This window comes from Aedes albopictus, chromosome 3 (genome assembly GCF_035046485.1).
Source record: "Aedes albopictus strain Foshan chromosome 3, AalbF5, whole genome shotgun sequence".
In the NCBI taxonomy this organism is placed as follows: Eukaryota; Metazoa; Arthropoda; class Insecta; order Diptera; family Culicidae; genus Aedes; species Aedes albopictus.
In genome coordinates this window covers 137,752,105-137,896,283 of record NC_085138.1, presented here as the reverse complement: position 1 = coordinate 137,896,283, position 144,179 = coordinate 137,752,105, and the positions used below count along the sequence as shown (strand labels likewise).

The window sequence follows — 144,179 nt, the reverse complement described above, 5'->3', positions numbered from 1 at the left end:
ATTGTGGGTCGAAATATTTATGGTAATTTTCACCAGGGTACAATGGCGCGGTGAACGCGGTTGAATAAAGTCAAGATGCCCGATGAAAATCTTACGATCAACGGTAGACCTCATCACCTTTATCTTGTATCTTGTAAAGTTTGTTCAATGTCCTTTTCTAAAAGATTCTTCTCTTTTAGAAAAAAAAAACTCCATGTAGTTTTCCATGCTGCAGCATGTCATGTCAATTTTTGAAAATACTTTTAAAAAAATATTCATTTTATAAGGAACATATCGAGTTACATTGAGCACATATACGTGTTTACACAAAACCTGACAAACGCATTCGCGAAGAGCCGTCGCCCTAGTATTTTGGTGAATTGAATTTTTATTTTTCATTCCTTTCAATCAACGTACAGCGTCGATCAAGTTTTGCTACCAATCACCACCACCACTACCACTGCACTGTCCATTCGTCTCATCGCAGCCGGAAATGCTTGATTTTCCAGTGAGCAACTTTTCGTTCTAGGCACATAATATTTTTCCGCCTTCTCTTTGACTGCGCTGAATGGGGGAGGGTGTTACATAATGCACCGTTTTAAGTTTTCCCATAGCTTCCTCCAGTGATTCCAGTATGGATTTCTCTAGAAAATTCTTCAAATATTCCTCTAAGGATTTCACCAGACTTTTCACCGGAAATTTCTCCATGGTATCTTTAGAGTTTCTTCCAGTGATTATTCCAAGAATTTCTTCAAAAATTCTCCAAGCATTTCCAAAGGAATTTTAGCAGAGATTCTTTTAGGCATTTGTGCAGAAATATAATAAGAGATTTCTTCAGGGATTTCTCCATATATTCCTTCAAAAATTCCACTAGAGATTGCTTTAGTAATTCCATCTGGAATTATCTTCCAGAAATTCTTTCAGAAAATTTAACCGAAGATTATTCAAAAAATTATCCAGGAAACCCTTGAACATTTTGTACAAAACATCCTTCAGGAGTCCATCCAAGAATCTTAAAAAAATCGTCCAGAGATTTCTACAGACATGATTTTTTTTTTCACATTTTTTCCAGGGTTTCCTACAGAAATTCTTCCAGAAGTTTGTTAAGAAAGCTCTTTTGGGATTTCCTAAGGTGTTTCCGGGTTTCCTTATGGGGTTTCTACAGGACTTCCTCCAGGTTTCCTTCCAAGAAATCCTCCAGGGATTCACTCGAGAATTCCTTCTGTGATTTTTTAGGATTTTTTCGTCATTCCTTTGGAATCCTTTCAGAAACTCCTCCATTAATTTATCCAGAACTTGCTCGCGGAATCCTTAGGGATTCCTCTTGGAATTGCTTCCGATATTCCTCCTGGGGTCTGTTTAGGAACTGCTACAGGAAATTTTCCAGGAGTCCACGTAGGATTCCGTCAGGATTTTTCCATGAATTCTTTCTGAGATTTCTTCATTAACACCTTCTGGGATTCCCCCAGGAAATTCCTCCAGGGATTTCTCCTGGAATTCTTCCTAGAATGTCTCCAGGGATTCCTTCAGGAATTATTCCTGGGATTCCTCTGGCAATTCCTGCAGGGTTTCATTTTAAAACTCTCTCCAAGGATTCATCCAGAGATTCCTTCAGGAATTGTTCCAGGGATTCCTCCAGGAATTCCTCAAGGCATTTTTCCACGAATTTCTCCAGGGATTCCTCCAGGACTCCTCCCGAAATTCTTCTAGGAATTCCTCAAGAAATTCCTCCAGGGATGCCCTCAGAGATTTTGCCTAGGATTCTCCCAGGGACTTCTCTAGGGATTCCTCGAGAAATTTCTCCATGCATTTCTGCAGGAAATGCTCCATGCATTTCATCAGGGATTCCTCCAGGAATTGTACCAAGAATTCCCCTTGAAATTTCTCCAGAAATTTATCCAGGAATTCCTCCAGGGATTCCCCATTAATTTCTACAGGTGCCAGGGCTTCCTCCAGAAATTCATTCAAAGATTCCTCCAAGGATTCCTCCAGGAATTCATCCTGAAATTCCACCAAGCATATATCCGGGAATTCCTTCAGGAATTTCTCAAGAGATTTCTTCAGAAATTTATCCAGGAATTTCTTCTAGAATTACTCTAAGGGTTCCACCAGCAATTCCTTCAAGAATTTATCCAAGCATTCCTCCAGGAATTCATCCTGATTTTTTCCGGGAATTCGTTCAAAAATTCCTCCACGGATTTCACCAAGATATTCTAAAGGGATTTCCAAGGATTCCGCCAGGAATTTTTCCAAGAATTCCTCCAGCGATTTGTCCAGGAATTGCTTCAGGGATTCCTCCAGAAATTGATTCAGGAATTCTTCCGGGAGAATTCCTCCAGAAATTTCTACAGCAATTCCTCAAGGGATTTCTCTAGAAATCCTGCAGCAAGTCATCCAGAAATTCTTCCGGCAATTTCTTCAGGAATTTTTAATGGGATTCCTCCAGGAATTTATCCTGGAATTTCTCTTCCGAAAATGGCTTCAGGATTCTCTCTAAGGATTCCCCCATGGATTTCACCTAGGATTACTTCAGGGACTCATCCAGAAATTCCTCCAGGCATTAATCCAGGAATTTATCCATGCATTCCTTCAGGAGTTTCTCCGTGCATTCCTCCAGAGATTTCTCCAGAAATTGCTTCAGGGATTCCTCCAGGGAAATCTTCATGAATTTCTCCAGAAATTTTTCCAGGGCTTCCTCCAGCAAGTAATTCCTACAAGGATTCCTCCAGAAATTCCTTCAGAAATTCCACCAAGTACTCCAGGAGTTCCTCCAGAAATTCCTCCTGGAATTTCTCAAGAGGTTTTTTCAGAAATTCCACTAAGTATTCCTCCAGGAATTCCTCCAGAAATTGCTCCCGCAATTTCTCAAGAGGTTTCTTCAGTAATTTCTCCAGAGATTCCAGCTTGAGTTTCTCAAGGGGTTCCTCCAGAAATTCCTCCGAGAATCCATCCAGAGATTCCTAAAGAAATTTTTCCAGGGATTCCCCCAGGAATTCTTCCAGGCATCCCTTCAGAAATTCCTCCAGAGATTTCTCCAGAGTTTCTTCCAGGAATTCCTCCAAGGATTCCGTCAGGAATTTGCCCAGAAGTTCTTGCAGACATTCCACCAAAGACTACTTCAGGAATTGCTTCAATCATTCCTTCAAACATTCTCATAGGAATTCCTCCAAAAATATCTCTATCAATTGCTTCAGGGATTTCTCCAGGAATTTCCCTAAGAATTCCCCCAGGAACTTATTCAGGATTTTTTTAAATAGAGGTTTAAAATCCCGACAATCAAAAAACAGATATCAAAAGCAAATCCTGAAGAAATTTCAGAAGGAAATCCTGAAAGAATCCCGGAAGCAAGAAATTATTTTTTTTGCCGTCGAACTCCAAATATAATAATAATCATGGTACGAAATAATCTAGAATAATCGCAGACATATAGGGGTAGGCGGGGCATAATGAGCAGGTGGGGCATAATGAGCACCTTGTATTTGCACTGTAAATTCCCAAACTTTCAAAACCAATTGCTTGATTGTAGCTTAATTATCTGAAATTCAATGAATTGATGACGAAAATAGTCAAAATGCATGAAGTGGTCATGTACTGCAGAAATATTATAAGAATCTGCCTACCTGAAATAGGGGTTTGGAATCAAAATAAGAACGTAGTGGGTATCTATCTAGTTTCTTGATATATCCTGGGTCAATAATAGTTATTTATGTAACGAGTTGCAAAAAGTTGATTTTTTCAGCACGAGTCGTACATTTATCCAACGAGGCTTGCCGAGTTGGATAAATACGAAGAGTGCTGAAAAAATCGAGTTTTGCAACTAGTTTCATACAAAATTTTATGCAATTCAGTATCATAATTTACATTTTATTTAACTCATCTCGGTATCATAATGGCCAATATTTCCGAACTTGCTCATTATGCAACTGAAATGAGTTGCATAATGAAAAATATTTGTATAATGTTCATAATGCAACTCATTTGAGTTGCATTATGAACATTATGCAACTCAAATGGGTTGCATTATGAAAAAATCATTGCATAAAATTTTGTATGGAACTCGTTGCAAAACTCGATTTTTTCAGCACTCATCGTTTTTATCCAACTCGGCAAGCCTCGTTGGATAAATGTACGACTCGTGCTGAAAAAATCAACTTTTTGCAACTCGTTACATAAATAACTATTATGCAATGATTTTTTCATAATGCAACTCAAATGAGTTGCATTATGAACATTATACAACTATTTTTCATTATGCAACTCATTTCAGTTGCATAATGAACCAGTTCGGAAAAAATGGCCATTATAATATCAAAATGAGTTATATATTTTTTTTAAGGGAACGACTGTTACTTTAACTGGAAACTTTTAGTGGCTACGCAGTCTTTATTCTTAAAACGGGTTTAAGAATAAAGACTGCGTAGCCACTAAAAGTTTCCAATAAAATATAAACTATGATACCGAATTGCATAAAATGTATTTGTTACACTTTCAAAATATTTGTATAATTATTTTGTCAAAAAAATATACTTTAAAAAGTTGATAGTAGGGTGGAGCAAAATGAGCAACTGGTGGAAAAATGATGAAAATGTTTAACATCATAAAGAAACGAATTTCACTTTTGGTTTCCTCCGTTACGATGCATATAGTAAGGTTTTGTCATTAATTTTCAATTTATTGGCTTGAAAAAATCAGTATCTGTATATTTTCACCGTTTAAAAATGCCTTAATAGTTCCCTACAAATTAAACCCCATAAACCCCTCAAGTTCTCATTGGTTGTTGCCGGCGTACTTTATCATTGACAAGAACAGTGCTCATTATGCCCCACCCCCAGAACACAATCCAAGATTTTATACGTTTTTAAAAACATTAAATTCTGCAACATTTATAGCTTTATTCGAAATTGCAACGATAAGTTTTCGTCAGTTAAGGTTCAAATGAGGATTATACGTCAAGATAACACATTGATTGCGCTTAATTTACTGGATTTGGTGGCAAAATGCTTAAGCTGCTCATTATGCCCCGCGTACCCGTACTAAGAGTAATCCTAGAATGAACCCGTTAGGAAAACCTAAAAATAATTCTGTGGAAGTTCCAACACTTATTTTACAATGAACTACCCACATTTTCACAATAAAACAATAGCATGAAACGAGCTCACCCATTCATGTTCTATTTCTTCATTGCTAGTTGTCTGGGTCTGCGACATTTAACGAAGAACAAATCCGAAAACAAAACTCAAAAGAACTTAAAAAACTTGTCATTTATTTTCAGATAACATAGGAGGATCGTTCAGCTCTGATGGTTTATTTTGCACACTTCTCCCTTACTCCACGTGTCACTTTCCCAGTTCGAAATGCTCCTCTCATTCTCCCTCCCCCGGCACACGATGCAAAATGGTAGGGCATGCTTGGTGCTCCTTAACCCATATCCACATTTATCATTATATCTCGCCCTCTCGATCGCCGTTTTATCTGTACATGCGTATTCATTTCTCGTGGCATCAGACACTGTGCAGGAAAGATGTAATTCATTGGAAGGCTATAACTGATATGATAGCGTGGTTGAAGAAATCGTTTTTGCTCCACACCACTTAAAATCGATTCATAACCAGATTCTTTGTCTTCTCCCAGAATTTGCATTTTTTTTTTTCAAAATTACCTATCAAAAATAATATAAAATGTGAAAAATAACGCTTAAAACTTTGGAGATGGAACTATATCCATCCAAATCAGCCAGTTTTATGAGAAACATAACTTTGGTGCATTTTTATTACCCGCTTGTGTAGCTTTTTTAAAGGATTAATTTCTCACAGTGTGCCAACTAATAGTACCCGACTGATATTTCATGGACTCCCTCATAGCTTCCCATTTCCGCTATTTTCCTTCATCAGCAATGGCTTTCGCTTACTAAATGTGTCGGTCGTCGCGTCCGCCACTGACTGGATTGTAGTCGAATAGGGTCCCCGTTCGACCAACCGGCGGGAAAGTGGGTGGTGGCTGGTGGCTAGAAGGAGGGATGGATGCTGCTGGTGTGATGCGTTCAAGTGTTTGATGTTCAAATGATTTGCCGTGCTGATGACATTTGAATAGCGAACTAATTTACCATGTGATATGGGGTAATACCATCAGGAAGTGCCGTTTGTTCGGATGAAGTCAGAAGATCAATAAAGTCGGGGTTTGGAAGATTTAAGGCGGAGAGCCGGCGCGAAATCTAATTCTATGGCTGGGTAGAATACACATTCTACGTACCAATCGTTTATGTTCATTTATTGTATGCCATAAAATTCGATTCACGAAATACCATCACCTTGCCGTAACCCTCTGCGAGATTCGAAGGGACTCGAGAGTGTCCCTGATATTCGAACTACGCACATCACTTGATCCATCGTCGCCTTGATTATTCGTATCCGTTCATCCGGAAATCCGTATTCGTGCATAATCTGCCATAGCTGTTCCCGATCGATTGTATCATACGCCGATGTGAAATTGATGAACAAGTGATGTGTGGGCACGTTGTATTCGCGTCATTTCTGCAACACCTGGCGGATGGCGAACATCTGGTCCGTTGTAGTGCGTTCACCCATAAATCCAGCCTGATATTGCCCCACGAACTCTCTTGCAATCGGTGATAGACGGCGGCATAAAATTTGAGAGAGTATCTTGTAGGCAGCGCTCAGTAGTGTGATCACGCGATAGTTCCCGCAATCCAACTTGTCTCCCTTTTCGTAGAAGGGACACACGATACCTTCCATCCACTCCTCCGGTAATATTTCATCCTCCCAAATCTTGCACTGAGGCAAAAATACTTAGGAATTTAATAAGTCGCAACTTATGAACGGACGATTTTTGTGTTTCATTACTCGCTTATTGATGTTATAGTTGTAGCAAATGCGTTTCATATCTACAACTTAAGATTGACATACGCAACATTGTTGTGAAAAAGCCATAATTAAAATCTATGAAAATCTTTATAGTGAGGGTATGGATTCCAGCTAGCTGCATCTTAGACAAACAGCCATTACTCACAGATCAGTTTTTGGAGCTATCGGACACTCAAAATCAAATTGATTTTATTCAAGTGCCCAAAAATTCTCCCAAATCAACAACAACAATGGAATTATACGTAAGTAATATGATCGATTCCTTTAATTGATCCTAGCGTTTTTCGTAAAAGTGACAAGAAGCAATTTTGACTGAGTTCTGTGGTAAAAACAAGGCATGCAAACTTGCATTCTTTAATGAACGTACAGTCGAATACGCTCCCTGTCACTGTATTCCAAGTGATCGATGAAGAGAAATCGATCATTTTACTTACGCGGTAATTCAAGACACATGACATGCAAATTGGACCAGAATTATTTTATCGAAAATTCAAAATATATAAATACGAATATCATTTTGCTTGCGACATGACATTCATAACTTCCAATATTGATTTCTATAAGTTTCAGTAGTTGATTTCAATAAGAGCAAACATACGATAGTTATAGCTTTGATCCAATGATATTCCTAAGCAAAACTTATGATTTTGGTAAGTGTCTGGATATAAAAAATTTGCCCTCTTAATCATAAGTGAAATTTATGGCTTTCAACAATAATCGTAGTGTCACCAAATCTTAAGGGGATATTATGCTCTTCCTAAGTTTTTTTTGCCTCAGTGTGGTAATGACCCAGTGTAGTGCTCTCACCAGTGCTTCTCCACCGTATTTTAGTAAATCGCTTGGTAGTTGATCTGCTCCAGCGGCTTTGTTGTTTTTCAACCGGCTAACCTCCTCTTCAATCTCTTGAGGTTAGGGGCTGGAAATCTTTCGTCCTGGGCACGTACTCCTAGATCTGTTACCACGCCACCTTCGCTTCTTGCAACGTCGCCGTTGAGGTGCTCATCGTAATGCTGCCGCCACCTCTCGACCACCTCACGCTCGCTCGTGAGAATATTCCCGTGATCATCTCGGCACATGTCGGCTTGTGGCACAAAGCCTCTGCGCCAGCGGTTCAGCTTCTCGTAGAACTTTCGGCTGTTCAACGTGCAAACCACCCGTTTTTTACAAATATTTCAGAAACTTTTCTACAACGTTTATTAAACGAAGACATGTGATGCTTTTTGTACAATGGTCTAATAAAGGTCATAGACATTAGTATAGCCAACTAGTTTCTTGGTTCATAATAACAAACTTTCTACGGCAATTATTCCACTACAATACAATCAAAACAGAAGCAATCCTTTCTATTTATGGATTTGATTAAACTAATGCTGCAAAGATGTTTCTTACACTTTTTTTCATAATAACTGTATCAATAAATTATAAACTTCTGTTCGACTAGTTATTCAATTAACAGTTACATGATGAACAAAAGTGTTATTTTCACCGATTGAAATGTTTATTCAAAACGTTGGAACATTTGTTAAACTTGCATGCGCTTTTTAATTGTTCTGAATTGGGTTGTTTAGTGAATAGAATATTGCTATTTTCTATAGCCTAATCGAAAGAGCTCATTTTTCTGAGCATAACGTGATTTTAATGGATTTCACTACCTTTGTTTTGAGGGTTAAATTAATAAAACAGTTTTAATTTTCGTGGATAGAATGACAGTTCAATCGATAAAGTGACAGTTCGACCCGAACAAAAAAAAAATCCCCATACAAACTTTAAATGCATTTTAAAAGTAGTTCCCGGACTCCAGAAATTATGAAATTTTGGATTTTATCTAATTTTTGGGCGGAGAATCCGATTAGGAAATAATCCGGATACCCCTAAAGAACCCAATTATAATTGGATTCTAATGACGACTGAGTGTGTGCGCGATGGTGGTGAGACGAAGATTATGTCGAACAAGTCTAAATGCGCTCTGAAGACGTTCCCATGGTGATGACAGCGCTACCTTGCACAGTGGCGGGGCTCCATACAAAGGTCGGACAAAACCTCAAATGTTAACCGAAATGGCTGAAATTCACAGGGTATAATGATTTTAGTACTGTAACCGTTTGTTACTAATTTATAGATTTTTTTAATTCGTGTTATTGTCCTGTGAACAGTCACGTCTCTAGTATTAAGTGGTGTAGGATTTGTTTAGGGTCAGTAGGTTGAAAGAGGGTCATTATTAGTAAGGCAAGTCAAATCTGAAATATGTATGAATGTAAGGGATAGCAGATTGTTCAAGACTCCGTATTGTAAAACTGTATAAAATTAGGGTGTAATGTTGCATACAAGCTGTGGGTACAACGTGTAAGTGAGCCAGCGGGCGAATTACACTAAACAGGTGGTAATAACCCCCCCAACGAAGGAATCGAGGAAAATGGAGAGAGGAGGAAAACTTGTAAGGGGTCCAGACCTGTGAAGAAGCGCCATTTGCTTCACTAATAGAACGGCGTTCGTGTGCTCAAGATCGCAATTCCAAGTGCACTTAAAGATTAAAAGTGAGTGGTAACCGACAAATTTGGGAGAGGAACTATATTTCGACAGGACCTTTTTCGGTGTCGCTATTTTCGGCATCTTGGCTGGTGTGGCGTGTCCATCCAGCAAGCACACGTTTCGGCAAAGTAGACGGAAGTCTGCTTCGCCTAAAAGTCAAGGATTGTAATTACCTCCGGTTATTCCGATTACTTCAGTGGAAGAGGTACAAGCTCGGGCGATTCCCCTAACCGACAAGGAGCTTTTCCCCTCTCGGCACGGTCACTCCGGTACCGTCCTGGGCCGTGTCGATTGACATCAAAGAGGGAGGACGCCTATCGTGCGGTCAGAGGACCGACAGCTCACAACAGACATCACAACTCGTGTTTATTAACACCGTTACCACCTGATCACCGAAACAATCCATCGTCCCGTCAGCAGCATCAGCGAGCGCTCGCAGGACTCCTCAAGATCGTCAGCAGCAAGCAGTAGCAGTGTACCGGTACGTGACCCAATAAATAGTTTTCCCACACCCACACAGAACAATAGTAGTAGAAGTAGAGCTCAATAAACTCAATAAAGAACCCCTCAATAGACCAGTTTAATAAATAAAACCTTAGATTACCCAAAAAGCTTTTTAAATCCTTTCTCCACAATAGTCCTAGTCAGGTGACTGTACACTACACTTCTTGCTCGCGTATCCCCTCAGCTTACCCGGTAGCAAGCCGACCCTGAGACCCAGCTCGAGGGGTCTCCTGTTACTGAGACCTTGCCCGGTTTTAAAATAGTCATAGTACCCTAAATCTATTTCTGATATGGAATTTTCCATATATTATGATGTTACTATATTAGGGTGATCCAAAATTTTGAAATCTGCTGATTATGGGAAGCATGTATAAAGTTATCGATAATAAGCTATCACGATGTGATTTTTGAACGTAGATTTTGATTAACCTTTTAATTAACCTTAAATCATGTTTTGGTATTAAAATTAACTAAAGTTGTGTATTTTTTGCCGTTAGGGAGGTCTAAAACCTTTAAAACTACATAAATCATTAGAAAATTTCGATCACCTACGTTTCCTTTCAATGGATCAATTTAGATACCCACCAATGTTGGCTGACAACACGCGGTCTATTCTCAGGGACCGTCCATGAACCACGTGACGTTTTACGGTGGGTAGTGGGTACACGGAGGTGAATAAACGATTTAAAACGGGGTCAGATAGTGACGTATTGTAATTTTTAAGGTTAAAAGAGCTAGATGTATTTGGTGGTACACACTTATTTCTGAATCTTTTTTGACGAGATTGTAACAGCCGTACGATCTCGGTAGTTTCGGTAATCGATTTTACTGAGGTTCAGTAAAACAACTGTCAAAATCGTATGGAAAAGGTAAACAGTGCATTTATGCTGAACGAGTTCGGTGCTCAGCAGTCAGCGGCGTCATGGTCGCAATTTTTTCCGCAGTCAAGTTCGCAGATTGTGAACAATCCTCGGTACTCACTTTACGTAATTTATGTTTAGTCCCTTACTGTCAGAGCTGTCAGTTCAGTGTAACATGCTAAATAAAATTTACACAAAAGGCAATTTACACGGAAAAAAATACACGGTTATGAATATTTATTGGGTACCGGACTGGTCACCGAAAATTTGATCGTTTTCTTTGGTACATCGAGGTCTTGAAATTAGTCTATGGTTTTAATCTCGTCAAAAAATTACCGAACTCGGGATATCAAAATTAAGTGTGTAGTGTCTCAGTAAATAAAGGCTTAATATTTCGTAGTCATCACTCCCCTCCTCTCCAGCTGATTGTTTTTAACTGGAGCACCCACCTTCTTGTGTTTTTATGTCAAAGACAAAAACAATATTTAAAAAAAAAATAATAAAATAAATTTTTAAAATGATGGAGCTGTGGCCCTCACGTTATTAGCCCCACCCCTTATTCAGCTCCCCTCCCCCTATGACCATGTGGCTTAGTGAAGGTCTCTTTCTAGAATGAGAATTACACTAATTTGTTAGTATTCTGAAGTTAATTTGAATTATGTCAAGATAAAATATAAACTTCAAACAATATCACTTCTTCCACAACCATGCGACTCCATCATGACCTGATAGATAAAAAAAATTTTTCGCGCTTAGCGCAAAAATGCGCAAACAGTGACCTATATAGCCAAAAACTAGACAAAATTACACGTCAGATCCGGTATACGACGTCGTTTTATGACGTTTCCTAAACAAGTACTGGATATCTTTAATACAAAGTTTTTCTCCAAAATTTTATATAAGTCAATATTTTTGCATGTTGTAAAAACATAATAATTTAGTGATTGGATTCCAAACAAACTCTGAAATATAATGACTCATGCCCAAAAAATACCAATAATATTGTCACATTCTCAAAATCTTTCTAAGTTTTACAACGAGCTCATGGAGAAAGCTCATAAAATAAAGGCAATAAACACTAGTAAAATACCACACAAAACCTCAACTTTGAAAAAATCTACAAGACCCAATTTTTGACCATATGACTTGAAAATTTGGGGTTTTCTTAGTTGAAGTATCTATAATGGAAGAAAAATATTAGAAATATAAAAAATTGAAGTCGATTTTTGAGGTTTTGTCCGGCTTCCGTCCACTGTGCCTTGGATGAATTCCGGTGAGAATGTTCTGATTGTCATTACTATAACAAATTGAATTGAATACGCGCCAGTTTCGAAGATTATCTTTGAATCAGGAAATGTGTTTGCAATATCTTTATCCATTTAATAACGGTAATGCACAATGCGGGGCTTATTATAAATGAAAGTGGCTGTGGCTTATGAATGAACGTGTCTCTCCAGCTATTCTGAAATAAGTCTCTGAATCTGCAATAGAGCTATCACTTTCTAACTCGAGGATTAAAGATTTTTGCAGTAGCATCAAAATGGTATTGCAGAAATCTTTCTTCCATAATATTACTGCCGGACAGTGGGTGTTAGTTGGATCACACACACACAAACTTCTAATACAGTGGTCACCAAACTGCGGTCCTCGACCAGGTTCTTTACGGCCAGCGAACTGATTTTGAAATGTATTTGAAAGTGATCCACTCATAGATTACATAATAAAAATTTCAACATATTTTAAAACTTTCAAGACAACGAATTTTAATTACTGAAACTTTGGCAATATCGTGGAGAGTTTTCAAAAGAAGTAAGATTTTTGAAAGTTTTACAAAATATAAGACTACTTTTTTAAATTTTGTTCCGAAATTATTCAAAACTGTTGTTGAGAGCGGTGTGTTACGCTCAAATAATGAGTTAAGGACAAATTTTACAGATTATCTGCCATGGATTTTGGACTTGTGGCAAAACTCTTCATTAGTAATTGGTTTAATTTCACAAAAATAAAGTTAAAATAATTTCCATTTTGTTTTTTTTTTATGGACAAGAAAATTCATTCCTTTTATTCGATATACTTTATATTCAGCACTTTTACCATGAAACTATTTCAAAAAATTAACGGATTTTTTGCCTACAATTTCTTTTAAAAGGCAGTGTTGCCCAAACTCTCAGAATTTCGCTAAAATCCTCAGCGATTGAGCAAGATACTCTTCATTTCCTTGGCAATACTTTTGGGAATTCCTCTTAAAATAAATGTTTGGGATAGGCAACTTTTTTTCTCCCACAAAAAAATTCAACATGCTGTAACTTTCCATAGGGTGCATCAAAAAATCTCAAATTTTGACTGTTTGTCAACCTATTATATGTGCATCACTGGTACAAATTTGGGCTCGATTGATTAATTTTTCGCGAAGTTAGAACCGTTCGCGTGAAACACTATTTTTTAGACAACTAATTTTTGAACTGTCATATCTCGGAAACCAGTAAACCAAATTGAATGATTTTTTTATATATATTGATAATTAATACGACGTTATAAAATGTAATATTTTCTCACGGCGAATTAAGTTATACCGGGTTGAAATTTTTACCCATATAGAGGAAAATAAGTAAAACTTGCAATACCACTCAAACATTATTAAATGTGCTCTTCCTTCAATCTAAATAGGCTCTTATGTATCTGGTTAGAGATTATTTGAGAACAGAAGTGGAAAATCTTTGGATATCAACACTAAAATTTATTGACATTGATGTAAAAAAATTACATTTTTTCGAAAAAAATCCAAAAAGTGTCAATCCATGATAACTTTTTTCAACGTTAAAAAAGTACCTATGTTTTAATAGTTTGTGAAGCATTTACATATTGTTAGTGTACGTTCAAAATTTCATTCAATTCGGTTCACTGGTTCCCGAGATATGGCAGGTCAAAAATGGGTTGTCTAAAAAAAGGTGTTTTACCCAAACGGTTCTAACTTTGCGAAATATCAATCAATCGAGCCCAAATTTGTACCAATAATGTACATATAATAGGTTGACAAACAGTCAGAATTAGAGATTTTTTGATGCGCTCTATGAAAAGTTATAGCATGTTTAACTTTTTGTGAGAGAAAAAAAAGTTGCCTATCCCAAACATTTTGGCCATCCCCTGTATCTATACTTGCACACATTGCTCAGAAAATCATGTCAGCAGGTTTTTCTTCATTGGCTTCCTAAATAATTACGCAAGAAAAACTTTAAAAAATCATCAAGGATTGGGTTTTTAAATTAAGAAAAATGTATTGATTTTATGATTTTATACGAAAGAGCACCTTTTTCTGAGTCACCATGATTTTTTTCAGATTTTTAGAACTTCATTTTGGTACCTAAAATCGATTTCGAAGAGATTTTTTGAAATCACCTTTTGACAGCTGGCCAACTGCTTGACAGCTCCATCCAGTACAAAATGCGACGAGGGGTGATTCGACAAATCACTCCCATACAAACTTCAAACTGATTTTTAAATAGGTTCCCGGGCACCAAAATTCATAAAAATTTGGATTTCGGCTCAGTTTTGCATGCAGATTCTGAATATGGAATTATCTCAACACCACTAAAGAAGCCAATTCCCACAACAGTATCTTCTAATAGTTTTTCGGATTTTCTTCCAAAAACCCTGAAATCCCCAAAAATTATTCTGAAATTTCTCAAAATCCACGAGAAGTCCTGATATATTTTTCAGGAAATCCCTAAGCTGCAGGAAATTTGTCAAAACTGGATCAAGGGGCATACAAGAAATTTGTCCGTGTTCGTGTCTAGTTTATTTCTACAATTCCACACTTTTAATTTGCTTTTAAGTACGCTGTAAGTTTATCCATAATATTCTTTAAAAGGTTCATATTGTTCTAGCCACCGTCGCTATTGTTTATTTTCCTATGACTTTTAAGTAACCAGTCTAAAACAATTTTGTCAAAATTATTAATACCAAGAACTACAAAACCTAAACATTACGGTCTTGAAAACCCTCTTTACAGGCCCGGATTTAAGGGGGGCAAAGGGGGCAAGTGCCCCGGGCCCCCCGACTAGAGGGGCCCCCAAGAATCCCAAAGCACAATATATTTTCTTCGAAAAAATCATATGAAATGCACTTCAACAGACGATCATATTTGATACATAATAGGGTTCCTTCGAGGGTATCCAGCTTACTTTATAATCTGAATTTTCACTTAAAGATCCAAAGTTTCATATTTTTTGATAAATTTACATCAATTAAGTAAAAAAAAAACACTATATTTTAATTGCTAGACAATTCAAATGCAGAATTGAAATGTATTTCCCAGAATATCTGTTTGGCGGGATCGGTTGTAAGCTTGGTTGCAGCAAATTCATATCTATAAGAGGTATTACAAAATTCAGTAATTCGGTAGTGTGAAGTTTTTTTTAAATTTTGGTATACGTGAGTTTCTATAAAACCCCTTTGAAGTTCTTGTTGATTTTAGTAGATACACTTTTTTAGAACCGTAAACCGGGGTCAAATTGATCAGCGGGGTGAAATTGATCATTTGGGTACTACATTGTAATTGCATACCAGCAACTTCTAAGCGTCCCAATGATCTTAAACTTTTCACCTCATCTAGTTCATAGATGTCTAGAGATGAGTTTAGACTTTTATTTGTTCAGAAAAAAGTTAGTTTTGCCTTATTTTTTAAGGAATTTGCAATGTATTTCTCACTTAGCTGAAATCATTGCTTCTAAACAATCGATTGCAACTAGGACTTCCCGTAAATTTTTCTTTTAACATTTTTGTGGAGCCTTGGTTGGGAAGTTATGAAGCTATTCTGAATAAGAATAAGTTAAAAAAAAGTTCTTTTTTGACGAAAAAGTCATTTATTGTAACAAAAATCACTTATTTCAAAGGCAATTGCCTACCTGTAATTTCAAAATTTCAAAATTTAATTTTACATTTTAAGCGTCAAATACACTAGTTGTAAGAGTTTTGACGCGTTATTCGGGCTTACAAGAGCAAAATTAAGCGGATAAGGATTTTTATCTTTTTAACCGATGCTTAATTGTATACTGATCAATTTCGCCCCAATGTGGCATCCTCAAATTTTTGATTTTTGAATTAATTTAACTTAAAGTTTAAAGTTGTTGAGCAAAATTTTGTCACATGGTTTCATGGAGATCCACTGGGTACTGATTTTACAGAAATTCTTTTGGCAATATTTGAATTGTCACTAATGTTACCCGCAAAAAATGTTTTAAAGTGATCAACTTGACCTCGGATTACGGAACTTAAAATTACAACAAAAAGGCGTCTCTAACAAACGACTGCTTAACCTTTCAGGACGCACGCCATCAAGCGACCGAAACTGCACCACGCTCGCACTGTATACGACGAGCGAGGTTTTTTGGTAGTGTTGTACTTTTGACAACAGCGCGCGCGCTGAAGGGTAGAGCCGAATTCCATACAAAATAATCATGTTTGAGGACCTTAATCTCTGTTTCTAGCGATTCGAATGTGATGGAATTTTGGCTGCAACCTTTTAAAGCAACTAGAATTTAAGGTAGTATGTATTATAAATCGGCAGCTTTATTATCGTTCAATTAAAAATTAGAAATTAGCAATAAACTTGATCAAAATCGCCTAACATTTTGTATGAGTGAAGCAATAAAAAATCAGGTTTTCGTTGAATTACTGGAAGACCTATGTATATTTTTTTAATAGTTTTTGGCACAGATGATAAAAAGAAGGAACATCTATCAGTTATCAAAGATCATCAATGCAAATGTTTGAATTTACTTTTCAGATTCAAATAAGTATAAAGACACTTTTTGTATGGAATATGCAGGCAAGTGAATGAAAATTGCCGCCCGGTGAACTTCAGTGCGTCTGCTCGAATATTTTGCGCACTGGATTGCTACAGTTGCCCCTCAGAGTCCGAACTTTGTTTACTCATAGAACAATTCAATCTGAACTGAGCGCTAAGTTGTAAAATTTTCATAAATCTTATAAATTCGGATGAAAGTTTAAAATATATGTATTATCTGAATAAGATGACATTTACACTGCAAATCAGAATGCAGCATCTTGAAATTTCAGCAAAAACATTAAAATAAATATTAGTATCTCTTTTTTCATTTATTTAAATAATCTGTCGAAAAAAACGAATAATCTTGTTTTTAGGGACCCACATTTTAGGATTTGCCCCGGGCCCCCCGAAGCCTAAATCCGGCACTGCCTCTTTATAATTACATACCTATGATTTTCAGGATTTATGCAAGTGGAATAAAATCTCGTGATAAAAATCAAACAAATTGAATTTTGTATTGAATCTTGAAAATAAACTGTTGAGTGACTTGCGGCCCGCAGTCTCTTTTCAAAATTCAATTTTGGCCCGCAAATACAGTTAGGCTGAGGATTACTGTTTTAATAGAATATTTGAAAGCAGTTCTACCCAGAGAGAACAGACATCAATGTCCAGTTTCAAAGATGTAGGGTCTGGGACCATTTGGGCAGGAGCACCTATTTTGGGCACTTGCTGCTATACCTCAGTCAATTTCAAACCGATTGACATGAATTTTGAAACATGCCTAGCTACTGTGCCTAGCTGATCGTGTCTCAAAAATCAAGCCAATCAGTTCAAAATTGACTGAGTTATAGCAGCAAGTGCCCAAAATAGGTCCTCCTGCCCAAATGGTCCCAGACCCTATAAGGAATTTCTGTCGGCAACATGGTGATGGCGCTAGTTCTCACGCTGCTGTCATTAGTGGTGAATATAAAACTTATCTAGATATGCATATTCACCACTGATTGTAGCAAGTGGTAGCAACATGCTGCTTAGGTGACGCTAGTGCTCTCAACGCTAAAAAATGACACAGCTGTCGAGAGAATTTTTGTCTAGCTAGGATGTCTGTTCTCTGTGTTTATATGAGTCCAAAAAATTAATCCTGGAAAAGTCCCTACAAAAACCAAAGCTCAAACGTTTTGTAAGATATTTCTGTAGGATTCAAAAAGTTCTGATGAAATTCGAAAAAAAAATCAATGTGAATTTGAATTAGTTTCTGGGGGCACTACTGATTTTTAACTTTGATGACTCCGAATACACCAACTCATCAGTGACCTATCGCATTTATTCTCTCTCAAATGTAGAATGTGAACCAAACTACGTCATTTCCTATCGGTTGATCCATCGATTACCGTTCGGAGTAAGACATCACGTAATGTCTATCTCAACTTCCGACACTGGAATTCGAGAAGAATGTTCTTTCGCAGAAAACACTCCATTCTTTGACCACCACCGCGCCATTTCGCAAAGTGCGAAAGCGACTGAATAGAAATATTTCTGCAAGAATTTCGCCATCCGTTCCTTTTGCTATGATTCCAACCAACATCAGCTGAAGTGAAATGCTATCGCACGCGTTGATAATAATTTACGCCTAAGGCCTTTAACAGAGCAGAGGACAATGGAATTTCATACAGCAGAAAACTCACATGTTCGTGGGCGTTTGGTGACACCTCCCAAATAGGTCAACAAGTGGAGAGGTAATAACCCACAACCACAACCCATTCCCATGGACTACAGAGAAGGTCAACACCTCTCCAGTTCAATTTTGAGCCTGTGGCTTCACCGAAAGAATGTTGAAACCAAGTACTGAATGGATGCACATCACTTCACCGGTCACACATCATGCCAGGAATTATTCAGAACACTGACGGGGGGTAGCACAGTAAAACGAACAAGAATACTAGCCTACCAATTTAACCGAGAGCCAATCACAGGACTCAAGAGGCACTTCAATCCTGTCAGCACCATAACCGACGTCTATTTCCCCTTGCCTTGCACCCTACTTCTCTCAACGCCAACGCCGCCATGACTCGGGGTGGTTTTCAAGAGGAGCTATCTTTATCGAAAGCTCTATTAGTCCAACACTGCAATCGCAATCGTATAATCAAAATCGATAGATAATTGATTTAACGCACGGAATAGCTTTCATCGGTTGTTATTCATTAGAGAGATTGGTTCATTGCGATTGATATACGGACGCCACCACCTCTCTCGAGCGATGCCAATCTGTTTCGAAGATAATTAGGCCAATTAGTGATATTACCTGGATATGAATTACTAAAACACAGAAAAGCGAACATGCATCTGCCAACCAATGATTTATCGTTTTCTCGATTTTCTTACCACTTTTGATTTCTTATTTTTCTTACCTTTGGTTTTCTTCTTTCGTCGAGTTTTCCTCCGAGCACCCAGTTTGATACCTTTTCTCACGATTACCCCACGCCACCAGGCCTGAATCCTGATAGCACTGTTCCAGCACAGTTCCCGGTAATCGATCCGCTTGTGGTGCTCGTCCTCCAACTGTTGCAAACGTTCAATTTCCTGTTCACGAAGCTGTACCTCCTCCTTCAGCGCTTCCCAGTACCTTTTCTTCGCCCTAGCTCTCTGAAACCGACCGTCCAAGTCATCCTTCTCCCGATCGAACCGTTCCATCCACTGGTCGATATCATGTTGAACCTTATCCAGCTGCCAACCGTAGAACTGCTCAATCAGTCTACAGGCCTTGAGATTGGTTCTTATGTGGTACTCAGAGCTGTGTGTGGTTTGCTCCAGCGCTTGGTAGCGATCTTGCAATTCGATCGACAGTTGTTCCAGTCGAGCGGATTCCCACCGTTGAACGAGGATGTTTTTCGAAACCTCTAGACTGTATTCTTCCTAGAAATGAAATACACTAAATCATATAACAGTCATCACATGAATTTCTTAAAAAAAAAAAAACAAAATATTAGATAACAGTGCTGAATTCCAAATGTAGTTTAAAATACTCCTAAAATGTCCTTAAATTGAAATGTTTGTGAATATTTTTTAATACATTCCGGATTCATCCAGATCATCGGAGTTTCATATGAATTGGTTATAGGTACAATACCCGGGTAGAGGTAAAATACTGACGATCAAAACATGATATTGGCTTGATTGATATAAGAGATAAAAGATCTGAAAATAATATCTGAAAAATGTTCCTGGAACATCTGAACAATATCAAAATTTGGTATTTCAAGATCATACGAATAGCTCGCTGCTATTGGCTAGTTCTTACAAAATCTAAATATGATTTGATGATGATGTTCCAGGAGTAAATTTTTGATTTTATTTTTAGATCTTTTATCTCTTATGTCAATCAACCCCATATCACTTTTTGATCTCCATATCATAATATGCTATTATTGAGTTCTTTTCCTCTACTCGGGTATCCTTCGATTATTCCTCAGGTAGGGTAACCAATATAATTTGGACCCCCATATATTTTGGACCCCCTGTGTCCTATTATCACAACTTACACAGGTTTAATGATGAGATGACGGAAATTTTTAGAATCATTCGCTAAATAAGATCGCTCTGCACAGGAAGCAATCATTACCTCACTGGAAATATCCGGGGCCGGGTCACAACGTCCGAGGCCATACAGTCCCGGACATTAAGTCGCGTTTTTTTTGCGAAATAGCGTCCAAAAGTTTGGATGCGTCATAATATCCTATGTGCCTTCTTTCCTTGGACTTCGTGGCGTATCTACAAGTTCGGACGTTATGCCACGGAAAAATGCGCCATAAAGTCCTGGGACTTTATGGCCTCGGACGTTATGATACTGCGCCGAAATATCCATATTTGCCTTGAAATTATTTTTTGCCAATCTCGTCATCCGTGCGAGTGTCGCATCATGTTTACAAAAAGAGATTGCGGTGCTGAGGAAACTTGTAGATGTAAACAAAAACGTTTATCATTCTAGCGCATTAAATTCGCAAAGTTCGTCTAATCAGCCTTTGCCAATCAAGTAATTAGGATGTGATCAAGCATATTCAAGCGACAAATTCTTCCAAAATAGTTTCAAACGAGTTTAAACACCAGGTGTCCAAAATATATTCTGAAGAGGGTCCAAAATATATTGGGGTGTCCAAAACAGTGAAAACTGAAGCTCCAAAAATCAGTTATTTTCATCAAATTTTCAGCCAGAAATGACCTTGTGGGTATTTTTAACGGACAGTGGAGGCTTTTACGAACATACTAACATCATCATTATGTGTAAATACCCTCTGAATCTGTTTGATTTTGAATTAAATTCAAACCAATGTCCTCTAGGGGTCTAAAATTCAACCGTTACCCTACTCCATCTGAGATTGTTTTTTGGGCAACTCCAGAAGTTTTCTCTAGGATCCTTCCTGAGAATCCTAATAGGTTCCTCCAAGAGCTCCTTCAGATATTGCTACGACTTCAAGGGATTTCTTCCGGGATTTCTCAAGGAGTTCAGAGAATCCTCCAGGAATGCCATCCTAGATTCTCCCAATAATTTCTTTTGGAATGTCTTCAGATTTTTTTTTTTGGCTTGCGTAAGGTATTCCTGGAAAATATTCCTTCCAGGAATTTCATGGCTTGTTTTGTCCGATCCCATCCGCGCCGTTGCTGGAGTGAGGCAAGGATGTATACTATCACTGCAACAGTTCCTTTTCGTAATCGACGAGATCCTGGTAAGTGCGATTGACCGTGAACCAAATCGTGGACTGCTGTGGCAGCCCATTACCATGGAGAACCTAATTGACTTCGAATTGGCTGATGACGTTGCTCTCCTAGCTCAACGGCGCTCTGATATGCAGGTCAAGCTCGATGATCTTGCCAATCGCTCCTCAGCGGCACTGCCCATAACTGCATAACAGTCAAATTCGACAAAAGTAGGCATTGGGGAAAATGGAGCTCAAAGTTTGCAATTTGCGTTATGGGTAGTATGCAGGTCGCAAGAAATTTCTTGGCCTATCTCGATGCGTGGGAAATTCAGGCAAGGAATCGCTCAAGAAATAAGAAAGCGTCGCTTTATTCCGGATCCTAGTACGGAGCTGAAACGAAACGTCAAATCAAATGGGGCTTGCTGTGTTAAATTTCTTGACCATTCCGGTCACGGAAAAATAATGCACTGAACGAAAATTACTTGAGCGATTCCGTTTGAAGTGCATACCTCGCATTAGTATGGAAAAGAATCGAAATTTCAAAAATTTGCCAAAAATTCAAAATGAATCCTTTTGCAATGAAATCTTCTATAGCTCTTCTTCTATATTGGGCGAATAGTTGAAAAATAATTAGATCGAAATATAGTTGGCGGTACGCTATGAGGCCAGTTTGCATTTCCAGTGTGACTGTTATGCTGTTACATTCGTGAATATTTGATAATGAGACAAAATGACTTGGTATTTATTTCACATTTTGTAGAACAAACCCAAGTAACCACAAGCATTATAACATTGCACGAATTAGACTGAATATCAACCTTTGCAATGCGAAATGCAGTAATTCCACACTTGTCATGCAATAATCCTTTAGATTGGCATTATCAATGTGATGATGCATTGCATTTTTCTTTACATTCGGGTTTATTAAAAGGTGATAAAAGATAATCCAATAATTCAACACTGCAAAAACTGAATAAATGCAATGTACAAACTAGCAAAGTTTGCTCTAACAATACAATTATAAAAGCTTGACTCTAATGGTAAACAAATGAAATCAAGAAGATTGAACAACTTTACGGTCAACTCTAGCGGTCTTCAACATTTCTGGTTCGACTCCCGACCAACTAAATCCCCGTTTGAGCCACCGATCGACGACAGCAAAAGCTATTTAGAGATGAACTTTTCTCTTTTCTGTAGACTGCAATCACATGCCAATAACGATAGAAATCACAATTAGCATATGAGCAATGTGCGAAGGGTGTTTTAGTCGAGGTTTTTATTTTCTTATGTTGATTAAATATCTTCTAAAATGCATTATGTAATTTTCAGTAATTTATCGGAATGTGATAGTTTACTGTATTCTATTACATATGACATAGTCGTTTTACCCTCTACTACAATGATTGAGATAGAAGAATATTTTCCTTTTAGTTAATGAAATATCTGTTGTTATCACTGCAGCAGAAACGGTCCAAGGTGCCAGCGCATATGGAACTCATCTAGCGGTCATCAACACTTCTGGTTCGACTCCCGATCCAACTACAAAAAAATAATGGTTAAAACATTAATGTGGGAGGGCATCAGTACCGTCGATAACGAAACGGTGCTAAAAATAGATTTTTGTTTTGGTTTTTCGTGTTGCACGTATCAAGCATGTCAAAAGCAAATGTACAGCACATGCATTTATATTACTTTAGCCATGGCTGTCAGCGTGCTGCAATATGTGGCACTAATTTGATTTTAGTGGGGCCCTTTTCGACTTTAATATTGCTTCAATGGGGTGTTTAAAGTAATGCAGCATTATATTCATAATTTTATTTATCAATATATGGCAAAATTGATGCGCTTATATACGGCTTCGTGGTTACTTGGGAACTTGTCAAGTTCATTTGGGTGGTTGAAAGTACTGATAATTTGGAGATAATCCCCGGTATTAACTCAATATTGACAAAAACTGCAAATGTTACAAATATGCAGTTATAGGCAGGGCAGGTCTTACCATCAACGTCAACAAGACCAAATCGTTGGATGTAAACACGGTCAAACCTTCCAGCTTTACGTTAGCTGGGCAATCAGTGGAGAATGTTGAAAGCTTCCAATATCTTGGTAGCCAAATAGCGGCCGATGGCGGCACCAAGATCGACATAGGTGCACGGATCAAGAAGGCGAGGGCTGCTTTTGCGAGTTTAAGAAATGTATGGAAAAACAACCAGATTAGTCGACGCACGAAAATCTGAATTTTCAACTCCAACGTGAAATCTGTGCTGCTATACGCCAGTGAAACCTGGTGTGTATCAGTGGAGACCACTCAACGGTTGCAGGTCTTCATCAATAGATGTCTGCAGTATATAATTCGTGCATGGTGTCGTCACAATTGGATCTCCAACGTGGAGCTCCATCGTCAATGCCATCAAAAGCCGATAGCGACAGAACTTCGGGAGCGAAAGTGAAAGTCGATCGGCCACACTCTACGCAGGGGCGGAAACGAAATATGCAAGCAAGCGTTAGACCGAAGACCACATTATCAAGAAGACTTACAGCACTGCTGAAAATCGGGAGTCACTGCTAGAGCGCCACCCCGGATGAAGGTGGCACTATTCATGATAGGGTAGTGGAGGTATTTTGGACCGGGCAGGTATTTTGGCCCACCTAGGGAGTTTTATGATATTTATCGCAGAATCGCTACTAAATCTTGGTAATTTTTTATTGGAACACGAAAAGTATTCAACTATGTGATGACCTTTATTTTGGATGTCAGTTAAATATGCTGTTCAGTATCAAAAAATAGAGAAAATGTTTTCACTTCCAATGAAACGCACGGAAAAGCACCAAAAACAAAGAAGGTGACAAATTTGTAGTCGGATTCGAAGAGGTTTACAAATAAATATTTATTTCTTGTGAATGTAGTTACGGCCTTGTAAGAACTCAAAATATACTGTTCTTAACCTCGGTGGAGCGATAATATTTACTAAAATGGTGGTTTGAGGTATGGCCAAAATATGTTCAACATAATCAGAAGTGGACATATTTTGGACCACCTGTCAGATCCATCTCTCCAGTTCCTTCTAAAGGGAGAAAATATTCATGCCAATGTAATGTACTCTAAAAACAGATAAATAGAATAAGTTGGGACCTTCCGTGATCTGGGTTGTTTTACGTTAATTTTACAATGAGATTGTTGTGGGTTCGATTTGTTCTAACAACTTTTCGCCAAGTTAAAAATTTCGATTCGATTGGTGTCCTAACAACTTCTCGACAAGTTGAAATTTTCTGGTGTTCAGTCATCCAGTTTAGAAAAGTTGTCCTTCTCGGCAATTAGTTGATGACTGAGGCAATGTGTTATCTAATGTATGTTTGATAATTTACGTATCATTCAAATAACTTTATTTTTGATGGCCTTTCCACTCATTACAATATGTGTGGAACGCCTTTATATTTAGCAAAATCACTAGACTTTCACACTTCTATGAAGCGTTACGTGATTTATGCATGGTAACTGACGTCATGCAATAGTTAATAAATACACGTTTTGCGTAACATTTTTTTATGAAACATCATACTACAATGCGTAAAACTGGCAATTGCAACAAAATTTATTCTTTTTTTTATCATTACGTAATTTTTAAACGTTCCCTGCCTCAAAAAATGAATAGAAAAGATGTAAACTTCATGTAGTTTTAACTATGTTCAAATTTTTGCTGAGGTGGCATTCATTTCATCAATCAATTGAAGTTTAATTTGGTGGGCCAAAATATGTGCACTTGGTGGTCCAAAATAAAATCAGGTGGTCCAAAATAGAAGCCCAAGATCCTTCAGGAGTTTTGATATTTCTTGTATTTACTACAACAATTTTAAGTGCTGGTTGGCCTTTTTCGATAGAAAACATGTTGCTCTACGTAATGCCTACTGAAATTATCCATATTTTGAAGTAGAAACTTCTCTTTTCGCTGAATTGTTCATCCACTTCCTAAAGGGGTCCAAAATACCTCCCTTACCCTAGTGTGTGTAAATTTTCATACTCGCACCAATACACTCTTACACTTTTACACAAAGGTACCACCTTAGCTCACCAGGCGGCGGTGCCGTCGGTGACGCTTACCGTTAGTATGGGAATATAACAGAGGTGCATGTCTTCTTGCTAAAGTAGTCTTCGGTTAGACTGAAACCCAGCAGGACATCGCAGCAGAGGCAGACCCAGAAGCTCATGGCGCCACAGTGGGATCATTCTGAAAAATGACGATCAAAACCTCTAAGAGCCATTAGATGACATTTTAGCATGTAGGTGTCTTTGGAAGATATGTTCAGAAAAATCTTCTCTATTTTTGTACATATTCACTGTATGGTAAAACTGTAAGGTGAACCCGAGCAAAAAAATATTTTTTCATAATATTGTTTTAGAGGGTAGATGTCTTCAGCAAAGTTGTAGAACATGTAATTTCAAGTAACTTTGTTGAAGACACCATATAGCTTGGACTTCATTTTTGGGGAGAAAATATGAGAGTTTTAAAAACACAAACTCAAAATCAGTTTTTTTTTTAACTTTTCCATGATTATATCGTAAAATTTTAACGTGATATGTTCTACAAGTTTGTAGGTACTACTAAAATACACTATCTTGCCGAAGACACCAACCCTGTAAAATTGACAATTGCCCCAGTAAACCAATTTTTTTGAAATTTTTTCACTATTTTTACTATTGAATATTTTTTGAATAGGCACTTTTTGGCAGCCGTGCTTTCAAAATTTCAATGCTTTATTATGTCCAGAATAGACCAAAAGTGACTTAACAATCGGGTCTGATAAGGCACTTTGATTTCTGATGCTATATTAATAGTCATTTTTCAAAGAAAATATTCGTAAATTTCATACAAATCATTCAATACAAACTGAAAACTCACGAAAACTTTCCGACATTATTACTAGTTAATCCAAATAGTATTCTGGTTGAAATAGTGAAACATTTCTTACACTGTGGTTGACTTTACATTCAATACCCGACAAAAAATATCGCTTATTAAATTTTTAGATGAATTTTTAACACCCATTAAAAACCGTGTTTATCATCTATTTTTTTATTGCGATTTTCTTTGTTTATGTTAAAATACATGCATTAATCAATCAACTAAAATAACGATAACATTTTTTTTTCCTTTGTTAAGTTAACATTACAATTTCGGTTAAAAAAATAAAAAGGCGAAAATATAATGAACGCCTCTAAAAGTTGTGTGTTAAAAATTTAAAATAAAATAAAACGAGTGAAACATTGTTATTTTAGATTGAAATAACCTGTATCTGTTAGAGATATTCTAGGTTGTAAATCTTTCGTCATGATGAAAATTCTTTATATTCTATTGAAATTGGTTATGCTGTTTGATACTCTTTAAAAAAAATTTCCAGTTTTCAAGAACTGCGTCCGTTAGGTCGATTCTTGTCCTTGGTGTTCAAAATTCCTTCGTCGTAGACATGTTACCTTGGTTCATCCCTTGACAAATCTGCATCAAGATCACGGCTCGATTATGGATACTTTTCCAGAGGAGCCATTAGTTTTAAGTTTATATTATAACGATTTTTTGAAAAGATAAAGAGGTTTGTGCCTTTTTGAGAATAATTTCGTGGTTGAGGAAATCACTCAAAGGGGCTTTTCCCTCTTTAAAAAATTTTTAGTTAAAAATTAAAAACACTAACAATTGAAATAGCCTGCATTTATTTAACTTGTTTTTCTTATTCAGAATTACTACTCGGATGAACTAAAAATAATATCCAGAAGTTGTATGAGATTTGGGAATATTTTCTTTGAAAAATGACTATTAAAATAGCATCAGAAATCAAAGTGCCTTATCAGACCCGATTGTTAAGTCACTTTTGGTCTATTCTTTTCATAATAAAGCATTGAAATTTTGAAAGCACGGCTGCCAAAAAGTGCCTATTCAAAAAATATTCAATAGTAAAAATAGTGAAAAATTTTCAAAAAAATTGGTTTACTGGAGCAATTGTCAATTTTACAGGGTTGGTGTCTTAGGCAAGATAGTGTATTTTAGTAGAACCTACAAACTTGTAGAACGTTTCACGTTAAAATTTTACGATATAATCATGCCCAAGCAACGAAATCAAGCAAGTCGACAGAAATTTGACCTGGCTACAGGTCAAGGCGATGGCTGGCAATCGCCCAGGATGGATATTTTTCAATTCGGCCCTCTGAATATTTTTCAATTCGGCCCAGGACTGAAAGTAAGTAGTAGGAATTTCATGTGAGATTCCTCCCAGAGTACCTTCTAGGATTTCTTCAGGAATTCTTTCTGAAATCCTTCCAGGGCATTTCTTTCAGTATTCCTCCAAAAACTTCTCCATATTCTTCCACCCTCCCCATGGATATTCGATCTTGACGCGATGGGAGGGCTTAACCCATTAGCACTTTGTGCGCCAATTTATCCATTTCTGATTCAGCCTTAAGCTAGATGGGAATCTGGTTTAAGAGCTGAGCAGAGGTGAAAAAATCGGCCGTAAATGCTAATGGGGACCAGAGGAGTATCCGCAGTGAGCCTATCACAATTTTCTAAGCAATGTCATAGTTCAGCTCGCATAGACCCAATATTTTAGGAATTTGCAGTTAGGTATTGAGGAGCGTTACGTAAGATTGGGTGTGGGTGGTATCTGCGTTACAGTTACTACTCATCATTTGCTCTAGGAATCTAGAAGACAATTGACGCTAGAAACTGCGTTGAACCTAGACGAAATTAGCTAGTAATAGGAAACTATGGGTAGGATAACAGTATTAAATATGTTTTTTTTTTCATTATTATTTATACACAGCTTTCAAACGGGTGCATAGAATTTGGAACCGTTTGAGCAGGAGCTCATATTTTAAGTGCTTTTCGCTATGGACCGGTTGATTTTTTTTCTTCACGATAATATACGTTTGTACAGGTCGGACTCAATTGTCTGGAATTGGGTTCTAAAGCTTCGGAAACGAGTGGGGGAACGAAATGTTGTATGTATAAAGCTAAAATTTTGACATTTTGCCATGCTAATTTTGATTAGTAGCTAGTAAATATTTAAGCTTTGTTTATCTCCTAGATATTATTGTGGCATAAAGTAAAAGGTAGGAATTAAGATATATAGACGTTAACGACATGCCAGGATTACAACACATTCAATTAAATTGTGATTTGAATTTTCTTGGATCTAGAAAAGAAGGTTTAGTCTTTGAATTTTCATTTTTTTTTTTTAATTTAGACAGCAAAATGGTCTCATTGTTTTGTGATTTATTTATTTTCAAGTCAAAATTAATTAACATATTTTTCATCTAAAGATTACCAATCAAATAGTTAACCCTTCCCTTTCCCACGACTTTAAACGACTATTTCTATGACAAAAAAGCGTTTCCGAAAGAAGTGCTTGAACAAAAAATATTGAAAATTGGCTGAATTTTTCGAAATCAATGAAATTTGATTTGTTGTAAATCAATAGGTCCTTGATTGTTTATCAATAGTTCTACTATTGAAACAAGTAGTTAGTTTGTCCAGATTTCGTCGAAAATCGATGGTGCTTTAGAACAACCATGGGAAGTGGAGGGTTGAACCAATGTTTCATAGAATTTCGCCGTATTATTTGCATAATTGTGTCAAGTCCACTCCAATTCCTTTCCCCAACCCATACCATTACCCCTCCGATGGTATTCATGTGGTCCGCACGGACTATTACGGCCATTACCTCTCCTTGATATTCGGCTTTGGATTGACTTGCGCTCTTATTGACCCACCAAACGCTGCAAAATGAAAATGAAATGAAAATGAAAAACTTCTCCATATTCTTCCAGGAGTTCCTTCCGGGATTCTTCCAGTAACTTGTTCTGGGTTTGATTCATGAATTCGGGGGATTTCTTCTGGGCTTCTGTCAGAAATTGCTTCTGGAATGTCTTCTGGAACTTCATCGTGGATTCCTTCGGGAACATCTTCCGAGATTCCTTTGAGAACTCTTGCAGGGATTGTCACGGGAAGTTTTTCTGCAATTCTTCCAGATCTACGTTTCATTTAGGAACTCTTTTTTGGTTTCCTCCAATTGTTCCGTTTAAAATTTCAGCAGATCCTGCTGGAATCCCTCACGAAGTTAATTCTGAAATTCTTCGAATTTTGCCGCTGGGTGGCGCTGTAACCATTCAATACTCAAACCCTTTGGTATTATTGTAGGTGACTATAAGGTACCCCGGAGCAAGTGAGACCTAAAAAAATGCTTGTTTGGTTTTATCAAGCCACAAAATTCTAAACATAAATAATTTTATAATTCCAAAGGTTCTAGAAGACATTGTTGGTATATTTCTTCTTATTAACCTTAATAAGGTCTTGGGGTCTTTTTTGACCTTTTTCAAATTTCAATTCTCTGTAGCTTTTGTTTAACGAATCCTAGCAATCTGAAATTTTCTGACAATTATTTTTTTCGTGGAAATAAACCTTTCCCAAAAATCCAAAGCATTGAATGACCCCTAGGGGCGCTCCCATAAAAAAGTTACAAATAAGACCCTGGGGTCATTTTTTACCCCGAACTTTGGACAGCTCGCAAAAATCAGTGGCTTGACCGATTTTGGATCTCTTTGGCTGAAATGAAAGAGGCATAAGTCTAGTTTTCAAAACCACCGGAGAAATCCGGATTCGGCCACTGTGGCCACCGGGAACCTGCTTCAACTGAAAAATGCCGCTTTTGAGACCCTAACTTTGGCAAGCTATAACTTTGCAACCAAACAAGTAATCAGGACCGTCCAAGGGTCGTTGGAAAGGTATTTACGTGGACTTTGATTATAGACATTAATATTGACTAATTATTGAGAACCGGTTCCGGAAATCCGGAACATCCGAAATATTAGTTTTCATCATTGCTATGTGCTTGAAAATCCACAAATGTAATCCCTTTATGCATTGTATTGCATTACTTCTCTGCACGCTTCACTGAAATGAGACACATATTGTTTAAGACCATTTTTGAAGGGTTCTGGGCAGGTCTGGTCAATGCGGAACGGATTACAGGGACTCAATTGGGTAACGACAATGAACTTCGTATAGTTTTCGCTCCAAAACCCGGCGCCACATGGTGCAACCTTCGTGGATTTTCATATCTGTTGTTCTTGTGACACACAAAGAGGTTGATAGTCATCTTCTTCTTCTTCTTGGCATTACATCCCTACTGGAAAAAATCCTGCTTCTCAGCATAAGTGTTTTATGTGCACTTCTACTAGTATATATTGAAAGTTTTCTCTGCCAATCATTAGTTTACATATGTATATCGTGTGGCAGGCACGAATATACTATATGCGCATGGGAGTAAGAGTAATTTCCCTTTCGAAAAGTTCCAAGGCCAATCATAAATCGAGCCCGCCACCCTCAGCATGGTCATGCTGAATGCCTTTGGGGCCAGCTATGGTTATAGGGGCCCCAAATGAATAGTCATATTGGTTCCACATGGTCACTGGAGTGGCCACCGGAGAAATCCATATTGTATTGCTCTCAGATTTTTACAACAAATATAGGCTTCGACAGCTAAATTTAAATCATTTGCATTTATAATTTGAAATGTTCTGGTATAAAAAGGAACAAATGATGATCTCAATCTTGTCTTTGTGTTGACTGTGAAGATTACAAATTGGGTTCGAAACGTTGGAGCCAAGAAAATAAATTCGTAGGCCAATTTATTATGCAAGCCAGACCAAAGTTCGTTCAAAGATCAAAGATGATCTCGATTTTTCCAGGCCATGGCCATCAGAGAAACTGTTTTACAGCATAAGTAGACATTTAGCAGCTGACCTCATATTGCGTTTCACACTTGAGGTGCAAAGTGTGAGCAACCAATCTGTCATTTGGTTCTTTGTGATCAAAGAATCTATCTATATATATAAAAATGAGTTTGAAGTCCCTTTGAGGCAACAAAACTTACGAATGGCTGAACCGATCAGGATGACTCTTGCATGATTAGATTCGTATTCATGGTGGCTGTGTTTATATGTAAAAAAAGTTACAGAAATGAACTAAAAAAGTAATAAAATTGATCAATTACTGATTTTGTATGAGCCGGGAAGAAAATCAACACGAGCCAAATGAAGTCAATCTAGAGTGCGGTGCCGCAATAATCTCCACGGTTGTCAAACTGGCAAGACTTTGGGCAAGACAAAGTTTGCCGGGCCAGCTAGTTGATTATAAAATGATTCCGTGCCTTAGAAATAGAAGTTATACTGAGAATTACTCCAAAAGCTTCACCAGGAATTTCTCCAGAAGATGCACTGGGAATTTCTGTAGGAGTCAAACCGGGTATCTCTCCTTGAGAGATTCACCGATAAATCATCTAAAATTTCCGCGGAAAATTTATCTATGAGTTTCCCGGAGAATCTATTGAAGGAGTTGTCGGGTCGATCTCCTTCGGAGCTTATGGAAAACTTATGGCAAAAAATCCGAAGGAACGCTTGAAGGAATTTTCAGACGACCAACCGAAGAAATATCCTGAGAGATCACTGAACGAAATTCTAGAGATCTACTGAAGAACTTTCTGCTAGAAAGATTCTTAGTAGAAACCCTAGAAGAATTAGGGGTGGAGCTCTTAGGACAATTCCTGTGGAAGTCCTTGAGGAATTCCCAACTAACATTTTTGCTGTATAAGAGCTTAAAGAGCATTCGTTTGTTAGTATGTTAGTGGTTTTTTTGTTTGAGTTTTTTTTTTCAAATTAAAAAAATAATAAAATTATCTTTTGGTAGAATTACTGGTGTAACGCCTGGTAATTTTTTTTACAGAATTTCCCGGTAAAGTTCCTTGATGATTTTCGATAGGAAATCTTAGAGGAATTCCTGATGAAAATCAAAAAAAAAATTCGAATGAAAGTCTTTGAAGAATTCCATGTAGAGCATCCATAGAATTTACAAACCAGAAACATTGGGCATTTAGTGGCACTCCTAGAGGATTTCTCGGTGAAACTCTGGGTGTACCTACTATAAATTCTAGAGGAATATCCGGTGTAACTATTGTAAATTCAAGAGGAATTTCAAGAGGAGCTAGGGGAATTCACGAGGCATCTGTGTTGCAAAGCTCCTACAGTTATTCACAGCAAAACTCTTGGAAGCTGATGGATCTCTCAGAAAAATTTCCGGTTAAACTTCTTAACAAATTTACGGTGAAAATCTAAGAAAAAATAGAGTGGAACTCTGTATTACGTAATAAATTGATGATTACGTAATAAATTGATGAATTTTCTGCGGAAATTTTAAAGCACTATATAGTGAAACTTGCAGAGAAATTCTCGATGGAATTCCTGCAGAAATGTACGGTGGAACTTCTAAAGTAATTACTTAGAGAAATTCTTAGTGGAGTTCCTAGAGGATTTTCCAAAGGTATTTTGAAAAGAAAATTCCACAAGTATTCTCGGCGGTACTCCTGTTAGGAAAGTATCTCCTGTGAATTAAACTTTTAAAGGAATTCCTGACAGAATTTCTCTAGGAATTAAAAGTTTATTTTCTAGTGAAAATTTGCGGTGGAACACATAAGGAAGTATTTTGAGGAATTCTTGAGGAAATTCTCTTTGGAACTTTTCGAACGATTTCTGAAGAGATTTTTGGTGGAACTTCGAGAAAAATTACCAGAAGAATTCCCGATAAAACTCTTGCCAGACTTCCCGATGGATCTTCGAGAAATAAATCGATGCAACTCCTAGAGAAATTCTCTTTGGAACTCCTTGACGAATCCCTAGTCTTAGAGGAGTTCCAGTGAATGCACTGAAGGAATTCACGGTGTATTTGCTGAACGGATTCAAAGTGGTTTAACTACTACTAATTCTGGATATAAGCGGAGGGGTCTCACAAGTATTCACAGAGAATCTTCGAGTGAAACTTCCTCTGTAACTGGAAGTACTTCCGTTGAAGCTTTGAGCAGAATTGCCAGTGAAATTCCGACAGGAACTCCTAGAGGAATTCCCAGTGGATCTACTAAAGAAATAATTAATGGAAGTAGAAAAAAAAAACAATTAGTGGAACTCCTAGAGAAAGTCTATTTGGAACTCCTAAGAGAATTCGTAACGGAACTCCTAGAGGATTTTCCTGAGAAACTCATAGAGGCATTTCCGTTGTAACTCCGGAAATAGTTCTTAGTTAAAAAAATTACTACAGTAGGCGTTCGATAAGTGCAACATGTTTACGTTTCACTTAGCGAATGAAATTCGATAACTGCAACAACTGACAGACGTCAAAGAACTGTCAGTTGCTGCAGAATGCAGCCAATGTGCATACGGAAAACATCGCACGGCAACAAAAGTGCATGCGAAAAACATCGCATCGCTGTTGACATTTCGTTTTGACGGATAGCGGTGCGATAACTGCAAAATTGTTGCACTTAGCGGACTTGCAGTTAAAAAGCATTGCAGTTAAATCGTTTGCACCGAGCGAACGTCTACTGTACTGGCGAGAGAATTTCCGGGGCAACCTCTAGACGTTGTGGAGAATATCCTTAGTTATATTTTCAATCTTTAGAGATATCCTCGATTGAGTAAAAAATAGCACTCATATTTGCCAAAGTTCGTCAAATTACGAAAAGTTACAAAACTAAGTTTAGTAACCTTGTACTACAAAATAACTTCGATACTAAGCTTCAGTTTGAATACAAATTTGCTTGTTATTGAAATGGTTTTCGATAAGTACTAAGCAATTTTGTTGATGAAATGCGTAAAGTGCTGAGCATCATTGATCTAGAGGAATTCCTGCAGGAGCTCCTGCGGGCACTTCTAGACGAAAATAGGTTGGGCTTCGTGAGAGATACTTGTTTGAACTCTGTGAGAGAAATTCTGCCGCAATGTCAAGTGAAACTCTTATAGCAATAATCGTGGGAGCTCCGAAGGATTTTTTTTTAATTTTCACCGAAGATGAAAAAGGCCGCTGGAATAGAGCAATTTTCAACAATCCTTCCTCCAACAGGTATGAAACCTCCTCATTTTTTCATCTTTGTATTTTATAATTGGCAATAACAATTTTTGAGTTCATTTCCAGTGAGAGTGCACTCATTGATAGTTAGATTGCTGCATCTACAATAATTGTTGTTGTGAGAATACTAGCAAAAATTACAAAACTATACATTTATAAAAGAACGTGATCATATTTGCAACACCATAAGTAATTCCTAGTGGAAGTCCTGGTAAAATTCTAGGTGGAACTGCCTCGTGAATTTCCGGTATTTTTATTTTGGAATCTCCAGTTTTTATGGAATCTCTCGAATACTATCTTACACCCGGAACTGATAATGTTATGCTATGTTGCCGTTATTCTGCAGAATGACGTAAGTGACTATGACAATTTTGGCTCCTCTTTAGTTATTCACTTAACAATCTATCGGTCATTATTTTACTTTTCTTTCGTAGATGCAATCGAATGCGTGATAATGTTAGCACCATCGTACAAATTAGGTTCCCGTATCCCGTATCACACACAATGTCTTGAATTTCTTTGCATGCACGTAAGCTCTAACTCACATCATAGTCAGTGCTGAGATGGCATTTCGACATATCTAAATTCAACCACCTACAGCACATTTTAGATGATGATCCCGAGAATATATTCTAACATGTGAGGCTAGACCAGTCCAGTGTATTTGCAGGTGATACGGGAACCCTATTTGTACGATGGTGCAAACATTATCACGCATCGGTGGATAATGACAAAATCTTGCATCATAATCTGGCAGAAATATTATAGTTTTATTATTTTACGAGACATATACAAGAAAGTCAGAGTTTTGAATAGCGCTCACGACAGTATGGTGTGCTTCCGAATGTCTACTTTTGTTGCAGAAAATTGAAGTAACACAATTGGGGTTACTCCGGTAGTCACTCTAGTGGCCCAAAAAGATCGAGATCATCATTTGTTCATTTATATACCAGAACATTACAGTTACGATAAATAATAAAAATTGAGCCGTCAAAAGCCTACATTTATTGTAATAATCTGAGAGTAATACAATATGGATTGCTCCGGTGGCCACTCCAGTGACCATGTGGAACCAATATGACTATTCATTTGGGGCTCCTATAACCATAGCTGGCCCCAAAGGCATTCAGCATGACCATGCTGAGGGCGGCGGGCTCGATTTACGATATAGTATCTTCGTGCCTGCCACACGATATACATATGTAAACTAATGATTGGCAGAGAAAACTTTCAATATATACTAGTAGAAGTGCACATAAAACACTTATGCTGAGAAGCAGGATTTTTTCCAGTAGGGATGTAATGCCAAGAAGAAGAAGAAGATGACTATCAACCTCTGTGTGTGTCACAAGAACAACAGATATGAAAATCCACGAAGGTTGCACCATGTGGCGCCGGGTTTTGGAGCGAAAACTATACGAAGTTCATTGTCGTTACCAAATTGAGTCCCTGTAATCCGTTCCGCATTGACCAGACCTGCCCAGAACCCTTCAAAAATGGTCTTAAACAATATGTGTCTCATTTCAGTGAAGCGTGCAGAGAAGTAATGCAATACAATGCATAAAGGGATTACATTTGTGGATTTTCAAGCACATAGCAATGATGAAAACTAATATTTCGGATGTTCCGGATTTCCGGAACCGGTTCTCAATAATTAGTCAATATTAATGTCTATAATCAAAGTCCACGTAAATACCTTTCCAACGACCCTTGGACGGTCCTGATTACTTGTTTGGTTGCAAAGTTATAGCTTGCCAAAGTTAGGGTCTCAAAAGCGACTTTTTTCAGTTGAAGCAGGTTCCCGGTGGCCACAGTGACCGAATCCGGATTTCTCCGGTGGTTTTGAAAATTAGACTTGTGCCCCTTTCATTTGAGCCAAAGAGATCCAAAATCGGTCAAGCCACTGATTTTTGCGAGCTGTCCAAAGTTCGGGGTCAAAAATGACCCCAGGGTCTTATTTGTAACTTTTTTTTAGGGACTAAGGAAGGTTAATGGGCATTGAAACTGTTTTAATTTTTTTTTAAATTCTGTATATTATGCATATTATGAAAAGTGGAGCAGATCCTCATTTACACCGTATCACGGGGCAAGTGGGACCTATTAGGATTTTTTGTGCAAATGACTTAATACAGTTGCTGCATATATGTAAGGTAGCATAAATTATTGATATCTTATGCGAATAACTATGTTTAGCGATTTATGTTGGAAAAGTTTTGTGGTATCGTGCATAAATTACGTAATACATATAATAACGAATCACTGGGAAAAACATGATTTAACCCTAGCAGCTCGTGCAAAACAAATTGATTTTATTTATACGAAAAGTGCCCTAAGGTTAAATGCAGAAAGATTTCCAAACTTGCTTTTCATATTACGTAGTTGATGAATATCGCCAAAAGATTTTTCAAGATTTACAGATGTTATGTTTTCCCTTACATAATTTTACGATCATTAAACAAAGATTTTAAAATCGTGAACTTTGAATAAGTTGTTTTCCAATTTTTTCATACTTTATGGTCGGTTCCTTAATATTCAGAAAAATTCATTATGTAGCGAAAAATGAAAAAAAATAATAAAATTTACTTAAACGAAAATATATAAAATACATAGATAATTTCAAAAGAAAATATGTTCTACCCATTTTAAACAATAGCTTCATCATCAGAATAGAAGTAATTAAGTGTAATTCAACGATTGTTTATTTAAGACGCCGATTTTTACTTCACTTTTGTGTAAATTTCAACTTAGGCTGAAGAAATCGAGACCAAACTATGAAATTGTGTTTGTTTACTCTCATAGGTATAACTTGCCCCAGATGCTAAAATGCACTGGGGCATGTGAGAGCAGTTAACTAAACGTAATAAATGAAAATAAATTACAGATCTTTCGCTTAAAATAATTTGCAAGCACTCCAAATATTAGCCTGAAACCGAAAAAGTTTTACTTTATTTGTTATACTATTTTTAAACAACGAATGTAGTAGAGTACGTTAATCTCACTTAGTGAATTGAAATTTACATATGATCAACAATAACATATATGGTCTCGTTATGGTGAGAACAATAACAATTTTTGAATTTAAAATATCCGTTGGTGTGATACCTATGTTTTCTATGAATAATGTTTGCCTTAAAACTAAAAAATATGAAAAAATATAGCTGTAGGTCTCACTTGCCCCGGATTCTCACTTGCCCCGGGGTACCTCATGCCAAACAAGTTTGTTGAAGACCACGAAATGTGCTAACGTCTGTGAAAAAAGTTATACCCTAGGTAAAGTGAGGTGAAGCATTATTGTTGTTTTTTCAGTACATGTAAAGGAATAATATCAATTCGATACTTTTACGCCTGGTACACAAATAATGGGAGTGTTCAAAACAGTTTGTGGAGATAGCGAGAAAATAGTAGTTTACGCAACAAGGTGCAGAATGACGATTTTTACAGCACGAGTAGTACATTTAATTACGATGGATGATTACGACGAGTGCTCGAAAAATCGAGTTCTGCACCGAGTTGCGTACAACGTTTTTTGCAATTTCATAAATTACCCTTGAGGATAGTTTTTAACAAAACTTTTTCATCAAACTGCACACTGATGTTCATAGCCATGTTTAAGAAAATCTGGACATAACAGGTTATACTGTGCAGTTGCCACAATTTTTCAAAACTGCGTCCAGAAAGCATCAAGAAGTTGACCAAAACTGAAAACAGTGCTGTAATGGTTCATTACGCAACGCAAATCAGTGCTGTAATGATCCATTACAGCACTGTTAATTTGGTGTGGGAAAGTAGGCCTTTTCCTGTCAGATTTGCGTGAGGTAAAACAGCCTATTACTATGAGAAATTGCAAAAAAATATTTTATGCAATTTAGTATCATAATTTCTATTTTATACTACTCATTTCAGTATCATAATGACCTACTTTTCCGTACCGATTCATTATGCCACTGAAATGAGTTGCATAATGCAAAATAGTTGCATAATGTTCATAATGCAACTCATTTGAGTTGCATTATGAACATTATGCAACTCAAATGAGTTCTGTAATGAAGAAAACATTGCAAAAATTTGTGTATGGAACTTGTTGCAAAACTCGATTTTTTCAGCACTCTTCGTATTTATCCAACTCGGCAAGCCTCGTTGGATAAATGTACAAATCGTGCTGAAAAAATCAACTTTTTGCAACTCATTACATAAAAACTATTAAATAGTTTTAAAGTGTCTTTAATAAATATTAATAATAATAATAATTAAATAGTTTGAAAGAACAATACGTGTGGTGTCCGTTCTCGTATCGCGTTCCGTGGGTGTAGTTAATGTTTTTACGTGAGCACAAACTCAAGAAATTGAAGTCCATCATAGTACTAATTTGAATCATTAAGTGTTATCGGAAATTATTCAAAAATTGGACGCTCAAACTGCGAAAAGTGATAAATTTCACTCAAATTTACGGCATCTGTTATTTGCTTACAACCTAACTCACCGCATGATCCAGATGCGTCAACTCGTGCAACCTCAACAGATTATTCATCTGCCGGGTAAGAACCCTTTGCTCCTTACAGTAGCGTTCGTATCGCTTCAGATCGAATGTATCCATCGAACCTCCGGACTCGTCACTCGTTTGCAGCAGCTCCCCACTGGAACTTCCTGACGATTCCTCGCCGTGATACCACAGACAACGGTCCATCGTTTCCAAACAGCCTACCGTTTGCTCTAGGAGCTGCCTTATCGAGTAGCTTCCCGTCCCGTCGAGCAACTGATCCGTGCTGGAGGGGACGGCATTGAGGATTTGTAACTTGAACCATGCCGAATAGAAAAGTTTCGAAACAATGCTTTTCCCGAAATCGTCCATGATGAGTGTGAGTCCTAGAGTGTGAGTGGGCGAAACGGCTCGTGAAAAAACTCCAAGGCATGCTAGATTATTGCTGATATAATTTATTTGGGGGAGTGTATTGGCAAAAATCTACTTTCGAGGAAAACAGCCATCAGCCCGGAAATCTTGCACAATCTTGCATCAACGCATTCCGCCTCATCCAGCTTTCGGTTAACTTCTTTTCCGGTTAACTTCGATGGCAATGAACTAAACTGGCGGCGAGAACGCTTATCAATTCAGATCGAGCGAATCGATTTCAGTAATTATTGACAAAATAATAGCCTCAACTGCTAAATGGATATTCGATAGATATTTATCACATCACCAATGTATTAAATAAAAAATCATCAGTAATCAATGATGCACTAATTACGACCTAATTGCTTCATGCCTCAACGAGACGGCCGCAACATAATCTTGACTAGAATTACATGACGAGTTTCCCACAGCTCTCTAACCAACATGGTTCAGCAAGCTACCCTTCTAAGTCGCCTGTCGAACCACTTGCGAAGGTTCATTTTCAATTTACTCGAAACGACATCGGCTCACGGTCTGCGCCACCTGGTCCACTACAGTGTGCACACAATCGAACGGATCGTATGGATCACTTGCATCTCGATTGGTATATTTGGCGTGGTAGCTCTGGCCCAACGTATTTGGAACCGTTACCAGACCTCTCCGGTGGTCATATCGATGGACCGTAACATGTATTTCTGGAACACGAGTTTCCCCAGCCTGACCGTTTGCTCACACCGTCGAATCGATGACCGCAAAGTTGAACAATACATCGAAGACCACCCGGACAAGTTTTCCGGCGATGGAGACCCCGATGACTTCAAAGAGTTCATCCACAAACTGGCCAATGCTTCTTACGACACCTTCTTGGATCTGCCGATGCACAACAGTTACGGAATACCAAGTATCGATTACCTAGATCTCCTACACAATCTTTCATGGCCATTCCAACCACTCATCAGCACCGGAACTACCCTCCATTTGGATTTGCAACCAACAATCACTGAACTGGGTCTGTGTTTGTCCGTGAACTCCAAAGTTGCCGAATACAGCTCCTACCATTATTGGAAGAACTACCGGTGGGACATCATTCCGAGCAAACCGACCGTAGTGGTGCACCCTTTGGATGGCGAAGTCTACGGACAGCTGATAAAACTGGAAAACTCCTACGAGGTATACTTCCACGGGTACATGGAAGTACCGGAGGTCTCCAAGCGAAGATATTCATTCATGGAAGCATTCTACACAACCGTGGAGCTGCTTGCCTTGGAAATTAAGACGTCGCGACGAGCTGTTGAGTATGATTAAAGAAACATAACACAACACAATTTATTCCTTAACGGTTAAATCGAACCAATTGCAGACTGTCAGTTTCGCAAAGAAAATGTCGTTTTACTCACGAGGCTGAAGTTCTGCAATTCAGTCCTGTCTACAGTTACAATCTGTGCCGAATAGAATGCCGCATGAGGCTAGCGATGAAGTATTGCCGCTGTGTTCCGCATTTCTATCGTCACGTTGGTAAGTACGTTGCATTCAAATGTCTGTCCGTGTCGTACGAAATATGTTTGAAAAATTCTTTGTGATATTTAAGGTAAGGGTAACTTCAGGTATCCGATATGCAGCTTTGAAGGATTACGATGTTTAGGAGAAAATTCAGGTGATTAGATCTTTCCAAACCTGATAGCCAAATAATTCACTTTTTTTTATTTTCCCACAGAAGCTTTGATTACTCTGCGTTCCAAAACCCAAAACATAGATTGTAACTGCGTTCCCAATTGTGATGATTCGAACTTCTTTGTTCAAGCATACGTGAGTATAAAGCAATCAAAATCATTTCGCAAAACATACCAATCCACTACGTACGGTTGAAGTACTCGTAGGAATAGCTACTTAAATAAGGGCAGGATGGATTGACCAATCTGTACATTCGTGTCACAACATTCCCGAAAAAAACAAGAACTTATTGTGCATTTAGTTCACCACAGGACTGCGCACTCAGTCTTCAGAAGTGCGAAAATGTGAAGTGTAAAAATGTTTATGTTGGGTTTGAATCTAAACGAAAGTTTTCAGGTACTGTTAACTGGGATTAAATTGCTCAACAGGGTGAAATTGATTAATCGGATACTACAGTATAACATGGTAACTCCATAAAAGGAAGTTATAAACGTCGCTATAATCATAAACCGATGCTTACCTCATTTAGTTCATAGAAGTCTACAGATGAGACTTTTCAGTATTTAGAAAAAGTAAGTTTTACACTTTTTTGTGTTTCTTACATAGATGAAATCGTTGATACTAAACAATCGATTGATACAGTAGATGTTCGATAAGTGCAACATGTTTACGTTTCAGTTACCGAATGAAATTCGCTAACTGCAACGACTGACAGCCGTCAAACAGTTGTCAATTGCTGTTGGACGCAGCCAGAATGCACTCAAAAACATCGCAATGCAGCTGTAGTGTATCTGAAAAACATCGCAACTCAGTCGACGTTTCGTTTTTGACAGATAGCGGTACGATAACTGCAAAATTGTTGCACTTAGTGGACTTGCAGTTAAAAAGCATTGCAGTTAAACCGTTTGCACCGAGCGAACGTCTACTGTATTAGAATTGATATTCACCTGCTGTCAAAATTCGAAAGCACCTATGTAATATGGACAGATTCAAAATGCGAAAATCACGGGAGTGCTACGGTGATCTGATTTTGTTGCCGCTTATCATACGCAACCAGAGCTCACTAATACCAACATTCACTCAATACAGCAGCGGGAGAAAATAAGGAAAAGCGCACTTTGGCAAACAAAGTTTGCGAAAAGAGGTGTTGTGTGTCTTTTCACAAACAATTTCCACTCTCTGTAGGAACTTTATCTAAACATCGACACTCTGACATTGAAAATTAATAATTAATGCCGCTTTTTCGTGATCAGCATTTTTATGAGATCCAATGTGATGTAAGCGTTTTGCACCGATATCCCTCATAAAAAGGTAAACTTCAAATTTCACGACTGTGTTGGTGAATATTATGGTTGGAGCATAAATTTATGCTCCACGTAAGGAGGCACAATCCAACCTGTCAAACTCCATAGTGAAAAAATAGGTTGCCGTCCCCTTGGCGAAAATTGAAGAGGCCGGGAGGGAACACAATATTTTCCGGAACTGAAAAACTCAGTAAGTCCAATCCAATCAAATTTTAGATTACCGAAAAAGACAGTAACATGTATATCAGCTATTACTGACTAAATCAATATTTATTTGACAGATTGAAATGTTGTGTGTTACCGACTGTTCGGTACTCACAACCGTTTACCGACTTAACTCTGCTGTTCAAAAACCCAGTAAAATTTTACCGAGCTCGTAAAATGGGCTTTTAAACAACATTTGTTCGTTGTTGTTTGAGTCATGTCTGTTAATTTCGTTCAGCCCTCCCAACACCGTATTCCTTAAAGTTATGGGCTCGAATTTCTGGAATTCCGCAGCTGAACTGGCGTTTTCGTGTTCCATTCTATCTGGATGCAACGGATGTTTCGGAAGTCCTAACGAAGCCACTCTCCGGTGAAGTAGATGCTGGGAGCGTAGTTCCAGTTGTAAATAACGTTTTGACGTTTTTATTCTGTTTAAAGTAAATTGATTATAAGATTTTTGTTTTAACACATACTAACGCTGTACCTACTTTTTGCACAATTTTAACAATTACGAACGCATTTTAACAACTACTAACAATTATTGCACGATTGTACTAACAATTAACTTTTAGTCCTACAACAAAGAGAAAATAACACCGAATTAAAACAATTACACCACATAAGGTTTTCTTTTTTTTTTAACTAACCTCAACAATTTACGGAAAACTACACACGCGTGCACTACTATTCCGTTCTGGAATCACCAGCCAAAAGAGGATTTTTTGAGAGGCAACTGTCTCTTTTATAGAAAATGTTAATTTATTTTTATATTAATTTATGCTTTTCGTCGTGCCCCCCTCCCTCCCCTGGCCGGAGGTTTATTTTTTTTAAATCGAGCCAACTCAAAGATTATCTAAAACTTAGAGTTCCAGAAAAAAATATAACAAAAAAAATAATTCTAATAATTAAGGTTTTTATCCACAACTAGCTGTCCCGGCAAACTTTGTCTTGCCGGCTTGTGGTAGTTTGACAACTGTTATGCTCAAAACAGCACCGCACTCTAGATTGATTTCATTTCGGTCGTGTTGATTTCCTTCCCTGCTCATAGAAAATCTGTTCTTTTTCAATTTTGTTACTTTTCTAGTTCATTTTCGTAACTTTTTCTACTTATAAACACAGCTACCATAAATACGAATCGAACCATGCAAGAATCATCCTGATCGGTTCATCCGTCCGTGAGTTTTGTTGCCTCAAAGATTGAAGTCTCTTAGATTAGATTATCAAACATTTTTTCCTCAAGAACCACAGGACATTTCGCTAAGTATTTCTCTAAGAAAACCACTTCAATCTTATCGTAGAATTTAACCAAATAACAAGCTTGGTTGAATGGCTAAATTTTGTGATGATTATTCATGGAATACAAAAACAGCATGCCAAATTGTCCAGATATACCGGAACCAGTTCCGGTACGATTTTGTAGAACCATATGGGCAATGGATATCTTGCAGGGTTCTAACTGTGATGGTTTTTGGGTTTGTTCCAAGAAATGCTTCAAGAATTCATCCCACGATTGCATCTGATTTTTTTTACAGATACTTCTGTAAGGGTGCACCGACGAATTTTTCCATAGCTTACTTCAGTGATTCCATAATTGATTGATTCAGAGATTTTTTCAAGAATTCCTCTATGGGTTCCACCAGACATTCTTCCGGGAATTTCTCCTGGGATATCTATAGAGGTTCCTCCAGTGATTGTTCCAGTGCTTTTTTCGATAACTCCTCCAGGAATTTCTCCAGGGATTTCCGTCAACAGAAATTCTTTTAGATATTTCTGTAAATGATCCTTCAAGAATCCATTTAGTGATTGCTCCAATAATTCAATTTGGAATAATTCGAAGTAAGTATTTCAGCAGGAATACAAGAATTTTACCAGAAATTAGCTAAAAGTTAATACAGGAGTTCCTTAAAACATTGCCCAAAACATTCTTTTGGAAGTCCATCCAAAGGTTCCAACAATAATACGTCCAAAAATTATTGCAGACATGTATTTCATATTTTTTTTCCTACAGAAATTCTTCCTGGAATTTGTTAAGAAAACTTTCCTGGTATGTCCTGAAAAATTCCTCATGGGATTTTTTCAGAAATTCCTCCAGGTTTTCCTTCAAGCATTCCTTCAGAGGTTCATCCGGGAATATCTTCTGTGTTTTTTTAGGAACAATTCCAGGGATGATTTTAAAAATTTCTCCAAGGATTCCCACAGGATTACTTTTTAGAATTCCTTCAGGAGTTCCTCTTGGAATTTTCTCTGGCGAACTCCTCCAGGAATTAATCGTGCACTTCCTACAGGGACTGTTTAGGGATTCCCTTAGGAATGCCTCTAGGAATCGCTTCCGGGATTCCGAGGATTCCATCTGCATTTTCGCCAGGAAATTGTGCAGGCGTTCCTCTGGGAATTTCTGCAAGGATTCCCCTTAAAACTCATTCAGGGATTCCTCCAGGAGTATTTCTAAGACTTCTTCGTTAATCCCTACAGGCATTTCTCTAGGATATCCTCCAGGGATTCCTCCAAGAAATTCTGCAGGGCTTTACTCGGGAATTACTTTTGTGATTCTTTCTGGAGCAACATATTTTAAAAATTCTCCCAGGAACTCTTCTTAGGATTCCTTCAGGAATTACTTCTTGCATTATTTAAGGAACTCTTCCAGGAATTAATCAGAACTTCCTCAAGGAACTGTTTAGGGATTCCCTTAGAAATTTCACTTGAAATTTCTTTCGCCATTTCTTCTGCAGTTTTTTCAGGAACTCTTCTAAGGATTCATCCACACTTTCTACAAGAATGCCATCTGCGATTTCTTCAGGAATTATTCCTGCTATTCCTCACTAGATTCATCCACGAAATTCTTCATGAACTCCTCTATATTTTTTTCCAGGGATTTCTCTGGAAATTCCTGCTGGGATTTCTCTAAAAATTCCTCCAAGAATTCATCTAGAGATTCCTCCATAAATTCCGCCAGATATTCCTCAAGAGATTTCTTCAAGTGTTCCTGAGGAGATTTCTTCAGGAATTCCCACAAGCATTTCTCTAGGATATTCTCCAAGGAACCCTTTAAGAATTTCTACAAGATTTTTTTTTTCAGAGATTTCTCCAAAAATCCTCCAGGGTTTCCTTAATGCATTCCTTCAGGACTTCCTCTATGCATTCCTCCAGAGATTCCTCCAGTAAATGCTTCCGGGATTCTTCCAAGAATTAAACCAGGAGTTCCTACAGAAATTCATCAAGAAAATCTTCAAGGGATTCCTCCAAAGATTTTTTTTCAGAGACTCCTACAGGAATACCTCCAAAGATTTTTCCAGGAATTGCTTCAGTGAATCTTCCAAGAATTCTACCAGTAATTCTACTAGGTATTCTTCCAGGAAGGTTCCCAGACATTCTTTCAGGGATTCCTTCTTGGATTCTTGCAGAGATTTCTCCAGGATTTTTTCAGCGATTCCTCCAGGAAGTCCACCAATATTCCTTCGGGAATTGCTTCAGGGACTCCTCTAGAAATTTCTCCAAATTCTTCCAGGACTTTCTACTGCGATTGCTTCAAGAATTCTACTTGGGATTGCTTCAGAAATTCATGCAGGCATTCCTCCAGGATTTCTTCCAGGAATTTTTAAAGGATCTCCTCGAAGAATTCCTACAGGGATTTCTTCAGGGATTCCTCCAGGAATTTCACCAGGAAGTAATCAAGGAATTCCGTCGCAATATATGTCAGCAATTTATCCAAGCATTTATCCTGGAAATCTTTCAAGGATTCCTTCAGATATTCTTCCAGGATTTACTGTAGGAATACCTTCTAGAACTTGTTCAGGAATTCCTCCAAGAATTCTTCCATATTTTCCTCCAGGAATTGCTGCAGGGATTCAGGAACTCAGCTGAAAACTCTTCTAGAAACTTTTTCAGGGATTTTCCAGAGATTTCTTCACTGATTTCTCCAAGTATTGCCCCAGAGATTCCTTCAGAAATTCCTTCGAGGATTTCTCCAGGAATTTCTCCAGAAATTTCTCTAGAAATTCCTCCAGGAATTTATCAGGGGATGTTTTCAGAAATTTCTCCCAGGGTTCATCTAGAGATACCCCAACATTTTATCCAGTAATTTTTGCAAGAATTCCTCCAGGAATTCTCAAAGGAAAACCTCCAGGAATTCCTCAAGGCATTCCTCCAGGATTTAATCCAGGAATTTCTCCAGGAACATCTCTAGGAAATTCTCCAGGAATTATCCCGAGAATTTCTCCAGGAATTCCTCCAGCAATTTCTCTAGGAATTGAGCCAGGAATTGCTTCTATACATCCTTCAGAAATTATGTCAGCAATTTCTCTAGAAATTTTTCCAGAAAATCAATTGAGGATTTTTTCAGAAATCCCCAGGAAATTCTGCAGGATTATCCTCAGGATTTTTTTAGGGATTCCTTCAGGCATTTCTCTAGGAATTTCTTCTGAGATTCCTTCATGAATTGCTTTAGGGATTCCTTAAGGGATTTTTCCATATTTTTTTCCAGGGATTCCTCCAGGAAATCCTCCAAAAGTTCTTCTAAGGATTCTTACAGCAAATCCTCTAGGGATTTCTTAAGAATCTCTTTTAGGTAATTCGCCTGGAATACCTTCAGATTTTTTTAGGGATTCATCCAGGTATTCCACCAGGAATTCCTCTAGAGATTCCTCCAAGGATTTCTTCACAAATTTCTTCAAGGATTTCTCCAGGGATTTCTTCAGGAATTCCTCCAAAAAATTCGCTTAAAATTCCTCCAGGATTTTCTCAAGGGATTTTACAGAAATATAAATTATATAAATCTCCCAGAATTCCTCTGAAGATTCCACTAGAAATTAATCCATTAATTCCTTGAGAGATCCCTCCGGGAATTTCATCATGGATTCCTCCAGCAATTCCCACAGGAATACCTTTAGGAATTCTTCCGGGATTTTATCAAGGAATTTCGCCAGGAACTCCTCTGCGAATTCCTCTAAGAATTACCCCAGGATTTTCTTCAGGAATTCCTCCAGGAATTACTCCTGGAATTACATCTTTAGGTATTCCTCCAGGAATTTCTCCAGGAATTCCCCCTGAGATTCCATCAGGAATTGCTTGTTATAAAGATTTCTCCATTAGGGCCCATATAGCCGAGGCGGTAAACGCACGGGTATTCAGCATGACCATGCTGAGGGTGACGGGTTCGATTCCCGGTCAGTCCAGGATCTTTTCGTAAAGAAAATTTCCTTGACTTCCTTGGGCATAGAGTATCTTCGTGCCTGCCACACGATATACGCATGCAAAATGGTCATTGGCAGAGGAAGCTCTCAGTTAATAACTGTGGAAGTGCTCATAGAACACTAAGCTGAGAAGCAGGCTTTGTCCCAATGAGGACGTTACGCCAAGAAGAGAGAGAGAGAGAGAAAAGTATCTCCACGAATTTCTCCAGGGATTGTCCCATGGATTCCTCCAGGAAATCCTTCGAAGATTCCTCCAGAAGTTCCTCCAAAGCTTCTTCCAGGACATTCACTTTGGATTTCTTCAGCAACTCTTCCAGGAAGTTCTCCAGGAATACCTTCAAGAATTTATCATGGATTCCCCCAGGCATTCCTCCAAGAATTCCACCAGGGATTTTTCCTCAATTTTCTTTAAGGATTCCCCCAGGGATTTCTTCAGGAATTCCTCCGAGGATTTTTCCAAGAATTCCAGGCCAAACATGTCTAAAGGTCCAATCTGCAGAAGAGAGGCTCTCTTTGGTTTCCCTCTCTTTCGTTAATATCTCAGCTGTTTATTTGAATTATGATTGTCTCCTTGCATAGAACGATGGTCAAAACAATCGTCTTTTGATTTGTACTGCAAAAGTAGTTGAAAAGTGTACAATGACATTGAAATGATTGAAAGAAAAAGTGAACAAAGAGAGCCTCTCAAATGCAGATAGGACCTATTGAAATGTTTGGCCTGATTCAGCTTGAAATCCTCCAGAACTTTTTCAATGGATTTTTTTCAAAAATAGAAAAATAACAGAAAAAAGAAATAGAAATCTCCCAGAATTCCTCTGAAGATTCCTCTAGAAATTCATTCACTAATTCATTCACGAATTCCTCTAGAGATTCCTCCAGCAATTCCCACAGGAATACACCTGGAAATCCCTCCAGGCATTCCTTCAGGATTTTAACCAGGAATTTCATCAGGCATTTCTCCAGGAATTGCTCCTAGACATCCTTCAGAAATTTTGTCAGGAATTTCTTCAGGAAATCCTCTAAGAATTTCTTCAGAGATTCTTCCAGAAAATTCTCCAGAAATACTTTCATTTCAGGATTTGTTCAAGCTTTCCTCCAGACATTCCTCCAGGAATTCCCTCAGAGATTTGTCCAGGATTTGCTTCAGAGATTCTTCTAGGGATTTCTCCACGAATTTCTCCAAGGATATTGCCAGAGATTCCTTCAGGGAATCTTCCAGAAGTTCCTCCAAGGGTTCTTCCTGGAATTTCTCAAAGGATTTTTTCAGAAATTTCTCCAGCAATTCCTTCTAGAATTTCTTTGGAGATTTTTCCAGGATTTCCCGCAGAATTCCTCCAAGAATGCATCCTCGAAACTTCTTCAGAAATTCCTGCTGGGTCTCATTCAAGAATTCTTCCAGGAATTACGCCAGGAATTTGTTCAGAAGTTTCTCCAGGCATTCCTCCAGGGTTCTCTCTAGAGATTTCCCCAGGAATTGCTTAAGGGATTCCTGCAGGAATTTCTTCTGGGATTTCTTGAAGAATCCCTTCGTAGATTCTTTCTGAAATTTCTTTTAGATGTCCAGGAATTCCTCAAGAGATTTCTTCTGAAATTTCTCTAAGATTTCCTCCAGGAATTACTCTAGAGATTTCTTTTGAATTTTTTCTAAGGATATCTCCCAAAATTTCTCCAGGAATTTCTCCAGAATTTCCTACAAGGAATCCTCCAGAAATTTATCTAAGATATCTTCTAGGGTTTCCTCATGAGATTTCTTCAGATATTTTCCTAGGTATTCCTCCCGGTATACTTTCAGAATTCTTTCAGGGATTCCTCCGGGAATTCCTCCAGGGATTCTACAGGACTTCCACCAGATATTCTTGTAGGAATTGCTCCAGGGATTCATCCACGTGTTTCTTCAGGGATTTATCCAGGAAATCTTCCAAGGATTGCTACGGGATTTTTTCCAGGGATTGCTCCAGAAATTAGTTCAGCAATAATTTCCCAGAGCAAAATAATGCACGAGTGAATAAAATTCCTCAATCTTCCAGAAATTGGTCACCGCTACCAGAACCACGTTGATTTATGAAGATCAGGTGAGCTTTTTTAACCTATTGTACAAAATACAACAGAGTGGCTGCTGAAGGGCTAAATAATGCTTTTAGAATACAATGTAATTATATTCAATTTCATCGTATTGCGTTGAGTTATAAAAACTAGTAGATACAAATTTGATAAGGGTGCTTGACCCCCCCCCCCCCCAGACCGAAAAGTTGGCTACGCCCTTGTACCAAATGGATATACTAAGGATAAGGATAAAATAATACAATTTTAGTGATGATATGGTAGAAATGATTTTCTTGAAAATAACCGTTATATTAAAAATAAACATCATAAAAAGTAAATTTTCCTCAAAATTTACCACAATAAGGATTGATACAAGCATGTTTTAGAAGTGAGAATGGCGAGAATCAACACGATAAGATGCATCCATGCATATTTAACACAACAAATCTTATTAAAACAGTTAAATGGACATTTTTGTTTAATAGGGTATGTGTGCCATCAGTAATCTCATGCTCCCATTTACATCCTATTCGAAAACAAGCGATTACGGCACCGATTGACTCCGTTCTTTTTGTTTTCATGGGTGCTCACTTCTAACAAAAAATAAAAAAATAAGAAACAAAACAAACAGCGCTTCAATCCTTTGTTTTTCGTGGGATGAAAATGGGAACCACATGCTTAATAAGGGAACCAATACCCTACCTGTTTCTTTTTGTACAAAATAAAATGGCTTCGTACTTCACCAATAGAGAGTCCATATTTTTTTTCTGGTCATAGTCGCTACTAGCAATGGTGAGGACAGGAACTTAATTTGTTTCAACTTAAAACCATTACTCGTTAAAATGAGACGAAATGCCAATGAAATGACGTGCGTGCCAGCTGAAATGGAATCTTATACAAGCTGAAGGAATCCTATATAAGCCCCTGTAAGAATCTCATCAAGCACTCCCTGGGAATCCTTGAAAAAACTCCTGGAACAAATTTGTGGTGAAACCACGAAGGATTTCTTGGAGATATCCTGGATGGAACTCCCGTAGATCCCAGAAGGACCTTCTGGATACATAGGTGCCACCGTGCCGCCATCAAGTCATAAACCAGCACAATTTTCTAAGCTCGCGTACCCCACATTTTGAATTAAATCAAACCACACGTAAAAATCAGGCAACATTTTTCTAAGTCCGAAAGCTGACAAAAGTCCAAGCCTTATCGTTTGCGGTTCCACATACCAGCATGTACTTTATTTTTGACGCGTTCATCATCAGTCCGACATTTGCTGCTTCACGATTCAGGATGTACAGGCAGGTATGAGAGTCCATCAGTCGATAATGTCGTATGTCGCCTTGAAATCGATGAGAGTGAAAAAATGGTTACAAAAAATTCAATATGGTGGAGCGCAATAAAGATGGAATCGGTTTTAGGCAGTTTTGGACATGCAATACGGATATATGGGGAAGATGTCCAGAACCCAGTCAAAAACGATGAACCAAAAAATCCATGCTGGGTGGAATAAATTACAGGATGGCTTACCAAACTTAAAATGACACCTGTTTTTGTATATAAGTAACTCTTGCTGAGACCGGCACTTTGTCTTTGAAAATGTTTGAAGTGACGAATTGTAGAAAATCCTCACCAAACAAGTAAGGAAAATACATTTGGTTACTCAAATTGATGGACCCCCCGTTAGTTAGAGCCACAACCATTTTTTCGATCTCCTCGATTTTGGTCAATTCATGGCACATTACAACCGTAAGCTAGTCCAGAAACCACCTCAAAACGAAATGTTGCTGAAAAGAGGAAAGATTGAGGTTTTTGCAGTTATAAAAAATTGGGTCGGCCATATTTATTCCGGTCGCCATCTTGAATTTAATTCTTTTTTTTTCACCATGTTGGCAACCACCGATTTTCAAAATTTTTGCGTCAATCGGGAGCTGGGACATTTTTAAACAACATATCAAACAAACTAAAAACAAAAAGGCCATTTCAGCGGTCTCGTGAATGGTTCCTGGGTGCCAACCTCCAATGGGGCCTAACGGACTATCCCAAGATGCAACTGAACCGGGATATCATTTTCGGATTGTCCGATGTTTTAGGTGACAAATAAAACAAAAACAATAACAAAATCCATAAACTGAAAAAACATGTTTCTATTTCAAAACTCTATTCCAGTCTACATCGGCGGTCTCGGAGGATTCTTCCTGGGCTGTAGCTTGCTCACGTTCACCGAATTTGTCTACTTCTTCGCGTGGCAGCTGTTCAAACGTCAGAACTAGTACCGGCGCTGAGTTTTGGCTTTCAGGGCTGCCAGCTGTTCCTTGCACAGAGCACGTTTGCCTTCGTTGGTCTGCAGAAGCTTCCGCAGCCGCACTATCCGGGCCGCATTGTGATTCTTCTTGATGACGATTTCCCGTTCACGTTTCTCCAGTAAACGTTTCAGATCGTCCCGTTGGCGTTCTTTTTCTCCGAGTTGGAGCTCCCGCGTGCAGCTAGCCGCTAGCAGCAGAACCGGGGAATTGGCCGGCTTGGGGCTCACGTGGTTTGGACGTTCTGTTCGGGAAATAGTGTTTGAATAAATTGTAGATTTTTTGAAACCTTCCAATTTACCTACCTATCTTTCGTTTAATCGCCTGAGAAATCATGTCCTTGTGCTCTTGTACTGCACGTTGAATCTTGGAACAGCGAACTTTCTCAAGCTCGTGGATGGCCGCGATACGTTTATCGTTGGCCGCCATCTCTGCCAGTTGTAGTTTGGTTTCCTTGAATAGAGTGAAATTGGAATTATACATTTTGAATTGAAATATTCAAACTAAACCGTTTATACTTCGCAACGCTTTTTGAGAGTATCCAGTTGACTATTTTTGGTGATGAGATGTTCAGATAGTTCCTTCATTCTTCGCTCCAGTTCGGCGTGTTTTTTCTTGCCGGCGTTGATTTCATCTGCAGAACATAATAATATTTACCATTTATTTAAAATATTACCATTGATTCTAAAAAATTAAAATATTACCATTAATTCTCTGGTTTTCAATTTTCAACCTCTTGATTTTATCCTGATTCTTGCGGTTATTGGTACTCATTTCGATGAAGCGGGATCTCAACGTCAACTACAACACAGTCTAACAACATCAGCGTACTACTGTCAAATCAAGTTCCGAAATTTAACGTTTGACGTGTTTACGGTTTCCATGGCCACCTAGATAACATGGCTCGGGCCAAACTCGGGTCAAAAATCAAACGAACGAGCACGAACATTGAATATCGAATTGAGCATTGAATGAGAAAGAATGAAACCCACTAAGGTTGGATCGAATAAATGGACGCCTAAGACTCCTTGCTCTCCAAGGGATTTCAATGTGATGACGATTTTATGGACAGGCTTGTTAGAATCCCAAAATGTCCCAAAATGGCCGCCACAATGGCCGACTTTGGCACCTACTCATGATTTCGAGGGCACAAATCTCCTCGTAAACAAAACCAACACACCTGAGCTTCTCATTTTCAGCTTATTGCAAGTGAGCAAGAACAGAATAATAAAATGCTCTGTTGCTTGAAGCTTGCTTCATGAGATTTGTGCGTCTAAAGTTCTGATGCACCAACAATCAATATGGGTCATTCCATATGAAGTGACCGAGAAAAAGTGGAAACGTGTTATCGACCATCACGGATTTTGACCAAATTTTGTTGGAATGTTTGTTTAAATGGAGGAAGAAAAAATCCAAATTTTGGTGCCGATCGGATCACCCCTCGGCCCGTGGCAGCACTTCTCGTCTTTGCCAATACAAGAAAAATCCAAGTTTTCCCTTCCATTTCTTAATTTATAGCTTTGAAACTATAACATATACACATTTGTGACCTTCGGCTTTTTTGAAGAAAATTGTTGGAGGAATCCAGGAAAAATATTATTTTTTTGATACAGTGTTGCCAAATATCTTATTTTTCAATTTTAAAATTTAAAATCGATTTTTCGTCGAATGAGTATATTTTGATTTCAAAAATGTTGATTCCATCGTGTTTATTAGACATTTTCCAGTCAAAAAAGCTTAACTCCCCGAGGTCTTTTTGGCCGTTCCAGAGATACAGCGTTTTTAAGCTTGAAAACCGTTTTTCTCCAATTTACAAGTTTCGCGAAGAAAACATTATTCGATGCAATTTAAAGGTGATTTAGGCTGATTCAGACCAAGGAGAATAGAAAACTATGTAAAAATAATAATATGACAGTGTTGCCAGTTTATCAATTATGGATTTATTAGAATGGATAACAATAAATTGCTAAAGTTTATAATTTATGTATTATAATCCTTATTTCAATTTAAATTCTACCTATGTAAACATTAAGGTTGACGAAAGTGTTGCCAGACATTTTAATTTTATTGTAAAAATCTACATGAGAACTTTTGTATCAAATCAAATTATCAAGCAAGAATCATAAATTCCTTTTTTACAATTTTAATGCTATTGGCAACACTGAGCCTTGATAGTTTTCATTTGATGTGCAACTTTTTATTCTTCAAACAAACCTTTAATAAGGGCAGTGGTGAATTCAAATGTTGACTGAAATTTATTACGCAAATTGATTCCGACTGTTCTTGGTGTATTTTTAGGATTTTTAGCTTTTCAGTCCGATTGTGAGATCAAAAACAACCTTATGTTCTCATATTCCGACGCTTCGTATCGGATCTTGAGAAAGATCCCATACGGATCGAAACGTTGGAGTAAGAGAACATAAGGTTGTTTTTGATCTCATAATCGGACTGAAAAGCCAAAAAATCCTAAAAATAAGTTCAGAATTACGAAAAACCATTATGGATGACATTTTATTCCTTAACGTACAAGTTGCTATTCAATTTTCTGTTTATCCATTGTTTTGAACTTGTACGAAGAAAGGAAAGTTCCCAAAAGTGAGTTCAGTTAACTTCATTAACTCGCATACAGACAGAGTACTTTGAGTAGAAGTTCTTTTTAGCTAACCGCCAGTTCAAATTACTCAAGGATGCAAAAAGAGCTCAAAGTAAAAAAAATGTAAAAGTTTCACGAGAAGGATTTTTGAGTTCCCGTAGAGTTGCATTGTTTCGCACATGAAAAAGGATCAAGCGAAGGATTAGATGGCACATTTATAGGACTAGCAACCCGGGAGTGCGTACAAGGTGTAATTATCCAGGCACCTAAACAACATTAAGATTGGTTAAAAATGAGTAAGTGACATAGTATTGAAAGTTGAGTAATTTGAACTGGCTGTTGGGTAAAAAGAACTTCTATTCTAAGTACTCTGTCTGTATGCGAGTTAATGAAGTTAACTGAACTTACTTTTGGGAACTTTCCTTTCCCTGTACAAGTTCAAAACAATGGATAAACAGAAAAAAAAATTGAATAGCAACTTGTACGTTAAGGAATAACATGTCATCCAGAATGGTTTTTCGTAATTCTGAACTTATTTTTAGGATTTTTTGGCTTTTCAGTCCGATTATGAGATCAAAAACAACCTTATGTTCTCTTACTCCAACGTTTCGATCCGTATGGGATCTTTCTCAAGATCCGATACGAAGCGTCGGAATATGAGAACATAAGGTTGTTTTTGATCTCACAATCGGACTAAAAAGCTAAAAATCCTAAAAATACACCAAGAACAGTCGGAGTCAATTTGCGTAAATCTGAACCATGCATAAATTCCAGTGAGCATTTGAATTCACCACTGCCCTTATTAAAGGTTTGTTTGAAGAATAAAAAGTTGCACATCAAATGAAAACTATCAAGGTTCAGTGTTGCCAATAGCAATAAAATTGTAATAAAGGAATTTATGATTCTTGCTTGATAATTTGATTTGATACAAAAGTTTTCATGTAGATTTTTACAATAAAATTAAAATGTCTGGCAACACTTTCGTCAACCTTAATGTTTACATAGGTAGAATTTCAATTGAAATAAGGATTATAAATAATACATAAATTATAAACTTTAGCAATTTATTGTTATCCATTCTAATAAATCCATAATTGATAAACTGGCAACACTGTCATATTATTATTTTTACATAGTTTTCTATTCTCCTTGGTCTAAATCAGCCTAAATCACCTTTAAGGTGAATATATAACGAAGCCACCCCTAGAATTTTCAAAAGCACAAATCTGAAGAACCCAATGTCTGACTACGCTGAAAAGTTGATCGATTGATCACCCGCTGGTGGTGACCAATCGACCAACTTTTCATCACAATCCATCATTTGGTTCTTCAGATTTGTGCTCTTGAAAATTTGAGAGGTGGCTTCGTTATATATTCACCTTAAATTGCATCGAATAATGTTTTCTTCGCGAAACTTGTAAATTGGACTTATTTTACATATTAGAGAAAAACGGTTTTCAAGCTTAAAAACGCTGTATCTCTGGAACGGCCTAAAAGACCTCGAGGAGTTAAGCTTTTTCGACTGGAAAATGTCTGATAAACACGATGGAATCAAAATTTTTGAAATCAAAATATACTCATTCGACGAAAAATCGATTTTAAATTTTAAAATTGAAAAATAAGATATTTGGCAACACTGTATCAAAAAAATAATATTTTTCCTGGATTCCTCCAACAATTTTCTTCAAAAAAGCCGAAGGTCACAAATGTGTATATGTTATAGTTTCAAAGCTATAAATTAAGAAATGGAAGGGAAAACTTGGATTTTTCTTGTATTGGCAAAGACGAGAAGTGCTGCCACGGGCCGAGGGGTGATCCGATCGGCACCAAAATTTGGATTTTTTCTTCCTCCATTTAAACAAACATTCCAACAAAATTTGGTCGAAATCCGTGATGGTCGATAACACGCGGTGTGTACACTTGGTGTGGAATGACCCATATGCAACTGGCAATTCGCCCGTGACCCCGGTTTCATCAAATATCAACGACCCCAATCCCCCAGACTGGGGCCCCAGTACATATTTTTTGAATGACCATAGGAAGGCGACGCTTTTGATGTTTTTCGCTGCCATCAGGTTACCCATATTTATTTGATGAGAATAAACATTGTAAATTTGTCTCCTGACGCGATCACACAGGTTTTCCGCTTTGCGCGTTTCCATTTTGGTAAGTTTTTATCATTCTTATTTCCGGGCATCTACAATTCAATGTTCCATCTTGTTTCCCACAGTCTTGCAGCGGACGACAGGAATCCGTCCGGATGTACCCGGAGATGCGACAAAAGCAATAGACAGAGTGGACGAAGTGGACACAAATCTACCATTATAATATAAGGAAAGTTGCCCATACTCATTAGTAGCAACAGACCAGCGAGACCTCAATGCCGCCTAGGCTTAAGCAAATATTGTCTCGTAAAATCGAATTATGTGATCACGATAATTTAATTTTTGCATATCGGAATAAATTTAAGGTTTACATATCGGAAAGTTTTGTTTACTCTTAAAATTTGTCCTTTTGGATATCTTCAAGTACACTATAAAACATTTTATCAATGGTTTTCATGAAAGCAGTCATAAATCTGCGAGTTTTAATTATTGCTGTAATAAAACCCTAATAAAAATCAAACAAAACCAATCAGCAATGAAATTGTTACTTGGGATGTATGCCCTTTTCAAATGTTGCTCCATAGATTTATGTTTGTGCATTTGTTCGATAGTTGTAAACAACGACATACATGAACCTGTCAAATGAAAAGGCCATTACATCACGAAACCTAACTTCAAAATTTCATTTTCTTGTCATTTTGACATATCAAACACAATTCAAACAGTTTAAGTTTATATTTAGGTGTAATGAAAAATCACAGGCAAGAATCACAATATGTTTAAGAATGCATGAGAGTGATTCAATGTAACTTCTGAGCCTACAATAGACCACCCCACCAGGTCTCAGGACTCTTCAACCGCGTGCAGACAACGCGTTCACGACCGCAATTTATTTTTCAGACCGTGGCCAATTCCTTCAACAATTTCTCCAGACATCCTTCAGGGATTCCTTCAGAAATTCTTGCACGAATTTCTCCAGGATTTCCTCCAGGAATTTTTTAGGGATTCCTCCTGGAATTTATTGGGGAATTTCTCCTCCAGGAATAAAATTTCTCCCGGCGTTCTTCCAGGAATTTCTCCATGCCTTCTGTCAGGAATTCCTCCAGGCATTCCTCCAGGGATTTCTCTAGGAATTGCTTCGGGGATTCCTCCAAGAATTCCTTCTAGGATTCCCCCGAAAATTCCCATTCCCCTGGAAATTCCTGTAGGAGTTTCTCCAAGAATTTCTCCAGGGATTTTTCCAGAGATTCCTCCAGGAATTGCTTCAGGATTCCTTTAGGAATTTCGCCTTGGATTTATCCGGGGATTCCTCCCGGAATTGTTCCTCCAGGCCTTCCTCCAGGAACTCGAACAGAAATTCTTCCAGTGATTCCACCAGATATTGCCTTTGGGATTTCACTAGGAATTCCTCCTGGAATTCTTCCCAAGGATTCTTCCAGACATTCCTCCAAGAATTGCTTCAGGGCTTGCTACATGAATTTCTCCAAGGATTCCCCCAGTTCAAACAAAAGTGGAGAATTTATTCAGCAACTTTCTCCAAGCACGATACAGGCTTAACCCTTCAGGACGCGCGCCGTTGCAAAAAGTACAACACTACTAAAAAACCTCGCTCGTCACATACAGCGCAAGCGAGGTGCAGTTTCAGCTGCTTGAAGGCGCGCGTAGTGAAGGGAAGAAACATGTGTTATATGCAAGAGCAATTTGTCTAATCATATTTAATATTTCTCTTCTAAACGTACATATTTATAACACAAAAGCTTTTCCAAAAATTCCCTCACTTGGGATTTGAACTTGTGATCTTCCAATCACCCGTCACCTTGCCGTCTGCACCATCCTGGAGTTGAGAAATGGGTCGCTCAATGCGGAACATATTCTCAAAGCTGTGAAAGAATAATATTCAGATTTATGAAAGGTTGGAAATGCAAAAATAAAAGTTGTGGACAACAGTTGTGGACTGCCTTTTTTCCCGGTCAATCCTAACAATTATTATTTCGTACGAACAACACGTCGGAGCCCTGTACGAATGAAACTGTGAAGGAATTTTGTAGATCCGTTGACCCATTCTCGAGCCAAATTGTAAAATACAAACACCATTCCATTTTTATTCATATAGATTGAAGAACTGTTCTTTTATCATCACTTTAACCTGTTGTACGAACAAGTAAACCAAAAATTCGTTTATGTAGCTTACTGTTCAACAATCATTGAACGTGTCCACAATAGTTGAAGTCTAGGGGCAAGACAGATCTAACAAGAGAAAATCTGTGCTCAAAATGTTGTTCAGAATTCCTCACAGTTCCTCAGATTTTCTCCCATTTCTACCAAAGTGTGATCTGGCACCAATGTCAAACTGCAAAGTGTTGCGTGTGCTGAATTTGATCATTGATAAAATGAGTAACTCAGAATTTCTCAGAGTTGCTCTTATTTGCACAGTGTCTTGCCCCTAGGTTGAAGTATTACCCAAGTAACCACGGTACTGAAGCCTTATTACATGCAGATATAAGGTGTAAATACTTTAAATCAACCTTAAGTTTGCATGTAAAGTAATGATTGCTCTAAATACGCCGTATATCTGCACGCAATAAGGCTTCAGCACCGTGGTTACTTGGGTAAAGACCAAAAGCATTTGTTCGACTTATATATACCACAATAATCAGCTATCGAACCCTGTGGAATATAAGTTTTTTAACTTGTAGAAACAAGTTTTTATTCAACTAACATCAAATCTAATATAGTCAAATCGAATAAACAAAAATAGTTAACGTTTGTTAAGTTTATAATTAAATCGCTGTTCACATCAGAGACAAATGTTGAATTTTGGTTTATTTATAATTTAAATAGCATCATTTCAGCTTAATTTTCAGCATATATTTTTATGCAGCTAAGGATGTTATATACAAGCAATAATTCAGCATGTATGCTTATTTATTACTATTAATTGTTACTTGGTCGTGATGTCATTTTTTGTTTAAGTTTAACTATTTTCAAGTTACTGCCAGTATAAGGCTGGCATAGTCAGAAACATAACAATTTCAATAACTTCCTGGCAGTTGAGATTTGATCATATGCGTAGATCATTATTATTATCATTATCTCGTGAGTGCAAATGTTTCAGGAAAATTTTAAATACTTATCATCACGAGTCAACGAGCTCTGCCACAAAAGAAGAAAATGAGATTTCTTCTGCCCTAATGATCAAAACTGAAGAAATAGTAAACGAGATTTTTAGCAAATTCCGTTTGATATTTTGAAACGCCACGATTTTAATTTACATGGACGCATTAATCGCTTGAAAACAGAACGCAGTGTAAACAAGTACAGCAATTCTCCAATAATGATGTTTCTAGATACAGGGGATGGCCAAAATGTTTGGGATAGGCAACTTTTTTTCTCCCACAAAAAAATTCAACATGCTGTAACTTTTCATAGAGTACATAAAAAAACCTCAAATTTTGACTGTCTGTCAACCTATTATAAGTGCATCATTGGTACAAATTTAAGTTCGATTGATTAATATTTCGCGAAGTTAGAACCGTTCGGGTAAAACACTATTTTTTAGACAACTAATTTTTGAACTGTCATATCTCGAAAACCAGTGAACCGAATTGAATGAATTTGTTAACGTTTATCAACAATATATTGATAATTAATACGACGTTATAAAATGTAATATTTTCTCACGGCGAATTAAGTTATACCGGATTTAAATTTTTACCCATATAGAGGAAAATAAGTCAAATTTACAATACCACACAAAAATTATTAAATGTGTTCTTCCTTCACTCTAAATAGGCTCTAATATATCTAATTAGAGATAATTTGAGAACAGAAGTGGAAAATCTTTGGATATCAACACTAAAATTTATTGACATTGATGTGAAGAAATTACATTTTTTCGAGAAAAATCCAAAAAGTGTCAATCCATGATAACTTTTTTCAACGTTTAGAAAGTACATATGTTTTAATAGTTTGTGAAGCATTTACATATTGTTAGTGTACGTTCAAAATTTGATTCAATTCGGTTCACTGGTTTCCGAGATATGACAGCTCAAAAATGAGTTGTCTGAAAAATAGTGTTTTACCCGAACGGTTCTAAATTTGCGAAAGATTAATCAATCGAGCCCAAATTTGTACCAACGATGCACATATACTAGGTTGACAAACAGTCAAAATTTGAGATTTTTTGATGCACTCTATGAAAAGTTACAGCATGTTGAATTTTTTTGTGGGAGAAAAAAAGTTGCCTATCCCAAACATTTTGGCCATCCCCTGTAGTTTGCTATTTATATTACTCGGTCGCAAAATCTCAAATACTATCAAACTTTGATGTACCTAGAATTTTTCTAAGGAAATTATCAGTGGGTAATGTATTTATAATCAAAAGACTAAAAAATCTAACTTTTTTATACGATTCGGAAGAATTCGAGCATAAAAAAGGAAGTAAAAATATGAAAAATATCGTTGAACTCAGGTAAATAAAAAAATGCCAAAATTAATATGGTATCAAAGGGCAGCTATATTATCACACAATTAAAAATAAGAAATTAGCAATAAACTTGATCAAATTCGCCTAACACTTTGTATGTGAGAAGCAATAAAAAAATAGGTTTTTATTGAATTACTCGAAATTCTATAGAGATTTTTCAATAGTTGTTCGTGCAGATGATGAAAAGAAGGAACATCTCTCTATCATAAAATACTTAGAAAGTTTTCATCAAAATTTTTGTGAGATATTAGCTATTGCTATTTTTTGCCGTTTCAGTGCGCGTTAATATTTTAGTCTTTAAAAATTAGCTTCCACGTTAGTAAAAACAAAAAAAAATAGCTTCCTATCTTGTAAAAAAAGTGAAAAAACTATAACTTCCTTAAAATAATAGGATTGAATAATTATCCCTCGAATTCTGTTTCCGACTAGTACACGTCTATTTCGGGCAAAATCTTAATTTAATTCCCGTCACATTTTCTTCGTGACACTATGATACATAGGATGGTCAAAAAATATTATTTAACCGTAGGTATTTATTCGAAGATTCGGTCATCAATTCATCGCAATCCAAATCAAATCATGTGTTCAAAATACGATTGAACAGAAAGTTTTAAACTGAGATAGTTGTAGCTTTAAAATAACGACCAAAATATTCCAATTCATGTTTTTGCCCATCAGATCACAATACGTCATCACAGTGCAACGAAAAAAATCTTTCTCTGTGGTTTTTAAATACGATGTTTCGTATGCAGAAAATCCACGCACACACTTGCTTGCATCCTCCCTAGACGAAGACAACTTGTTGTTCACATTTTACGGACAGGAAATAAGTGATTTATTTAATTATTTGAACAGCTTTTGCTGCATTCTGTACCAGTGTTATCCATCTCTTGAGTGCACAAGAGCTTTTGTAGGGTGTGAATTGAAGGTTGGTCTTACAAGTTAATTTGGCTAAGTGAACAACAATTCAGCTAGCTGCTGCTGTGGTGCGGTTGCCTTCGTCGTAGGCAAAAGGAGAAAAAAAATCAATTCGTAAGTGAAGTGAAATTGAAACGTAAAATTCCGCGTAATTATTCGATTTCCAGTGCTATAGGGGCCGGTTATTGATAGTCTACATATGTCTGCTTCCAACTAGGTGAGTTGGAATATCTGTAATAAATGCGGCTATTATCCATCGATATGACGGGAATTAGCGCATATAACGAAGTAAATTTCTACCTTACTTGTGTTTCGCGAAGAAATATCCTAGTTATATGAAAGTTCTATATTAAATAATGTAAATTCTGACACTCAATACAAAACTCAAGTCTTTTGAGATATTAAAGCGAATTCATTTTGAAACAACTAACAACCATGCGGGTCTCCATGGTCAGGGATGGGAACACTCACTTGCAAAGAGTTACACTCACTTGCTATTTTCTCAGCTTAGAAGCGTGTAATCAAAAAACAATGTATGGACGACTTTTGCCTTGTGGTTTTATCTCAAACTTTGCCGAATAGAATAAAGGTCGCACACGAATCCCAAAGTCGTTACAGAGCTGTGAAAGTGACTCTCCACAAGGTGAGTGTGATTTACATTCACCTCGTGGAGAGTTGCCTTCGCAGATCCCTCATGAGTTCGGTATGCGTGTGCGACCTGTACTCTATTCGGCAAACTTTTAGACAAAACCATAAGGCGAAAGTCTTCCATACATCGTTTATTGATTGCACGCTTCTGAGATGAGAAAAATACAAGTGAGTGTAACTCTTTGCAAGTGAGTGTTTCCATCCTTGTCCATGGTTGTACAACTATGTACTGTTAAATGTGAAACGTATAGAGACTTATATAGGTCATCATTTCAACTATGTACCTAGTATCAACTGATTTCATATATGGAGGGATTACTGTAGTTCTATATATAAGCCCACAGAAATGTAAACAGGGAAATCCATGAAATCACAAACTAATTCCTTGTATGCAAATAAAATTCCAGCCATCGAAACAAACAAACTGGATAGAAGTTCCCGCATGTTTGTGCCAACCCAATCGAGCGTCACACAATCTACATATCAGCTTCTGTCATCAGTCAAAACAACCCAACAATCCGGATCATACCGGTTGATAATATACATGGTAAACAAAGAAAACAGAATCTACAAGTTATTCAGAAAGCGATAAAGAAGACGAGTTGTTATCGCGCATTTCGCATAAGCACTACTGGGGTAACGGATATATTTTGGCCCACCTGTCTTGTTTGACTTTTTCAGCATATAACATCGATATTTTTTAAACGGCAATCGCGCAAGTTCAGCAAGACAGTGCTGAGGATGTCTGAAATTTTCGGTAGTAAAAATTTTTGGACGATCATAAATACAAAAAAAAGTAATTTTCAAAAAAAAGCTTCCAGCTAAGTTTCAACAATAGTAGAACTAGAAGAAACATGTAAAATCGTTATAAAGAAAAAAATAAATACATAGTAGACATGATGACTTCGGCAGATCAATAATCTATTTTCATCAAGAATATGATAAGGCAATGCACTAATATGCTATGCATCTTCATATAAAAAATAGATCACTATTATGTGTTATAATTATTTTATTGACTAAAATAGCCCACTAAACAGCAAAGCTACAATTTCTCCCAAATCAGTGTCAAGATAAGAAAATAAAACAGACAAGCTAAAATCGGTCCACGTGAATCAACATACACCCATCACTCTGCTAACACTCTTTGTTTTTGTCGTAAATGACCTTACTGACAAAGGTATAATGTACGTACATGCATCCATCTCGAGGATACCAATGAAAGATAATCTTTTACAGCTGTCTCTTCGCAGAACCGGTATGTGGTCGAAAATTTGTTGCAATCCGGATAAAACCGGAAAATGGAATAGCTCGACAAGTCGACATCATCATACAAACAAAATGTTGATATGATCATTAATGCATTGGAAAAAAAACATCAATAACGACTCCCGAAAACGATCAGTGCTAGATTGGTGATAAAAATACTTCATAAGTATTGACACTTTTTGATGATCGTTGTCAATTAGGGTTTATATGGACTCCCCACTAAGAATTGGCGAATTGAACAATATATTAAAAAATAAAAAAACGGTGTTAACATTCGTTGACGAAATTGTCACTAAGATGGACAGTAAAAGAAAATTTAAGAATTGAAGAAAATTAAAGACAAAATCCCAATAAACCTTTCAAAAAATGAGTAATTATTAACTGAGAGTTTCCACTGCCAATGACCATTTTGCATGTGGCAGGCACAAAGATACTCTATGCCCAAGGAAGTCAATAAAAATTTACTTCACGAAAAGTTGTTGGGCCGACCAAAAAACGAACCCGTCACCCTCGGCATGATCTTGCTAAATACTCAAATCTACTAGGTAGCTATTTAAGTTTGATAAAAAAAACGAAATAATGGTTTTGGATCTTACGTTGTGATAACGTGTGGAAGAATGTGATCCATTGCTTTCTTCCAATTTAAACATAAATAAAATCCTTGCTTAAAATCTCGCAAAACAAACTACGTCTTACTCAAAGTCTTACTGCCTTGTTCTATAAAAACTAGAAAGTCAGCAATACCAAATGAATCATTGATCTAACATTGATTCTGATTAGAATACCAGAACCACATTCATACGTCACTAGACTCGAAGCATGCAACACCGGTCTTTATGTATTACGTGACTTATCCCACATCCTTAGAAATTTACCTGCCGCAACCATCTCTTCTACTCAACCTCCGCTGAAACCCAGTTAGATTATTAGCAAAATATATTTTCCATCACTACCCCGTTGCGTGATCAGGCAAGCTAGAGGAATTGAGTTCAGTCAACTCGAATGTACTTTTTTTTTGTTGCAAAAACGCTGGAAATCCGATGACATTCGTAAAAAATCCGGCAAAAACCGGCGAAAACTGCTGTTCGAATGTAGAATAACTGCCGCGCCGTTGCATGAGGGTGCATTTATTCCGTCTGGAGCCGGCTTCATCACCCGGTCAGAAATAGCCCTCTGTCTATGGCTGTCTAAATGCACTTGATTAACACTGTACCTGTTCCTGTGAGCAGCAGCCGAATTCGCCCTGTTGCCGGGTGCATTCTGACGCGCAATACCGAGTCTGCAGTCCCAATGTGCTCTCTCGCACACCACGTATTCAAATGTTCCATATTTATCTGCAATATTTGCATAAATACGAACGAATATCTTGCGTTGAGAAAATGCGGAACAATCTACCTAGCAGTGATTAGGTCATTTTCTTTTACTTCAACTAAGAGTTTGTTTGTATTGTAAAATTCCTGAGTAATCCAACTTGTGATATGTACAACTTTCTATCTCTCCGCTAGAACCTAATCAATTTGATCCAAGATTTGGACTCTTCTGCTTGCTCGGCGACATGCAGCAAGAAGGTTACTGAGCATCTCGCCACTAGTATGCTGCGTATCGCCCTAAGGCTTGCCGTCCGATGGATCTTGATGGGGTTCATGTAAAGACTTGAACATCATAGAAAACTTAGGCGCGCAATGCAATCCTCCAAAAACACAATGGGCCTGGCAAAAAAAACCGAGGTAGAATGTTCAACAAATCCAGTGAATGTGTTTGCTTTGCGAATGAAATGGATATTATGAACAGACATCTTTGAAAAGTTAAATAAACAAATAAAGATTTGTACGAACTATCATAGTGAATGCGCCCAATGCAAATTACGTGCTGGCAGGCACAACCGAGGACCGTAGAATTTACATCGGATGTCATGTTAGGATAAACAGGGACTACCTTCGAGGTGGAAAAATTGATCTACCTCGGATTAGGGTGGGGCTAATTTTAAAAAATGTCTCCGGAATATGATTTCCCATGTGGAAAGTGATCCACTAGTCGAAATAAGTGAGCTGTACAAAAATGAGCGATTTCGGTTGACATTAAGGGGTGGCGCAAAGGGTTTAAGTAAAATTTTTACTAGAACAAACCTCCAAAAAAAAATTCAAAATTATTTTTCAAACATAACATTTCTAGACTAAATCGGTGATTTTAGAACCCAATTGGGCCAAATTTGTGCTCAAATCTCCAATGGTTTCCAAGAAATTTGAAAAAAATGTCATATTTTGGTATCTAACCCAAAAAAATACCAAAATACGACATATTTTTTCTGATATCTCAGAAACCAGTAGAGATATCGCAATTTTGAGCACAAATTTGGCCCAAAAGGGTTCTAAAATCACCGATTTAGTCTAGAAATGTTATGTTTGAAAATTAATTTTGAATTTTTTTTTTGGAGGTTTGTTCTAGTAAAAATTTTACTTAGGCTGTCCATAAACCACGTGGTCAATTGGGGGTGGGGGGTTGGTGGGGGGGTTTCGGCCAAAGACCATTTTGTATGGACAAATAAAAAAATGTGTATGGACTAATGACCACGCGGGGGGGGTGTTGAAAAGTCCCAAAAAAATAACCACGTGGTTTATGGACAGCCCCTTAAACCCTTTGCGCCACCCCTAAATGTCAACCGAAATCGCTCATTTTTGTACAGCTCACTTATTTCGACTAGTGGATCACTTTCCACATGGGAAATCATATCCCGGAGACATTTTTTAAAATTAGCCCCACCCTAACCTCGGATCCATGTTAAAGGCAAGCCATATCGCTTACAAAGGTTGACAAACATTTTGTTGGGCACACTGCCCACTATAAATTCCCCTTGCTGTGTAGCTAACGGCTTTTTTCTAAACCATGGGAGCATAATGTGCTCAACAGACACCTGAACAGGAAGATCAAGCTAGTGTGGGGTTAAGTCCGTCTTGTACAACAAAAGTAAAAGCCAAGACTTCTCTATACTCGACCAACTAAACAACATTCCCATGTCCGCTAAACCCTTCGTCTCTCAGGATACACCAAGAAGGCATTGCTTCTGCATATCGCACCCTCAAGGGTAGCTGTGTAGCCTGCAGCAACGAACATCGATAACTCGCTTTGGAGTGTCAATCAAGGTAGTATGCTTGCGCTTAGCCAGTTTCTCGAGTGGTCCTCACCACACTCAACATGTTAATTTAGAACACTCAATTTATGTTAATTTAGAACTCAAACAATTAAAGAGTATAATTTGTAAAACGACGTATCTATCTTTTTCGATCTTTTTAAGAAAGCTACTAGGGCACTGGTATAGTGGGATTCTTCTTGCACATGCACTAGCTGTGTACAAGATAAACTTTTATTTTTGCTGACGACTGATTCTCCAGGACCCGGTAGGGATTGCGATGGAGAAATCCAAAATGGTTAATAAGCATATCGCGAATGTTATCGCAAACAACCCTACGCTGCGCAAACGTTCCTAAATAGGAGAAGCCAGAGTAGATCGCGGGGCAACGGTGGCTACGTTCATCAAAGTGAATTTGATTTTTAAGTTCTTTCGTTTTGAGTTTTTAATTTCCACAAAATAAAACTGTTTTTACATTGATTGATGAACTTAATTTTTTTTGAAGAAAAAAATAGCTCATTTTACCTTTCTTCTGCTATTTTGAAATAATAACTGAATCTACCATTATTTTAAAATTGAATTTGAACAACTAAACCTACCATTATTTTGATCGCCACATAAACAGCTAAATTTGTTATTATTCTGTTATCAATAACTCAAGAATGTCATATTTTGTTATTCACCGATAACAGTTAATTATGGTCTTATTTTGTTATCAATATCTCAATAACAACTTATTTTGTTCTTCAATTAAATCCGCATGCTTTACCATTACTTTGTTATTACAATGGCAAAATAAATTATTTTTAAGTTTTTCTGCCAATAAAATCGTGTTATTATTTTTGTTATTTTAACTCTTATTTCAAACAAACAAATAACACATTTTGCCATTCAAACATTCTGTTTTAATGGTAAAATTTGCCATTCTTTTGCCATTAAGCTCTACCCGGGAATTTAGCGCTGATTTCGAAACCGACCTTCAAAAAATTTTAAGTAGAACAGTTTTTGAGTTTTAGCTCAATATCGAGGTTTACAACTTTTCAAAATATGTAATTTACTAAAATTCAAATATATTGCGTTTTGTTCAACCAATTTTAAATCTTTTTCCATAAATTAAAAGCTGAATACAATACCATTCGATCATCTGAACACAGGTTTTGCGTCAGATTGATGAAATTCAAGATATTGGCGAGTTTTGGGGACGATCTTCTTAAATTTTAGCAAAATTCCCAAAAATTTTTGAAGAAATGTATTTTTTTCAATAAGAAAAAAACAACTTAAAAATTCTTTCTCGACGTTTATTTGACATATCATATGTAGGCGAGTTACAGTAAAAAATTCAGCTCAATCGGAGCATTGATTACGAAGAATGAGATTTTTGAAGTGAGCGACTTTGCTTAAAAATAGAACAAAAATCGATTTCAAATCATCAACGTTGTATGGGAAGTCGAAAAATTTTTCGCTCTACTGTATTTTTTTTCCTTCGCGTTTTCGAATTCAGGGCATGATTCTACACCAAAAATGATCATCAGCTTACCGAGTTCAAAAATGCTGTAAACTAGTGTAATTATTCGGGGCCGGTTATTGATAGTCTACATATGTCTGCTTCCATCTAGGTGAGTTGGAAAATCTGTAATCAATGCGGCTATTATCCATCGATATGACGGGAATTAGCACATATGACGAAGTTGATTTTTACCTTACTTGTGTTTCGCGAAGAAATGTCCTAGTTATATGAAAGTCCTACAGTGATAGACACTCGTTTAGCCGAGGCCAAAAAAATTTCAAAAAAGTGTCAGGAAACTCATACAAAAGATTTTATGATAAAACTTTTTTATCGAAGTGATAGTATATCTAGCACTGTTTTTAAAAAATGTGATACATCACACTTACATGTACACTAGTGTGGGTCATCAGAACCGTTTTCTCAGATCAAAGCTTTTTTGGTTCCGTTTCGGGTCCTGAGTATCTGTGCAAAATTTGAGCACGATCGGTTGCGTCTACACTTTGCGCATTGCAATTGAAATTTGTATGGGATTTTGTATGGGGAAACATACTTTTTTGCATTTTAGCCATAAGTTGAAAAAGTTTGTCTGAAACTTTTAAACCGATACTGTAAAATGATAGCCTAGGATGTTCTGAAAAACTTTATGGAAGTCCGCAAAGCGATCCGATGCTTGTGAAAATAGTTATAACCAACGAACCGCATGCATGTGTTTATGTTTTAACATGTAAAGGAATAACAATAGCAACAAAATCATGCTGTTTCGCCAAGCAATGCCAACGCTATAACTTTTTTCATAAGCATCAGATCACTTCGCGGTCTTCGACAAAGTTTTTCAGGACATCCTAGGTTATGTTTTCTCTTTATCGGTTACACGGTTTTAGAAAAAAAAAATGAGCTTGTTGTGAAAGAAATGCAAAAAAGTGTGTTTTCCCATGTAAAACCCCATACAAACTTCAAACGCGATGCGCAAAACGTAGACATAACCGATCGTGCCCAAATTTTGCACACTTATTAGGGTCCTGAAATGGGATCAAAAAAGCTTTGATCTGATGGGATACCATTGAATTTTTCATTTTTCCATATAAACGATGACCCACTCTAATGTACACTGAAACAAAAAAGAGGGTGAAAATCCTTCAAATGTAATTTTTTGCCTAGACATTCGTTTAGCCGAATTGTACAATTTATTGAATTCCATAATAAAAAAAAACTAACAAATTTCGAAAAATATCCAACAAAACCATTTTTTATGATGACCAGCTTTATAGATCGACTTGTAAATCATGAATTAGATCGTTTTTGGAAGTGTTGCCATGTTAATTTTACATGCATCTCGTATAAATATGTCATAATATTGTAAATGTTTCCAAATTGAGATTTGATGTAGTTATTTTTATCGGAAGTGTTTCAAAAGAATCTAATGAAAGTTTCATGACGAGTGCAGGTTGAAAATTTACGAAAAACAATGTTTTTAACAAAAAAAAAATAACGCAAACCATCAAAAAATCACGTATTTAGGAATTGTTTTGATGAAATATGATGGTTTCACCTGCATAAATCACAGCGTTTACTAATATTACGTCTTCTAATAGCTCCAATATCTTCTAGACTGTATTCTAGCTGAAATAACATACATTGGACGGCTCACATTTCGAGAAATGGCACCGAAAGTATTTAAATTTCTAGCATGAACTACTTGTTTGGGGCTGTCCATTAATTACGTAAGGGAATTTTAGCGATTTTCTGACACCCCCTCCCCCCCTTGTAAGATTTTTTGTACGAGATCCCAAAAATTTTTGTATGGCGCGTAAGATTTCACTAACCCCCCCCCCTCCCCCAAAATCCCTTACGTAATTAATGGACAGCCCCTTTCATGATTTAGACGTTTTTTTAAATAATTCATGTTAAAAATGAATGTGGTTCACAACTAAGACTCATTTATAATATATTTCTTCAGATTGAATGAAATAACTCAATTGTTTGACCATATCTTGCATTTTTGTATGAGCATCTGCTTTTAAATAAACAGGGTACAAAAATTCTGACACTTCTTGCAGTTCTTTCACTTAGTAGTCTTCTAACTCATTAAGTAATGCTAGTATCAAACAGGTTTACTCCACAGGCATTAGGGCACGTCTTTATTTCAACGCAGAACTATTTATTTTAGCTTTTATCAATACCATTTTAAGGTTTAACCAACAAAAACCAATATACTTAATTTTTTCATGACATTTTATGCAATAATTTGAACATTTCTAACAATAATTCTGTGTCATATTTTCAAAACTGCTAATCTAGCTTACGTTTGAGTGTTTACAGAAATCATTTTTCCTCAACAAATTTGTTTATCATCGCTTCTCCTTTTCAGGACATTTTTTTATAATATTTCTCTGAATTTCACAAATAAATAAACTTTTAAGGTCAATTATCTTGCTAACACGTCATAAACTAAATGCCTTGAGGTATATCCTCGAAATATACTCACGAAATGGCAAAAAATCTATTGAAAACCATTTTTTCATTTACCTTGGCTAAACGAATGTCTAGGCAAAAAATGACATTTAAAGGGTTTTTACCCTCGTTTTTGCTACAGTTTATATGTAAGTGTGATGTATCACATTTTTATAAAACAGTACTAGATATACTATCACTACGATAAAAAGTTTTATCATAACATCTTTTGTATGAGTTTCCTGACACTTTTTTGAAAATTTTTTGGTCTCGGCTAAACGAATGTCTATCACTGTATATCAAATCATGTAAATGCTGACACTCAATGCAAAACTCAAGTCTTTTGAGATATTAAGGAGAAACTTCAGAGAATACAAATATGGCTTCCACAATGGCCGACTTGGACCCCTACTCACGTTTTCAAGCGCACCAATCTTAGAAATTCGTAAACAAATGCTCTCGATTTGGAAAAGCTGCCTCTTTTTGCAAGTAAGCAAAGTCAGGATAAACAAGTGCGGCTTAGTTCGATGCTTCGTTCGTCAGATTTGTGCCTCTAAAGTTTATATGCAAAATTGACATGGGATTTCTTGACGTTTCACCTTAAAGCGAACACATTTTGAAACAATTAACAACCATGCGTCTTCATGGTTGTACAACCATGTACTGTTAAATGTGAAATGTATAGAGACTTATATACTGCCGTAATTCTACAAAGTGACGTAAGCGACATTGAGAGTTTTGGCCCAAGTTTTAGTTATTATGCATAAAACTCTTGCCCATCCTCTAAGTGTCTTTCCATAGATGATAGATTTCGACCCGATCTTGCATTCTAATACAGCAAGCATACCACAGTGTTATTTTTACACCAGATATTATACATACATAATATACCAACAAATGTCGAAATTTTGAATGGCGCTTACGTCACTTTGCAGAATTACGGCAGTATAGGTCATCATTTCAACTATGTATCTAGGATCAACTGATTTCATATATGGAGGGATTACTGTTGTTCTATATATAAGCCCACAGAAATGTAAACAGGGAAATCCATGAAATCACAAGCTAATTCCTTGTATGCAAATAAGATTCCAGCCATCGAAACAAACAAACTGGATAGAAGTTCCCGCATGTTTGTGCCAACCCAGTTGAGCGTCACACAATCTACATTCTGTCATCAGTCAAAACAACCCAACAATCCGGATCACACCGGTTTACAGTATACATGGTAAACAAAGAAAACAGAATCTACAAATTATTCAGAAAGCGATAAAGAAGACGAGTTGTTATCGCGCATTTCGCATAAGCACTACTGGGGTAACGGATATATTTTGGCCCACCTGTTTTGTTTGACTTTTTCAGCATATAACATCGATATTTTTTAAACGGCAATCGCACAAGTTCAACAAGACAGTGCTGAGGATGTCTGAAATTTTCCGTAGTAAAAATTTTTGGACGATCATAAATACAAAAAAAAAGTAATTTTCAAAGAAAGCTTCCAGCTAAGTTTCAACAATAGTAGAACTAGAAGAAACATGTAAAATCGTTATAAAGAAAAAAAAATACATAGTAGACATGATGACTTCGGCAGATCAATAATCTATTTTCATCAAGAATATGATAAGGCAATGCACTAATATGCTATGCATCTTCATATAAAAAATAGATCACTATTATGTGTTATAATTATTTTATTAACTAAAATAGCCCACTAAACAGCAAAGCTACAATTTCTCCCAAATCAGTGTCAAGATAAGAAAATAAAACAGACATGCTAAAATCGGTCCACGTGACATACACCCATCACTCTGCTAACACTCTTTGTTTTTGTCGTAAATGACCTTACTGACAAAAGTATAATGTACGTACATGCATCCATCTCGAGGATACCAATGGAAGATAATCTTTTACAGCTGTCTCTCCGCAGAACCGGTATGTGTTCGAAAATTTGTTACAATCCGGATAAAACCGGAAAATGGAATAGCTCGACAAGTCGACATCATCGTACAAACAAACTGTTGATATGATCATTGATGCATTGGAAAAAAAAACATCAATAACGACTCCCGAAAACGATCACTGCTAGATTTGTGATAAAAAGACTTCATAAGTATTGGCACTTTTTGATGATCGTTGTTAATTAGGGTTTATATGGACTCCCCGCTTAGAATTGGCGAATTGAACAATATATTAAAAAATTAAAAAAAAAAACGGTGTTAACATTCGTTGACGAAATTGTCACGGAGATGGACAGTAAAAGAAAATTTAAGAATTGAAGAAAATTAAAGACAGAAACCCAATAAACTTTTCAGAAAATGAGTAATTATTAACCCGTTAACGCCCAAGGTGTCTCACAATTTAAATCTTCAAATAAATTTGTTATCAAAGGTCAAGTTCCAATAAAATAAGTATGATTTGATGAAAAAAATGGAAGTCTATGGTGTAGTTCCAAAAAAATTCTTCATTGTAGGTCCTCAATATCTGATAATTTTCTCGAGTTCTACTTCAGCACAACTTCTACGCTATCGTTATATTCTGGTCCGTATAGATAAAATGCAGCTCTAAACAATTGAGAGAGATGATAATCACTCAAAAAGAATAAAAAAAGAACTTATAAATTGGGGCAGAAATATAACCCGATAAACGCCTAAAAGTATGCAATGCATGGTTCTTGTAATTTCACTGCAGTGTTCAACATTTCTCATTTTTTTAGCAAATCAAATAAAGAGAGCTCACTATGTGTGGCATAAGCAAACGTTGAAATACTTTAGAAGTGAGATTTTACACAGATAATTATTTCCAATAAAATAATTGAGTTTTTCCTTCAGCACCCCACAAACTCTCTTTACGTACTTACTTTACGTACTCTTTAGTTTTTTTATACCGTCAAGGCACCATTCACCGTGGATCTAAGAGGATTCGGGTAGATAAGGGCTGTCATTTGACACCAGTCTTATAAACATGGTTGGTGCCGCTTTTAATTACCTTTATTATAGGTTAAAATTAAAGCAATATCCACAGAAGAAGAAAAATTTTCACAAAATTTGGTGATATAGTACAATTAGTAAAGGGTAGTAAGGTCGCCTAATTCCGTGGTAGGTCACCATTCACCGTGGTAGTAGGGACCCATTCACCGTGTATGAGAAATGTTATTCTACTTTGTTTAAAAATGATCAAAACAACCCAGCCAAGGGAATTTTCTTTGTTTAAATTCATTTCAAGTAATAACTTTCAAGATTTTATTGGAAAAACGAATGTTCAAATTTTCGATTTTTTCTAGATATATGGGACAATATGGGGCACGGTGAATGGAGACCATTGATTTTTAGGGTACCCATTTACCGTGCCTTTTTGTTTCAATTAAAAAGTACGAGTAATCGCACTTTCTTGTTTAACTTACTTCGGTAATGCAAAATACATACCTGATATGTGAATTTAATTGCTTCTTGGTGGAATAAAAACGTTAATACATTTAGTTTATCACTTAACTCACCTTAGCGCAGTTTTCGTTTTTTCACTATGAATGCAGTGAACGAGCAGAAACCCGCTTCATGTAAACACACTTTAGTGTCAAAGTGATATTTTTAAATGTTTCTAATGAGCGTTTTGACATGGTAACAATACATTAGTGTTGTATTGGTGAAATTGAAGGGAAATCGTCATATCATTCAATCATAATATGGAAATAATGAAAAAATATTCTAAGGCACACGGTGAATGGAGCCCCCACGGTGAATGGCGCCTTGACGGTATTTGAAAAGAAAATCGTGTTAAGTACTGTTCCATTTAATTTGTCTCCTTTGATAGATACGTATTTCGACCTCAACTATATGGTCGTCTTCGGTGTCTCGTATTTACAGGTATTTTACTAACACGCCCAGGTTCATCATCATTCCATGTTATGATATAAAATTTCAACCAGATATACTCTACACGGCTTCTCCACTTATGTTTGTACTACCTCATGATTGTTTTTTTTTTTTTTTTTTTTTTTTTTTTTTATTTGTGAATTTTAACTTATGCTAATTCTTCACACCTCATGATTGTTTATTCGTGAACAATATGTGAATTTTATGGTGTTATTTTGGGCACTATCAAAGTTACATCGAAAAAATAATGTGAAATCCCTGCATGAATCCCGGGAGAATATACAGAAGGACTTCTGAGAGTCATATCTGGTAGAGTTCTGAGGGAGTCTCAACTTAAAGCTTGGTAGGAATCCCTGAAATAATCACAGAAGAAATCCCGGGAGGAATTGCTGTATAAATCCCGAGCGAGGATCCCGGCTCATAGAAAGAATTCCATTAGGATTCTCTGAATATGTTTCGACAGAACACTTTGAAAGTATACTAAAATGAATCTGTGAAGTAATTCCAGAAGAAATCCGTGAAAAAATGCCGGGTAAAATTTCTGAAAGAATCCTTTCAGGATTTTCTAAAGCAATTCTGGCAGAAATCCCTGAAGTTATTCCTGAAGGAATCCCGTAAAGAATACCTGATGTATTCCATAGAGAGATCATGACAGGAATGCCGGCCAGAAGCTGAGCAGGCCTTCCTGCAAGAACCATAGAAGATGTCTCTATGATCTAGGGTTGCCTGAAAACAATCTCGGAAGAAACATATATTTTTTAATTTTTTTCGGGAGGGATCCCTTAAGGAATAACAGCAGGAATCATGGAAGGAATCTTTGAAGAAATTCCAGCACAATTCCCTGAAAGAATGCAGAAAAGAATAACTAACAGAATCCTTTTAGGATTTTTCAAAACAACGCCTGCGAAAATCCCTGAAGAGAACTCCGAAGCAATCTAGACAGCAATCTCGGAAGCAATATCTGAGGGAAACTCGGGAATAAACCTGAGAAGGTTCTCGAAAGGAATGCCTGAAGAAATCCTGGAAAGAATTCCTGATGGTATCTCAAATAAGAACCTCAGCTCATCTAATCTCATCTCAATTCTTCACCCTACTCTCTAGCCTCTACCTTACTGTCTTCTTTACCCTCTATTCCAACCCTCTATCCTACGCTCTATCATAACCTTCAACCCTACCATCTGTCCTACCCTCTAAACTATCCTCTACTATAACCATTGCCCTATCCTTTACCGTACCCTCTAGTCTATATTGTGCTTAATCGTACAATCTACCCTACTCTCTACCCTAACATTTTTCCAACCCTCAAATCTACTCTCTATTTCACTCTTCTCCCTACCGTCTACCCTATCCTCTACCCTAACCTTCCACTCCATTCCCTCTACTCTATCATTCACCCAAACCCTCTACCCGACCGTCTGCTCCACCCTTTATCCTACCCGCTACCCTATCATCTACCCTTTAGATACGCATATTGCATGATATTATAGCTCAAACTACCATTCAGTGACCACTAACTTGGGTATGGTCCGCCATCTTGGGTTTCAAAATGGCGTCGGATATTCAGTTTTGAGTTCTACTCATGAAGCCCGATCGATAGATACCCATATTGCATGGTTTCATAGCTCAAACTCTCATTCTGTGGCCGCCATCTTGGATATGGGCCGCCATCTTGGATTTCGAAATAGAGTCAAATATCGAGTTTGACTTCTACTCATGAAGCCCGATCGATAGATACCCATATTGCATAGTATCATAGCTCAAACTACCATTCCGCCATCTTGGATATAATCCGCCATCTTGGATTTCAAAATGGCGTAAAATATCGATTTTTTACTTCTACTCATCATACCCGGTCGATAGATACCCATATTGCATGGTATCATAGCTCATAGCTCAACCTACCATTCCATGGGCGCCATCTTGGATATGATCCACCATCTTTGATTTCAAAATAGGATCAAATATCGATTTTGACTTCTACTCACGAAGCCCGATCGATAGATACTCATCTTGGTTTTCGAAATAGGGTCAAATGTCGATTTTTCACTTCTACTCATGAAGCCCGATCGATCGATACCCATATTGCATGGTATTATAGATCAAACTACCAGTCCGTGGCCGCCATATTGGATATGGTCCGCCATCTTGGATTTCAAAATGGCGTAAAATATCGATTTTTGACTTCTACTCATCAAGCCCGATCGATAGATACCCATATTGCATGGTATTATATATCAAACTTCCATTTCATGGCCGCCATATTGGATATGATCCGCCATCTTTGATTTCAAAATGGCGTCGAATATTCATTTTTGTGTTCTACTTGTGAAGCCCGATCGATAGATACCCATATTGCATAGTATCCGAAGCAGCATTGTCGTAAAAAAGCATATATTCTGGAGTTTTGACCGCCATCTTGGAACCTAAGCCACCATCTTGAATTTAAATATCCTTGCTACCACCTCCATATCTTAAGGAATGTGTATACCAAATTTGATTGAAATTTCTTGACACATTTCAGAGTTATGCCTATGTTCCGGCATACATATATACATACATACATACATATAAACATACAAATAGACAAACCTACAAACATACAAGCATATAAACATACAATCATACATACATCTTCTTTTGTATGTATTGATTAACAACTCTGCCGAAGAAATGAACTGTAAATTATTAACCATTGTCAAGATTCCAGGGAAATAACTTTTTTTTCGCATTGGAAATGATGCTCACAGAGCGTGACAATATGCATTCTTTGCAGCATCGTTTACGCCACCTAGTGAACATGTCACATACTATATTGTGCACTATGAGCAAGGTATGGGTGTGGAGAACATCTTCTCTGAAGAAAGTAGGGTCTGGGACCATTTGGGCAGGAGCACCTATTTTGGGCACTTGCTGCTATAACTCAGTCAATTTTGAATCGATTGACTTGATTTTTGAGACACGATCAGATACGCACAGTATCTAGCCATGTACAAAAATTCAAATCAATCGGTTTGAAATTGACTAAGTTACAGCAGCAAGTGCCCAAAATAGGTGCTTCTGCCCAAATGGTCCCAGACCCTATTCTAAAATTTTGCATAATTCTGGAGATATTCACATCCAAAGGACTGTCCTATTTATAGGACGCTGGGCGTTCGGGGCATCTGTCCTATAAATAGGACGCTGGGCGGATATGGGTTAAGTGAGAGTTTCCTCTGCCAATGACCATTTTGCATGTGGCAGGCACGAAGATACTCTATGCCCAAGGAAGTCAATGAAAATTTACTTCACGAAAAGTTGTTGGGCTGACCAAAAAACGAACCCGTCACCCTCGGCATGATCTTGCTAAATACTCAAATCTACTAGGTATTTAAGTTTGATAGAAAAAATGAAGTAATGGTTTTGGATCTTACGATGTGATAAGGTATAGAAAAATGTGATCCATTGCTTTCTTCCAATTAAACCATAAATACAATCCTTGCTAAAAATCTCACAAAACAAACTACGTCTTACTCAAAGTATTACTGCCATGTTCTACAGAAACTAGAAAGTCAGCAATACCAAATGAATCATTGATCTAACATTGATTCTGATTAGAATACCAGAACCACATTCGTACGTCACTAGACTCGAAGCATGCAACACCGGTCTTTATGTATTACGTGACTTATCCCACATCCTTAGAAATTTACCTGCCGCAAACATCTCTTCTACTCAACCTCCGCTGAAACCCAGTTAGATTATTAGCAAAAGATTTTTTCCATCACTACCCCGTTGCGTGATCAGGCTAGAGGAATTGAGTTCAGTCAACTCGAATGTACTTTTTTGTTGCAAAAACGCTGGAAATCCGATGACATTCGTAAAAAATCCGGCAAAAACCGGCGAAAACTGCTGTTCGAATGTAGAATAACTGCCGCGCCTTGCATGAGAGTGCATTTATTCCGTCTGGAGCCGGCTTCATCACCCGGTCAGAAATAGCACTGTCTATGGCTGTCTAAATGCACTTGATTAACACTGTACCTGTTCCTGTGAGCGGCAGCCGAATTCGCCCTGTTGCCGGGTGCATTCTGACGCGCAATACCGAGTCTTCAGTCCCAATGTGCTCTCTCGCACACCACGTATTCAAATGTTCCATATTTATCTGCAATATTTGCATAAATACGAACGAATATCTTGCGTTGAGAAAATGCGAAGCAATCTACCTAGCAGTGATTGGGTCATTTTCTTTTACTTCAACTAAGAGTTTGTTTGTATTGTAAAATTCCTGATTAATCCAACTTGTGATATATACAACTTTCTATTTTTCCGCTATAACTCAATCAATTTGAACCAAGATTTGGACACTTCTGCTTGCTCGGCGACATGCAGTAAGAAGGTTACTGAGCATCTCGCCACTAGTATGCTGCGTATCGTCCTAAGGCCATGCTACAACGTCGGCTGGCTTGCCGTCCGATGCTACGAATGTCGCTTGGTTACTGTGGGAATACTACTGGATCATTCTCTACTTCATGTGTTTTTTTTTCTTCTAAACCATAGGGGGATAAATCTGCTCATCAGACACCCTAACAGGAAGGTTAGGGTAGTGTGGGGTTAAGGCCGTCTTCTACAATGCCGGTAGAAGCCAGGACTACTCTCTCCTCCACCCACTAAAACACATTCCTATGGTCGCCAAACCCTACGTCTCTCCGGAACCACCAAGAAGGTATTGCTTCAGAGAGGGGCTAGTGCATATCGCACCCTCAAGGTTAGCTGCCGTAGCCTAGCAGCAACGAACATCGATGACTCGCTCTGGAGAGTCCATCACGATAGCCTGCTGGCGCTTAGCCAGTTTCCCGAGTGGTCCTCGCCACTCCCTTTGTCCTCGGAAGGCGGGCAGGGTCAACCCCGCCCGCGCCCTACTGCTGAGCGGACATCAAGAACTGATGCCCACGTGCAACCCGATCTGACCTGCCCGTAAGGAAGGGTATCACTACCCTTCAGGCCCTATCAGATGCACCCGTAGGTTGCAGACAGCAGGGTCTCACCTACCCCGACCCTTGCCGGGGACCCCTTTCCAACCGCGGGCTCAGATCCAACCCAGTAGACTGACGCCACGACAGCACCGCTACCGGGACTTCCTCTCCGCGGCCACTTAATCGCTGTAAGGGTCGATCTCGACCGAAGGCACCGGTATGACCTACGAAGCCGACTTCGAACCCCTGGACCACTTCTTGTACTGCATCTGGACTAGCCATTCTCCGAGTCCACGCGCCACCTCCTCTGTAGCTCCCAGACGATATGGGTGATAGCCGTTGAAACGGCATTCCAGCTAATCTCATCCTACACATCCTCTGGACCAAGTTGTCCGGGTTTGTGTCCTCCCCGCATGTGGCAAGCATGCCGTCACGCATTGTGCGAAAACGCGGGCACACGAACAAAACGTGTTCCGCCGTTTCCTCTAAACCATTGCACACTGGGCATTCGGGAGAACCCGCATGCCCGAAACGGTGTAGATACTGTCGGAAGCAACCATGACCTGTAAGGACCTGTGTCAGGTGGAATGTAACTTCCCCGTGGTACCTATTAATCCAACTATCTACCCTCGGTATCAACCTATGGGTCCATCTTCCTTTGGTGGAACTGTCCCACGCGCGCTGCCATTTGACCATAGAGGCCATCCTGGCAGTCCTGCGTATGCCTCTTGTGCCGCGCATTTCGAAGCACTCCATGTCCTCACTGATAAGAATGCTGATAGGCACCATACCAGTAATGACGCAGAGAGCGTTGTGTGACACGGTACGGTACGCGCTCGCAACCCTCAGGCACATAAGCCTGTAAGTACTTTCCAGCTTCCGTCGGTAGCATTCAGTACTTAGCGCGGTACCCCACGCCGGGCCGCCACACCTAAGTATGGACGTAGCAACACTAGCCAGAAGCTTGTGCTTACTGGCGTACACCGCAGAGCTATTGGACATCATCCGGGACAGTGCCGCAATAGCTGTGGAGGCTCTCTTACAGGCATAATCGACGTGGCTACCGAAGGTAAGCTTATCGTCGATCATCACGCCCAAGTGTTCGACGGAACGCTTTGACAGGATAGTGCACTCTCTCACACTGATCTCCGTCTGCTGCTCCGACTTCAGGTTGTTAACAACCGTCACCTCTGTCTTGTGGTGAGCCAGCTCCAGTTTCCTGGACCGCATCCACGCCTCCACAACCTTGATCGACTGGTTGGTAGTCAACTTTACCTCCTCGATCGTTTCACCGTAGACTTCGAGCGTAATATCGTCGGCAAATCCGACAATCACCACTCCCACTGGGTACTCTAACCTCAACACCTCGTCGTACATGACATTCCATAACACCGGACCCAGGATGGAACCTTGCGGGACTCCTGAGGTTATGTGAAAGCACTTCCGACCCACCTCCGTGTCGTAAACTAGTACGCGATTCTGGAAGTAGCTTCCGACAATCTTGTACAAGTACTCCGGTATCCCCAGACGCAAGAGCGCATCGGCAATAGCAGCCCAACTGGCGCTATTAAATGCATTCCTTACATCCAGAGTAACTACCCCGCAGAAGCGAATTCCCCTCCTCTTAGGCTCGAGTGCTTTCTCGGCGGTTTTTGTAACCGACAAGATAGCGTCTATGGTGGACCTCCCCTTCCGGAAGCCATACTGGTTGCTCGAAAGACCATTTACTCCCTCAGTGAACCGCAACATTCTATTGAGGATGATCTTTTCGAACACCTTCCCCGCCGTGCAATCAAGCATATTGGTCTATATGCCGACGGGTCTCCGGGTGGTTTCCCCGCCTTTGGCAATAGTAGCAGGCTCTGCCTCTTCCAAGCTTCTGGGAAAACTCCCTCGTCTAGGCATTTCTGCATAGCAGACCTGAACATCTCGGGAGCCTCTGCAATAGCTGACACATTCTACCGTGACGTTACAACGTTTTGACGCATTCGTAGTCAGATTTTCCACTATAACTCATGAAAACGAGCGTAAACCTTAAAATATTTTTTCATATTCGGATTCCTTGTAAAATTTCTGATATATTTGAACTATTGAACATTTAGTCACAGACAAACAGACGTAACACTTGCGAAATTTCCATCGACCACGCTTTTAACGATCATTTTAAATTTTCATGGTTGTGGCTTTCACAACCAGAGGCGCGCGCATCGTTTTTCTATGAGTTTGACGTTTCACACTAGCGTCTTCTGTTGACGATATTGCACAACACAGTGATTCGTGCAACTTTTCCACCAGGTCATGGTAGGGTGAACTGGGCGATGGATTTCCATGAAAATTGTTCAAGGTGTTACGTCTGTTTGTCTGTGATTTAGTTTTCATTAGAAAAACGTGATCAAAATGCATATTTGTAGCGTGACGTTACAACGCGCTAGAATCCGACCCTTTCTAACGCGCTACCAACATCTTAAAAAATCTGCTCGGATTTTTATGATATTCTGAATTTTTTTTCCACCATTGAAATTTATTGGTTTGTTCTTCAATTCAATGGAATAAAACATTTAAATTTCGGATTTGTTTTTGGATAATCGACTTTTACATTTCGTGACGTTACAACGCCCGTTCAGTTTTAAACAGGATTCTGCTCGCGTTGTAACGTCACGAAAATTCACATCATGTTAGAATCAGAATAATCAGCCAAATTTACCCGAATTTGTGAATATATCATTGCATTATCTTCACTGCTTCAAAGGGGACTTTATTCTATTGAAAATCCGTTTTGCGATAAATGGCTCAGAGGGCCAAGTTATTGCTATCAGTAGTATGAATACTCCTTCATGAAGGTTAATGACACCGGCAACCATCTTCGCTTTAGTATTGCGCGCAAACCCCAAAATTTTATTCCCACCTTTGGGTTTCCGCGCCGAAGACCCAGCGCCAGATTCGGCGATAAAGAAAACTGACAGCAGTCGCCGGACAGTTGGCAATCCTGATATTTGACGGCAGCCGCCCGGTAGTCATGGGAGTGGATTGTTGTCACGCAAATAGATCTTTTCGCTGAAAATGCATGTGTTCGCGAAGATGCGCTTCCAACGTGGGCAGCAGCATGCTGAGATGCGCAACCAACACCAACCATCGCATCGGAACCGTCATCGATGACCGTCACGAAGCACGCGCACTCACCCGAGCCGACGGGACAGCAGCGACCAGCAGCGAGAGAGTGAGTGCCGTGAGATCCAACCGTGAGAGCAGCAGCGAATGCCGCCGCCGTAGCCATCATCATCATCATCGATGCTCGTCGCTCTGCAGCTAGCGTGGTGATGGTGGTTCCAGAAACGTCGCGTGGGTTCTAGGCACGCGTGGAGCCTTCCACGTGATTCTGGAACATAGATATTTTGATATAAATATGCGACCCGTTCGCAGTAGCGGGTCAGTTGAATTCTAAAGGTGAAATAGATACAAGCGTTCGCGTGGCTTTAACAACGCGAAGTGAAACTAATCCAAAGTGAAATGTAAATAGTGAGCAGAGAGAAAAATATAGAAGCTAGTATAGAAGTGAGGTTTAAGGTGAACAAGTGAATTTATCCTCGCAGTCCGAAATCCCCCGTTCTCTGCTATACCCCGTGCCATACAGTCCAGTGCTTTCGCCTAAAATTACTTGTGTTCATTGCCGAACAGCATGTGTACTGAGTTATTGTTGACGGATTTTTTGCAGTGTTAGTGTGAAATTCAGCGATTTTCTGTATCGCGTAAGCCTTCGCTGGAAGAAAACGTCATGTTGTTCAGCGAAGCAAGGAAAATTTTCAGTGAAAAAAGCAATAATTTATGCAATGTCATTGATTCAATTAAAAACGCTTTAAGATATGCGAGCAGTTATTGAACCAAAGACATACCTGAGGATCTGCATACCACTTAGGGGCATCAATTTCTGTGATTCCAGAGACAAATAGACCTAATTCTGACCAAAAAAAAACAATCCTATATGTCAGAGTCATAATTACTTAGAGAGTTAGTGTCTTTGACAAAGTTGTTTGATAAGTCAAAAACTTACAGCTAATTTACTATTGGATGTGGGATTCTGACACACTGGGCGACGCTAATTAAAAGTTTACAATAGTTTACAAACAACTTTTCTCAAAAAGTTTTCAACAAATTTTGACTAATTGAGAAACTATTTTGTAGCAAACTTTTTGGGCACTTTATAAAAAGTTACAACATGTTGAATATTTTTTGAATAAATATAAAGTAGGGCCTTGTACCATTTGGACAGGTGTACCTATTTTGGGCACTTGCTGCTATAACTAAGTCAATTTCTAACCGATTGATTTGAATTTCTGTATAGAGTTAGGCACGTACAGTATCTAACTCTGTACAAAAAATCAAATCAATCGGTTTGAAATTGACTTAGTTATAGCGGCAAGTGCCCAAAATAGGTACACCTGCCTAAATGGTACAAGACCCTATGTACCTGATTTTTCAAAATTTCAACTACCACTAGTCAGTTAGAAACTTGAACCAAGCGGCTATTAAACTGAAAATTCTTGAAAAGATAAACAACTTTTCCAAAGACATCAACATTCTAAAAGTCTAAAGTCTAAGTAATTAGAGTCCTGAGATATATGAGTTTCAATTTCGTAGGTGTTACGTCTGTTTGTCGATGATTCTTGTTATATCAAAAATAGATGTAACACTGACGTAATACCCATTCTATATATTTCAAGATCCTAACTATTTAGACAGTTGGTGTCCTCGACAAAATTGTTTGGCTGGTCAAGAACTTTCAATTGATGGGCCGTATGATTTCAAATCTTTCCAGTAGGAGGCGCTAGATGGCATACACATTTTTAGTTTTACTTATATCAGGATCGTGATTAATTGGAAAGATGGTTGCTTCATTAAAGTTGTTTGGTAGATCAAGGACTTTCAGTTTAATAGCCGTAGGGTATTAATTTCTGCCACACAGTGGTGGTAGTTGCAAATTTTTAAAAGCATGCCAATTTTATTAATTACCCAAAACACATTCAACAACCCGTAACTTTTTATAAAATATATCAAAAATTGAGGAACTCCTCATCTTGTTATCTGTAATTTCTACAAATTTGAACTTGATTGATTAGCTCTACACAAATATGGAGCGCTTTAAGCAGAATCATATTTTTGACTGTTGTTCTATTAATAAGTGAAGTGAATAAGTGAATCAAATCAAATTAAATTTTGAAAGTTAAGAATTATATATTGATCTTTGATTACTATTTGATTTAAATACAATGTGTCCAAAGTGAAAAAAGTTGCAGCTTGTAGAATACTTTTCAAGAAATTCTAATCCCTTTACTGCTATTGCAAAATGGATACTAAAGTCTTCTAGTGGCAATATCAATCTATTGGTAAATCAACTGCAAGTCCTTTACTTACCAAACAACTTTGCCGAAGAAATCGTATTTCTATGTAATAGGGATCCTGAGATGTATGAAATTTAAAATTTGTAAGTTCTCTAGCGCCGCCAGTTGGTGGAACTTTAAATCCAACTATCCATCAACTGTAAGTCTTTGACCAACTTAAAAACTTTGTAATTTCGTCAGTGTTTCATCTGTTGGCTACTGATATCACAAAAATTTTCGGTTTGAGTGGTATTTGATTACGATTAAAAATTTTACAATATCACAGTACTATTACATCGTAGATTTTGGCCAAACACCATCTCCCTCGTCCTTCAAAAGTCTACGTAGTTTATGAACGGGCAATGGTACGCAATTTCTAAACGATATCTTGAAAAAGAGCTCATACACAACGAGAACGAAACTGTTTTGAATATAGAACTACGTTTGTCCAATTCAGAAGCCGTCCAAGCCAGAAAGATTTGGTCTTTTCCACAGAACTTTTTTTCGTGACGTTACAACGCAAACTTCAACCAGGTGAAACTTAGGCTTCCGTGAACTGATTTTCTTTCTTTTAGTCTCATTTGAAAGATCTTTTCGAGTATAAAGAGCATACAAAATTTCATATTTGTAACGTTTTCCGTATTTGAATAAAATTTAAAAATGTTGATTTTTCGTGACGTTACAACGCAATAAAAACCCATACTATGATCAGCCATATTTCAGAGTTGTAAAGTCTTCCGATTAAAAATCTTTTTATGCTAAAAAATCTACATACATTTATCTACAAATGATGGAAGACTTTTGAAAAATCAGTGTGTTGGTGTTTAAAATACGACAGTTTGGATGAAAAGTGTGCCTAAATGACTTAAAATCACGATTTTAATGTTAATCTTAATCGTCGTTCAATTTATATTTATTGTCATACAAATATCATGTCGAATACAGTTTTGGATGGCAAAAGTAATGTAGAATGTGATAAAAATGTCAAATATGCCATAACTCAACTTTGAAAAATTGGTATTGATGATACGGGGCCCGTAGAATGCGTCAGCTACTTTTAAGGCCAGGTTCGGAACTCCGTCCGGACCTGGGGCCTTACCTACGCTAAGGGACTTAGCTATCCCCGCAAGTTCTACATCGGTGACCCTCTCCTCATCGCCAGCCCCAGTCCCCGGCTGTCCTACACGGTAAAAATTCTGCACACTCGATGTAAGGGAAAAATCCCTTAACTATTCAATGTCCTAATCAACATGATCAGAAATGCTTTTCCTTTGAGATCCCAATGCTGTCAGTGTTGATTTGAGGACCAAAACCATCCCACCGGAGAAATCAACTGAAAATCCCTTCGATTTGCACTACTGTAAAAAGCAATACGATCCAAAGTGAAAAGCTGTTGATTTGGTGATGACTGTTTTGGGCATGAAAGTAAATATAGATGACAGGTGGTAGAAAGTGCTTCGCTTCGACTCACGCCTCTCCAACAGATGTGAAGTAGTGTTGTGGTAAAACAGTTGATCGTGACTCTGAAGGACCTGGTATCGAATCTGGCTGCGTCTGAACACATTTTTTTTATTCTAGTTTTGAAATCAAAACATTGTCAACAACGAATTGATGTGAAGTTCCATTAGAATTGAAGAGGCATTGGATGTTCTTTGTTAAATGATATGTAATTGATAACAAACTGATTGAACAGTAGTGCGAATTCAAGTGCCAATCAGTTCATATCACAGTGTAATTTTTTTACCGTGTACGAAAGGAGGCCAAGGACTAGGATCATGACGCGGAAAAAGTCCTCCAATGATCCCCTCCAACATCTCTGGAGATTGCTCTGTAGGAGCCATCACACCTCTCGTCTTGGCCATAACGATCCTGTAGGCGTCACCCCACGGGTTCGTATTGGCACTCTGACAGAGACCCTCAAAGCAGGCCTTTTTGCTTGCTCTTATCTCGGTCTTGAGCGCGGCTTTTGCAGCGGCGAACACCACCCGCCGTTCGTTTCGCTCTTCCTCTGATCGTGCACGCTGCATCCGCCGCCTAGCCCATAGGCAGGCGCGGCGCAGGTCCGCAATCGCGTCGGTCCACCAGTAAGCCGGTGGCCTCCCATTTCTAGGGTGGACTCGCCTAGGCATGGTCGCATCACACGCACGTGAGAGCACCGCTACCAGCTTATCGCCGTCTAAACCGACTAAGTTTCGCTCACGGCGGAGCGCTTCCCTAAATACCTCTTCGTCGAAGTATGATGTCTTCCACCTACGAGGGCTTGGCCTTGGCCTAGCCGCCTCTTCTTCTATCCGATGTCTGCTGTTGTTGTAGTCGATACTGTAGCGAACCGCCAGGTGGTCGCTGTGAGTGTAGCCATCATCTACTCTCCAGTTCGGACTACTTGTTAGGCCAGGACTACAAAAGGTCACGTCAATAATTGACTCCGCTCCGTTTCGACTATAGGTACTCTTGGTACCGACATTAGCCAAGTCGACATCTAAGATGGCCAGTGTCTCTAGCACGATCTGACCCCGCTGATTCGTGAAACGGCTTCCCCATTCCACGGCCCAGGCATTAAAGTCACCCGCTATTACCACCGGCCTTCGCCCTGTTAGCACGGTCGTTATGCGGTCCAGCATTTGCGTGAACTGTTCGATCGGCCACCGCAGAGGCGCATAACAACTACAGAAGAAGACCCCGTTTACTTTGGCAACCACGAAGCCCTAGGTAGTAGACACCAACTCCTGGACGAGGTATTCACCCGTCGTGCATATCGCCGCCATTTTACTGGACCCATCCGCGACCCTGTTGCGGTTGCCTTCGGGTACTCGGTATGGGTTCGCTATGATGGCGATATCCGTCTCCCACTCAGATACCGCCTGACGAAGCAGTTGCTGAGCTGCGTCGCAGTGGTTCAGGTTCAGCTGCGTTACCTGCACTGTTATTTTTTCACTGCAGCTTTCTTAAAGGCCGGGCACCTTGGACCACCCGTTGGATGTCTGTTATTCACGGATTTCCAGGTACAGATCATACAGATGGGTAGACTCGTGCAGCCTTGTGCTTTATGACCTTCAGCGCCGCATCTCATACACAGTTTGCACCTGTCAGGGCCTTTGCAGTTCCACGAATTGTGTCCTGGTTCCAGACACCTAAAGCAAACCTCCGGTTGCTCGTGGAATGGCAGGTGACATACGCACCAGCCTCCCTCTATCCTCCCTGCTTTAACGGACTTTTTTACGTCCGCCACAGGTAGCTGAACCAAAGCTATCTATGTCCCTGTCAGCCCCTTCCGTAGTCTAACGGCTGCCGCGGTCACCTGCACATCGCACTGTTGCCGCAGTGCTGGAGACGAGCTCTTCCACTTCGGTGACCTCGTCTAGGTCTTTGACCTTCAGAGTCGCCTCATGTGTGAGAGCCCTCACCTCTATTCCCTCGCCAAGGACCTCTTTTGCCAGCCTCTTGTAGGCGGCGCCCTTGTGATCCTTCTCGCGCTTCAACTGCATGATCAGCTCACCCGTACGAGTACGTCTAATACTGCGTACGTCGGCTCCCAGATCCTCAAGCTTGGCGTCGCTTCGCATCGCCTTCAAGACGTCCGAGTGCTTGGACTGTTCCGTCTTGATGACGAGCGCAACGCCTTTCTCGCGCTTGGCACTTTCTCTCCTGCGCCTTGGCTTGGCGTCCTGCACTCTTACCGGCGGTTTCATCTTCCTCTTCCTCCGCTCCTCCTTAGTCCAAGGAGGGTCCTCCCCTTGGTTCGCCCTACTCTGCGGCTGCTGACGGCCCACCAACGGTCGCAACCCCTTGTTCCCATCGTTCCGGAACGGGACAGCGTTTCAGGCCCACAATTCTCAGCTTTCCGGGAATCCTGGATGGGGTCTGACTTTCCGGCATTGTTGCCGACCTTCGGGATTATTATACGTCTGGCCTTACGGGCACCGCCAAACAGCTCCTCACCTGACGGTTGCTTCGCCCGCTTCTGCAAGTGCTTGTCACGCTTGTCGCGAGCATTCGCATCCACCACTTTTCTAGGACTACCTGCGAAAGAGAAACCCTCCGTTTGGGTAAACTTTGGCACCTTCTCCTTCACATGTTCCGCCGCTGCTGCAATCAACATCGCGAGTACCGCGTGCTCCTGCTTGGCCTCGTCGATCGACACCCTAAGCCGATACAAGGCCGTTTTCAGGTCCTTGCTCATATTCGACTTAGTGTACACAAAGTCGATGATTTTGCCAAGCTGCTGCTCAGCCATTGCGAACCGTCCTTTGTTTTCTTGGTTGACGGCCCTCAGCAGCCACGCTCCATCCATTATCTCCACTGGCTGGCTTGCCGGCCGGGGATGGACTGGAGCTCCCACGCTTGAGCTGCATACGCAGCTTCCCGCGCCTAATTTCTCACTTCTCCTTACCAGAGACCTCATCAACCCGCTCCTTACGAAGGGGTTGACCGCACCACTACTACATGCACCTAGATTCTGATTTTTGTTTTTTGAAGTCATGTTTTAATCCCACGAGTCGCACGGGAAAGAAGGTCCACTACGCCAGAGCTCTGCATTAACGCGGTAAGGGACAATTTACTGTGGGGGTGTCCAGGCTCCATTAAAGATCGAGCATCTTTTTCGCCCCCTCGGTCACTCATTCCTCGACACGGGTCGCTAGCAAGGTTAGTTGTCCTATTCTTAGCCGACGACTACTCGGCTGACTTGCTAAGCTGGGGGGTTCGGCAGGCCCCGAGACTATGCTGCCCCTAGGATCCCGGGGGCCTGGAAATGGTTCAGTGTATTCCTGCCTCCTTCAATGACTGTTGGAAGCAGTTCCTATCTCTACACTACCTGAGCCTTACACTTGGGTAAAAAAACGGTTCGCTTACATGGACCGTTAGACCATCAGCCCCTCCTAAACAAGAGTAATCTGAACATAGGGCGTTTATTTGAACATTCAATGTTTTCAATATTTTCATTGATAAACCTGCCGGTTCAATGGAAATAAAACAGATTCCACGGCGTTTGTGAATTCCCCATCCAGCAAACAGTAGGAACCAGTTTCGTGAGTTTTGAATAACATGTTTTCAATGTGTCTCTCTGTGTATGGGATTGGTGCTCATCCGCATATATACACACACCGGGCCGGACCGGGCTGGAGGGTATAAATAGGACCTACGTGTGGTTCGTCAGGCATCATTTCTACTGTGGATCTAGTAGTGGATTATTTCTCATTTGTTGAAATTGGTTCTTCCTTACCTGGAAGCAAAAAGATATTGGTGTCAATGTTATTGGTAAAGTCAGACTCAGCGTTGAAATTCATTCCGTCTGTAAGGTAATTATCGCGGGCCGGGTCAAAGGTTTTGGGTGGTGTTCCCAGTGAAGATCTGTGTGCGAATGATACTCTCCGCCCGGGGATGCTGAGAAGATTGTGTATCGTGAAGTGAAAGCATGTGTTGGGCGTTGGGCAACGATGATTGGACGAGTATTGGCAAAAAAAATGTGTTAACGTGACCGTTGTCAGTTACCTTGCACATGAATCTGGTTTATCATGAGTCGACGTCATAATGAAGATTAACATGTTGTTTGTGCTCTCTCCCTCTGCTACTGCGTCTCCTTCGGCAGTTTGACCGGTATTCAAATTGGTCCTATGGGGAATTACAAAGGTTTACAACTCTCGTAAATGAATAATGCAGTCACAAACAAGCTGATGCAATAGTTGTTTCAATTTCATCAGGAAAGTCTCCATAGTGGACCCAAAAAAAACAGAGAAGCCATTAATTGAGATCCAATATCGACGAACTTCCTACAGAAACCTCACACAAGCGGTTTCACAAGTGATACGACCACGCGCTAACTGGCTGCCTGCGCCCGAGAAGAAAGGATGATGAGATAATGAGGCAAACACTGGTCAAAGCTTTGTGTTTATGTCAAAACCGGTTCGTTAGAAATCGCGATTGACAAGGATAACTGCTCTTTCCAGAAAAAAAGAACCGTGGACTCCTCACTTCCGAGATGTCCATTTATTGACACTAGCGTCATCAAATTCGGTTCTCCTGAGCACGTCGTTTGTATTCAAATGTGACTCATCTCTACGGAAATGCCAGCAGAGAAGATAAGTTACATGTGGCATCGACAAACGTCGGTTAAACTTGTCGACAGTTTCAAAATTATTTTGGAAAATGACCAGTGATCCATGTATATTCCAACTACTCATGCGGAGATATGTTTACCTTTTGCATGGCTTTTGCTAAAAGGATGTTTCGAGTCATATAGCTGAAATTTAGATCTTTTGCCTCGAAATCATTCTATAATCTGAAATATATATGGTGTACACTGTACAGTAACCATCTATTATCAAAACTCTGCAACATGTTTAAAGTAAGATTCATTAAGAAATAATTTAAAGTTAGTTTCAATAGAACAACTAAAAAAAATAAAACAGTTTGTAGATTTGAATAGAATGTGTCAATTGGCAACATTCTTTGTCTTCTAATAAACAAGTTTTTAGTCAGTTCGTAGATACCTATGGTTTAATTGATTATTCACGCTGTGTTTCAAACTTCAGAACAGATTGTTGGTCTCTTTGCTATCCACATAGCAAATATTATATAAGTTGTTTAGTACAACTACGACAACCCAACAAACCTTTTCGCTGTACTACAGATGAATAAACCATTGTTAAGCTTGATTTTTTTTTTTCAAATAATGCTGAATAAGCTGTTATTCAGCTATCGTTGTTAGTTGGTTTTTTTTTAATTTCTTTTTATTCGTGAATTTTAACTGGCTAATTCTTCACTCTTAAAAGGGAATGGCTTAAATAACATTTTACAGTGTAAGCTCTTTCAGGCATCATAGAGTTATAGGGTCTGGGATCATTTGAGCAGGGGGATCTATTTTGGGCACTTGCTGCTATAACTCAGTCAATTATCAATCGATTGACTTAAATTTTTGAACATAGCTAGATACTGTACGTATCTGATCGTATTCTAGAAATCAAGTCAATCAGTTCAAAATTAACTGAGTTATAGCACCAAGTGCCCAAAACAGGTCCCCCTGCCCAAATAATCCCAGACCCTATCTCTGGTCTGTTATAGGGCAATTAAGATAACTAAGTTTAATCTTCGAATTGTACTTGCTCGCGTAATGCACGGATTGGACCAAAATCAGAGTTTGGTTTTAACAACAGCTTGTAGGTCATAAGAAACTAAAAATGTTTCATGAGATAGAGCTATCATAGGGTAATTGATCCGATCATGGAGGAGTTAAGCGCTGGGTTCATGTTTAAACCACAATGGTATCGCCCCAAGCAAACTTTTTACATGGATTGAATTGAAAATAATAAAATCTATCCTTAATCTTCGGGAAAATAACGAAATATTGTCACTTTGATGTTGTTATGAGCATTTTATTCGTTTTTATCTGAAAGAACATTGTGTTCCTAATGTTGCGGTATGTGTTCCTAATGTTGCGGTATTTTGTTCCTATTGTTGCGGTATCCCATTGAAATCATATGGGATACCGCAACATTAGGAACACAGCAGCAAACACATTTAGGTAAATATTTTTTTAAAAGAGGTTTTTGGGCAAATCTTAAGCAAACAAATGGTGCAATCTCATAATTTAAGCACCATACATCTATTAAAAATACCTTTTGGTAACATTTCAGTCGAAAAAGTGCTCAATTGCCATTACCGCAACATTAGGTACTACCACAACGATGGGAACAATTACCCTACCAACATAAAATCATTTGGGCTTTATGGCGGTTTTATCCCTTCAAGCTGTTATTTGGGATCGCAACTATTTCAGATATCACACATCTCAGCAACTGACGTATAGGTATATTGTTTATACTGAATGCAGACAGAGTATAAATTATTGTATTCACAAATGTAGAGTAAAAATCTCGACAACATTATTTGAAAAAATATTGTAGGCCAACTAGGGTATCGCGCCTCTTGGACGGTGGCTTCTATATTCGTCTGTTTTCCACTATAACTCAGTCAATTTTGAACCAAATGACTTGAAATGTTGTACACGGGTAGATACTATACCTATCTCACCATAGTCCAAAAGTTGTGTCAATTGGTTCAAATTTGACTGAGTTATAGGGAGAAACAGACGAATATAGAAGCCACCGCCCAAGTGGCGCGATTCCCTACCGTAAAAATTTTGATAGAATTAGTATAGGGAATGTGGCTGGTATCTCTATGCTATAACTCGGGGTCGTGTTAAAAAGTATAAGTTCATACAAACATCGCCAGTTTCACGATACACACAGCTCTCTGTGAAACCAATATTTTTTTTTATTTATTTATTTATTTATTTACGTAATAGCACAAGTAACCACTATTGGTTTTCAAAGTATATGCTACTATTTCTATATCCAACTATTTCTATTATCTAAATGCTAATGTACTTTAAATTCATTTGAAAAGAGTATCGATGCAAGTTTTGAATGAATGATAGTTGCCCTTTTGTCTGCAATGTGCTGGTAATTCATTCCAAATTTTAATGGCTCGTTGACGAAATGAATTTTTTAAGTAATTTGAACGACATCTTGGTACAATAAGCAACGGTGCTCTTGTTGATCGTGCGTAAGTGAAAAAGTTTTCGAGGTACTTTGGAGGGTTGTTAAGAATCTTAAATGTTTGATTACAAATCCTGGTCTTGAGATGATTGACAAAAGTTCGTCCCAAAAGAAATGTTTCATAACTGGAGATATGGTCATATTTTTTGAGATTGTATACATATCTAGTGACAGCATTGTAAACTAAATTGAGTTTTCTCAAATTTTTCTGCGAAACCAGTCCGAAAAGTATGTCTCCATAATCAAAAAGAGGCACTAGTTGTGAACGTGCCAGACGAAGTCTAACATGTTGTGGAGTGAAATATCTTAAAGTTGCGAGAGAATGAAGAGCATTATAGACTTTTCTGCATACAGAATTGACTTGGGCATTCCAGTTCAAATGATGGTCCATTATTATGCCGAGATTTTTAACCGTTTCCGAATATTCTATGAGGCTGTCTCCAACTCTGACCTTTGGAGCGTCCGACACAGACATACGTTTCGTTTGAAACAAAATAGTTTGAGTTTTGGTCGTGTTAAGTACAAGCCCATTTCGTTCACACCATCTGATGATGTTATAAATATCACTGTTCATTTTTCTTACTATTTCTGATATGCAATCAGGTAAATCAGAAAGGTATAACTGACAATCGTCTGCATACAAATGAAATTTACAAAAAGATAACACGAGTGGTAAATCATTAATATACATTGAGAAAAGTAGAGGACCCAGAATAGATCCCTGTGGTACGCCACAAGAAACTGAAATTCTGTCAGATTTAATACTGTTAAATTCAACATATTGAGTACGGTTTGATAAGTAGGAAAATATTAGTTTTACTGAAGGATTATCCAAGTTGAAATTATGCGACAGTTTTCTACAAAGAAGTTTATGATTAATGGAGTCAAACGCCTTACTAAAATCTAACAACGCCATTAAAGTAACCATTTTATTATCCAATGCTTCTCTTACATCATTTTCAATTTTTATCAGGGCAGTGACCGTACTGCAAGTTTTTCGGTATCCAGATTGCAAATCACACAGCAAATCATAACGAGTCAAATATTCGTTTAGCTGCTTCGAAAGAATGGATTCGAATATTTTAGAAAGTGCGCAGAGTATGCTTATCGGTCGATAGTCTTTTTCAGAAGTCGGATTGTCATTTTTCTCAATTGGAATGACCTTGGCAATTTTCCAGTTCATAGGGTAGTCCGAACAAGTAATGCAAAAATTGAAAATATCGGTTATATACGGTAAGATAACACACAATGACATTTTCAGCATTTTAAGAGGAATCAGATCATCTCCAACAGAATCGCAAGATGCTGACATAAACTCAGTAAATATCTCATCGCCAGTTACTCCTCTAAATGAAAATTGTGGATGCGACACAACGACATCCACGCTTTCCATAAACGAATTCGGAACATAGTGTGAAAGGAAATAGCAATTCAAGGATCCTGCAGTGACATCACCACCACCTTGTTTTGAATTCATCTGCTTAAGTCCAAGTCGTTTAACATTTTTCCAAAGCTGCTTTGCAGGAAGATCAGCACTGAGTTGAGATGTAAAATACTCTCGTTTAGCGCTTTTAACCTCTCGGTTTGACAGATTCCTTAAACGAGCAAAGTTATTCCATTTCTGAGCATTGCTTCGGTCTCGTTTCCAGCACTCGTAGGCACTCGAACGATTCTTGAAAATACGTTTAATACGATTATTTATCCAGGGATAGTTCGGATCCTTACTACATCTTTTTATAAGCGGAGCGTGTTTATTGAGAACTGAAAAAAAATTGTTGTTGAAATAATTGAGTTTATCATCAACGTTGCTAAATTGGTACAACCTTTCAAAGTTGCAACAGCGCAAATCAGTCAGGAAAGAATCAATATCAATATTGTGATAATTTCGAACCCAGTACTCATTAGAATACTCTTTAGAGTGCTTAAACTTGAAATCTATACAAATTAAATCGTGATCACTTATACCACCAACTGACGATTGGTAAGTGTTACTCACAAGTTCGGTACAATTACCTGCAATAAGATCAATTGTAGAAGAGGCACAACCAGGTTTGTGACAAGTTGGTGAGGTTTTCATGAGCTTAAAAGATAATTCATTAAAGCGATCACACATGTTGCGAGCTTTTGAAGTCATTTCGTGCATTACGTTTACGTTGAAATCACCCATGATCAAAATATTAGGTTCAGTTGGTACGATTTCAGAAATCAGATCGAAGACATCGTTTAACTTCGACAAATTTATCTCCGGTGGCTTATAGACAACTCCACATACTAACTTGGACTGATTTAGCTTTACGAATAAAAAATCAACATCACTATCACGTTGAGATTTGAAGAGAACAGTGTACTTCAAACCCTTTTTAACATATATTGCAACACCTCCTCCACGTACTTTTTTCTTACTCAATCGATCCGATCGGATAAGAGTGTATCCACCCAGCTCAACTGACTTACTAGTATTAGTTGGCTTGAGCCATGATTCAACGACCGCAAAAATACTTAGATTGGATTTTTCTAGTAGTGATCGATAGTTGTCTATGTTGTTAATTAGACTTCTGGCATTATGTATCGCTATTTTCAAAAAATTCCTCGAATGCTTACTAAATATTGATTTCATATTATCATAATCCAAATAATGAAAAGTAGCTTTTGATTCATAAATAGATTCCTTAGTTACGACAGCACATTCAACCTCTGGCAAGAATACGTTAGCGGTAGGAAGTACAGTGGCATTGATAACATCATTCATCAAAACTACATCAATATTAGTGGATTCGTTTGCCTCTCGTTTTTTGATTCAAACTCGCGAACTTCTACGCCTTCTGGCCAATAAAACGTGTCACTAATGAATGGAATGAGAGCATCAGAAACAGAAACTTTAAAAGACACAAAAGAGAGTTCGCTGATATCTCTGTTTTTAGGTACAAGTTTAACGCACTTTAGTGATGAGTCACCAACGTTGATGGTTTCACGTAGATACTCAATGATGTCATTTTCGGTCTGATCTACGTGGAACGGAGTAACATAGAACGATTTTAGAATCTCAGCAGTAGATTCCCGATTGATCCGACGATAATCCCTGTTTACAACACACAGACGACAATTTTCGTGGGGTGCACCGTTGAGAGCCACTGACGTTGCAGAAGTGCTTGGTGGATTTTCGTTGTTCGATGAAACATTTGCAGATCGATTAGAGGATCGTGTGTTTGTGGTGGTTCTTCTCGACGACGAACTGGAGTTGATGGTAGAGGTGGCGGTTGTTATGGTGTTCATCCTTCGCAAATGAATCGTGTAAACCAATGTAAAAACGTTTCACTGACCCGTTCACTTTTTCCCTTTCCCAAACCACCAGGCTGATCAACAACCTTAGCCTTCGCAAAGGTAGCCGTACAGGAAACTCAGGCAACCCGCTGGAATTTCAAGTGCTCACCCAGATTCAGTACGTGCCCTGAACAGACGGAACCGCTAGAAGTCCACCGTTTCGATCGGAAAACCTGAACCGCTAGCAAATTGAGAACCACAACCAAACCACAACACCACAAATTCGACAATATGGTGCAAGAGTCCAAGTTCCGAACCATGGGCAACGGCAGCAACAACGGCTCATCATCATCGATGTACCGTCAGCCAGAGAAATCATCGGCCAATTTCGGTAGTAGCATTCAAAAGATGAAAATGACCAACAACAGTGGGTCCACATTCGGCAGTGCGAAAAGCAATGACCCAGGCAAAACGGCGACCAATCCGGCCGTCTGGGGTCAGTTCAAAAGTCGCGACCAGTTCGTTAGTATGCATTTTTCGTAGACGCAGCCTGGTTCGTTTCGTGCAGCGCAACGATTTGAACAGGTTGATGAGGAAAAGCATTCCTGATAAGGGTTGAGAGTTAGTTTTTAAATCAAAAAGATATTTAAATATTCAAAATTGATTTCGAAAGGCAACTTTTTTTGAAAATCTTTAATAATTGTCCGAAAGCCTATGTCGTGATCTCAGAGCCTTGCTGTTGTTCAACAACCCACGTTGCATCTCTTGAAGGCAGTGAAGAAAATTGTCAGATAAAAGAGGCACAAAACACGCAACAAAGAAGTCGCGGCGATTACTCTTTATCCCAACTGGTAAATAACAGATAATGATATGATCTCGAAATTTTTTGTTGCAGACAAAACGGAAACTGAATTTGTTGCGTACTTTTCAACTCGTGAATAATCAATTATTACTAACCCAAAATCAAAACTTTTTGATGATACATCTTTAGCAGCGTTGCAGTGTTTACCGACTCGAAGTTACCGCTCGAAAATCACAATGCAAGGCTTAAAAATTCTCTAAACTCGTAGTGCACGATCTTTGTCCTATTCTGTTCAAGTTGGGACAAACGTATCCAATGCGACGAGTAGAATGTCGCAAGAAATTCAGGTTGCGACATTGTCGTTATTGTTGGGCGATGGTTGAATTTTGATTCACTGCTTGAAGGCACCAATCATTGCAATGTTGGTTTCGTTGTCGAACCAGATTTTGTTTGGATATCCACACCAATATCCAACCACGGTGAACTACCAGAACGTGACGATTGACGTGTTACTTGAGAGGTCGCGGACGGCCTCTAAATGTGCCACCCCATTGATGACCATACATTCAAACACTGTCAAATAATCATGAGTTGTCTTCACTCCTCTGACGCACATTGCATGAGTCTTGAAAAGACCAGCGTAATCTACGCCCACGTGGGTGAACGCGCGGAACCCCTTCCGAAGGAAAAACTCACATTTTGTGAGTTTGTCGGTAGTGGGATTCGATCCCAGGTTCTCGAATCCCACTGCCAACAAACTCACAAAATGTATCGAGCTGTCTGTCAAACTACAGTTTACAGTTCAATAATCTCGAACTGTTGGTTTACCGTAGTTGTCAGAATCGTTGGCTCTCTAAGGAACAACTTCGTCAACCAATGATCGCATTGGAGTATTAAGTATGGAATGTTTCACACTTAACGAATACGGAGAATTTTGTAGGCAACCTCCCACGCGCATTATTTTACTGTTGTTAAAGAATGGATGGACTGAAGACAATCGATTCTTAGTTGACCACTTCTTTTCCTTGATGAGTATCTCGATATCCTGTTTTTTTTTTTTCAAACAATAATGGAGGATAATCTGCTTAAAAGACACCTGAACAGCTCAGATCCAAGTGGTGTGGTGTTAGGGATCACCTCCTACAAGCAAAGTAGAAGACAGGACTATATCCACAATTCACTAAACACATTCCCATTGCCGCCAAACCCTACGTCTCTCCGGAACCACCAAGAAGGCATTGCTTCAGAGGGGCTAGTGCACATCGCACCCATAAGGTTAGCTGCGTAGCCTGCAACAACGAACATGACACGTTCTTTGGTGGGTCCACCAAGGCAGCATGCTGGCGCATAGCCAGTATATCGAATGACCCTTACCACTCCCTTTGTCCTCGGAAGGTGGGCAGAATCATCTGTCCTGACCTTGTCGGAACTCCTTTTCTACCACAGACTCGGATTCAACGCAAAAGATCGATGCCACGACAGAAACGATACCAGGATTTTCTCTCTACAACCACTTATTCGCTATAAGGATCGAGATCGACCACCGAGCACCGGCATGACCTACGTAGCCGACTTCGAAGCACATCCACTCCTCGACAATCGAGTGGACTGCATTCAATTACACTTTATTCGATCGATTCACCGTAGACCTCCAGCGTAATGTCGTCAGCCAAACCGACGATTGCCACTTCCACTGGGAACTTTAACCTCAACACTTCGTCGTATATGTCATTCCATAACACCGACACGCGCCCACCTTTGTGTCGTGTCTATATGCCGACGGGTTTCCAGATGGTTTCCTCGCCTTTGACAATAGAACAAGGTTCTGCCGCCTTCAAACCTCTGGGAATACTCCCTCGTCCAGGCATTCCAGACATTTCATCCAGAGAGCCTCTGCAATGGCTTGTTTAATGTTCAGGCTCAGATCTCCGTCCGGAAGTGAGGCCTTACCTACGTTAAGGGATTTTGCTATCCCCGCAAGTTGCTGATCGGTGAACCTCCTCATCGCCAGCCCCAGTCTGCAGCGGTCCTACGAAAGGAAACCAAGGCCTTAGCCTAGCTGCCTCTTCCTCTATCCGCTGCTGTTGTTGTAGTCGATTCTGTAGAGAACCGCCAGGTGATCGCTATGAGTGTAGCTATCGTCTACTCTCCAGTTCGAACTGCTTGTTAGGCCAGGAATACGGAAAGTAACATCAATAATCGACTCCACACCGTTCCGACTAAATGTATTCTTGATGCCGACATTAACCACGTTGACATCTAGTATGGCCAGTGTTGTTCTAGCAGAATCTGAACCAGCTAGTGCGTGAAACGGCTTCCCCATTACGGGCCGTTGAATTGAAGTCACCCTTCACCCTTGATAGAACCCATGACCTTCTGCATACGAATCAGAAGCTGTAGTCACGAGACCACCAAACCGGTCTTGTCTGTGACAAACCAACGGGTACTCAGTATGGGTCTGCAATGATGGCGATATCCGTCCCCCACTCAGAAGCGGCCTGACAAAGCAATTACTAGGCAGGGTCACAGTAGTTCAAGTTCAGCTGTGTTACCTGCACTGTGATTTGTTCACTGTGACTTTCTTGAAAGCCCGGCATCTTGTGTGCCTGTTGTTTACGGATTTCCCGGTACAAATCAGACAAATGGCTGGACTCGTGCAGCCTTGTGCCTTATGGCCTTCGGCGCCACATCTCCTGCACAGTTTGCTACTGTCAGGGCCTTTGCAGTCTCATGACTTGTATCCTGGTTCCAGACACATGAAGCAAACCTCCGCTGGCTCATGAGGGTTGAGATGGCGGATGGCATACTGATCAGCTCACTTTAATCTTCCCTACTTTAACGGTCTTATTTACGTCCGCCACAGGTAGCTGTACCAAGACAACCCGTGTCCCTACCGGTCTCTTCTGTAGCCGAACGGCTGCGGTTGCCGCTTGCACCTCGCACCGTTGCCGCAGTGCCGTGACGAGCCTTTCGCGTCAGTAATCTCGTCTAGATTTTACACCTTCAAAGATTTTTCGCCGCCGTGAGAGGCGTCCCCTCGACCCCGACGCCTAGCACCTCTTCTGACAGAGTTTTGTAGGCGTTGCCCTTGCGTTTCTTGTCGCGCTTGAGCTCTAGGATCATTTCAGCCTAATACTGCGCACGTCGGCCCTCAGATGCACCCAAGACGTTCGATTACTTAGACTGTTCGGTCTTGATGACGAACGCGTCGCCTTTCATGCGCTTGGTACCTGGTCTTCTACGCCTTCTTGATTCGGCGTCCTTGTCCTCCTGGACGGTTTTTTCTTCTTCCTCTTCCGCTCGACTTTCGTCCAAGGGGAGTCCTTGGTTTGCCCTACTCTATAATTGCTGAGGGCCCAACAACGGTCGCAACTCCCTGTTCCATTCCATCCGGGACGGGTCAGCCTTTTCAGACCCACCTGTAGTAAACTGACCATACCGAACCAAGAAAATCGCGAAGTCCGATAAAAAAGTAAGTCTCCGTTAGAGACGTGTATCCGTCCCAAAATTTGTCAATAAACTGACTCGCAGATTTCATGCGAAGAGCTATCTTAACAAACTTCTTTTGCACTTCCTGACACACCAACACAATCATTTTTTGTGTATCGTAATGTATCATTCGTCCATCGTTTTGCACAAAGGCCCTTACATGTGTATGTAAATCATTATCGAACAGGCGGCGTGGCGGCCGAAGAAGCGGCGGCCAACGACGTGCGAGCAGTTCATGATAGGCTTCGGCGATGCGCATCCCGTTTAAACAAATGCACCAAAATCCAAACTTGTTTTATCTCATATTTTATGAATTTTTCATTATTCAACATCTATACACTACACCACCCTTCCCAGCTTTCCACGACGCCTGACCGGGATCCGACATTACTGCCGACCTTGGGGGTTAGTATCCGACTAGACTTGCTGGCACCGCCAGACAGCTCCTTTCCTGACGGCTGCCTCACCCGCTTCTGCGAGTGTTTACTGCGTAAGCGAAGGCCTCCATCTGGGTAAACTTCGTAACCTTTGCTTTCGCCGGTTCCGCCGCTGCTGCAGTCTTCACGAGTCTCTCGTGATCTTGTTTGGCATCGTCCACCGCACCAGGGTGCGAGGCCGCCATGTTTAAGAATCCAACATCTTGTATGTGGATACACGATAGATGTTGGCTCCTGTCAGATGCATTAGGTGGGATAAGGGTTGCCACATACAGTAGACGTTCGCTCGGTGCAAACGGTTTAACTGCAATGCTTTTTAACTGCAATGCTTTTTAACTGCAAGTCCGCTAAGTGCAACAATTTTGCAGTTATCGCACCGCTATCTGTCAAAAACAAAACGTCAACAGAGTTGCGATGTTTTTCGGATGCACTACAGCTGCATTGCGATGTTTTTGAGTGCATTCTGGCTGCGTCCAACAGCATTTGACAACTGTTTGACGGCTGTCAGTCGTTGCAGTTAGCGAATTTCATTCGGTAACTGAAACGTAAACATGTTGCACTTATCGAACGTCTACTGTACGTGGTCCACCGACTTACGAAATCGCAACAATGCCGTTTTAAGGTCCTTGCTTATGTTGGACTTCGTGGACGCAATGTCGATGATCTTGTCAAGCTGCTGCTTAGCCACCTCTATTGCAGATAGTCCATCCCTTTTTTTGGTTGATGGCCCTCATCATCAGCCACGTTCCGTCCAATATCTCCCCCGATTGGCTAGCCGGGGCGTGGATCGGAGCTGCCACGCTGGAGCTGCGTGCGCAGCTTCTCGCTCCTACTTCCTAGCTTCTCCTTAACGGAGACCTCGCCAACTCACTTCTTGCGAAAAGGTTGGCCTCACCACTACCACTACATCATAATTGATTTTGATTCTTATTAGAGATTTTCATGTTAAAGTCTCACGAGTTGCACGGTCCACCACGCCAGAGCCCTGCATTAACGCTGTAAGGGACGAAATACTGTGGGGAGTGCCCGGGTAAAGTAGACGTTCGCTCGGTGCAAACGGTTTAACTGCAATGCTTTTTAACTGCAAGTCCGTTAAGTGCAACAATTTTGCCGTTATCGCACCGCTATCTGTCAAAAACAAAACGTCAACAGAATTGCGATGTTTTACGGATGCACTACAGCTGCATTGCGATATTGAGTTGTCCAAAAAATGTCTCACGAAACCTAATGCAAGCCTATCCATATACGGGAGAACAAAAGATGTTTACAAAGTTCTTACAGATATTGTCGTCGCGGTTGAAACCCGAAGTTTCCCCACACCCGACAATTGAATTTTCTCAAAATCTATACATGAAACCTAACGTCGGACATAGTGCGCTGGATAGCGGACCTGGCCCTCTATCCAGCGCACTGTGCCCGACGTACGTCCGACACACGGTTTAGGAGAAAAATCGATTTTCGCGTGTCAAAAATTCCGATTTTCAGCTGCACGAACAATAGATTAACACGGGAAATCTGAACACAAACCACTACCACACATTAATTTGGATTGGTCAATTTTTGAGTGCATTATGGCTGCGTCCAACAGCAATTGATAACAGTTTGTTTGACGGCTGTCAGTCGTTGCAGTTAGAGAATTTCATTCGGTAACTGAAACGTAAACATGTTGCACTTATCGAACGTCTACTGTACCCCACAGGTTCCGTTAACGATCGAGCATCTTTTTCACCCTCTCGACCACTCATTCCTCGGTACGGTTCGCTTGACACCTTGAATTGGGGTTAGTAGTCCTATTTTTAGCAGGGGACTACGCGGTTGGGATCGTCAGGCCCCGAGACTAGTTGTTCTGCCTTCCAGATTCTGATAATTAACAGGTGCAAAGGAGGGAAATGTATATCAACGGAAACATAAAACAACACATGAAAATATCCCACGGATAGAAATGCACTCCTACTCGCATATTATTTCACTTTGTAACTGTGAGCGCTTTCACAAAATTTAGAATGTATGAAAAGTTTGATTGATTGTTGAGAATTCAATGTGCAGGCTTTACAATTCTACCAAGGACGTCATCATCTTCTATGTATCAACTGTAATGCATCCTCCGTGTTCTAATTGCATCTATTTTTATGCATACCCATTATTTGAATAATGCTTACTTGATTACCTATACAGTACCTACATCCTTGCGTCCTAAACCATTTCAATCTTTGAAAGACCTGTGTATGGCGAAGGTTTCTTTAAAATAGAGAAAACAGACACAAAAGGGAAAGAGAAGAGGAGAGAGAAAGCCGGAAGCCAGAGACAGGAGAAAAGAGGATAATTAGAGCTGTAATAAGCGTGGTAAGTATTTTTGAACTCTGTAACGACCTGCAAAGTTTCGCGAAGCTTTAAACTAGGTACAGTTTTCACAGGAAAAGTGCTTCTGCGCGGCAAAAGAAACGTGAGAGGTAACAAATAGAAAATTCGTCATCTAACCTGTTTCTCCGTGGTACTGTGAGATGCTGAGTATTTCGTTTTCGTCTATTTCCTGTTGCTGTAGCTGCTGCTGCTGTTCCTGCTGATGCTGCAACTGGACACCCAAGGATAAGTTCAGCCGAGCATTGTGGTTGCCACCGCCATCTCCTCCGGCACCACCTACTCCTCCACCGGTACCAACCCCGGCACCACTCATCGGTGGTGGTCTCAACCGGGAGGGATCCAATAGCGATTGCATTTTGCTTTGCTTCTTCACCGGTGTTCGATTGGGAGAAGATTTGCGACTATTGCTGAACGATTTGAGCATTTTGGTCCTGGGAATAGAAAGTTTGAATTGATTGTGAAATAGATTTATGTTTAGTTTAATGTAATTCTTACGCATCAGTAAGCTTTTTGAGAAGTCTTTGGTATGATTGGTATTCTTCTTCACCAAACTCATTCGGGTCATGTCGTGCGTGCTCATACCTATAAACGTTAAGATTGCAAACTATTAGTACAAGTTAATCGGTTTGTATTATGAAACATACATATCGCAGAATTGATGTATCAATCTTTGGCCTGAGCCGTTCAGCGGTGCAGCTAAAGTTGTCAAAAGGAATGCTCTTAAACTGTCTCGAGGATGACGAGTGGATCCGTCTTGCTTGGCAATCTCTTTTTCTGAAATCGTCCGAATAACAAATTATAATTCCTTCATATTTTGAAAGGATAACTTACCCAGTTCCTTAACATCGTCCATTGCCTTCATACGGTAGTAGTACGGCGGTAAATTAGAATCTGGCTGCAAAATGTACTTCTTACCGTCTTTTTTATCGTCCCATAAAAGCTTCGGTTCAAAATAGATCTTTTGGATGCAATCAATTCGCCTCTCAATTTCCTTTTTGATCGACTGAAACATAGAAAAAAAAATCCATTATCGTAATTCACCCAAAACCTCCTCACATTTTTACCTTCTTGGCATCGTGCCCCACGGCGACATGAGGACCCCGTCTCTGTCGGAGCGTAAACCGGACGATCTGCCGTTTGGCAATGATAAAACAAATCGTCACCGCAAGGACTCCGCCCCCGATGATGAGCACTATCATCACCCCGGAAAGCTCTTCCATTTTGCTGATGCTGGTGCTGGTACTGCTGCCACTGCCACTAATTGCTACGTCAATGGGCTTTTCCACTATTTTTTGCAACATTACTCACTAGACTGTGATGGTTTTTCTCAAGAGCACACAGAATCACTATTGCTTTGGTACATTTTGCACTAAAAATCGATAAAATTCGATTTCCACAACAAAATCGTGAGCAAAACACAAGAACAAAAGGATGTTTTGACAGAATCTGATCGGAAAAAGTAAACAAGCTCATAACGCAGCCAAAAGGGGTGGTTTGACCAACTTGCTATAATAAAATTAAGCCGACAAATTCAAGAGAATTGGGTTTTTCAGGGGTACCGTGCCTTTTTTTTACATAATCATTTATTTGAGGCTCATGCGCCATTTGGCATAACGGAGCCGAATTCATTGGAATTTTTTTTTTACAATTTCAAACTTTTGACTTATTTGCTAGGTTAGTTTTGGAGAACCGTAACACTCGGGGTTTGGTCGAGGTTAGGGAGAACAATGATGTTTTAGGAAGGGATGGGAGGTTGGGGCTTATTGATGACTCTCAGCAGCATGGGGTGGCGTAGTTGCTGCTAGTCAAACATAGAGTGGACAAACAACCTGTAACGATACAAACAAACGGTTTTCGAAGGGACACGAAGTGGACAAGTGCAACAACAAGACGGGGCAATCAAACGAAGGCTTGTTTCAAAAAGTCGTACACAAGCTTCATGTACTCAAGATCATTTTTTCCCAACACATCTCTAATGTCAATTGGGTTTTTAAATTTGGAGAAATGTATTGATTTGTATTGGTATGTATTGGTTTTATACGAAAGAGTACATTCTTCTGAACCACTATGATTTTTTTCAGATTTTTAGAACTTTATTTTGGTACCTAAAATCAATTTCGAAGAGATTTTTCTAAATCACCTTTTGACAGCTGGGAAACTGCTTGACAGCTCCACTCAGTACAAAATGCGACGATAGGTGATTCGACAAATCGCTCCCATACAAACTTCAAACTGATTTTTATATAGGTTCCCGGGCACCAAAATTCATGAAAATTTGAATTTCGGCTCAGTTTGGCATGCAGATTCCGAATATGGAATTATCTCAACACCACTAAAGAAGCCAATTGTACCGTGCCTTGCCCTAATATTGTATGTTGCTTTCATAACAAAACGCGCTGCCAACTTCCAGTCGGCATTTCTGAATCATCGGAAAACGTCAGACTCCCGCTTGCTGATTGGCTGCGATGACTCTGGCGACGGTTTCATCCGCGACGGATTGAAATTCTCGCGTTCGATAAGGGAGAAAACCTCGGAGAAAACTGTCAATAAATATTTAGCTTGAAAAATAAAACCGTTCCTATTCGCAGCCCCCAGCATGAAACCTAACGTCAGACGTAGTGCGCTGATGGAAAGCGGATCTGGTCCTTTATCCAGCGCACTTTGCCCAACGTACTTCCGACGCATGATTTAGGAGAAAAATAAATTTTCGCGTTTCGAAAATTCCGATTTTCAACTGCACGAACAGCAGCGAAGCAATGTCGATGTTTCAATTCAAGCGCATTTTTGCCATGAATTAAACAATCAAAACAAAAACATTGGACGCGATGTTGAATCGAATGCTGAGTTGCTGATTCTGGCCCTTCGTCATCCCCCTGATTAAACCAGATAATTATTTTTATTCTAGGCCAAATGGTTCACACCCCCAGTGTAGATTCTGTCGGTTTAACTTTTGTATGCCAGTCGACCCGAACCCACACTAGCGAAAGCTTGAGTCAAGTCAGGCACAAAAATCCCAAGCACTAAAAAAAATCATTTTGGCGATCAGCGCGCCGTCTACACTCTAATACATGAAACACAACCTTTGCTTATGGCGTGAAATATTTCATGAGCAGCATCCATAGAATACGTAACAAGCACTAAAATGCGAAATATCAAGCATACACTATATTTTTTGTGGTTGGGAGAAATTAATGAGATATTGAAATTGGACTGACACAATAGTGTGCACACACCTTCAAAGTGTGATTGCAGCGCAGGGACAAGTCGGATCGAGTTGAGGTCTTCGGTGCACTTATTCCTTGTAAATGGAGGAATAAGGGCACCGAAGACGTCGAGACGATCCGACGCAAATGTGCACTTTTATCACACTTTTTAGGCGTACCAAAAAAAGTGTGATAGTCCAATTTGGGATCTGCAATATGTAAAACCTACAACGGATGCTAGAACGACTCTTAAGACTGTTTCGCATATTCATAGTTATACACCAAAACTTTGGAGAAACTCTTTGAAAAATAAAATAAATTTTTAAACAAAAATAAGTTCCGCCAAACCATTTCTATCTTGTAGTAGACATTCTCAGCTATCGTTTGCGGGGTAACATGAATGCCGGAACGTAAAATTTTTGTACTCTTAAGACTTTTTCGCATATTCATAGTTATACACTAAAACTTTGGAGAAACTCTTTGAAAATTAAAATAAATTTTTAAACAAAAATAAGTTCCGCCAAACCATTTCTATCTTGTAGTAGACATTCTCAGCTATCGTTTGCGGGGTAACATGAATGCCGGAACGTAAAATTTTTGTACTCTTAAGACTTTTTCGCATATTCATAGTTATACACCAAAACTTTGGAGAAACTCTTTGAAAAATAAAATAAATTTTTAAACAAAAATAAGTTCCGCCAAACCATTTCTATCTTGTAGTAGACATTCTCAGCTATCGTTTGCAGGGTAACATGAATGCCGGAACGTAAAATTTTTGTACTCTTAAGACTTTTTCGCATATTCATAGTTATACATCAAAACTTTGGAGAAACTCTTTGAAAAATAAAATAATTTTTTAAACAAAAATAAGTTCTGCCAAACCATTTCTATCTTGTAGTAGACATTCTCAGCTATCGTTTGCAGGCTAACATGAATGCCGGAACGTAAAATTTTTGTACTCTTAAGACTTTTTCGCATATTCATAGTTATACACAAAACTTTGAAGAAACTCTTTGAAAAATAAAATAATTTTTTAAACAAAAATAAGTTCTGCCAAACCATTTCTATCTTGTAGTAGACTTTCTCTGCTATCGTTTGCAGGGTAACATGAATGCCGGAACGTAAAATTTTTGTACTCTTAAGACTTTTTCGCATATTCATAGTTATACACTAAAACTTTGAAGAAACTCTTTGAAAAATAAAATAATTTTTTAAACAAAAATAAGTTCTGCCAAACCAGTTCTATCTTGTAGTAGACATTCTCAGCTATCGTTTGCGGGGTAACATGAATGCCGGAACGTAAAATTTTTGTACTCTTAAGACTTTTTCGCATATTCATAGTTATACACTAAAACTTTGGAGAAACTCTTTGAAAAATAAAATAATTTTTTAAACAAAAATAAGTTCTGCCAAACCATTTCTATCTTGTAGTAGACATTCTCAGCTATCGTTTGCGGGGTAACATGAATGCCGGAACGTAAAATTTTTGTACTCTTGAGACTTTTTCGCATATTCATACTTATACACTAAAACTTTGAAGAAACTCTTTGAAAAATAAAATAATTTTTTAAACAAAAATAAGTTCTGCCAAACCATTTCTATCTTGTAGTAGACATTCTCAGCTATCGTTTGCGGGGTAACATGAATGCCGGAACGTAAAATTTTTGTACTCTTGAGACTTTTTCGCATATTCATACTTATACACTAAAACTTTGAAGAAACTCTTTGAAAAATAAAATAATTTTTTAAACAAAAATAAGTTCTGCCAAACCATTTCTATCTTGTAGTAGACATTCTCAGCTATCGTTTGCAGGGTAACATGAATGCCGGAACGTAAAATTTTTGTACTCTTAAGACTTTTTCGCATATTCATAGTTATACACCAAAACTTTGGAGAAACTCTTTGAAAAATAAAATAAATTTTTAAACAAAAATAAGTTCCGCCAAACCATTTCTATCTTGTAGTAGACATTCTCAGCTATCGTTTGCAGGGTAACATGAATGCCGGAACGTAAAATTTTTGTACTCTTAAGACTTTTTCGCATATTCATAGTTATACACCAAAACTTTGGAGAAACTCTTTGAAAAATAAAATAAATTTTTAAACAAAAATAAGTTCCGCCAAACCATTTCTATCTTGTAGTAGACATTCTCAGCTATCGTTTGCAGGGTAACATGAATGCCGGAACGTAAAATTTTTGTACTCTTAAGACTTTTTCGCATATTCATAGTTATACACCAAAACTTTGGAGAAACTCTTTGAAAAATAAAATAAATTTTTAAACAAAAATAAGTTCCGCCAAACCATTTCTATCTTGTAGTAGACATTCTCAGCTATCGTTTGCAGGGTAACATGAATGCCGGAACGTAAAATTTTTGTACTCTTAAGACTTTTTCGCATATTCATAGTTATACACTAAAACTTTGGAGAAACTCTTTGAAAAATAAAATAATTTTTTAAACAAAAATAAGTTCTGCCAAACCATTTCTATCTTGTAGTAGACATTCTCAGCTATCGTTTGCGGGGTAACATGAATGCCGGAACGTAAAATTTTTGTACTCTTGAGACTTTTTCGCATATTCATACTTATACACTAAAACTTTGAAGAAACTCTTTGAAAAATAAAATAATTTTTTAAACAAAAATAAGTTCTGCCAAACCATTTCTATCTTGTAGTAGACATTCTCAGCTATCGTTTGCAGGCTAACATGAATGCCGGAACGTAAAATTTTTGTACTCTTAAGACTTTTTCGCATATTCATAGTTATACACAAAACTTTGAAGAAACTCTTTGAAAAATAAAATAATTTTTTAAACAAAAATAAGTTCTGCCAAACCATTTCTATCTTGTAGTAGACTTTCTCTGCTATCGTTTGCAGGGTAACATGAATGCCGGAACGTAAAATTTTTGTACTCTTAAGACTTTTTCGCATATTCATAGTTATACACTAAAACTTTGAAGAAACTCTTTGAAAAATAAAATAATTTTTTAAACAAAAATAAGTTCTGCCAAACCAGTTCTATCTTGTAGTAGACATTCTCAGCTATCGTTTGCGGGGTAACATGAATGCCGGAACGTAAAATTTTTGTACTCTTAAGACTTTTTCGCATATTCATAGTTATACACTAAAACTTTGGAGAAACTCTTTGAAAAATAAAATAATTTTTTAAACAAAAATAAGTTCTGCCAAACCATTTCTATCTTGTAGTAGACATTCTCAGCTATCGTTTGCGGGGTAACATGAATGCCGGAACGTAAAATTTTTGTACTCTTGAGACTTTTTCGCATATTCATACTTATACACTAAAACTTTGAAGAAACTCTTTGAAAAATAAAATAATTTTTTAAACAAAAATAAGTTCTGCCAAACCATTTCTATCTTGTAGTAGACATTCTCAGCTATCGTTTGCGGGGTAACATGAATGCCGGAACGTAAAATTTTTGTACTCTTAAGACTTTTTCGCATATTCATAGTTATACACTAAAACTTTGGAGAAACTCTTTGAAAAATAAAATAATTTTTTAAACAAAAATAAGTTCTGCCAAACCATTTCTATCTTGTAGTAGACATTCTCAGCTATCGTTTGCGGGGTAACATGAATGCCGGAACGTAAAATTTTTGTACTCTTGAGACTTTTTCGCATATTCATACTTATACACTAAAACTTTGAAGAAACTCTTTGAAAAATAAAATAATTTTTTAAACAAAAATAAGTTCTGCCAAACCATTTCTATCTTGTAGTAGACATTCTCAGCTATCGTTTGCAGGGTAACATGAATGCCGGAACGTAAAATTTTTGTACTCTTAAGACTTTTTCGCATATTCATAGTTATACACCAAAACTTTGGAGAAACTCTTTGAAAAATAAAATAAATTTTTAAACAAAAATAAGTTCCGCCAAACCATTTCTATCTTGTAGTAGACATTCTCAGCTATCGTTTGCAGGGTAACATGAATGCCGGAACGTAAAATTTTTGTACTCTTAAGACTTTTTCGCATATTCATAGTTATACACCAAAACTTTGGAGAAACTCTTTGAAAAATAAAATAAATTTTTAAACAAAAATAAGTTCCGCCAAACCATTTCTATCTTGTAGTAGACATTCTCAGCTATCGTTTGCAGGGTAACATGAATGCCGGAACGTAAAATTTTTGTACTCTTAAGACTTTTTCGCATATTCATAGTTATACACCAAAACTTTGGAGAAACTCTTTGAAAAATAAAATAAATTTTTAAACAAAAATAAGTTCCGCCAAACCATTTCTATCTTGTAGTAGACATTCTCAGCTATCGTTTGCAGGGTAACATGAATGCCGGAACGTAAAATTTTTGTACTCTTAAGACTTTTTCGCATATTCATAGTTATACACTAAAACTTTGGAGAAACTCTTTGAAAAATAAAATAATTTTTTAAACAAAAATAAGTTCTGCCAAACCATTTCTATCTTGTAGTAGACATTCTCAGCTATCGTTTGCGGGGTAACATGAATGCCGGAACGTAAAATTTTTGTACTCTTGAGACTTTTTCGCATATTCATACTTATACACTAAAACTTTGAAGAAACTCTTTGAAAAATAAAATAATTTTTTAAACAAAAATAAGTTCTGCCAAACCATTTCTATCTTGTAGTAGACATTCTCAGCTATCGTTTGCGGGGTAACATGAATGCCGGAACGTAAAATTTTTGTACTCTTAAGACTTTTTCGCATATTCATAGTTATACACTAAAACTTTGGAGAAACTCTTTGAAAAATAAAATAATTTTTTAAACAAAAATAAGTTCTGCCAAACCATTTCTATCTTGTAGTAGACATTCTCAGCTATCGTTTGCGGGGTAACATGAATGCCGGAACGTAAAATTTTTGTACTCTTAAGACTTTTTCGCATATTCATAGTTATACACCAAAACTTTGGAGAAACTCTTTGAAAAATAAAATAAATTTTTAAACAAAAATAAGTTCCGCCAAACCATTTCTATCTTGTAGTAGACATTCTCAGCTATCGTTTGCAGGGTAACATGAATGCCGGAACGTAAAATTTTTGTACTCTTAAGACTTTTTCGCATATTCATAGTTATACACCAAAACTTTGGAGAAACTCTTTGAAAAATAAAATAAATTTTTAAACAAAAATAAGTTCCGCCAAACCATTTCTATCTTGTAGTAGACATTCTCAGCTATCGTTTGCAGGGTAACATGAATGCCGGAACGTAAAATTTTTGTACTCTTAAGACTTTTTCGCATATTCATAGTTATACACCAAAACTTTGGAGAAACTCTTTGAAAAATAAAATAAATTTTTAAACAAAAATAAGTTCCGCCAAACCATTTCTATCTTGTAGTAGACATTCTCAGCTATCGTTTGCAGGGTAACATGAATGCCGGAACGTAAAATTTTTGTACTCTTAAGACTTTTTCGCATATTCATAGTTATACACTAAAACTTTGGAGAAACTCTTTGAAAAATAAAATAATTTTTTAAACAAAAATAAGTTCTGCCAAACCATTTCTATCTTGTAGTAGACATTCTCAGCTATCGTTTGCAGGGTAACATGAATGCCGGAACGTAAAATTTTTGTACTCTTAAGACTTTTTCGCATATTCATAGTTATACACCAAAACTTTGGAGAAACTCTTTGAAAAATAAAATAAATTTTTAAACAAAAATAAGTTCCGCCAAACCATTTCTATCTTGTAGTAGACATTCTCAGCTATCGTTTGCAGGGTAACATGAATGCCGGAACGTAAAATTTTTGTACTCTTAAGACTTTTTCGCATATTCATAGTTATACACTAAAACTTTGGAGAAACTCTTTGAAAAATAAAATAATTTTTTAAACAAAAATAAGTTCTGCCAAACCATTTCTATCTTGTAGTAGACATTCTCAGCTATCGTTTGCAGGGTAACATGAATGCCGGAACGTAAAATTTTTGTACTCTTGAGACTTTTTCGCATATTCATAGTTATACACCAAAACTTTGGAGAAACTCTTTGAAAAATAAAATAATTTTTTAAACAAAAATAAGTTCTGCCAAACCATTTCTATCTTGTAGTAGACATTCTCAGCTATCGTTTGCGGGGTAACATGAATGCCGGAACGTAAAATTTTTGTACTCTTAAGACTTTTTCGCATATTCATAGTTATACACTAAAACTTTGGAGAAACTCTTTGAAAAATAAAATAATTTTTTAAACAAAAATAAGTTCTGCCAAACCATTTCTATCTTGTAGTAGACATTCTCAGCTATCGTTTGCAGGGTAACATGAATGCCGGAACGTAAAATTTTTGTACTCTTAAGACTTTTTCGCATATTCATAGTTATACACCAAAACTTTGGAGAAACTCTTTGAAAAATAAAATAAATTTTTAAACAAAAATAAGTTCCGCCAAACCATTTCTATCTTGTAGTAGACATTCTCAGCTATCGTTTGCAGGGTAACATGAATGCCGGAACGTAAAATTTTTGTACTCTTAAGACTTTTTCGCATATTCATAGTTATACATCAAAACTTTGGAGAAACTCTTTGAAAAATAAAATAATTTTTTAAACAAAAATAAGTTCTGCCAAACCATTTCTATCTTGTAGTAGACATTCTCAGCTATCGTTTGCAGGCTAACATGAATGCCGGAACGTAAAATTTTTGTACTCTTAAGACTTTTTCGCATATTCATAGTTATACACAAAACTTTGAAGAAACTCTTTGAAAAATAAAATAATTTTTTAAACAAAAATAAGTTCTGCCAAACCATTTCTATCTTGTAGTAGACTTTCTCTGCTATCGTTTGCAGGGTAACATGAATGCCGGAACGTAAAATTTTTGTACTCTTAAGACTTTTTCGCATATTCATAGTTATACACTAAAACTTTGAAGAAACTCTTTGAAAAATAAAATAATTTTTTAAACAAAAATAAGTTCTGCCAAACCAGTTCTATCTTGTAGTAGACATTCTCAGCTATCGTTTGCGGGGTAACATGAATGCCGGAACGTAAAATTTTTGTACTCTTAAGACTTTTTCGCATATTCATAGTTATACACTAAAACTTTGGAGAAACTCTTTGAAAAATAAAATAATTTTTTAAACAAAAATAAGTTCTGCCAAACCATTTCTATCTTGTAGTAGACATTCTCAGCTATCGTTTGCGGGGTAACATGAATGCCGGAACGTAAAATTTTTGTACTCTTGAGACTTTTTCGCATATTCATACTTATACACTAAAACTTTGAAGAAACTCTTTGAAAAATAAAATAATTTTTTAAACAAAAATAAGTTCTGCCAAACCATTTCTATCTTGTAGTAGACATTCTCAGCTATCGTTTGCGGGGTAACATGAATGCCGGAACGTAAAATTTTTGTACTCTTAAGACTTTTTCGCATATTCATAGTTATACACTAAAACTTTGGAGAAACTCTTTGAAAAATAAAATAATTTTTTAAACAAAAATAAGTTCTGCCAAACCATTTCTATCTTGTAGTAGACATTCTCAGCTATCGTTTGCGGGGTAACATGAATGCCGGAACGTAAAATTTTTGTACTCTTAAGACTTTTTCGCATATTCATAGTTATACACCAAAACTTTGGAGAAACTCTTTGAAAAATAAAATAAATTTTTAAACAAAAATAAGTTCCGCCAAACCATTTCTATCTTGTAGTAGACATTCTCAGCTATCGTTTGCAGGGTAACATGAATGCCGGAACGTAAAATTTTTGTACTCTTAAGACTTTTTCGCATATTCATAGTTATACACCAAAACTTTGGAGAAACTCTTTGAAAAATAAAATAAATTTTTAAACAAAAATAAGTTCCGCCAAACCATTTCTATCTTGTAGTAGACATTCTCAGCTATCGTTTGCAGGGTAACATGAATGCCGGAACGTAAAATTTTTGTACTCTTAAGACTTTTTCGCATATTCATAGTTATACACTAAAACTTTGGAGAAACTCTTTGAAAAATAAAATAATTTTTTAAACAAAAATAAGTTCTGCCAAACCATTTCTATCTTGTAGTAGACATTCTCAGCTATCGTTTGCGGGGTAACATGAATGCCGGAACGTAAAATTTTTGTACTCTTAAGACTTTTTCGCATATTCATAGTTATACACTAAAACTTTGGAGAAACTCTTTGAAAAATAAAATATTTTTTTAAACAAAAATAAGTTCTGCCAAACCATTTCTATCTTGTAGTAGACATTCTCAGCTATCGTTTGCAGGGTAACATGAATGCCGGAACGTAAAATTTTTGTACTCTTAAGACTTTTTCGCATATTCATAGTTATACACTAAAACTTTGGAGAAACTCTTTGAAAAATAAAATAATTTTTTAAACAAAAATAAGTTCTGCCAAACCATTTCTATCTTGTAGTAGACATTCTCAGCTATCGTTTGCGGGGTAACATGAATGCCGGAACGTAAAATTTTTGTACTCTTGAGACTTTTTCGCATATTCATACTTATACACCAAAACTTTGGAGAAACTCTTTGAAAAATAAAATAATTTTTTAAACAAAAATAAGTTCTGCCAAACCATTTCTATCTTGTAGTAGACATTCTCAGCTATCGTTTGCGGGGTAACATGAATGCCGGAACGTAAAATTTTTGTACTCTTGAGACTTTTTCGCATATTCATAGTTATACACTAAAACTTTGGAGAAACTTTTTGAAAAATAAAATAATTTTTTAAACAAAAATAAGTTCTGCCAAACCATTTCTATCTTGTAGTAGACATTCTCAGCTATCGTTTGCGGGGTAACATGAATGCCGGAACGTAAAATTTTTGTACTCTTAAGACTTTTTCGCATATTCATAGTTATACACTAAAACTTTGGAGAAACTCTTTGAAAAATAAAATAATTTTTTAAACAAAAATAAGTTCTGCCAAACCATTTCTATCTTGTAGTAGACATTCTCAGCTATCGTTTGCGGGGTAACATGAATGCCGGAACGTAAAATTTTTGTACTCTTGAGACTTTTTCGCATATTCATACTTATACACCAAAACTTTGGAGAAACTCTTTGAAAAATAAAATAATTTTTTAAACAAAAATAAGTTCTGCCAAACCATTTCTATCTTGTAGTAGACATTCTCAGCTATCGTTTGCGGGGTAACATGAATGCCGGAACGTAAAATTTTTGTACTCTTGAGACTTTTTCGCATATTCATACTTATACACCAAAACTTTGGAGAAACTCTTTGAAAAATAAAATAATTTTTTAAACAAAAATAAGTTCTGCCAAACCATTTCTATCTTGTAGTAGACATTCTCAGCTATCGTTTGCGGGGTAACATGAATGCCGGAACGTAAAATTTTTGTACTCTTGAGACTTTTTCGCATATTCATAGTTATACACTAAAACTTTGGAGAAACTTTTTGAAAAATAAAATAATTTTTTAAACAAAAATAAGTTCTGCCAAACCATTTCTATCTTGTAGTAGACATTCTCAGCTATCGTTTGCGGGGTAACATGAATGCCGGAACGTAAAATTTTTGTACTCTTGAGACTTTTTCGCATATTCATACTTATACACCAAAACTTTGGAGAAACTCTTTGAAAAATAAAATAATTTTTTAAACAAAAATAAGTTCTGCCAAACCATTTCTATTTTGTAGTAGACATTCTCAGCTATCGTTTGCGGGGTAACATGAATGCCGGAACGTAAAATTTTTGTACTCTTGAGACTTTTTCGCATATTCATAGTTATACACTAAAACTTTGGAGAAACCCTTTGAAAAATAAAATAATTTTTTAAACAAAAATAAGTTCTGCCAAACCATTTCTATCTTGTAGTAGACATTCTCAGCTATCGTTTGCAGGGTAACATGAATGCCGGAACGTAAAATTTTTGTACTCTTAAGACTTTTTCGCATATTCATAGTTATACACTAAAACTTTGAAGAAACTCTTTGAAAAATAAAATAATTTTTTAAACAAAAATAAGTTCTGCCAAACCATTTCTATCTTGTAGTAGACATTCTCAGCTATCGTTTGCGGGGTAACATGAATGCCGGAACGTAAAATTTTTGTACTCTTAAGACTTTTTCGCATATTCATAGTTATACACTAAAACTTTGAAGAAACTCTTTGAAAAATAAAATAATTTTTTAAACAAAAATAAGTTCTGCCAAACCATTTCTATCTTGTAGTAGACATTCTCAGCTATCGTTTGCGGGGTAACATGAATGCCGGAACGTAAAATTTTTGTACTCTTGAGACTTTTTCGCATATTCATACTTATACACTAAAACTTTGAAGAAACTCTTTGAAAAATAAAATAATTTTTTAAACAAAAATAAGTTCTGCCAAACCATTTCTATCTTGTAGTAGACATTCTCAGCTATCGTTTGCGGAGTAACATGAATGCCGGAACGTAAAATTTTTGTACTCTTAAGACTTTTTCGCATATTCATAGTTATACACCAAAACTTTGGAGAAACTCTTTGAAAAATAAAATAAATTTTTAAACAAAAATAAGTTCCGCCAAACCATTTCTATCTTGTAGTAGACATTCTCAGCTATCGTTTGCAGGGTAACATGAATGCCGGAACGTAAAATTTTTGTACTCTTGAGACTTTTTCGCATATTCATACTTATACACCAAAACTTTGGAGAAACTCTTTGAAAAATAAAATAAATTTTTAAACAAAAATAAGTTCCACCAAACCATTTCTATCTTGTAGTAGACATTCTCAGCTATCGTTTGCGGGGTAACATGAATGCCGGAACGTAAAATTTTTGTACTCTTGAGACTTTTTCGCATATTCATACTTATACACTAAAACTTTGAAGAAACTCTTTGAAAAATAAAATAATTTTTTAAACAAAAATAAGTTCTGCCAAACCATTTCTATCTTGTAGTAGACATTCTCAGCTATCGTTTGCGGAGTAACATGAATGCCGGAACGTAAAATTTTTGTACTCTTAAGACTTTTTCGCATATTCATAGTTATACACTAAAACTTTGAAGAAACTCTTTGAAAAATAAAATAATTTTTTAAACAAAAATAAGTTCTGCCAAACCATTTCTATCTTGTAGTAGACATTCTCAGCTATCGTTTGCGGAGTAACATGAATGCCGGAACGTAAAATTTTTGTACTCTTAAGACTTTTTCGCATATTCATAGTTATACACCAAAACTTTGGAGAAACTCTTTGAAAAATAAAATAAATTTTTAAACAAAAATAAGTTCCGCCAAACCATTTCTATCTTGTAGTAGACATTCTCAGCTATCGTTTGCAGGGTAACATGAATGCCGGAACGTAAAATTTTTGTACTCTTGAGACTTTTTCGCATATTCATACTTATACACCAAAACTTTGGAGAAACTCTTTGAAAAATAAAATAAATTTTTAAACAAAAATAAGTTCCGCCAAACCATTTCTATCTTGTAGTAGACATTCTCAGCTATCGTTTGCGGGGTAACATGAATGCCGGAACGTAAAATTTTTGTACTCTTGAGACTTTTTCGCATATTCATACTTATACACTAAAACTTTGAAGAAACTCTTTGAAAAATAAAATAATTTTTTAAACAAAAATAAGTTCTGCCAAACCATTTCTATCTTGTAGTAGACATTCTCAGCTATCGTTTGCAGGGTAACATGAATGCCGGAACGTAAAATTTTTGTACTCTTAAGACTTTTTCGCATATTCATAGTTATACACTAAAACTTTGAAGAAACTCTTTGAAAAATAAAATAATTTTTTAAACAAAAATAAGTTCTGCCAAACCATTTCTATCTTGTAGTAGACATTCTCAGCTATCGTTTGCGGGGTAACATGAATGCCGGAACGTAAAATTTTTGTACTCTTAAGACTTTTTCGCATATTCATAGTTATACACTAAAACTTTGAAGAAACTCTTTGAAAAATAAAATAATTTTTTAAACAAAAATAAGTTCTGCCAAACCATTTCTATCTTGTAGTAGACATTCTCAGCTATCGTTTGCGGGGTAACATGAATGCCGGAACGTAAAATTTTTGTACTCTTGAGACTGTTTCGCATATTCATAGTTATACACTAAAACTTTGGAGAAACTCTTTGAAAAATAAAAAAAAATTTAAACAAAAATAAGTTCTGCCAAACCATTTCTATCTTGTAGTAGACATTCTCAGCTATCGTTTTTGGGGTAACATGAATGCCGGAACGTAAAATTTTTGTACGCTTAAGACTTTTTCGCATATTCATGGCACCGCTTCCAAAGTGTCACAGCCCAGCTAGACGTGCCTCGGGCACATCAGGAACGATGCCAGTAAGTTCCTGATTATGGTATACTGGTCATGCTTAGTAATTAGTAGATGAGATAGTGCATGCTAAGGTAACTATGCACAAGTGAGCTGATGGCGACGGCATTCTATCCTTTTAGTAAGGTCGCGTGACACTGACTCGAAACGGCGGTTAGGCTCATGTCGACGCTGTCTTCCGCCCCATAAAACCGTGGCATGGCCTTGAAGTTCGTTCCTGATCTGTGCCCAGCTTAGGCAACTAACTGGGTGGAAGTAGGTTCAGTTGAAGTATCCTGATTAGCGCTGATCCGGCACTGAGCTCAGTCCCCAGAAGGGCCTGGGTCAACCCTCGGGTGGCCTCCCTGCTTGCATAGATGACCATCAGGATCCTTGGCGACTACTTCATTTGCAGTAAGGGATAGCGGCTCTAAGGGGGGCCCAATAGACATGACTTCGAAATTCAACAACTGTAACAACGTGGTCGAGTGTGGAGTAACTGAGGGAGCGGCGTTGTGAAGCCGCACAACAGTTGCTGTGGCAGTTAGTCTCGGAGTCAAGTATAGACATCCCAACTAACAATAACTCATTATACAAGCACCTTTACGACGAATTGATACAGCATGATGCTGAATAACATTTGGGTAATTTTCAGGCACAACCTTTGTTCGGGTTTTGTTCACACAAATTTGGAGAAACTTTAAAGCATAGTGTTGTGTACCAACTGAAATGTTTGTTATTAAATCGTTTTACAAATACATAGTAAAGCTGTTATTCAGCTTAAGCAAAAATGATTAAAAATTAAAAAAATGCAAAAATTTTCAATTTCCACGAGAGTTTATAATTGGAACTTAATGATGTGAACAAATATTGTGAAATAATAACTACACATAAATTTACCTAAATCCAGATTCGAATCCGAGACCCGTCGATTGTCAGCCGCATGCCTTCCTATCTGCGCCATCCTAGAGATGATGATTTGCAGCGCTCAAATCAAAACATAAACTTCCCGTGGTTTAATAATGATCAGACTCTGACTCCTATACAGCAGTGGTGAATTAGCACAACATTATGGTTAACAACTGAACAACAGATTAATTCAGCTGTTGTTCGGTAAAAAACACATGTTTTTATCATGTACTCTGAGTCGAAGTATGATGAAACGAAAGCGCTTATTTGACTTGTGAAAAACACATTATACAGATACATGACCTAATTTTTACATGACCTTAACAAGAAGCAGAAAAAAGTCTTGTTAAACTATGCTGTAAAGGAATTACTGCGTGTCGAATAAAAATCTTATTAAACGCTTAAAAAGTGTTTTAAATTATCATTGTTTATACCAATACGAAAAGTTGAACATTGGCTACTTTTTCAATAGGAAGCAATCAGTGAAGTACTAGATTGAAAGTAGTGAGCTGGATTTTTGTATGGTGAGATGATCAATTCTCCGTTTCTGCAATGAAATGGTGCAAACAGCTTGGGTTATTTGATTTCTTGCCTAATTTGATGCTGTTTGAGCAAAAGTTTGGGTAACTGTGTTGTTGTATTATTTATTTCTTGCAACTTCAACAACACAGTTACCCAAAGTTTTGCTCAAACAGCATCAAATTAGGCAAGAAATCAAATAACCCACGCTGTTTGCAGCATTTCTTTGCAGAAATGGAGAATTGATCATCTCACCATACAAAAATCCAGCTCACTACTTTCAATCTAGTACTTCACTGATTGCCTCCTATAGGACAGATTGGTGAAGTACTAGATTTGTAGTAATGAGCTGAATTTTAGTATGGTGAGAAGGTCAATTCTCCGTTTCTGCAATGAAATGGTGCTAAAAGCGTGGGTATTATGATTCCTTGCTTAATTTGATGATGTTTCAGCAAAACTTTGGGCAACAGTGTTGTTGTTTTCTCCATTTCTTGCAACATAAACAACAAAGTTATCCAAAGTTTTGCTCAAACAGCATCAAATTAGGCAAGGAATCATAATACCCACGCGTTTTGTACCATTTCATTGCAGAAACAGAGAACTGACCTTCTCACCATACTAAAATTCAGCTCATTACTACAAATCTAGTACTACACCGAACGTGCCCTATTGAAAAAGCATTTGTACAGTAATGTGTACAGCATAATTTTAGTTCAGCTATAATTACTATTATAAAGCAACAATTCAGCATGCATGCTTTTTTGCGGCTGGCGGTTGTTAGTTGGGTTGGCATAGCGGCGTCACATGCGTGGCTTAGAGTTCCGATTAGATCATCGCTGGATTGATCGTCGGTGTTACCCTCCATAAACAATCGCTTCACAAATGCCGGCTTAAGGCGATCCCTACCCAGAAATGGACGCAAACCGGTGTACTGGTGGTGTCCAGAAATCGCAGAACTCCGCGCATCCTGTTTAAGAGCTAGAAGGAGGATGCAAAGGGCTCGTACCGATGAGGATAGAATAGGACAGATATTTGAAGTACTAGATTTGTAGTAATGAGCTGAATTTTAGTATGGTGAGAAGGTTAATTCTCCGTTTATGCAAAGAAATGGTGCAAACAGCGTGGGTATTATGATTCCTTGCCTAATTTCATGCTGTTTGAGCAAAACTTCGGGCAGCAGTGTTGTTGTTTTCTTCATTTCTTGCAACATAAACAACATAGTTATCCAAAGTTTTGCTCAAACAGCATCAAATTAGACAAGGAATCATAATACCTATGCTTTTTGCACCATTTCATTGCAGAAACGGAGAACTGACCTTCTCACCATACTAAAATTCAGCTCATTACTACAAATCTAGTACTACACCGAACGTGCCCCATTGAACGAAGCGAGGCCTACAGGGCGGCTAAACTGGCACTGAACAAAGAGATTAATCTCGGAGCAGGGGGTTAGACACTCTTAATCTTTTGAAATTAATCATTCCTAATCTTTGCTAATCTTGCCTAATCCCGCTTGATCCCGCTGTATCCCACCAGAAAATTTCAAATCGTTTTTACTTCAGTGTAAGGGCCTTTCTGTCGAACTTTGTTTTTGTTTACTCGCAGGGCTTGGTAAAATCCGTAAAATCACCAGAATCACTAAAAAGCAAGGTAATTATTATACTTTTTATTTAAATGAATATTTGTTCTGTTTGTGAAAAGAATTTTGTATTAAAGCTGCTGGATTAGGACAAGCTGTAGCTGAGAGGTATGCTTTTTGGGTGATACAATCGGGATCAGAACGGCGTTGGAGGTACCAGGATGTTCCAGAAGAAGACATTCGATGTGATCCTCCATCCAATGTACGTACATACCTAATAGGATCGAATCGGTTCAGCAATCCCAGACCGAACAAATACGCAGGACCTGGTGGATACGGAAATGAAAACAGTACGAAAAACATTGGCAGCTACGAGACTGTTTCTTCCCATCAGGCACAGAATGGATCTCCACAGCAGTCACTACCCCGTAGCAGCAGTTGCACGAACCTCACCAGCAGATGTGATTCCATTTGGAGAACACCATGCATCAGAATCCTAGCCAGTGCGATGATTTCTCTAATCAAATGGTTGCAGCAACTCCGCAGGCTATCGGCATACGTTTCTATTCTAACGAGCACCATGAGGGTGCCGGTGTAATGCAGCAGATGAGGTCCGGGTGGCCGTTACATTCCCAAGAATCGGCAGAATGGCGATGTTGGCCCATCCAACAGGAGGACGTTCCCGTATCAGCCGAAGCAGCAGCATCTCAGCAACGGCTTACTTTCTAAACACAATTAAATTTGATAACTTCCTGAATATGCTCGATCTTCTCAATTCTTTGCCCCACTTGATAATAGTTCAGTGTGAGACAACTCGTTGCTGAAATCCGAAACAAATCTCCAAAGAGAATTCGGGAGAGAGTTACACCCTCATTCTTGTTTACGAACGTTTTTGATTCGATCGAATCAGTAGGCCATTTGATTTTGCTGGCGTAAACGGGAATGCGAACGATTTACGTTCGAAAGTGGATTCGATCGAAAACAAGAATGAGGGTGTTGATCCATTTGTGAAGTAAAATGTATGGTGCGTCACCAAACACCTTTAGAGGACTTGGTGAACCTTCTCAACTACAAGTTCTGAGTAAAAAGAAGAAACATTATTGAATTTTAATCTATTTCTAAGTCCAGGGTCCACTGGCAGGTCCAGGGGAACGAGCTGCTTATGCGGCGACCTTGACAAAAAATCGGCCTATGCATCAATGTCCGGTTACCATCGTTCACAGATCTCCATAACAAGTAATTGTGCTGGAATGATGCTCCGCGGCAACTCCTAAAATTTGTCAATGGCATGAGGCAAACGATTTCAAATCGACTGGAAATGAAGAAAGCGAGCAAAATTTTCAATAAATAAACCCCTAAAAAAACCAGACTTCCAGAAAATCAATTGGCTTGAAAATCTGTGAAAATAAATCAAGTACATATTAAGAATGTATTTTTAGTCTTTCTCCTGTTATGATTACAGCAGGTTCCAGCGTCACCGGTCTGGTTCTGTGTATGAAATCGAAAAGCGCGACAATTAACACCATCATTCTTGTTTATACGTTCAGAAATTGGGCCTGATTACGAATGTCACTTCACGGTGGAAACTAAAAAGTGACACCGGTAATAAGGACGGTGGAAGTGATTCCCATTTGTTTAACTCACAACTTTTTCACCGTGGATTCGCAATGTGTCACCGTGATCGATTTTCACCGTGAAGTGACACTCATAATAAGGGTCATTGACTTCATTTTGAAATACAAATAAATTTTGTTCTTCGTCCTAAAACGTTCTGTTTAATTTCGTACACCAATGTCCAAGAAATTCAATACAAATGTTTCATAACAATCACATTTTACAATGGGCCTTATATTTAACGAATATCATTTCATGGTGAAAACAAAAGACTTGTGCAAGCAAATACATAGCTAATAGCATGCGAGAGAGGACGTGGTAAACCTAAAAAGCTACAACAAAATCTGCAAGTTTATACAGTAAAAGAATTTCAGGAACAATTCAAGAAGTTCTCGGAAATATGTATTCAACTGTTTTTGCATGTAGGACAGGACTTGGTGAACCTAAAAATCTACAAGCAAATACAGTCCAAGAATTTCTGGTAAAACTGCAGAAGTTCTTGGAAAAAGCGAAATGATTTTACATCACCATGCAAGAGAGGTCGTGGTGAATCAACAAGCAAATACATTACTAGAATTTCTGATAATGGGTAGTACGCAGATCGCATGAAATTTCTTGGCCTGTCTTGATGCGTGTAAAATTCAGGCGAGGAATCGCTCAAGAAATTAGAAAGTGTTGCTTTATTCCGGATGGTCACGGAAAAATAATGCACTGAACAGAAATTACTTGAGCGATTCTGTTTGAAGAGCATACCCCGCATAAAATACAGAAGTTCTTAGAAAAACGAAATGTCTTTGCATCACCATGCAGAAGAGGACGTGGTGAACCTTGGAAAAGCTACAACATAATCTGTAAATGAATACAGTCCAAGAATTTCAGGAACAACTCCAGAAGTTCTTGGAAATATCCAAATGTTTTTGCATCACCATGCAAGAGAGAACGTGGTGAACCTGAAAATCTACAAGCTTATAAATTCCAAGAATTTCAAGAACAACTCCAAAAGTTCTTGGAAATATCCAAATGTTTTTGCATCACCATGCAAGAGAGGACGTGGTGAACCTGAAAAACTACAACAAAATCTGCAAGCTTATCAAGTCCAAGAATTTCAGGATCAACTCCAGAAGTTCTTGGAAATATCCAAATGTTTTTGCATCACCATGCAAGAGAGAACGTGGTGAACCTGAAAAACTACAAGCTTATAAAGTCCAAGAATTTCAAGAACAACTCCAAAAGTTCTTGAAAATATCCAAATGGTTTTGCATCACCATGCAAGAGAGAACGTGGTGAACCTGAAAATCTACAAGCTTATAAAGTCCAAGAATTTCAAGAACAACTCCAAAATTTCTTGGAAATATCCAAATGTTTTTGCATCACCATGCAAGAGAGGACGTGGTGAACCTGAAAAACTACAACAAAATCTGCAAGCTTATCAAGTCCAAGAATTTCAGGATCAACTCCAGAAGTTCTTGGAAATATCCAAATGTTTTTGCATCACCATGCAAGAGAGGACGTGGTGAACCTGAAAAACTACAACAAAATCTACAAGCTTTAAAGTCCATGAATTTCAAGAACAACTCCAGAAGTTCTTGGAAATATCCAAATGTTTTTGCATCACCATGCAAGAGAGAACGTGGTAAATCTGAAAATCTACAACAAAATCTGCAAGCTAATTAAGTCCAAGAATTTCAGGAACAATTCCAGAAGTTCTTGGAAATATCCAAATGTTTTTGCATCACCATGCAAGAGAGGACGTGGTGAACCTGAAAAACTACAACCAAATCTACAAGCTTTAAAGTCCATGAATTACAAGAACAACTCCAGAAGTTCTTGGAAATATCCAAATGTTTTTGCATCACCATGCAAGAGAGAACGTGGTAAATCTGAAAATCTACAACAAAATCTGCAAGCTAATTAAGTCCAAGAATTTCAAGAACAACTCCAAAAGTTCTTGGAAATATCCAAATGTTTTTGCATCACCATGCAAGAGAGGACGTGGTGAACCTGAAAAACTACAACAAAATCTGCAAGCTTATCAAGTCCAAGAATTTCAGGATCAACTCCAGAAGTTCTTGGAAATATCCAAATGTTTTTGCATCACTATGCGAGAGAGGACGTCTTGAACCTGAAAAACTACAAGCTTATAAAGTCCAAGAATTTTAAGAACAACTCCAGAAGTTCTTGGAAATATCCAAATGTTTTTGCATCACCATGCAAGAGAGGACGTGGTAAATCTGAAAATCTACAACAAAATCTGCAAGCTAATTAAGTCCAAGAATTTCCGGAACAATTCCAGAAGTTCTTGGAAATATCCAAATGTTTTTGCATCACCATGCAAGAGAGGACGTGGTAAATCTGAAAATCTACAACAAAATCTGCAAGCTAATTAAGTCCAAGAATTTCAGGAACAACTCCAGAAGTTCTTGGAAATATCCAAATGTTTTTGCATCACCATGCAAGAGAGGACGTGGTGAACCTGAAAATCTACAACAAAATCTGCAAGCTTTGAAGTCCAAGAATTTCCGGAACAATTCCAGAAGTTCTTGGAAATATCCAAATGTTTTTGCATCACCATGCAAGAGAGGACGTGGTAAATCTGAAAATCTACAACAAAATCTGCAAGCTAATTAAGTCCAAGAATTTCAGGATCAACTCCAGAAGTTCTTGGAAATATCCAAATGTTTTTGCATCACCATGCAAGAGAGGACGTGGTGAACCTGAAAAACTACAACAAAATCTACAAGCTTTACTTTCTAGGTTTAATCACCGCATGACTTTATCATAATTGAATTTTATTGGCTTTTCTCGGTGAACTTAATACTACTCAAAGAAGGAGGGAGTAACGAAAGTAATGAAAGAAACTTCTATTCAATTTCTCTCGTCGCACACTTGCGATTCTATCCACCGTTTCTTTCATTACTTTCGTTACTCCCTCCTTCTTTGAGTAGTATTAAGTTCACCGAGAAAAGCCAATAAAATTCAATTATGATAAAAAATCTACAAGCTTTGAAGTCCAAGAATTTCAAGAACAACTCCAGAAGTTCTTGGAAATATCCAAATGTTTTTGCATCACCATGCAAGAGAGGACGTGGTGAACCTGAAAATCTACAACAAAATCTGCAAGCTAATAACTGTCCAAGCATTTTTGGAACAACTTCAAAAGTTCTTAGAAATATCCAACTGTTCTTGCATCACCTTACCACTGAAAACTGATTGATTTTAAACGAATAAACAATAACACTTGTTATGCGGTCCATTAAGACGTGTAAGGTGCTTGCGGCATTTTCGGTTGTTTTATAGTAGCCCACCTTCCCCTACCCCACCCAATTTTATTTATAATTAAACCTTAAATAAAACAATTACATCTTAAATAACATAATGATAAGAGTATTGATAGACTACGTGTGTAATTGGATGATGAAAGGCATCAGGATGACGAAGTATGAAGTTTCTTCTGCAGAAAGCAATGTTATCGCATGGTTGGTTATCCTGATTCATGTACCATTTATCAATCGCTGACTGAAATAGCTGAAAAAGACGAAAGATATTGTTCATGCTTAACCCTTTATAAGGCCGAGAAAACAAGAAGAGTTGTCAACGCATACTATTATGGAAATGATTATATACATGATTACATGTACAAAACAATTTTTGTTTGAAAGAAACTCACAAAAATCTAGGTGGCAATATAGTTGCCACTGCCCGTTTAGGCCAAAAACGCTGGTGGCAATATAGTTGCCACTGCCCGTTAACCCCAAAAACGAGCTTTTGAGGTGGCAATATAGTTGCCACTGCCCGTTTAGGCCACCAGCGCTGGTGGCAATATTCTTGCCACTGCCCGTTTAGGGTACTTTTCTTCTTTTGACTTCGACAAAAAGCCGGAAAAGAGATTTTAAAGTGGATTGCAGCTTAACCCATAATATAAACTGTGTAGTTCAGCTCATGTCAGCCCAGAATTTGATTATTTCTTAAAATATTAAACAAACCTTTAATTTTACAATAAGTTTGAGCTAATTTTCTTCACGCGGTCAAATTTAGCCATTTTTGAGACTACAAATGGCTCCTAAATTGTTGTTAAAGCTTTGTTTAGTACCAAAAAAATACCAGGCGTTGTTAGTAATCCCAATTTTGCGTAAACCAAAAAAAACCTTCTTCTGGGACTCGAAGTCCCAAACGGACCGAAACGTCGGACAAGATAAAATAGCAGTATTTTTATTTTTGTCAAGACTGGCAAGCCATCCTCCGAGAGTAAAATTCGACAGTCGAAAATAATCAACAAAGAGATTAAGGCACGTAAGGGGGCGTGCTTCGAAAATCTCTGCCAGGCAGCCAACACGACCCCATGGGGTGACGCCTACAGAGTAGTCATGGCCAAAATGAAGGGCGCGTCAGCACCCCCAGAACGCTCCCCAGAGATGCTGCAAAAGATCATGGAAACGCTGTTTCCGCGCCACGATACAAGACCATAGGCCCCCGTTCCCTATAGCCAAACCGGCCATAGCAAGGTAGCCCCGGTGACGAACGATGAACTCATTGCAATAGCGAAGTCGCTTAAGTTGAACAAGGCTCCGGGTCCGGACGGTATCTCGACATTAGCCATCAAGAAAAAAAGGCAAAGATTGGTTCTACTGCCTAAACCCGAGAAGCCACCTGGCGACCCGTCGGCATACAGACCTATCTGTCTGCTGGACACCGCCGGAAAACTGTTGGAACGGATCATTCTGTCGAGGCTGATGGTCTATACCGAGAAACCCGATGACTCTGGTCTCTCGGATAACCAGTTCGGCTTCCGGAAGGGTCGATCGACGGTGGACGCTATTAGGGCTGTAACCAAAACGGCCGAGATAGCGCTCCAAAAGAAGCGAACAGGAATCCGCTATTGCGCGGTCGTCACGCTGGGCGTTAAGAATGCGTTCATCAGCGTCAGCTGGGCCGCAATTAAGTGCGCAATACACCACCTAGGAGTCCCTGTTAGCCGGATACTGGAGAGCTACTTCCAGAATAGGGTGCTAATCTATGACACCGAGGAAGGCGAGAGGAGCTACAACATCACCGCAGGGCAGTGGTGGAAATTGATCGCGAACGTGTGCTCACGCGCTACAAAAAAATGCCATCGCATCGCAAACCTTTGCTGTGCGATGGTGTTCGTACGCCTGTGTCACACGATCGTACGACACGAACGCCAACGAGTGCATCGCATCTTTTGCAACCGCGATGCTTTTTTATTTTGGAGGTTCGCGGCCGATATTTCTGTAATGAAATCAAATTTTGGTAATATTTTTCGTCGATATCATTTATTGGATTGGTACCTGACCAGTATAATCAAAAAACACCCAACTAATTACCTTTAAGTGTACAAAAAATGGCAACAAACCAAGTGTACTACATTGTGATCCTTCTGGCGAACCAACTGCGATTCTGCTCATTCGACATTTGTTTTGTGTTGGTTCGTCGATCCGGGAAATCGTGAACCGTTCTCTCTTTTTGGGTTCGCGAGCGCGTGAGCAAAGATTGTGTTTGATGCGAACCAAAAAACACGTCAAGCGCATGATGCTTTCCACCACTGGCCCGGTACTATGGAACGTGGCGTATGATGGCGTATTGAGGCTCAAACTTCCACCGGGCGTAAAGCTGGTCGGCTTCGCTGATGATATTACCCTCGTGATATACGGCGAGTCGATAGAGGAAGTGGAACTGACAGCAACTCATGCAATTGGCATAGTGGAGGACTGGATGAGGTCGAGACACTTGGCACTCGCGCACCACAAAACGGAGGTTGTGGTGGTGGAAAACAACCGCAAGTCTGAACAGCAGGCAGTGGTCACCACAGGAGGATGCACGATCAACTCTATCAACTTATAAGCGCTCACTGAAGCAATTGGGGGTCATGATCGACGATAAGCTGAAATTCGGAAGCCACGTAGAATATGCCTGCAAAAGGGCAAGCATGGCGATAATGGCATTGTCAAAGATAATGTCAAATAGCTCGGCAATAGTCTCGAGTTTGGGGTATAACTATAAATATGCGAAAAAGTCTTAAGAGTACAAAAATTGTACGTTCCGGCATTCAAGCTACCCCGCAAACGATAGCTGAGAATGTCTACTACAACATCCCAACTAACAATTGCAAGTCACAAACAAGCAAGCTTGCTGAATTGTTGCTTAATAATGGTAATAATAGCTGAACTAAAATTATGCTCTACACATTACTGTTTAAATGATTTTTCAATCGAGAAAGTAGTCAATGTTCGACTTTCCTCACCGGTATCAACTATGATAAATTAAAACACTTTTCAAACGTTTAACAAGAAATTTATTCGTCAAGCATTGATTCCTTAACAAAGGAGTTTAACAAAACATTTGTCTGCATCTTATTACGCTGGTGTATCGATAAGCATATGCTCCTGAACAATGTGCTTTTCACTTGTCAAATAAACGCCTTCAGCCCGTCATAGTTTGACTAGGAACTTTGTGCGGATTATGGGATAAATCATGGCTAAAACTGTTTAGACAACCAAGTTATTAAAGAACTAATATTTTAAACGAATCACATAAAATAAAACAGAATAGAATTATGTAGTTTAACATTGAGTGCCAAAAGACGTAATCAACGTAAAAATGAGGCATGTAACAAGATATCTTGTACCTTGATTATTATATTTTTCATCTTCCGCTGCAGTTCTATATAGAAATGGTTTGGCAGAAATTATTTTTGTTTAAAATTTATTTTATTTTTCAAAGAGTTTCTCCAAAGTTTTGGGATATAACTATGAATATGCGAAAAAGTCTTAAGAAGAGTACACAAATTTTACGTTCCGGCATTCATGTTATCCCGCAAACAATGGCTGAGAATATCTACTACAAGATAGAAATGGTTTGGCGGAACTTATTTTTGTTTAAAAATTTATTTTATTTTTCAAAGAGTTTCTGCAAAGTTTTGGCACAGACAAACAGACGTAACACTTCGAACATTTTTCGATTCAAATCATAGTCACGGAAACATATTCGCCCAATGCTAAAAGGACTAACTTTGGCCGACCATCAACTAGGTGGCGGTAGTGAGCAAACGTCAGACTCGAACAAAAACTATGCGAGCGCCACGGGTGGGTAGTTGGCCAACTATCATCTTTTGAAAAAGACCGATAAATCGGTGTACGATGGGAATTATCAAAGTGTTACGTCTGTTTGTCTGTGGTTTTGGGGTATACCTATAAATATGCGAAAAAGTCTTAAGAGTACAAAAATTTTACGTTCCAGCATTCATGTTACCCCACAAACGATAGCTGAGAATGTCAACTAAAGAAAGAAATGGTTTGGCGGAACTTATTTTTGTTTAAAAATTTATTTTATTTTTCAAAGAGTTTCTCCAAAGTTTTGGGGTATAACTATGAATATGCGAAAAAGTCTTAAGAGTACAAAAATTTTACGTTCCGGCATTCATGTTACCCCAAAAACGATAGCTGAGAATGTCTACTACAAGATAGAAATGGTTTGGCAGAACTTATTTTTGTTTAAAAATTTATTTTATTTTTCAAAGAGTTACTCCAAAGTTTTGGGATATAACTATGAATATGCGAAAAAGTCTTAAGAAGAGTACAAAAATTTTACGTTCCGGCATTCATGTTATCCCGCAAACAATGGCTGAGAATATCTACTACAAGATGGAAATGGTTTGGCGGAACTTATTTTTGTTTAAAAATTTATTTTATTTTTCAAAGAGTTTCTCCAAAGTTTTGAGGTATAACTATGAATATGCGAAAAAGTCTAAAGAGCAGTGTTGGTAAACTCAAACTCAAAGCGCACTGATGAGCCGCTCCTGCGCGAGCAAACTCGTGCGCAATTTTGCATCATTTTCTCACGCGCGAGATTTTCATGCAAAATCTCGCTCTCACGAGTCAAGCGCTGAAATCTCATTTATTTGTTAAACGAATCCAAATCAATTTGAACGGCATTCAATGTTGTTGTACGCTAGATTTGCTGTTGTTCTATTATACAATTCAAAAAACTTCGATGTAAATAATAAGAACACCAAGAAATAAGGCAATGAGTGAAATCGCGAGTCAACTCATGCATGATTTTTTCAGCGGTGAGTTTGACGAGTCAAGAATCGCGCGTGAAAAAACTCAACCATGAGATTTGAGCATTTGAACTTTTACCAATACTGCTAAAGAGTACAAAAATTTTACGTTCCGGCATTCATTTTACCCCACAAACGATAGCTGAGAATGTCTACCACAACATAGAAATGGTTTGGCGGATTTTATTTTTGTTTAAAAATTTATTTTATTTTTCAAAGAGTTTCTCCAAAGTTTTGGGGTATAACTATGAATATGCGAAAAAGTCTTAAGAGTACATTCATGTTACCCCACAAACGATAGCTGAGAATGTCTACTACAAGATAGAAATGGTTTGGCAGAACTTATTTTTGTTTAAAAAAATATTTAATTTTTCAAAGAGTTTCTAAAAAAAGTGTTAGTGTATAACTATGATTATGCGAAAGAGTCCTAAGAATACAAAATTTTTACGTTCCGGCATTCATGTTACCCCGCAAACGATAGCTGAGAATGTCTACCACAACATAGAAATGGTTTGGCGAATTTTATTTTTGTTTAAAAATTTATTTTATTTTTCAAAGAGTTTCTCCAAAGTTTTGGGGTATAACTATGAATATGCGAAAAAGTCTTAAGAGTACAAAAATTTTACGTTCCGGCATTCATGTTATCCCGCAAACAATAGCTGAAAATGTCTACTACAAGATAGAAATGGTTTGGCGGAACTTATTTTTGCTTTAAAAAATATTTAATTTTTCAAAGAGTTTCTAAAAAAAGTGTTAGTGTATAACTATGATTATGCGAAAGAGTCCTAAGAATACAACATTTTTACGTTCCGGTATTCATGTTACCCCGCAAACGATAGCTGAGAATGTCTACCACAACATAGAAATGGTTTGGCGAATTTTATTTTTGTTTAAAAATTTATTTTATTTTTCAAAGAGTTTCTCCAAAGTTTTGGGGTATAACTATGAATATGCGAAAAAGTCTTAAGAGTACAAAAATTGTACGTTCCGGTATTCATGTTACCCCGCAAACGATAGCTGAGAATGTCTACTATAAGATAGAAATGGTTTGGCAAAACTTATTTTTGTTTAAAAATTTATTTTATTTTTCAAAGAGTTTCTCCAAAGTTTTGGGGTATAACTATGAATATGCGAAAAAGTCTTAAGAGTACAAAAATTTTACGTTCCGGCATTCATGTTACCCCGCAAATGATAGCTTAGAAAGTCTACTATGAGATAAAAATAGTTTGCGGAACTTTTTTATGTTTAAAAATTTATTTTATTTTTCAAAGAGTTTCTCCAAAGCTTTAGTGTATAACTATGAATATGCGAAAAAGACTCATCTCTCTCTCTTCTTGGCGTAACGTCCACCTGGGACAAAGCCTGCTTCTCAGCTTAGTGTTCTATGAGCACTTCCACAGTTATTAACTGAGAGCTTCCTCTGCCAATTCTTTATTACACCAACGAACCTAACCTCAAAATGACTGACAATTCTCAGGTCATTTTGACAGATGTAACATGAGCATGAAAAGAACGGCAAAAAGACCGATAAAGTAGAATATATTATCTGTCTTTTTCGTGCATTAGTGTGGTCTGTCAAAATGACCTGTGAATTGTCAAACATTTTCATGGCTAGCTTAGTTGGTGTAATGAAGAATGACCATTTTGCATGTGTATATCGTGTGGCAGGCACGAAGATACTCTATGCCCAAGGAAGTCAAGGAAATTTCCTTTACGAAAAGATCCTGGACCGACCGGGAATCGAACCCGTCACCCTCAGCATGGTCATGCTGAATACCCGTGCGTTTACCGCCTCGGCTATATGGGCGAAAAAGACTCATACATTTTTCAAATTTATTTCAGTGTAGCAGAAACTTAAAAATTACAGCCATTACCGTGAAGTGGTCTTACATAGAACAATGCGAGTAGCTGAGTAGCAGGTTTTGTTCCAGTTGGGATGTTACTATGCCAAGAAAAACAAGAAGCAATCGCAACGGCGACTTCTTTAGCGACTTTTGATTTTGGTGAGGCACGAAAAACTCCAGATTTTGCCACCTCAATTTTAGTTGCTAGCTTCACACATGCCATTTTCGTTACGTTGTTTTCGATTAACCACCCGAGGCACAAAAAATTGAAATATTTCACTCATATTTTAGTGCTTGGTTTTTAGTGCCTGGCAAATTTCTTCTTGGATCCGCACGTAGATGTCGCTAAGGTAGGAAAAAATTTTAGTGCCTGGGTTTTTTAGTGCCTAACTTAACGCAAGTCTATAGCGAAACCGCATCGAAACTGTCATCCACTCATCCAAAACGTAAACAAAAATCTAGTTTTTGTCTGAAAAAAAAAAATCAAAAAGTGTTCTTGTTTCGAAGTTAACGTAAATTTCGCGTATTAAATGTATTTCAATACAAATCTAACAGCAAATACCAGTGACCGAAATGTCATCGGAAAAAAGAAAACGTAAATCAACCCGCACGCCACCGGTAGCCGCCGTCAGGAGCGATTCGTCCAGCGAACGCGAACTGATCATCGATCTACCGAGCACCAGCACGGGCGGCGGTCGGACCACAAGATCCTCTCGGCCGATAACTCCCAAAAAGACCAGCCCCGACAAGCGGCCACCCTCGACGAGGAAGAAACGTCGCCGGCCACGGTCCAGCAGTTCCAGCAGCGATGTCGAGGATCAAACTCTGGAGGAAACAATCCAGCGGGTGGCCGTTAGTAACAACATGTCCCAGGAAAGCATTAAGAAGATCCTGAAGAAGCTGGTCCTGAATGAGCACATTCTGGCAACGGTGAAATTGAAGGTTTGTGGATAGGATAACTAGTAGTGAATCGAGTTCATAAAAAGTTTGTTACAGGAGGAAGAAGAAGTCCGGGAAGCGAATACCCACCCCGTCCCGGTCAAAGATGGCATGGAAGGTGACGATGAAGAAGAAGACTCCACTGCAGCTCAGGTCAAGCTAACCCGGTTGAAAGCCAAGCAGCTGAATAAGCCACCGCTTCCGATAGTTCCTTTGAAAGCGCCGATAGCAAACGAAGAAGTGGCTGCGCTAATTCGAGAAGAGCTCGGTTCCGACGATGACGACGAGGAGTATCAACCTACGGAGGATGATATTCCCTCCGATGATGACCCCAACACAACTATATCGGACATCGATTCGCAACCGCGGACGCCGATCGCACCGTCAACCCCAGGCGGCACGGAAACGGAAGAAGAGTCCACCTTGTACAGCAGGGATGGACTGTTCAAGGTGCCGCGGATACGTAACGACAGTTACTGCTCCGAACAGGAGCAGGAGAACATTGCCCGGCGGACCCGATCGAAGCTGTGTCTGCAGACGACGGCCATCGAAACCATCGAGTCGACGTTCTTCCCGCCGGACATTACGACCGATATGTACGATTTCGACTGCGACATGGATCACGTCTGGAAGGAGTTTCTGAGCGAGTTCACCAAGCCGTTGCGTGAGTATTGTACAATATGTAGGATAGAACGAGGTGGTAGTCCTACTGATATATTCCCATATCCCTCACAGCCAACCACGCTGAAGACGACGATGACACCGATCCGGAGTACGTGGCGGCTGATCAAGTACCAGTTGACGCTGAGGAGCTTCGCGAAGTCAAGGTCTCCAGGAAAGAGCTCAACGAACTGGTTTCGGAACTGCTGGAAATGAGCGGAATTATTGACGAGTCTTTCCTCAATGATGCTACACCAAATAATACTTTGGTTCCTGGTGGGGCAATTGAAGCTCCCAGCAGTCAGGATCAAGATCAGCTATCCCAAGAAGTTGAAGACACAGGGCAGTCGTCTGTGCTGAACACCCCACAGCCAAAATTGTCTAGTCCGGTGAAGGAGCGTTCTGTTAGTCCCGAACGAATCGTCAATAACTCCGTATTCCAACCAGAAACGGTGTCCACCCCTGTGGCACCCCTTGCAGAAAATCGTGTAGTTCTTGTGACACCTGCTTTGTTGCCAGCCACTGCAGACGTGCAAGCGAGTGGTCCAGAATGTGGAGTACCTAGTGTACAATTGTACACGGCTGCTATACCATCCGTAGAAGGCAATGTACAAATCGTAGCTCCTGTTCCGCAACAGTCTGCGGTGATTTCCGAAGTAGGCGAAACTAGTCTGAACAGCACTGCGCTGGCGCCTGTGCCGCAGCCTACTACTCCAACTGTCCAACCCACAGAAAGGCGGATAGTTTTCATAACTCCAGGCTCTCAAACTAATGGTTCAACCTGGACAGTTATTAGCACCAGTCCTGGAAATTCCATTTTGCAATCTAGTTCTTCGTTTATTGACCAATCGGCAATAGCACAAACTAGTTATTCCAGTGCCAACAATTCGCAACAGCTGGCCGATGCCCCGAAAAGCCTCACTCTAAGCGGTAACTTCTTCCTCCAGATAGCAACGCCGGATGAGTCCAGCTTCTACAAGTACTACATACCGTCGAAGACTTTTACGGTTCCCCAAACGGACCGGACTCCAGTGCCACCGTCGGAACGAAGGTATCGCTTCACGCACAGCCTGGTGCCGGTGACTGTAACATACCACGAGGGCCAAACGGGTTTCACGAGCTTTCAGCTGCAAATTTTCCAACAACAGCTCCGGCAGCACGTCCAATTTGCGGCGCAGAGTTTTATGCAGAGCTACGCGCATCCCAAGTTTTGGCAGATGGCCAAAACTTTCAAGGAAATGCTAGTAAGTAGCTTTCTACGCAATTCTTTGAATTGTAGAATTAACCTTTCCCTATTTGCTTCAGCTTGAACTGCAGCAAATGGCAACCGACAATCCATCGGCCAAAGCGTGGAATTTGGATGGCGCTGTCGAGTGCTGCCTCAGCTGGGAAAAGGAACTCGAGGCAGATTCGGACGAAAACAAGGATTTTATCCAGTTTCAATTGGACGAAGTTAGCAAAGCGTAAGTATTGTTTGTTTGATCGTATCAACACAGTGCGTATGTACCAACAGAGTGCAAAGTAGGAATGCAAACAAGTATATATCAATTCGCATCGTACGGTCAAGCTGTTCGGACTTCAAACTCAATTCTTACAGAAGTCATACGCTTAGGTATTCAAATTTTGACTAGATTCGCTTTTGATCCTTGTCCCACGAAACGCGTAAAAATTAAAAGAATGCACAGTGGTCCACGAACCAGATTTACGAAGAAAGATGCATTCAATGCCTTCAAATGAGTTTTTAGACAAAATGGTCTTCTACAAAGTTGTCCCTAATAATAAGGCCCTCTTTAAAATGTGCATGAAAATTAGGGTGGTTCATATTTTCAAAGAAATTGGTAACCAAATTTTTTTATTTGCAAGAATAACTGTAAAATTTTCTTCGGGAAAGTTGTAGATCTATCAATTTTGAGCAAGTTTGCTGAAGACACTTTTTATGTAACTTTAAAATTGACCGATCCAGAGGTATTTTTCTGAATAAGCTTAGGGTGGTTCAAGAAAAACCGGTTTTCTGGCGTCAACTTTTTCAGTTTCGATTTTTCATCAAAGTCGCTCAAGAAACATTTGTAGGGCATTTGAAGGCGCTCCGTTTCGTGTGCTGAGATGGTCGTTATCTCTTTTGGTTCAAAAGTTACAGGCGTTTTTCTTAAAAAATCATAGTTTTTACAAAAGGTGTTATGATGGGTTGCGGCAAACATAAAAAATATCTTTTGCCCGCATTCAAAAGAAGAAATGTTGTTATAAAACATATCAAAAAATTATGTCCTCGCCACTGGAACATTGTTATGTTTTTACCTGATTGATTCGTTCTTTCCGGCTGAAGTACCATTATTTTTAACATCCAATGCTGTTTTTTGCCATTGATTTATTTTTTGTTGAGTTTCCAGCATGCGTCCCGTATTTAAACGGGACAAATCTGGTCAGCCTATTCCTGGATTACTTCTTGGAGGAGTTTCTGGAAGAATTCCAGGAGGAATTCCTGAAGGGATCCCAAGAAGAGTTCTCGGAGGCATTTTCAAAATAATCCTGGCAGTTGTTCCCGAAAGAATCACAGAAGGATTTCCAAGGTGAATCCCTGGAGGAATCTTGGAGAAATTCGTGAAGAAACCCCATGATGAATCTTGGAAGCAATCCCTTGAGGAATTCCTTAGGAAACCTCACGAGAGCTTTCTTAGCGAATTTCTGTAAGAATTTCTGTAGGAATCCCTGGATAATAAATTGAAGAAATCCATGTCTGCAGTAATTTCTGGACGAATTGTTGAAGGAATACTAACGGATTTTTTAAAGGAAAAATCTCTAGTAAAATTTTCTCGAACAACTTCTGGAAGACATTCTTGCAGAAATACTTCGAATAATTCCAAATGGCATTATTGCAGCAATCTCCAGTGGAATTCTGGAAGGAATATATGTAAAAATCCTTGAAGAAATCTCTGAATATCTCAATGGATCTCTGAAGAAACTCCTGAAAGAAATCTCGAAAATAGCACTCGAACAATCACTGGAGGAACCTTTAAAGATATCTCAGGACATATCCCCGTAGAAATGTCTGGTAGAATCTCTAGATGAACTATTAAAGGAATCTGTGGAGAAATTCAAGTTAGAACCACTGCAGCAAGCTATGGAAAAAATCCTGGAGGAATTGTTCAAACTCATATAGGTTCAGTGTACCAGTTATGGCTATAGTACCTCAAATTCGCCATAGTCGATTTTCAACCTTTAAAGATACAAATCAACAAGAAAAAAATCGTGAACAACAGATCACGATCACAAAAGATGATTGCAATCATTCAAACTTCACAATTTGCTCAAATTATGGTAGAAATAAATCATTTTCCTTAACTTTTCGGCCTCCTTGCACCCTATTTCGCCATAGTGTACCAGTTATGGCAACTCCCATAAGGAATGCATGTAAATAGTGCGAAGTGGAACCCAAATTAACAAATGTGTCCATAACTGGTACAGGGTTCCTATCATTGGCACACGCCGTAATAAATACTAAAAGTCGTTTTGGCTCCGTTTTTATATTTTTCCTGTAAAGTATTGAAACAAATCAATCATTTGACTTATTGTTTACATTCGTCAGTCTTCTTCTTATTTTTGTAGAAATAGTTTTTCTTAGGTAGTGCGATAACTGGTACAGGCACCCTAGTTTACGAAACTAGAAACAATTCTGAAACAGTCATTTAGTTCCTCAAAACTGCAATGCCTATTTGCATATTCAAATATCGGGCCTCATCCAGAAAAAATTCTAGCTACACCAATGATTTTACGACTCTTTGTCTAAAGATGATATAGCATTCTGAAGAAAAATTACAATTTCATACTTTTGAATCGAAAGAAAAATCGAATGTAAAATATCGATTCGGTCGATTTTGTGGGGTTTCAACATCGATTCAAAAAATCGATTAATCAAAACAAAAACATCGATGTTGCGAACATCTATTCAAAATTGCCCAACGCTAACGGCTACACAAATTTTCTCTAGTATTCAATTCAAACAAACGTCATTCTAAGAGCAAAATACCTGGGATTTCTTTACGAATCTTTTCAAGGACACCTTTAGAAATCCCTTTATGCATTTATTCAGGAACTTCTTCAGGGATTCTTTCAGCAATTCCACAAGGGACTTCTCCAGAAGTTTCTCCTTCGTGAATTCTCCCATGGACACCTTGCAAGGTGCGGGTAGTGATTGTTTCGGGCTTTGTTCCAAGAAATGCTTCAAGAATTCCTCCCATGATTCCATGATTCACAGATACTTCTGCATCGACGAATTCCTCCTGGAATTTGTCCATAGCTTCCGTCAGTGAATCCATCATGGATTGCTCCAGAGAATTTTTCAAGAATTCCTTTATGGGTTTCACCAGACATTCCTCCGGGAATTTCTTCTGGGATATCTATAGAGGTTCCTCCAGTGATTGTTCCAATATTTTTTTTTTCGAAGATTCCTCCAGGAATTTCCCAAAGAAATGTCAACAGAAATTCTTTCAGGTATGTTTGCAAGTGTTCCTTCCGAGATTTCTTCAGGGATTTCTCCATTCAAGAATTCTACTAGAGATTGCTCCAATAATTCAATTTGGAAATAATCCGAAACATTTCAGTAGGAATATCTTCCAGAATCCCTTGCAGGAAATTTTACCAGAGATTGACTAAAAAATAATCCAGGAGTTCCTTAAAACATTGTACAATACATTCTTTTGGGAGTCCATACAAAAATTCCAACAATAATTCGTCCAAAAATTATTGCAGACATGGATTCCTTCATATTTTTTTCCTACAGAAACTCTCCCAGGAATTTGTTAACAACACTTTCCTGGGATTTCCAAAGGAATTCCTCATGGGGTTGCTTCCGGGATTCCTCATGGGATTTCTCTAGGAATTCCTCCAGGTTTTCCTCCAGAGTTTCACCGGGAACTTCTGTGTTTCTTTCAGGAACAACTCTAGGGATTGTTTAAAAAAAAGTCCTCCAAGGATTCCCCTAGGAACACTTTTTAGAATTGCTTCAGGAGTTCCTCTTGGAATTCTCAGAAATTAATCCAGTTCTTCTTCCAGGGACTGTTTAGGGATTTCCTTAGGAGTAGTTACCTTTAGGAACTGTTTCCGGGATTCCTTCAGGAACTGCTACAGAGATTCCTCAAAGAGTTCCTCCGCGAACTCTTCTTAGAATTCCTTCAGGATTTTTGCAAGGATTCCATCTGCAATTTCCTCTGGAATTATTCCTGGGATTCTTTCAGGAATTTCCCAAGGGATTCCTCCACGAATTTCTTCTGATATTGCACCGGGAATTATTCCAGGATTTTCTTCAGAAATGCCTCTAGAGAATCCTCCAGATATTCCTCCAAGAATTCTTCTAGAGACTCCAGGAGTGTTTCTAGAGATTCCTCCGTTAATCCCTACAGGCATTCCTCTAGGATATCCTCCAGGGATTCCTCCAATAATTTCTGCAGGGCATAACTCGGGAATTCCTTCTGTGTTTCTTTCTGGAACAACTTATTTTGAAAATTCCTCCATAGAGCCTCCCAGGAACTCTTCTTAGAATTCCTTCAGCAATTCTTCCTTGTGTTCTTTAAGGAACTCCTTCAGCAATTAATTCAGCACTTTCTCCAGGGACTGTTAATTCCTTTAGGATTTTTTTTCAAGGATTTCTCTGAAAATTTCTCTAGGAGTTCATCTAGAGATTCTTCTAGAAATTCCTCTGGGGATTTCTCCAGAAGTTCCTCTGGAGATGCTTTTAGTAATTCCTACAAGCATTCCTCTAGTATATCTACCAGGAATTCCACCAGAAACTTCTCTAGAAATTCCTCCAGGTATTTCTCTAGAAATTGCACCAGAAATTTCTCTAGAAATTCCTCCAGGTATTTCTCAGGGGATTTTTCAGAAATTTCTCACAGGGTTTCTCTAGAGATTCTCCCAGAAATTCATCCGGTTATTGTTGCAAGCATTTCTCCAAAGATTCCTTCAAGGATTCCTCCAGCAATTCCCAAAGGAACTCCTCCAGGAAATGCTCCAGTAATTACCCCAAGAATTTCTTCAAAAATTCCTCCAGCAATTTCTCTAGAAATTTATCCAGGAATTGCCCTGGATATCTTTCAGAAATTAGGTCAGGAATTTCTCCAGAAAATTTTCTGTTTTTTTTCAGAAATTCTTGCAGGAAATTCTCCAGGAATACTTTCAGGAATTTTTCAGGGATTCCTCCAGGCAGTTCTTCAGGAATTTTACCTGAGATTCCTTCATGAATTGCTTCAAGGATTCCTCTAGTTATTTCTCCTCGAATTTCTTCAGGGATTTTCCCAGGGATTCCTCCAGAAGTTCATCTATAGGATTCTTCCAGCAAATCCTCTAAAAGCAATTCTTCCAGGAAATTCTCCAGGAATACATACAGCAATTTTTCAGGGATTCATCCAGGTATTCCTCTAGAGATTCCTCCAGGGATTTCTTCACAAATTTCTTCAAGGATTCCCCCAGGGATTCCTTCAGAAATTCCGCTTTGAATTTCTTCAGGACTTTCTCAAGGGATTTTTTCAGAAATAGAAAAAATAATAGAAATCTCCCAGAATTCCTCTAGAGATTTCTCTAGAAATGTATCCAGTAATTATATCAAGAATTCCCCCAGGAATTTCATCATGGCTTCCTCCAGCAATTCCCACAGGAATACCTCTAGGAATTCCTCCAGGCATTCCTCCAGGATTTGATCCAGGAATTTCTCCACGAATTTCTTCAACGATTCTCCCAAGGATTCCTCCAGGAATGCCTTCAAGGATTTCTCCAGGAATTCCTCCAAAAATTCCACTTGGAAGAGTGGCCCCTTCTAGAATTTCTTCAAACATTCTTCCATGGTTTTCTTCCGGAGATCTTCCAAATATATCGCAAGAAAGTCAAGTATTTCTCCAAGAATTTCGTTATGTATTTTCAAAATACTCCTGCAAGATTTTTTTCCGAAGATTATAACACAAATTCCTCAAAAAAAAAATCAATGAAAATCCCTCAAGAGAATCCTTTTAACTAGAAATGCTTTAGAAATTACTCCAATAATCATTCCAAGGATTTAGGAATTGTTCTGAATATTACTTCAAAAATTCTAATAAAAAGTGTTAGAATTCTTTCAAGAATTTTCACAGAAATTTGTCTAAGAAATTCTACTGGAATTCTTTCAATAAAATCGTCCTAATATTCTTTCAAGGTTTTCATCAGGATACCTTTAAAGATTTATTCAGTGGTAACACCAATTGTTCTTCCAGATTTTCTTCTCGATGCCTCGAAGAAGTTTTTATAACGATTTCATCAAGGGTTTTTTAAGTATTTCGTGAGAAACTTCTTCAAGAAATCTTCCTGTGGATATATATTGCGAATCATCTAGGAGCTATTTCATGGACTTCATAACAAATTCCATCGAAAGTTGCTCCAACGATTGTTTTGGGAACTCTTCCAAACAATTCTAAAGAAATTCCTGCAATAATATTCCCAAGAATTCCATAAAGGATTTCCTAAAGATTTCCAAAAACAATTCTTTTGGGCTTTTTTCCCTCTTTCTAAATTTCAAGTTAAAATAAACAATAATAATAATAATAATTCTTTTGGGCCCACCCCACATGATCCCTTCAGCATAGTTTTCCTGAGAAATACTTTAGGAATTCATTCAAGATTTTTTTTAGAAATTTCTTCAAGCGTTCTTTTTGCAATCCTTCAAACGATTTTTCTTAAAGTCCTCCTCTCAAAGATTTCATAAGAAAGTCTTCAAGCATTTCTTTAAAGGTTGTTTTTTGATTTCTTCTTCTTCTATATGGCTCGACGTTCCCACTGGAACTTGGTCTGCTTCTCTCCAACTTAGTGTTCTTTGAGCACATTCACAGTTATTAATTGGACGGCTTTCTTTGCCAGCCATTGCATGAATTAGTATCCCAACTAACATTTTCAGCGCTATAAGCTTCAGTTTGAATTAATAATTTCTGTTGTGTAACCATCGAGTAAAAGCAGTCATTGCTGAAAAAAAGGAAAGCTAGTCAAATATAAATCATAAGCTAATACACGACTGCGAAACAAGCACCATACAGCTACCAAACTCGGTTTTCAGAAATCCATTACTTGTCACTGGGGCTGCCTTTATTCCACCCTATTCCAACTCCGGGAGATTTCCCGGAAGATGTGAAAACTTGAACACATCGAATAGGAGTCCCCACTAACAAAACAGCTGCTATTATACAGTACAATTCATTATACTGACAAATCGCCAAACCAGCAGCGCTTTAAAGGCCGTTATGCGATTTCATTACGGCTAGAAGCTGTAATAAAGAAACTGTTGGTTTACCAACACGGCTTGTCGGACATAAACATTATTGTCAAAACAAACTTCAAGCGGGATATATAGCTACTACACAAATTCTTTACAGCTATCCATGTATGTGCTGTGAAATTATTTGGGTTGCTTTTATTGCACTTTAATTCAATGCCGGAAGATTTGCCGGAAGATGTGCAAATCGAGTAAGAGTCCCAGCTACTACAACAGCTGCTTTTATACTGTACGTTTTGTAATGTTGCCAAAACACAAAACAGCAGCGCTTCGTAGCCGTTTAAAGAACACTCTTTCAGCTAGAAGCTGTGAAGAAGAATCTGTTGGCGCAACCACACAGCTTGTTCAATG

At 38.4% G+C, this 144,179-nt stretch overlaps 6 protein-coding genes across 8 annotated transcripts in view; 4 read left to right on the top strand and 2 right to left on the bottom strand.

The window, feature by feature from the left end:
* Window positions 1-17,889: 17,889 nt before the first annotated feature.
* On the bottom strand, window positions 17,890-39,122 carry LOC115270207 (dynein regulatory complex protein 9). Its single transcript, XM_029879465.2, has 2 exons — window positions 38,654-39,122; window positions 17,890-19,451 (listed from the first exon to the last, which is right to left on the bottom strand). Exons 1-2 carry the CDS (start codon window positions 39,020-39,022, stop codon window positions 18,897-18,899), a joined length of 924 nt encoding a protein of 307 aa, XP_029735325.2. The 5' UTR covers window positions 39,023-39,122; the 3' UTR covers window positions 17,890-18,896.
* Window positions 39,123-39,341: 219 nt separating this feature from the next.
* On the top strand, window positions 39,342-40,709 carry LOC109419354 (uncharacterized). Its single transcript, XM_029879459.2, has 2 exons — window positions 39,342-40,356; window positions 40,422-40,709. Exons 1-2 carry the CDS (start codon window positions 39,506-39,508, stop codon window positions 40,639-40,641), a joined length of 1,071 nt encoding a protein of 356 aa, XP_029735319.2. The 5' UTR covers window positions 39,342-39,505; the 3' UTR covers window positions 40,642-40,709.
* A 10,945-nt stretch (window positions 40,710-51,654) lies between these two features.
* Window positions 51,655-105,431, bottom strand: LOC109408428 (uncharacterized). The gene is made up of 8 exons (XM_062856144.1): window positions 105,039-105,431; window positions 104,806-104,977; window positions 104,619-104,748; window positions 104,470-104,556; window positions 104,092-104,405; window positions 52,291-52,406; window positions 52,078-52,225; window positions 51,655-52,016 (listed from the first exon to the last, which is right to left on the bottom strand). Exons 1-8 carry the CDS (start codon window positions 105,273-105,275, stop codon window positions 51,739-51,741), a joined length of 1,482 nt encoding a protein of 493 aa, XP_062712128.1. The 5' UTR covers window positions 105,276-105,431; the 3' UTR covers window positions 51,655-51,738.
* Window positions 90,210-97,562, top strand: LOC109419394 (uncharacterized). Its single transcript, XM_062842927.1, has 2 exons — window positions 90,210-90,366; window positions 96,977-97,562. Exons 1-2 carry the CDS (start codon window positions 90,317-90,319, stop codon window positions 97,074-97,076), a joined length of 150 nt encoding a protein of 49 aa, XP_062698911.1. The 5' UTR covers window positions 90,210-90,316; the 3' UTR covers window positions 97,077-97,562.
* A 288-nt stretch (window positions 105,432-105,719) lies between the features above and the next one.
* On the top strand, window positions 105,720-123,170 carry LOC109400136 (uncharacterized). Its single transcript, XM_062842985.1, has 3 exons — window positions 105,720-105,726; window positions 122,371-122,484; window positions 122,551-123,170. The coding sequence occupies exons 1-3, from the start codon at window positions 105,720-105,722 to the stop codon at window positions 123,009-123,011; spliced, it is 582 nt and encodes a 193-aa protein (XP_062698969.1). The 3' UTR covers window positions 123,012-123,170.
* An 11,202-nt stretch (window positions 123,171-134,372) lies between these two features.
* Window positions 134,373-144,179, top strand: part of LOC109401056 (GON-4-like protein) — a 42,739-nt gene continuing 32,932 nt past the window's right edge. Inside the window, exons 1-4 of one of the 3 annotated variants that reach the window (XM_062860953.1) lie at window positions 134,373-134,887; window positions 134,942-135,548; window positions 135,620-136,788; window positions 136,850-137,007. In XM_062860953.1, the coding sequence (XP_062716937.1) occupies window positions 134,519-134,887; window positions 134,942-135,548; window positions 135,620-136,788; window positions 136,850-137,007 (2,303 nt within the window). In that variant the 5' untranslated portion in view covers window positions 134,373-134,518. The remainder of the gene's footprint in view (window positions 134,888-134,941; window positions 135,549-135,619; window positions 136,789-136,849; window positions 137,008-144,179) is intronic. The other 2 variants (XM_029879471.2, XM_062860952.1) reach the window with 2 other exon arrangements.

Excerpts from the sequence above, each read along its gene's own strand:
- LOC115270207 (XM_029879465.2), bottom strand. The coding sequence starts at position 39,022 with ATGGACGATTTCGGGAAAAGCATTGTTTCGAAACTTTTCTATTCGGCA. Across the intron at positions 19,452-38,653 it reads TGACGCATCTGGATCATGCG|GAAGAATACAGTCTAGAGGT; the intron begins GTGAGTTAGGTT and ends TTTCATTTCTAG.
- LOC109419354 (XM_029879459.2), top strand. The coding sequence starts at position 39,506 with ATGGTTCAGCAAGCTACCCTTCTAAGTCGCCTGTCGAACCACTTGCGA. Across the intron at positions 40,357-40,421 it reads ACGTCGCGACGAGCTGTTGA|ACTGTCAGTTTCGCAAAGAA; the intron begins GTATGATTAAAG and ends AACCAATTGCAG.
- LOC109419394 (XM_062842927.1), top strand. The coding sequence starts at position 90,317 with ATGTTATTGGTAAAGTCAGACTCAGCGTTGAAATTCATTCCGTCTGTA. Across the intron at positions 90,367-96,976 it reads AAATTCATTCCGTCTGTAAG|GCTGATCAACAACCTTAGCC; the intron begins GTAATTATCGCG and ends CCAAACCACCAG.
- LOC109408428 (XM_062856144.1), bottom strand. The coding sequence starts at position 105,275 with ATGTTGCAAAAAATAGTGGAAAAGCCCATTGACGTAGCAATTAGTGGC. Across the intron at positions 104,978-105,038 it reads TGGGGCACGATGCCAAGAAG|TCGATCAAAAAGGAAATTGA; the intron begins GTAAAAATGTGA and ends TCTATGTTTCAG. Across the intron at positions 104,557-104,618 it reads ATACATCAATTCTGCGATAT|GTATGAGCACGCACGACATG; the intron begins GTATGTTTCATA and ends TAACGTTTATAG.
- LOC109400136 (XM_062842985.1), top strand. Across the intron at positions 122,485-122,550 it reads CAGAATCACTAAAAAGCAAG|CTGCTGGATTAGGACAAGCT; the intron begins GTAATTATTATA and ends TTTGTATTAAAG.